Source organism: Sander lucioperca, chromosome 7 (genome assembly GCF_008315115.2).
Source record: "Sander lucioperca isolate FBNREF2018 chromosome 7, SLUC_FBN_1.2, whole genome shotgun sequence".
Classification (NCBI taxonomy): Eukaryota; Metazoa; Chordata; class Actinopteri; order Perciformes; family Percidae; genus Sander; species Sander lucioperca.
This window is the reverse complement of record NC_050179.1, coordinates 17,763,660-17,883,497: the sequence shown is the minus strand read 5'-3', so window position 1 is coordinate 17,883,497 and position 119,838 is coordinate 17,763,660. Positions and strand designations below refer to the sequence as shown.

Sequence of the window (119,838 nt, the reverse complement as noted above, 5' to 3'; positions counted from 1 at the left end):
ACAAACCCACGTGACGTGTTCGTCCAATCAGCTGCCAGTTTTCATTTTTGGGTGACAATACAGATTAGCGCCGCCTGCTGTTATGGAGACATATTATGTCTCGTCGCTTTGATGTGTTCCGAGGCACTTTTTTGACCAACTCGGGGAGACTGATCAGTCCAACTGCTTTTTCTGCCAACGGTCGGCCGTCTGGTTGGTGTGTAACTGCCTTAAGACCAACGCAGTTGTCAATTTCCCGTCCAGCGCCCACATCGTTTAAATAGCAAATGCACCTGCGCCCATCTGTGCGCCCATGGGCATGCTGGTCTTACAGGGAGGTGTGTTCAGGTGCATTCTTGGCGTATTGTTATCTTGAGGCAGCAGAAAGTTATCGCGCCATTGACCAACAAAAACCTGGTCTAAAGTCAATAACGCAGCATTTCAGTGTTATTTTAACAGCACATTAGTAAAATGCGCCTAGGCTCGTGCATGGCGCGCGCACACTATGCTTGTTACACACACACAGGGACGCGCAGCAGCACACAAACATGCAAAAGATTAAAAACATTTGTGAAATAGTATTATGATATAATCTAAATCCGCCATCATAATAGCAATGCGCCAAGGTACAAACGTGCCTGGCGCGCAAACCCTTTTTTCCGCTGTCAAACTAGCAAAAGTGGATTCGTACACGCCCTAAACGCACCTGCGCCAGGCGCTTCCCGCCATGCGCTTAGATCGTTAAAATAGGGCCCTACATGTTCTTTAGCTGTATGGATGTGGAGGAAAACCCTCCAAGAAAGAGTCAACACCCATTCTGATATTAACTTTTAGTCAAGGAACATTTTATTAAAAGTTTCCTTATACGAGTATGGCTGTCCTGCTGGGTTAATTCTTGGAGACAGCTGATTAATGCCAAACTGTAGCCTAGAACAATATGTCAAAGTGAAATCCCAGCTTTTCCCTTTAATGTGTTCCAGATGTTTCAGAAGCAAACATTTCATTTGGCACAAATCAGCAGCTCTGTTGTTAAAGTGAATGAGGTGTTGGCATAGATCTTAATTATATTGAGCTCCCTCGTTTTAACCCTGACAACAGGTGTGTTAACAATATAATTTTTTTCCTTTATAGTAGGCCTAACAGTTCCTCCCTGTCGTGTTGATACATAGTGATGCTAAAGGATCACAGTTGCTCCACTGTTTGTCTAGAGCCAAGTATCAGTGTATGTTACAGATGCACTTCCAATCTTTTCAACTTAAAAAAGAAAAAGAAAATCCAGATGTTTCTATTTGAACCCAATGCCTGGGTCTGATGGTAATAGTTCAGGCTCTCTCAGGTTTTAGTATGCAACTGGAGCGGCGGGGTGATGTCACCTTCATGATATGTGCCAGGAGGAGACGTCATCAAGTTCACTTAGAAACCCAAGACTGACAGGGGAGTGAAAATCTAAAATTCAAGCATAAATCATCACACTAATTAGACTGGTGAAAGCAGATTTAGACAGCATTTTAAGTATTTCTAATTAAGTTTGTCTGCCACACACTTTTATGATGTACACCAGAGTGTTAGTGAAGCAAAAAGGCCTCAATGGCAGTAAAAGGACACCTTGGAAAAAGTCCTAAAACCTTGAGGTATTGCCAAAGTAATGCTAACAGTGCACTTCTCCGCAGCAACCCAATTTATGTGAGCGAGGAAGTGGGGGAGATGAAAACTGGTCAACTTGTCCTCCTTTCAGGCTTTTTCCATCAGACACAGCTGAAGCCTTGGGTGAGCTAACAACCTCTTTTTGAGAAGGGAACAGTTGTTGAAACGGCTCCAGCGTGGTGCGAAAATTGTATTATAAAAAAACCTCTAAATGTCCTGTTGCTAATGGTCTAGTCATGCCTGGGTGTCATGTTGCAAGTCACATGTACATTACTTAACACATTCTTAACTTTTTCTCCATGCTCTAAACGTCTAAAGCAACTCACCTGGCTCGTTTAAAGGGGAAAGTGTGGATTTCTATCAGGTCTGCAGTGCTCCTGCAAGGGCACATGGTAAAGGCGTTATGGCCCAAAGTGCCAGCAGATGTCTATAAAAGAAAAGAAAAAAAAAACAAGATGCTAAGTGAAGGAAAGAAGCAGTTTCATGTCTGCATGGGCCTGGCGAGGAAAAGTGCGCCTCCAGCCTGTCGACAGGATACCTCAGAGGACAAGTCATACCCAGAGTCCTCATTTGTTTTCCTTAATGAAAAATCAGTCTGAGCTCCAGAGCACAGCAGCAAATGTGTTTAGGTCCCAGCAGCTCTACAGCTGTCTGCGTCAACTGTTCGAAAAAGTCATGTCAGTGCGATTCATGTCTGCAGTCAAAAATGTCAAGACTCAAATTTCCCATTCATTTGTAAGTAAGATTCCCTGAAGTATGTGGTCTGTAAAGGGGATATTTGAGTTAAGAATTTGTCATTGCTATCACTTTCATGGATGGCCAGACAGGATTTTTGTCTCACTCCTGGATTGACATGGACTTGACCTCCACAGTGCAGAGGATTACAGCGTCCTCCTCCTCCAGCATGTGAAGGAAACAAAGGCAACAGATGGTCGAATCAACACACATGGGTGTGTTTGGTAATCCCTCCTCCACTTGCTTCTGCTGCTTTCTGCTCGGGCTAGCGTCACAGCAGGGCCAAAAGCCAATATTCAGACCCGATTTGTGAGTTGGATTGGGAGAGGAATCTTGGCACTGCCAGTCTTTGGGGGGTTGTGATGCCCATTCACTGAATTACCGATATGAGCAATCTTTTCTCATTCCGTATGTTTATGCAGAACCACATGGGATTATTCAGATTCCTCCTTACTGCAGAGGTCCTAACTTTTTTTTAGAATCAGAATCAGCTTTATTGGCCAGGTTAGCATAAACAAACAAGGATTTTGACTCTTTGAATCTTTGCTCTCAAAGTACAACACTCACTTAACATATAAAGAATAAAAACAGAAAGGACAGTAAGAAATATGAAAAAAATACTGTTAAGTATACAGTATAACAATACAATTATTATTATTATAATAATTCTAGCTTGTAACTATGTAAAATAAAGCGATATCTACTTGTGACCATTAATCCCAGGTTATGTAGTCTTTTAGTGTGGACATGAGTTGTGAACATTTTAACCAAAGAGGTATTTTTTTTCCTTCTCAGATTGATTTATTTGAAGGATTTTTAAAAAGGCCTGAAGATAGAATTTGTAATTAGATAAAAAGTCAGAAGAAATCATGATTTTATGCCACATAAAAGCTTTATTTCCTCCCTCTTTCCTTTAATTTTGCCCCTCTTTCCTACTGTGGATTTGTTTGAAATAAGAAACTCCTATCCGCTCCCGAAAATGCAAATATTTATTTATAAACTGTTAGAAACTGAGACATGTGCGGTGAAGTATGTCTCTCAGCAAATGATTCCTCATGTTCCTTCTAAACATGAACATTCTTTCTTCATCCTGAATCAAAGCCCTTAGAGAATAAGCTGTACTCAGTATACAGATGCAGTCAATAAATACAGTAACCCGTGTTTCCTAACTCCAGTCAGTGTTTGACATGTCAGCTAATAGTTTAATTAATAGATAATAGCAACAATAAGAATACGGAAGCAAAGGGGATTTGAAGCTGATGAAAACATGGCCACAGTAGAGCTAAGGTGTGTATTTAAAACATATGGAAATTAATTTTGAAACACCGATAGAGCATTTAGAGTCGTTACAGTGTACCCTCAATATTTTTTATTGTTGTTAAAGAGTTAACGAACACAGTTTCATATAAATAACTGCAAAGAATGAGTTGAAACAGTAAAAAGCATGAAAAAAGACAAGGCGTCAACAGCCACGCTAGCAGCTCTGCAAGGCTATACTTCAGCCCGACTGTTCTTCGAGCTAACGGCTAACGTCAGCATGCTAACATATCACAATGACAATGCTAACATGCTGATTTTCAGCAAGTATAATGTTTACCATGTTCACCTTCGTAATTTAGTGTGTTAGCACGCCAACATTTGCTAATTAGCACTTAACACAAATCTGATGCTGTGAAATGTTGACGATGCCGTTAGATGAAAAGTCTGGGGATCTTTAAAATGATCCCAATTCATAGTAAGGAGAACATACATGTTTGTACCAAACTTCATAGCCAACCCACAGTTGTCGAGACATACTCAATTCAATAAATGTCAAACTTATTGTGGCACTAGAGGAAATTAAAATCATGGGATGCGTGGCAAAAACTGCTCCTACAAAATGTGTCCTAATAAAAAGGAGAGCCAATCAATTGGTTATGTATTAATGAAGCTAAAAAAACCCCATACAGTATCTACTACCTTAGTAACAAACTGATGTACCTCTCAGTGGCAGATTAATGTGCATGGTGTTATGTAATTTCTTTCTTTGTATCAAATTCTGTGTCTGTCTCTGTTTTTCTGTTTGCCCTCTTTACCTCTCTGTCTCATTGCCCTAAACCCACACGTTGTTGAGGGGGAGGGGTGATCCAGACTTCAGACTGACTGGTTCCAGATGCATCTTATTGTCCAGACCCATCCGAAAGGTGCACATCAGGAGGCTGAAGTGCCTTCTTCTACCTAGTAGGGATTCCAGATTGGAGTTGTAATCAACAAATGGTCAATAAAGGCATTAGATACGGGACTTTTCAGCTTGGCTGTGTCTGCTCTTACAAATATGGCTGTTTGGATTAAAACTCTCTAATTCACACACTCTACTAGAGCTGTAATCGGGCCTTAAAAGTTCGGCCCGACAAGGCCCGAGACCGACAGAATTCGGCCCGAGCCTGACAAGTACATTTTGATTGACAGCTTTTTAAAAGCCCGAACACGTTTACAGCCCGACATTATTCAAGCTCTTTTGCCTTTTGTCAAGAATGAGTCATTTATACATTTTTTAACATAATTTATTCGTGACTAACGTAGGCTATAGGCCACTTGGAAGTTGGAACAAAGAAAATAAGTCCTCTGTAACATCGTTATTCTCATTATGCACATGGTGAAAAGTTTTCCACACCTCTTTTTTGCCGGTGCAACCAAAACGTAATCGGCAGAGGCCAACCTCCGTTTCACCTCCTTAGCATCCATTTTCGCGCTAATCGAAACACATCACCTGACCGCTCATTTACCGCGCAACCCGGAGCGCAAGCCCGAGCCTGGCCCGAGTAAAATGATAGAAATTAAGACCGAACCCGGCAAAGATCTTCAGCTCTACACTCTACCACCCAGTATCCATTTGTTCTTTGTAGGTCAAAGGTGCCAACACTGAGGCTACTGTAAAGGTCACATCTCCACTGGCTCCACTGTTACAATGAATGCTTGATCTGATGGTCCTTGAGGGCACTTTGGATAAAAGTATCCACCTCAGGTTCATATTCACACTTCTTTTCTTATACACATCTAGTACAAATTCCCAAAACACCCCATATACTGATCTAAAGCCAGGCTGGTCTCTTAACATTTGCCTGGCTACGAGTAAGGACATTCCAGTGGGTTAGACCCAAAATGCTTCCACATTCTTCCGAAAAGTCCCAATAAGATGTTTTGCTGGTGGAGTTTATTTTTTTTAAGTAGGTCTCCTGACAAGTTAATCAGGCTACAATAGCTTCAACATGTTTGTCATCGCTGGGTGACATCAGTGGTGTCCACAGAGGACAGGATGTATCATGAAATATCTATTTTCTGTTTTCTCTGTTAAAAACAAGCAATTTAAATACTGACTCATCAATTTGCTATTAGGATAGTCCACTCAGCATTTTTCCAACATGAACAATTCTTTGGCAAAATGAAAAACCAGAGAGCCAAGAAGTCAAACTGATGTACAGCCTGGAGCGGCTCCACTGACAATTGATAGGAAATTAATTGTATGGACTTCCCTACCAAATTCATGAGACAGCATCATATTTTACTTGTGCTGATTGTCTTAAACCACAGATCACTCTCTGTGAGGCAATATGTTAATGTAACATCCAGTGCTGGGAAGTAACTAAGTACATTTACTCATGTATACTGCACTTAAGTACAAGTAAAAAAGGCAGAGGGCAGGGTGTCTGCAGATACAGACACAGCCACACACTTCTAGTGGGTCATAAGTGCTGATTGAGATGGATTACTCTTATATTAGTCTATACATAGTTTTATTAAATCCTTCGTTTTGTTCTCTTTGGCGGCACCTATGTCGATAAGCGGTAATTGCAGGTGTGCTTTTGAGTCTCACTTTCACTTTGTTTTTGAAGTTTCATCGTCTGTAGTCATCACTCTTTTCTTTTTGTTCGGCCAGAGTAACCGTTTACTCGCACCGCTAGCAGAGACCGAAAAACACAGTACGGCTTCGTAAAAAAACAAAAACATAATCATAATACTGTAAATGCAAGGGCTTTCATATGTGCGTCATAGGCTCAATCACTATTGTGTTATCTTATTCGGCAAGACAGTGACTTAACTTGTAACATAGTATTTTCTACTCTGCGGTATTGTTACTTTTACTTAAGTAAAAAAAAATCGGAATCATTTTTCTTCCACTCGTGACATTAGAATACGCGACACACTCCTTTAACTGTTTTTTGACTATGAAAGACAATAGTTATAACCATTACTTCATGTGCCTCAGTGCTGTCTCACTATTGTACATTTCAATTGCTGAGAACACACTGTATACACACACTGAAATTCCTGTGCTTTTGTTTGCTCTTACACAATGTGTAGCTGGGAGGAAAACATGTGACACATTAATCCTGGTACTTTAAAGATGTCTAATTGTGCTGTGAATGTATACGTGTCTGTGTGTGTTTGGCTTTAAAACGATCAAATCTTTCCCTCGCCACAGGCCCAGACAGGTAATTCATGTGTTGTACCTGAATAGTTTCTCTGCTGAGCGTTTTCCGGATGTCACGTGGCAAAGTCTTGTTTGTGCAGAAGTGAAGAGATTGTGAAATCCAAAGATCTTAGATAGATAGCAAGCGAGTCAGACACGAAGTTGCTGTGGAAATTGCAGTGGCTGCTGGGGAAATAAAGAGAACAGCTCAGGCTTAGATCAGACAAATACAAGGCCTGTAAACTATTAGGACACAAAACGCTGCTGTTACATCCGGACCACAGTCTCTAATCGAGTAAGACAAAAGTACTGCTGTGTCATCACATGGAAACTGCAGTGGTGGTTTATTCTAATCTGAGCACTTCTGTATCTTTATAAAGCTTTCATCAGTGTCACTTCACCATTGTTATTTAAAACCACATTCCCATTCCAGACACATTTGTTTGCTGTGTTTAAAAATGAATCTTCACAACGTCTCCATTTGTGAAATTCACATCAAATTAGTTTACAACCTGAGAATATCAGTGGCAACAGTAAAGTATTGGTAGTATTTTTCCAGTATTTCATGCCAATTAAAAAAATCTAAAGCTGGAATTTGTAAGACTAAGTGTCAGGGGTGACAGACTGAAGTCCATATGCAAACTTCTTAATGAAATGATGCTTGTGTGCCTTTTAAGAAGCAAATGTCCTGACTCATAGTGTTGTGAACAAATGTATGGAAAGACATCGTACTTCTTTAGTTAGTTTGTAACCTTTTTTTTTTTAAGATTATTTTTTGGGGCTTTTCCCTTTATTTTTTTGTTAGTGACAGTGGATAGACAGGAAAGGTGGGAGAGAGAGATGGGGGATGACACGCAGCAAAGGGCCGCAGGTCGGATTCGAAACCGGGCCACTGCAAAGGACTCAGCCTACATGGGGCGCACGCTCTATTGGGCGAGCTAGAGGTCGCCCCAGCTTGTGACCTTTTATAAGAATATTTGCTTCTAACACAGTTTTGTAAACCCGATTTTAGCGAATAATGCAATTTTTTTTTTCCTGTACTGTACTGTCAACTAAGGACTGTACTCAGTGATAGAAGTTATATTATAGTAGACTCTCACTATGAACTTAGGTCTTGAGCCCAATTTGGACTCTGAGAAGTGCACAGACTTGGACTTGACTTAACCCTTGTGTTTGACCCATTTTCAAAGTTTTTTATATCAGAAATATGGGCTTCTTTCAACCAAATTGCCCACAAATAACTTGGATGCACGTATGACCATACAACGTTCTTCGCAGGTAAAACTAATGATTACTTCCATTGAAGTTTGGTTGTTTCATTTAATTTTATAGCATTTGAAAAAAAACATTGAATGGTTTAAAAACAGTATTCTGGCTAAACGTTGACATAAACCAATCTGGGATTCAGTCAACATCCTCTGATCTTAACTATTAGTCAAAGTAATTCATAATTTCTGCTTTTTTTTTAAACTAAAAAAATTTGGTATAATGTTTTTTAAATTAGGTTTATTGACCATGAATAAAGAAAGTGTTGAAAAACTACTACGGTATGTACTATCATTTTGCAGATTACCAGTATGATTATTGCTGTTTTTCTCCCCCTTCCAGAGTTGATTTGTGATGGTTCATGTAGTAAAAGGGTTTCAACAAATAAGAAAACAAGATGTTTTACATTTTACACATTTACACAACATTTTCAGATCACATCCTGTAACCTGAAGGCTTCTGAGCAGCTGCCAAAGATTGCTCATCTAATGAGCTGTTGAAGTGATGAAGTGTTGCAGGATCCAGTACGACTGCCAACCTGAGTTTAAAGTGATACAGTGACTACAAGATGAAAATATGAGATAGAGGATGAGGGAGGATGATGCAAGTTACCTCTTGCAAAGATTAAATATACTTTAGGGAGTGACTATCATTTATTTTGACTGCAGATGAGGGGTCATTTCACTGTTGAAACTGAGCCAAGTGGATATCTTTAAACTCTAATGATATCCTGCATTTTAAAAGCGGCCCTTTGCTGCATGTCATTCGCCCTCTCTCTCCCCTTTCACATCTCCAGCTGTCCTGTATAATAAAAAATGCCCAAAAAAAATCTTTAAAAAGTATCCTTTAACTTGTAATGTTAAAGAATTGGGAAAAGTTACATAGTACGCCTTTAAATCTGGAAGAAATTAAAGCATTTGGTTTAAAATAGGCACCAAGCCATAAAGCGACTGGAGTTTTGGGCTGTTTTTACTTCTATACCAACTGAGTTACAGAGAATTCAGTAAAACAGACGCGCCCTCATAGTCTCGAAAGTCATTAGTGACTCATTAACAGCGATTTGGTAACCACCTATTATGAAAGAGCACACCGGTTAACCAGCAGAGCTCTCATTCATCCACCAACTGAAATGAGAACCACTTGTGTCCATCACAGAAGCAGGTAAAGCACTTTCCACCACGGATGATTGTGACGTCACTTCAAGCACAACCCGTGATTGACAGTTTTCTTCTTCACTTACAAATAAACACGAACCCTTCCTTCACTTAACTTGATGATCACACCAATAGAGATGCAAAAGTCCCTCACCTTCAGGTGGACCACCATGGGGCTTATTTTCGGAAATATTTGTACGGTAGTGAATGACGGGAGAGAAAACATTATTTGATCCCCTTTGAATTGAACCATGCATTACACATATGATGTTCGTCAATTTAAAAGATAACAGTTGAAAGTCAAGAAAGTCGTAAAACTGTAAAAAGTATAAGCCATAAAAATATGTAATTAAAAAGACTTTTCACCCCGAAGTCACATAAGTGACGTCGCCATGAAACTTGGATGCCTGTGTTTCGTACCGGGATGTAACGGTACTCCCACGAGGGACGAGTCATGCTCGTTCTTTCGCTCTTCGGCTGATAAAAAGACGCTGGATAAAACACATCAGGTACGTCAACGTTACATGTGTTGTGAACATAAGCTAGCTAGCTAGTAAACAAGCAGAGCAGCAAGCAATGTGACGGTTATTGTGCCTATGTGTTTCACACTAAATTAAGTGCTACTACAACAAATTGTGACTTTCTTCGACAAAATTATCTTATCTATATCTATCTATATTGACAAACATATGTGCAATTCAAGGCTCAATTTAAACGGGAACAAAAAAACATTATTTGTCTCTCCTCATTCATTTTTGTAGACTTGCTTTTATGTGATACTGTCTTTTTATCTTTTTATCCTTTTGCCTTTTCTCTGTTCATCACCACTTACCGACTGTCCTCCTATACTTGCTATTTCCACTTATCTTCAATCTACTTGCGAATTTTCTTTTTCTCCTTCCTGTCCTTTAGAGCTGCCCCATCTTTTGTTGCGTATGTAGAGTTAGGTGTATTGATGTGCTGTGTATATTTATGTTTTGTTTATGCTTTTGTTTTTTTCTGTTAAAGCACTTTGTAAGCTGTTGTTTTCAAAGGTGCTTTACAAATAAAAGTTATATTATAATATTTCTTTTACGAAATAAGGTCCCATTGGGTTCACAAGGAGAGGAAGGACTTTCTTCTCTATTGCTGGGCTGTCATTGTGCGCTACTTCCAATTGTCAAGCTGTAAAAACGTGGCTGGAAATTCTTCTACCCTATCCACTAAAATCAGTTTCTCAATAAATCCAAGGAAAGGTTTAGGCCAAAAAGTTGCTGACTCATTTTGCTTATTTTACATGTTTACACCCTGTTTAAAAGTTGTTAGTGATGTTTGCATTTTCTAAGAGGCAATAAGTGATGTTATTATTTAAAAATTCTCCACGGTTAGCTGATCTGGTATCAGATTGAGCTCAAATGATTCTCAGAGGATGTTTCCCACACATAAATATCATAATGAAAACTAAGCTTTTGTTCTGTCTGTGTGAGGCTATAAACAGGTATGTTATATCATCACATTGAAAGGAATAGTTCAACGTGCTAAAGTCCCTGTCAACCTCTCCCCTATGGCTCTGCAGCCAGGCTGTAGAAGTTTCCTCTGGGGACAACAACCATTTCCTCAGATCTCAGCTTGCATTCCTGAGACCTGTCCAATCCCTGTAAACAACATTCCTGCTTTGGGAAACAAAAGCCACACAAAAAAACAACCATTATCATACGGTCCGATCGAAAAGAATCCTCTCTGCCACCTCTTTTTCTTTTCTCTTTTACACCAGTGAGTGATGCTCGTTCTCTCTCTGCTGGTATTCTCAACATGTCATTGTCAGGTCAGTGTGACTGAGCTTGACTGTAGACACCATTTAACACTTTCAAATCCTCTTTGTTTTTGACAAGGCAAAACTCCCATCAGCCCTGTCAGTGTCCCCTAGCCACGTAAAAACAATAAATCTCATAAACAACAGTTAATTCCCCGGATAATCGCAGAAACATACGGCTGTCCCACTGTGAAATCTGCCAAGTGTCTGAAGGCTTTCTGTTTAACTTTTTGAGCCGCATATGCACACACTTCGTACGTCCACAATTCTGCACAAACTTTGCTTGTGGAAAAAAAAACACAATACATAAAGTTTTGAAGTTAAATTGGCAATGACAGTGGAATTGCACATTGTAGAAAAGAAAAGGTTTAGGGGGGTTTATTGAAACTGGGCCATGGCCACTGCTGGACAGGCAGGTAAGGACTGACAGGATCAGAAATGACAGGAAATGGGCAGAAAAAAGGCAGCAATGTTAAAATGAAACTGCCATTATCACAGGGCAAAAATAATGCTAATAATAATAATAAATAGGCTTTTTTTTTTACTGCCTATGCCTTTAATTAGGATGGTTTGCATTAGATTGCTTGCTTGCTACATTGTGTTCTGCAACTTCAAGTACTAAGAGGGAGGAATGGAGCACAGATTAGTTTTGATTCCCGAAAAATCTAAGAGACTGGCCAAAAAAAAAATCAGGTTACTGAAATTGATCAATACACCCCTGCAGTTATGGTTGCACAGGCCAATACAAATCCTTACTTTCACTTTCAATTTAAGAGTTATAATGTCCCCTGGGACTGTCCGTGAAATGGACAGAGCAAACTGGAACATTGAAAAACTAACATCAGACTGTGGAAACAACACATACTTACTTGCACAGTGATTACATGCTCCCTGTTGTACAGTACTTTATCTATTTCTTCAGATTTGCATGCAGTACAACATCATTCATGTTCAGTGAGTTTTACTTTCATTGCCCGCAGTGTTTTGGTAAGATTGTGACTCAGTGTGACTCAAAATGGTGGATATCTAATGTTGGAAGGAATATCTGCTGATTCCTTTATAGGCAAATCATCCATCACTAAACTCAAAGTCTGAAAATAAGAGTGCCACTCAGTTTCCTTTAGTCAGCTAGTTGGTCAAAATGCTTTGGCATGGACATTGCATGAAATGTTTGGCCTATTTGTGTTATTATTGAGGATGAAAGTCTTGATGGTGTTTTTTGCCTCCAACGATTCCTTCCAGGCAGCTAACCCTAACCTTAACCCTAAACATAACCATTGCCGCGCTGCCTGGGAGGAGACGTTGGGGGCAAAAAACACCAAAGACCAGATGAAAGAAAAAAATGCAGAGCCCTGATTGTTAGAATCTGATAGCTTATTGTTTGTCTTTGTCAGGCAATGCACTCACTTTGCAGTTATCTTCAAGTCAAATATTCCATTAGTAAATTTTATTACTTCACCAGATAGCCGTTACACCCAGACACTGATTTTGAAAACACTGCTTGATAAATGAAGCCACAAAAAAAAACAAGAATTACACAGAAAGTTGCCGTGCAGGCCAGTCAGTTTTTAAATGGGTATCTGATTGTCCAATCAGATCACTTCTGATTCCCACATGAAGTGACGTGAATGATGCGTTTTCACTGCGGAAAATGTTTTTCCGATGCCCATGAATGCATAGTTAGCACCTTTAAGTGGTTTACCAAAACTATCTTAAAAAAGATCACTACATCTAAGAAATTTAGGTCACATCTCTGAAGAACACAGGCGCGATAGTATCTCTGGATGATAATGGCAGACAGACGCATGGCCTGGAATTTGACTTCCTCTCTGTGCTTTCTGAATGCAGACTGGATCACAGTGGCAGCCTGATGCCAACAAGCAACCTCCTTTCTGAACTGCTGGCCTCTGTATGCTGCCTGCACATTGAGATTGATATTCTCAGTCATACTACGATCACAAATAAAGAAAATAGAGTGAGATAACTTCCTTTTGGCCTTCAGGAGACTCAAATTATGCTCCTTCCTGTTGATCATGTGACTTGTGGAATGTTCCAACTTTTTAGAGAGGGGGAACATTTTACATGGGGTGGAGGGGATGCATCTGGTTAATAGGACTGAGTGAAAACATGGGGACGAGATTAAAATGTGGATTTTAACAAACATATGATGAATGTTCCAATGAGAAAAATATATTTTATGTCGAAATTGGAAATAGTCACACTATTATACCAACAAAAATATTTTTTTCTGAAGGATTCTAATAATTATATTTCATGGTGAAGTGCACATTGGGGGTGGGCTTAATTTTCTTAGTGTTTTTTATTAAAAGTCCTGTACTCGACATTCAGAATATTAATAAAGCAGTAAACAAATATTTGCTATGTAAAGATATAGTGGAGTAATGGCGTCCTGAGCAGAGAATGAAGTCCCACTCCCTTTGTGTGTGTTCTAATAGCGTGTTCCATTTGTACTCGGAAGTCGGATTTTCCAAGGTCAAAGTCGGAAACGCCCCCTGACCTCGGATTTCCGAGCTCTTAACTCGGACAACCACAGAGTACCCCGAGCTTAAAATCCAACATGGCTGCTCTGTGCATCAACAGTTGTGAAAGCTGTAGTAACATACAGTTATACACTTCTGTCTTATTTCTGTATTCTCAGTGCTGTCCATCTACTATCTGTGGACATGTTGTTACGCTGTTTGTACGCACAAAGAACAGCGTAATGCGTTGTCGTAAACTGGCATTGCTAACAATGGCTAACCTGGCTAGAGCTAATGAAAACAATGAAAATCTGTCACTTAAGTTTTTATTAGCTGCCGACCCAAAAAACTGAGCTCTTATGAAGACAAAAGTGGATACAGACGTGAGGAATGAGCAGGGACAATGGGAAGACTGTGGGATCCTGACAGTAAGCTAACGTTATGTCCGACGTTACGTTTGCAGCAAGCATATCTATACAGATACTTTTTATGTCCTGACACTGATTCAGCAGAATGGCCCAATACCTCTTTATCATTTCAGGAGTCACTTCAAAGGTGAAATTTTAAAAAAGGAAAATACAAGTCCCAGATAGCATTATCAAACAATGCACAAAGAACATGACTTACAATGCAGAAGTGTACTGACTGGCGCGGTTAATCTGCTTGCATCATGCCCTGTGCAAATGTCAAAGCTCAAACAGAGCAAGGGGAAAAAGATAAGACAAAAAATGTTCTGCTCTGGTTGTTCGGCTGTGAAGGCAGGCCAACATTATTCCCCTAGAGTCTGCAGCTCTGTGATTTGTTTCTTCCCCACACTCCCTCGACTGTGGTTTTAGGCATTCCTGGATGGTTGGAGACTAAACTGTGAACAGATATTACCAGAAATGAGACAGATCCCAATGAATCATCCACGGTAGCAGAGAAAACTTCCACCCACTTTGTAAACAAGTCACATTGCCGGCGTTTGTAATGACCACAGAGCTATAAAGTAGAAGTGTTAATACATATTCTCGTGAATGTTATGTAAAAACTCAGGAGCATCTCGATACGTGAAGAAGGTTCGGGAGATTTTATGACTTACACCGAAGCGTTTAATGAAATCTCCATCGAGAATAATTAGTCTGTGTCTTTAAACTCATTCTGGACATACAAGATTTAGAGATTACCAAATAAGGTCCTTCTTCACTCATCTAAGCTTGTGTGAAGATGCTATTGGATGATTTACAACTATTGTTACCTACATAACAAGTCACGCTGTAGGTACCCCAGATCACATGCAGCACATTCATCTGTGACCATCTGGGTCAAATACATTTTATCCAGTGTTTCTATGTGTGCATCATGTGATGTATCCCTACTGCAGTTTCTGTGTAAATGTTAGGTGTGTGCATATGAATGTAAGCCGCTGCTTGATGCCCTGCAACGCTTTGCTTCGCCCTACACTGCTACTACTATTATTTCTAGTCATAGTTCTTTTTTTTTTAAGATTATTTTTTGGGCTTTTCCACCTTTAGTCGATAGGACAGCTAGGTGAGAAAGGGGAGAGAGAGAGAGTGGGAAGACATGCAGGAAATCGTCACAGGTCGGACTCGAACCCTGGACCTATGCATCGAGGCATAAGCCTCTCAGTAAATGTGCGCCTTCTCTCTAGTCATAGTTCTATTATCTTTATAGGTACTATAATTGCCGCTGTTTATCATACCAACTGCTATAATTATTATGAATCATATTTCTGTATATCTGTATCAGTGTCCCAACTGGCAGGGGCAGATTGCTGCCCACCAAGAGCCTGGTTCTGTCTGAGGTTTCTGCCTGTTTAAAGGAAGTTTTTCCTCGCCACTGTCGCACCAATAGTTGCTGCTATTACGTCATGTTAGAAGTGAACATGGCTGTTTTAAAGTAACCATTGATGAACGATAGAAGCTAGTGGCCTTATGCAAGATAATGCTCATTCATTTGTTAAAAGTTTTTAACATTGGTGACACTTCATAAATGTATTTATGGATGTCTCATGGTGTCCACCCACCTTTTTACATACCTCAATTATAAATTCAGCTAATAACATTTTTCTTTTTTTCTTCACTTTTTCTTGCTTTACCTAATTTTGGGTTTGATGTGTAAAAAGTCACGTGTGAAGAATGTAGAAGACTATCTTTAAACTCCATGTTTGTTGTGTAAAAATGTTTGTTCAAATAGTTCCCAAGCCCAAGCCATGATTACTCAAGTAATCACAAAGCTCCTCCAGAGCCACAGGAAGACATTACACAACTGTTTTCACAGGCTTTGTAGTACTCGACATGACCAGTAAACTGACTTTGACATGTAAAATTAGTGTTCCTTTAAAGTACATTCCTAGTTGTATAATTAGTTCATTCAATTTGGTAAATTGATTGCACACATTGTTTCTAAACATTGTAAAGTTCAATGAACCATTTTTTGAGGAACACATTTGTTTTCCATCCCCTGTATGACTTGAAATTGTTATGTCCTGGCCTGTAGAGCAAAGTCGGTGATGAAAAGCAGTGGAGGCAGACAGCTCTGAGTGAATTTCCAGAAGGGCTCTCTCTTAAAATAACTTCCCAGTCCGGTCCTGCATACCACATCTCTGTGTGTGCGGCCTTCGCTGATCTGACCACCACCTCCTCCTGCTCATACACCTTCATCAGGACCACCTCAGAACCACACTTCCTCTGGTCATGTTACAGTTTGGTGCCTTCATTCTCCAAAATCAACAGGGAGACCTTGCACAACTTATAAATAAATAACAAGGAGTGAAACTTTGGCAAATTGTAAAAACAACTGCCTACCAACATGGAAAACATCATCACTGTGTGGAGTATTTGTTTTAGAAAAGACACCAAAACCTGTTTTGCATTTTTCATGCATGTGTGCATTCAAACTAATGCAATTTGTTTCCCTGCTTCATGTAGTGACACAATAAACCTTGGAGGGAGAACTCCACCCTATCAGCTGGACGGAGCAATGACATAAGCCAGATCAGAGGGCTTTCAGGGAGGGGTGACGGGGGTCCAGCCTGGTGATTTCCTGCCCAGTCCAGACTCTTGGCCTTTTTTTTTAAGGGCATCAGGGCAGATGAGGGGATGGCGAGGATGGAGGGTGGGTAGTGAAGGAGGGGAGAAGGATGAGGTGCAATGGAGGGAGGGATGAAAGGAGGGCAGGAGGCAATATTAGACCAGCGCTGTGTTTTTCTTGGCTCTCTCTGTAGTCTGTCCCACCCTGCTGCAGGGTATTACACACACACACACACACACACACACACACACACACACACACACACACACACACACACACACACACACACACACACACACACACACACACACACATACACATACACATACACACACATGCACGCACGCACACACACAAGGAAAACACAACAGAGATTTCCATGACAATAGTGTTCCAGCCAGTAGGAGTAACAAAGCAGGGTGATCACAGTGCATTTCTCACAGGGTAGGAGAGGGTGAAAGTCTCTCTCAGCGCTGGACCCGAGGAATCATCTGCTCCGCTGGTCAGGCCACAAAACCAAATAAACTGTGTGATGACTTCAGAGGCAAGCTGGCGTCTATGCAGCTGAGGGTCTGTGGCAAGCTGAGGAATGAATTGTGTTTTAACTAATTACCTAACTAACATTTACTCTAATTCAGTAGAAATCATTATCATCATCTCTGTGGCGAAACTGTACTTTACATAATCTTGTTCTGAACCATATGAACCACAAGTAAATTGGACTGGAGTTATGCTCATCACTCAGATTGGTGTGTAAGAGCCCTCCTACAAAGAGTTCATGTAAATCTAATTACATAGTATAAGTAGCCTACTGTGAGTGGAATGTAGCATGGAGACAAGGTTAATGGTTCAAGGAGAGGCATACACACTACAGTATCTATGGTTGTCACAGTACAGAATAAAACAGCATAACCTAGAGCCTTAAAATTAGCTTTGTCAGATGTCATCCTCCCTCTCCCTCCTGTCTTCTTTCTCTGATTTCTCTGTTATTTAATCCTTAGCAAAGTCGACAATAATATGTCTGCAGTTAACAGCGGGATGTTTTGAAAGGTTGTACAATTAGGTGACAGAACCATACTTTTTTTCTGAAATTCTGAAGGGTAAGGTCTCATTGATACTTTACTGTCTTAAACAACATGCTAATCTCCAGGCTTACGTAAGCAACAATTCCACAGAATTAGGCAGTATTCAGGATAATTATTACAACACCCACCCACACACACACACACACACACACACAAACACACACACACACACACACACACACACACACACACACACACACACACTGTACAGTGGGCAACAGGCTGTTCACACAGAAAAAAGAAACATGTATCCCTCTTCCAGCTGTCTGTGTGTGTCCTTCTGACTGAAAGGCCTTTCTTTCTCTAGGACCGACTGCAGTGACAGGGATGTGTTTGACTCTCACCCTGGCCTTAGCCCAGCACATTACACTGCTCTCCTGACCCCAACATATGGCCCCGGGGACCCACCTCCAACCTTCTCTGACAGCTGTGTGTGACCACAGGCTAAGTAACGTGGTCGAAATGACTCTGGATACTTTTACAGTACATGCGCAAAATATGTTTTTTGTACCTAGTAAATGAAGAAACCTGCTTTAGTAAAATTAACCAGTACAACATCACAATCTGTTGTTTTACTGGTTACTTTTGCATGAAAACATTTTACTACACATTTTACTTATTGACTTATTGTCATTTGCTCAAACTCTCAGACTCAAGGAGATACACATTAAGTACATTTTGATTGACAAATAAACAGTACATTTGCCCATAATGTCAACAACATGATGGTGGGTCTACATATAACTTTTGACTAGTCTCTTAACTGGTTTATTAATAAAATAGGCAATGTAGTGATCCCAAAAGAAAGGCCACCACAGTTCCTGATTGATAGCCTATTTGTTTTAGACACGTGCAATAGATGACAAAATGTCAAGTGTTTTCCATACAAAGACAATTTATTTCTTATCGTTCATAGTCAACTAAGTACAGCCACTTCGTCTCTTATTAGTCTATTTCAAAGTCATAGACAAACAAAACGTAACATTCAATTATTATTGTTACAGCATGGTCAAAAAATAGCAAAACAAATTCAGCAACACCTATGTGCGGTAGTCTGGCATTGCCAGAGGAGGGTCTGGCTAGTCCACACAGCATTCCGGGATGGGAGAAAAACGTGCTCTGGTTTATTGCCATTTCTTTAAACCAATCACAATCATCTTGGGCGGTGCTAAGCGTCGTACGGAGCAATGGTGGCTCTACAAAATAGCCTCAGGAAGGAACTTGTTTTGGTGGAACGTGTACGTTCAAAAGTTGTTTTAGTCGTGCAACAGAAAACTCAGATTGGACAGATAGTCTAGCTAGCTGTCTGGATTTACCCTGCAGAGATCTGAGGAGCAGTTAACCATAGTCTTCATAAATCCACCGGAGTTTAAAATGTCAACACAAAGGAAGCCCAAGACAACGGCTATCCGGCCTAAATGAGTGAAATCTGGCGGAATTTCCGTCGCAACGGAGCAATCCCGGAAGTGGAACATCGTGGATCTAGACTAGTGTGCGGTTACCTCTTGATTATAATACCTTCTTTATAACGGACAGCAAACTACTGCCTCATGTGGCAGGTTTTAAAACAAAACAAAAAAACATGAACCAAAATGGCTCTTAAAGGGACTATTAATTTACACTGATGACACACACATGTTGATGTCACCAGTGAGTGCCTAAATACATGACAGCTTTTACATGTGCAGTTCTGGGAAAAAATCTTCTGGCACATACCATGCTTGTTTTACAGCAGAAATATCTGTTTTATTGAAATAAATAGATGAATACCACCCACAGAAATTCATCAAATGAAAATCTAGATAGATAGATATCACAGTACTGCCCACACTGTTTGATCCCTGAGAATTGCAGGGCGGCAATTACACAGCCTAACACCAACTATTTTGCCAAAATGAGAACAAACAGACAGGAACTTGTAGATAGCCACATCAATTAGAGATAAGTTGACTCCGTGGAGGATTACATTTGACAGCTGTGATGCACTAATAAGGCAGAGAGGTTTTTATTTTCAGGTCGTGACTTCTGCACTGACGTGAGAGATGTAAGGTGAAGGTGGGAACAGCATGCATGGAAACACATCCAGATTTGGAGGTTTGTCCTTTTTGCATGCCACTTACTGCATGTCAAGAGCTGATGGAGTCTGTAGATCATATAAGAGAGTAAAGTCCAAAGAAAACAGGCATTTATCTTCCACTGAGGCTTACTCAGAGCCTGTCTGTAAAAGCTAAAGCCAATGTCAACACAACCCAGCTCAGACCTATATTGAAGGTTAACAAGCAAACTGATGTCCTAAAACTCAAAAAGGCTGAGAATAATGCTGGCTTAATTGCTTGATGCTTTGCTTGTAAAGTAACTTGGGTTATCTAGAACATTTTCTGCACAGCGAAGTTTCTGACAGATAAGGTGAAAGATCTGTCAGAGTTGGTATCTTTTTGGTTGGTTGGTTTTATTAAAAATGGCTTGCCAAACAATTATACCGTCTTTTGCAATTCTGACACCCTTTGGTGGCTCTACATCCTCAACTATAAATATGTAATCCTCAAACACAACTGGACAATAATGTATTTCTTCACTGACATGTTGAGAACAACAGCAAACTTCAATGAAAGCCAAAACAATCAGATATGACAAAAGAGTTTAAACATTTCTCTTAATGGGATGTTAAGAATGGTTTCGCCTCCCTGCTTTGTGTGTTTTCATTCCGGTTAGGGCGTAAGGAGGAGTTAGCTTGTTCCAAATTAATGCTGGATAACATCCGCCAATCAGCGGCTCATTCTTTCTAACCAGGCCAAACACGTAAGAGTGCTGTCCTGCGTTAAGAAACACATTTCCATCCAAAAGGAATCTGAAGCAGAACTCAATGATCCAGTAAAAGGCCTGTGGTCATAAAGAAATTTCCAACTCTGATATACAAGCACATCTGTGCAAGTGGACACAGTGGGAGATGTCCATTCAGTATCAGAAGAAGGAATTATTCCTTTACTTACTGATACTACTACTGTTACTACTGATAGTGTGTCTCTACACAGAGTTGCGATTTCCAACACCGCAAACATTTAAATGTCAGAACATAAAGTCTTTCTTCAAGTTGCTTTTAACCCTTCTTAATACAAGGTTTTACAAGGCATGGCAACAAAATAGAGTTCTATTTTTTAATACTTTGATTTTCTTTTCATTCTGATCAGATCAGGCATTCACATCAGCTAATAACACACTTTTACATAATCTTTTATTTCTGGCGAATTCAAGGAAAACTTTGACATACTCACAATGCCCCCAAGATACATGTTTGCCCTAATTTGAACTGAAATGTTGTAAACTGTACAATTACTATCTGTTTTATATTTTCTTTATTTAATTAAATTTCAATTTCAGCTTAGTTATAATTACAAGTTTTATTTGCATTCTTTGGAAGATGCTGTTTTTTTTTTTGTTTTCTCTCATTTTGACATCCACAGCACAGTGACTGATCAGAAACGATGACATAAGCAGACACATGTGGAGGAACAGCTGTGCCAGCAGCTTATGAAAGCTGCAGGATGAGCAGAGGCAGACCAGTGACACCGGGAGAAGACAGGAGAGCAGGGAAATGTAAAAAGCTGAGAGAGACACTGAAAAGCAAAGGCCATTCACTGGAAAGAATGACGGATGGAGAGAACCTTGTTAAATGCTGACGAATGGCTGCAAGAACTGTTCTGGTCTCTTCATTGGCCTGTTTGTACCTTAACACCACCTGGTGGTCAAAAGCACTTATAGCATCTATAAAAAGCAGACAACAAAAGGTTGACAAAAAGATGTTCCCCTGGGAAAGATGCAGCACTATCTTCTATTATAAATCATTAAAACATAGACAATACTGTGTCTTTGTCTTGGAAACTGTATTTTATATAAAATGAACAGTCTATTGTCTCAAATATACTCTCTTTGCCCAAATTTACCCCAGGCCATCACTGTAAATAATATTGTTTGAAAGTAAAATAAACTACAAATACATGACAATTAATCCTAACACCCTCCCTAACACCTTGACCAGAATACACAAGTTTTCCTTGGAATAAACATGCAGAAATGACAACAGAAATGACATACTACTAAAGAGCAAAAACATCTGTTCAGAAAAGTAAAAGCCATATATGTGAATGGTTTTTGGAAGATCTAATAGTGACAAGTAAACTATTCCAAAGCTTTGTGGCAAAGACAGCAAATGCACCGCCTCCCTTCATTTGAAGTCGGGCTTTGGAAACATCCAGTGACACTTGTTAACCGACATGAGAGACTTTAAGTTACTTAAGGGGAAGAACAATTTAGTTACTTAAGGGGAAGAACAATGTAGAAATTTGCCTTGTTGTTTAGTAATAACTAAAATGTCATCTTTAGTTTTAAACTTTACTAAGAGGCGATTCAAACAGGCCATAACTGGAGTAATGTGCTCCTCCAGCTCATAATGAATAACAGTCATCTAGGCATGAAGGCACACAAACATGGATGCATTTCTTAGCACTTTCAAACATTTCTTAATTGGACGAAAAAAGCAAATTGAGAATGTAAAGACTTAAAGAGCTTTTAACATAAGAACAATCAAGTCACTGACTGAAAACAATTAAAGGAGGCTTGTTGCATTAACGTTTTTATTTCCATTAGTGCCGAGAACAAGCTCAGAGGCATTCTGCAGCAATAGACATTTCTCTTGTTCCAGAATCTGAACATTGCTTTGTATTATTATTATTTTTTAAAGGTACCTGCAGTTTACAGATTACAGTTTAATCTCTGACAAATCACATAACTTGAGTATGACTTGATGTATGGGGAGTGACAGAAATAATAAATAATGAAAAATGAGGGGTGGTGATGAACTTCAATGAACTCAGCCTTTAGTAAGCAGAAAACAGAAGAGTGATGGGCACCTTCACAAACACACAGCACAAACAGACACAGACACACAAACAGACACAGGCATACTTTGTGGTTGATCAGTCTAATTAAATGTAGTTACATGTACCTTTGACACAAAACATGATATATATGTTTCAAAAAGTTAATCAAGCCCAAAGAATCTTACTCAAAAACTAAATATTTACACATAAAACTGGTAAGATGTGGATGTAATATCCTGAAGGAGAAACCAATACTTTTATTTCAGCTATCTGTAAGAGATGTCACTGGAAATACACAGTCTCCTGCAAACACATCACTTCCTGAGCTCTGTGCTGTCTGTAAAATCTCAACCTACATTTCCTGCTCTCAAAACATTACAAAAATATAAGATCAATACACAAATACTGCAAAGTAACTATTGTATATTCAGTATATGACTAGCAAAGAATAAGGTGTCATCGGTATACAGTTTGAGAAAAGAAATGTACAGCAAATAGTCAAACACTTTTTAGAAAAGAAATAGTTGAGTCTTTCTTTTCTTTAGTGGATGAAAAAAAGTTATCTGATCTTCTCATTGTACACTTTCTACTTCACCTAAAGTACTTCATTCAACATTCAACAACCAGATAAATGAAGACGTCTTAAGAGGAACAAAAGGAGTCTGATTTACATTTACACTCTTCCTAGTTTCAACATACAAAATAAGTCTAAAGAGTAAAATAAATCACATGATTTCAATTTATGACAGGCTTTATATTTAGCTTACATATGGAATGCTTAAAATCAAAAATAGCTGTGAAAAAAAATAAACTGTCAATGTCTTCATTTTAAATCAATGTAACCTAACCAGTAGAGCATTTTATTCAATATCCCCATCCAAGCACCAGCCAGTTTTTATGAATTCTTAATTGCAGATTTGGAAACTGAAAACATCCCAGTTAGAGATGACTTCACTCCTGCTTTTCAGCCAAAACGGATGTGTTAAAGACCAATACTACTGAAATAACCTCCTGCCTGTGGTCTACAAACTGTGTAGTAGTGCGGTCAGTGCTGTGCCAGTCCAGTGAATATTTACAAGCACTTTGGAAGCATGCAGAAATAATAACATATGACAGATGATGACATAACTCTTAAGCTAAATTCAATCAAACCTGTGCAAGCTGTTGCTACAAGTTCTTCATTTTAAACAGTTTTTAGTATCAAACCATCTTCTTTCCACACAAAAGTAAAAGTGAAATGCTATTGTGTGACGACATTAAAGTCAAAGTTTGACATTTTGGGAATTAAGCTTATTCGCTCTCTTACTGAGAGTTAGTAGAGAAGATAGATACTACTCTCAGGCATTAGAGTGGTATCTATCTTCTCATCTAACTCTTGGAAGAAAACAAGTGAATTAGCATATTTTCCAAAACCTTGTTCTGTTCCTTTAAACTGAATTTAGCCCTGAGAAACACAATACAACGGTACCTTAAAAACATTGAAAAATTAAAAGAGAAAACACAAAGAGGCAGTTTTTGATCTTCTTGATAATGCAGCATATATTTACCTCATCATCTATGTACAAGGCTTATCAACTATCCTAATGAACCAAAAACTAAAACCAAACCATCACAATGACTTTAAATCACCTATCCACTCAAATTAATAATATTGGCCTATGATATCATATGGAATACAATGACAGGGCACACCCAAGATACGTTGCAAACACATGGCATGTTTATGTCTTCATTTGTGCCCTTTGACAAAGAGGAATGATAAAACTAAAATAAATAGATATGGCCTGAGCCTCATTAGATAAGAAACTGCCTCTTTCTTTGCCAATAAGAATTCAGTGTTTCATTGCCTGAGAATTTGTCCACAGTTATGTTGAGATAAGTAAATAACCAATGGTTTCAAAACATTATTTTCATTTAAACTGGTGTGGCAAGAGGTCTTTAATACTGAAAGGAAAGATTTTAGGAGACTTCCAAACACTCGAGGATCCACCTCCCTCTGTGTCTTATCTCAAAGTGTCTCAGACCCAGTACTGGTTCTTTTTCAAGGCCGGGTTTGTTGTCCGACAGTGCTGCAACAACTCCGGGTCTGCGGCTTTGGAATCCATGTTGGACATTGGGATGTTATTGGCCGGGTCAGTTTTGCGAAAGGTTTCTGCGCTGGCTACCTCTCCATTTTTGGGCTTGGTTGCTGCTGTCTGGACGTCGTGCTTGCCTGTCTTGTTTTTACGGATCAGGTAGTAGGCCATGATGGCTGCCAGCAACAAGAGGAGAAGGATTACCAGGATTGGAATGAGAATAGACCAGAAGTTGCTGCGCCGGTAAACATGTGGTTTCCCATGGGAGCTAGAGCCAGAAGATGTTGTGGTGGGGGCATCTCCGTGGGGCCAGTCCATGTTGCCCCCCCAGCGGGGGCTAGCTGAGGTGGAACGAGGAGACCCACCCACACCAGGGAGGTCATTACTGTCTGTTGATGGGGCCTCTGAGGGAATCCTCAATAGAGTGGCAGGGTAGACCCCAGAGGCATTGTAGGGGCCCGTCTGGAAGGAAAACACACATTCTGCAGGAGGAACCCCATGGGCTTTGAGCAGGAAGCGGGCCTCATCCTGACTGACACTACCTCGTGATCCAGAAGCACTATTTAGGATTTCCATAGCTACACGGCCCTCGTCCAGCTCCTTCTGGCTGAATGTGTCCACTGGCTGACCTGCACCAGGACCTCCAGACCTTACAAAACGAGCCCCCTGGGGTTGTTGGATGACAGTGAATGTGGGGGAGGTTCTGGTCTTGTTTGCCAGGGGAGTTGCATCCAGAAGTTTCCTGTCCAGTTGGACAAGAGCACCTTGGGGTAAGAGAGGATCCTGAGCGATGTTGGCCAGAGGCTGGACTGTAATGTTGAGGACAGAGGAGACATTAGCAGCCTTGCTACGGGCTATGAATGCAACGCTGTCTCGGGGTGAAGTGGACTTAACAAAGCGGACACTGACTCGACCTTCTTTGATCTGTGTCTGCGTGAAGGCGGATGTAGGCTGCCGGTCTACCATGACAGCTGCATACTTAGGGACACTTGTGATCTTGTAAAGGATGTCCTCTTCAACAGGGCCCCCGGTAGTGGCCCTCAACATCTCCTCAGTCACCAGGGTCTCATCATCGCCTTGCTTCACCTTGATCTCCGGGGCTTTGTCTAGAAACAGGATGCGAGCTAAGACGCCGATGTGGAGCGTGTATGGCTCTGTTTGGTGTTCTCCATCAGACACGATGAATTCCATAAAGCCATCGGCAAGGCTGCCATCGCTGAAGAAGCCCACCTGCCCGCGATTGACCATCTCCTGTGTGAACTCAGAGATGGGGTCCATTGTAAGTGAGTCAACCAGTCGCCCGTTGATAGGGGCTTTGGTCACTTTGAAGTGCACCTCATCTGGCGGACTGTCCTCGTCTTGAGTGTTAAGATGCTTCTGGGTCAAAATGGTCATGGAGCCTTGAAGAACCTCCAAGAGCATGTCTATAGTGACTAGGTCGGGGGAGTCAGAGCCCCGCCGTTTGATTGAGATGTTAAATATCTCCTCCAGGACCACGGCTTCGGCAGGTGAGGCCACACCCTGACCCTCAGACTTTAGACGAGCTCTGAAAGAGAAGCTGTCAAAGGAAGCCCCTGAGTCATCATGGAGATACTCCAGCTTTCCTTGAGCTACATCTTTCTGCATAAAGGATGGGGCATTACGGGGCAGGTCCTGACCACCCAGGGTGATACGACCGTGGTCAGGGAAACGCTTAATCTCAAAAATCACATCCACATTGTCTTGCTTAACTTCAGGTAGGATAGCCAGAAGGTTTGAGGCGTCAAGAATTGAATCGTCAATGGTTTCCCTCTGGCCTTGCACAATTTCCAAACCTGAGAGGAAACAATAAAAACAAACAGGCATTTTATATATGTCATCAAATTCAATTTTGAAAGATACTTTCTATACAGTTTTAGCTGTCACCTGTCGATATTTATTCACGCAGCACAGTGCATTTCTGCTATTAGCACATTAGGAAAGGCTTGTTGTTTTGGCAGTAATATAAGCAGAGGTGATAAGTCCCTGGCTTTGGACTATTCAGGCAATATGATACCAATTGAAGAACAAGCTGAAATTCCCAAGCAATGGCAGATTAATCATAAATGTACATCACTGTGAATTTGACCAGAATGAACATGTTTTACCATGGAATGATTTTTTAAATGATTGAAAATGAATGATCAAGCTGCCATAGAAACTTGTTGACAGCAGATTTGTTTTGAACCCTTTTATGATAATTGTACATACAGTATTAGTCTTGAAAAAACAAACAATATACAACACATTTGTAAATGTCTAAAGTAGGCTTACTTTAGACATTTACACATTTAAAGTGACACTCCACCCAAACTGTACTGTATCAGGCTAACAGGGTGTTGCTGTATGTGTGCTCAGCAAATCTACACTGTATGATAAAAGGTTAAATATATAAATAAATGAATAGACATATGATGTTACCATGGCTGCACCTGGTGTAAACAATATCTCCACATTGTAACTCTTGTGCTATTATTTTAGACGAAGCCCTATAAAAGGGGCTTTACAGGCTTAACCACTCATCTCTGCATCTAAACATTTGCGGAAATCTTTGTGTGGGGTTAATTAGAGTGGTATTTATTTATTTTGTGAAATTAGATATTAGATTGTACCTTTGTTCTTCCACAGCTGTGAGGAGATGTTACTGTGAGCAGCATAGTAAGAGATGGTGATGGGCAGGATGTGACGGACATCTGGGGCTGGTTGGGATGACAGAGTTAGCTCTACGGAGTCCCTCACCACCCAAAAAGGCTCCTCAGGTAACTGGTGCTCATAGTAGACTGCTCCTGACTCCAGCTGTGTGTCAGGGGGAAAAAATATTATTCAAAATAAATAATAATAATATAATAATAATATTAATAAACTAATTATGTTATAATACTATAGGACACTGAGTATTTTGTTCAAACATCTACATCATCAGTCACTTGTTACTGACTTAGTTTTTACTTGAGGGATTTTAAAGAGAAAGACATTTTAGTTCGCTAAAATATATATTATAATAATATATATTGCTCTTTTTTCCCTATGATGTTTGTAAAAACCACAGTAAAATGGGAGCTCAAATGGCTGCAGCAGTGGTTTGGCTCAGCTGTATACTGGGACACACACACATTTAAATGCTTTTATTTGGATCTGAAAGGCATTGCAAGAAAAAAACAAGATCCAAATACTCTGGCAAGAGTCACTGACAAGGTGACAGGTCTACATGGCTCACATACGTTTACTGGTCTTTCCATTTATAATACTCAACACATTAAGGATAAACAAAGCATCTCCGTCTTCATATTTGCATGCTCCCTATGATGGCTGAAACAGACCAAAATTTCAGAGCTCAAATGGCTGCAGCAGTGGTTTGGCTCAGCTATATACTGGGACACACACACACACACACACACACACACACACACACACACACACACACACACACACACACAAACACACACACACACACACACACACACACACACACACACACACACACACACACACACACACACACACACACACACACACACTGTATTCATGCATGCACACACAAACGCACATTGAATAACTGAATAACTAAAGTAATCATGTTTTCAGCTCGACGTAGTGTTAGATTTTCCGTCACACTCTAAACAGAGCAGTTTTGCAGGGCAAGAATTTGTTCTCATGCTCATCCAAGCACGGTCAGATGTCAGGAAAGAAATCAGACAGAGAAGGAGCGAGAACACACTGTCACAGACGAACACTGGGCCTATGGTGCATGGGTGGTACAACATGTGTACCTGTACCTACATAATCCTTAACCAAATAACCAAATCCAGTAAATGCAAAAAATACCATCAGTAATGTTTTAAGAGATAAATCTTTGGATATTTGATTATGTAATCTGAGTAAACTGAAAAGAGAAGTGCCTCTTTGTTTTACAGACAATAAGTTAACTAAAAATAAATAAATCACGGTCAATGAACAAAGGAGCTCTTTGAAATCAGGGGCCACACCCTGATCAAAGGTTCTTTTCTTAAGCACGTAGGTTCTAAGCCATTACTGTAAAAGCCTAAGGCATTTCATTATACTTCAGGACTCAGAGTGCCTGGAATTTTACTTTCTTTTAGCTGTTACTGATGTTACTTGGTTATTGCTACTTACTTTGAGGTTACTAAAAAAATGCTGCAATAGATTTCCTAAAAGTATCATTCTGTGCCTGTGGCCCCAGTGTCAATTTAAATACTCTCCAACCCTGTCCGATACATACAGTCACTTTGACAGAGTGATTTTTTTTTTTTTTAACAATGATACAATTTAATGCAAGACTGCAGTCACACAGTCTTAACATACAATTCAAATTGTCAAGAGGAAAAAAAATATGCTTATTAGCATGAATGCTCATACTAATGGTGACCCTAAACATCACAATGGCACAAAGTCATATTCAATGAGGCCCCCTGCTGGTGAACAAGAGGAATATGTTGCACTCATATTGCACACATGTACAAAAAGGACTGCAGTTATAGATGATGTGTTAATGTTTGGTACACATTGTCTTATGGAAAACAACAACAGTGTATGTGAACTTAACTAAATGTAAAAATAATTGTCTGTGTGCACAGTTGCAGTACCTTTAAGTACATTTCAAAAGTGAAAACACTTTATTATGTGATGTTAGGTGAGACAGAAGAATGTGAGGACATTATTTACAGTCATCAACTTTCTGTCATGTCAACAAACACTAAGTTTTGGCTGTTTTAGTCTAGATTGAGTGAGCTTTACTATCAAATTTATTGCATTGACCTTTCAAATATAAAAGAAAAAATCCCGCATGCTGAGTAAAATATACGAAATAACAGCACAGTTCTGAGCAGACCTTTAAAAATATTCAGACGAGTGAAAAGCTGCAACCGCAAGCATTTAAATGACTTTATTTCCACTGGGAGAGGGGTGAGTTTCACAGCAGCAGTCTGTGTTGAAAGGAGGATTAGCTGTGTTTCTATGCATTAAAGCAGCATTATGTCTTCTCATATGTCTGTCTGATGGTCTATGCAGCAGACAACTGGCGTACCTCAAAGAGCTATGATGGCTTAGTAACACAAACCTACTATTAATAGTAATGTTTAACCCAAAAGTTGAGAGGATTTATTTGAAAAATAGTTGAACTTACAGTGCCCCCTTAATGCAACTTATTATTAAAGAAAAATTCCATCGAAAGATGCTTTGTCTTTTGGCTTTCCTGGAATTCTTTTTTTATCCACACACTTTTTCATTGTTTTTCTTCCTTTAATGTGTTTTACTGTTTGCTTTTTTTACTGTTACTAATAATTTGATTTTGATTTATTATTTATCTCGAACAATCAACAAAAGAAAACAAAACTAAACAAATTAAAACCACACACAGAAAAAGTAATTACTTGTGTTTGTGAGAAGCGGGTAATTTCCTCATACTGGTTCCTGTCATTGGCCAGGATGAGCCTCCCCAAACGAGGTGGGCGGATAAGAGAGTAGTTTATCTCATTTCCATCCTCATTGGTTACAGCCCCCAGATTGGCACTTGTGATAGACTGCCTTGTTCCTGTGAAAACACACACACACACACACACACACACACACACACACACACACACACACACACACACACACACACTTACTTGCTTAAAACTGTACCGCTTACAGTAATTCATGCACATATCGTGCAGAAGAGTTTCCTGATGGGGAGATTTTCATTCCAAAATGTTATCCAAGCTTTCAAAAATATGACAACTCATCTCGTGTAATGCACAAAAGTTTATTATGAATGAGCTGAGGTTATTGTCTGTACTTACACTAACTAGATTCACTTCTCAAACGTTTCACCTGGAGAAGTTGTGATGTTTTTTAACCACTAGAAATAAAATTAAGTTAATGAATTAACTTAGGTTCGGGAGCAGGGCCACGCCTCAACCTCACCTCTAATCACTGACCAGCCTTTATATTCCAAGCCAACCCACTCAGTGCAGTTCGCCTCCGCATTCTCGACCCACCCTCCTTTCCCATTTGACGCCTCAAGTACTCGTCTACCCAATCCCTTCATCCGCTCTTCCATTTGTCCCTCATCCCTTCATCCCCTCATCCCTCCTACACTCTTGCCTTCCTACTCAGTCCAGCGCATTCCTCTCTCATTTCTCATTCTAGGTAACGCCCAGGGGGGTTCAAAATCAGCTTGGGTGAAAGCACCTGAGACAGAACCGCCACACTGAGTCTCACTCCACCCGGTCTCCAGTACATCCTCCTAGACCAGCCAACCAGACGACATCTTATTTCAATCTCAACCACCATCCAAATCTATTCCTATGTTCTTAACAATCATTATAATAAAGCATTCATCTTTAAATCTTTAAATTACATATTGTTGTGGCGTGGTCCTTGCTAGTGAAGCGACATTTTAACAGGCTTGAAACAAAACAACTTCTCGTTGGTGTACTGGAACATTTTAAATCAAGTTTGGACCGTAAAAGGAAGAGTACGCTTAAAGCTAGACTATATCACCTTTGTAAGACGCAAATAGACAATCTTCCTCTTATGAATGAAATGAAATGCATCCTTGTTGTATTCACCACACTCAGGGTTTTTGCAAACTCTCTTGGTCTGCTGGCAAGTAGCTTGTAGTGGCTAATGTTAGCATATGCACCGTGTAACTGACATTAATCACTGAGTTTGTGCTACATATTTAATTTCTTGAAAACAACGGACTGAAGAGAATCTTAAGAAATTAAAGCAAATGAATTGTGCTGTTATGTTGTAATTACTACTTCTGTCCACACAGTAGCCGCTCTTTAGCAAAAGTAAGTCTCAAATCAAATTCCTACAGCTTCAGTATAAGAAGTAACTAAAATAGAAAAATTCATTGGTACATTTACTTTGGCACAAATTAACACTAAGTCTGAGTCAAAGTCTGCCAAATGTGCAGATATAATAGAGAGAAAGTTTATTTTAGTTTTTTTTTTTAAACAATGTATTATCAAAGTTTTAAAATATACAGTTAAGTGTTACTCCATGTACTGTAAGTGTAACATAAGATCAAACTCACCAACTCAAGAAGGATAGAGGGACACTATATCAATGTTCTGTAATCAAAGATATTTGGAGGAAAGGTGTATTTTGTTTCTTGTATTGTTGATTATGATCTTCCTTCATGTCTTGAATATGTTTACTTGGTATATTCCTACTGTCTGTAACTTTTGGAGTGAGAAGAACATTTTTTGTTATCTGCATGCTGAATAACAAAAAATGTTGTGTTTTGGAAAAATCCACTAAAAAACATTGGACATCATTTTTAGTTTTTTCTCTTTCGACCATGTTTTGTATGTCTGACCCAGATACAAAACAGAAAAATACAACTGTTAACAAAGACCTATTATTATACTGCTGCAATGACTGGGTTGTTGAACGAGTGATCACACACCCGTCACTGTGGTAATCCTTCCATCACTGCCGTCTTCAAAGCTTAAAATCTGAAGGATTTTGGCATCTTACCTGGAAATACCATGAGCTCCTCCTGCGTTACCATGGTGATGGTGAGAGGCCTGGCTGTGACAACAAATTGGTAGAGAGGAGATGTGTGCTCTCCGTCTGTCACTGTGAAACTGAAACCACCAGACTCCTCACCTGGAGGAACACAAGGGTTTGGATGTGGCTTACTGGTATTTCCCCTTATTATTATACTAATTTATATCTACTACATGTTTATTATATTACTAATTATACAACAGAATGTAATTTAAAACTTGCTATACCTTTGTAGCCTTGATTAAAATTACACTTTTATTTGGCACAATAAAGGGGCAAATAGATTACGCTCAAGTAAACCTTTTACTGCCCCAGGTTTAATAGGGTTGTTGATCAATACCACTGACTTACTGATTACTTTGCCAGGTATTCACAGAGGTGGAAAGAGTACAAAAATATTCTACTTAAGTAAAAGTACTATTACTTTGATGGACATTCACTAAGAGTACAAGTAAAATTACCGGTATAAAAATCTACTTAAATGAAAGTAAAGAGTAGCTCATTTAAAATGTACTCAGAGTAAAAGTTACTTAGTTGCTTTTTAACATCGGGGGGAGATACTTATTTATACTATTATATATTTATATTTATACTTATTATACTTATTTAATTAAATCGCAGTCTTTTGCGATTTGAATAGGGCACAAGACAGTTCGAGTTTAGATTGTTGACAGATACTTTGCCAAAGCAACGGCGTAAAACATTAGAGACCTTTTTTATTTACTTTTTTTTACTCAGTAACGTATGTGATTTAAAACGTAGCAAAGTACAATATTTTCAACAAAAACGTACTTAAGTAAAAGTAAAATTACAGATTTTAAAAAATACTTTAAAAAGTAAAAGTACACAAAAAAACTACTCAATTACAGTAACATGAGTAATTGTAATTCGTTACTCTCCACCTCTGGGTAATCAGATTTCTGCTTAGACACTCAGACACTGTGATAGGTTTAAAAAAAATGCTGTTGTAATACCAGCAGTCTAAGATAGAGGCCGGTAGTAGTCATAGATTAATATACAGTATACCAATTTAACATGAAAAAACATTTCAGTGGCCTCACCCTCGTGAATGAAGATGACCTCCCCTTTGTTTATGTGAGCCTGTGTGAAATTTAGGATGCCCTCCTCGGGCGCCTCTTTCAACGCCACCATCCCATTGTTTGGCACCTCAACGTGGTAAACCAGTTCCTCTGCAGGGGTATCAGCATCCTCAGTGTTCAGCATGCTGGAGGTGATGTCCGCCTCCTCTCCAGCAAGAACCTGTGATATATCAAAGACAGTAGGAGAGAGACAGAGAGAAACAGAGATGAAAAGACACCTCAGATGACCCAGTCTGAGTTATGTTTGGAGGAAGGTAATTCAAGGTAATTTAAGGGGTCAGGAGTTTATTTGAAAATTATTGGAAATTGCTTTGTGTATAAAAGACAATATGATGCTGTACATTAATGTAAATCCAAAGAATAACAGTAATTTTCAAAGAAACCAACCAAAAGTAACAAAAGTGACAAAAGAAATGAAGAAATGAAGAAATGAAGAAATAAAGAAATAAAGGAATAAAAAGAAAATAAGTACAAATGCCATCCTACAAACAGCCACCTCCAAAGAAACAATTTAAAAGGTTAATTATTTCTCCGTGGCAGTCTGGTCGCTCCTGTTATCAGAAGATGGAGCACAGCAGCACAGGCTGAATGACTCTCCCTGGGAGGAGGGGCTTTAATGGACTTCTAATGGTCGGCTGGCTGAAAGGAACATTAATTGAAAGAAATGGGCCAGATCCCCAGAAAGACATTCTTAAATAGCCGGATTCAGTTGGGAGAGTGAGCTCAGGGTGCCCTGCGGTAAGAAGCATATATTGATCTTGAAAGCCATTCGCCCTCTGATACCTCGCTCCCTGCCATTTTCTCAAGACTCAAGATGAAGAGCAAGAAGCCTTCCGGCAGGATGGAGAGGAGAAAAGAAGACTCAGTTGTGGATATTAAAGCTTTAGGTGTCAATCAGTGAGAGTCAGTTATATTTAGAAGTTAATTTATGATATGTTGCACGTATAAGCATGTATCATCTACGTATAAAACATATGCAGAGTATATAAGAGTTGAAGTACTAGAAGTGGTGTAATTAACTTTTTTTTCTTTACTTTCACTGACCTTAGAGAGTGGGCATGAACTTGTGGCATTCACTTGTGGGTTGCATGTGTAAATAAAGAGTGAAAAGAGAGAGAAATAACATAGATAAAGCATGAGAGCAAAACGTGTTCCAGCTGTGAAACTGCAAGTCAAAACTTAAAATTCAACCTGTTTAACAGAAGTGTTGCATTCTGGTCTACTGTGGCTATTACCTATTGAGAAAAAAATAAATATCTATGAAGGAGTAACTGTAAGCTGCTTTAAAAAAAACTGATGTTAAATTGCAGAAAATGTTGCTGCTATTCCTGTGGTTATCATAGCTGTACTATATAAACATTTATGTGATGTCACATTGTCTACATATTCACGGTTTTCCATGGGAATTTGAAAATGCACCACCAAATAATACAAGCGAGCCAGAAAGGAATATGGTACATTAACTAGGCTACAACTGTTTTCAACAGTGATTACGTGCTTTAGGGAGAGCTTTCTTTTTAATTGACTGTAATAGCAGCCTAAATACCAAATTTAGTATTTAAGTTCACACTGTAGGCTATGTAATCCAAATGTAGATCTAGACACTTAAGTTGAAAACAATACAGCATTAAGGCAGAAAGTGCCTAGTCACTCCAATATAACACATTAATCAAAGAAGACTAAAAACCTACAGCTATGGTAGCGACTGTGACAGGCTGTACTTTTGCACAGCTGGTGCTTTGGGCTAAATGCTAATGCCAGCATGCTCACAATGACAATGCTAACATGCGGATGTTCACCATGTTTTAGCAGGTATGTTCATCTCCACCTTAGTTTAGTGTGTTAGCATGCAAATTAGCACTAGATACAAAGCTGGGGATGATGGGAATGTTGCAGGTATTTGGTCCTAAACTAAATTATTGATCAAATACAAATTTTGAACAGATGATGGAAGTCTACAGTAAGTTGTTACAATTCACACTGAGGGGGACATGGGTGTGTGTACTAAATCTAGCAAATTGAGGTATCCACAATCCAAAATTTAATTTTTAACCAAAATGGACTGAATGACCAGCTGACATCCTGACACTGTTAAAGTGGTTACAAAACATATGCTCCATTTCTCTGTTTTTCACACTTTCAAAGTGAGTTAAATTTTCTGAGACAGTTGTTGTGAAACCAACACAATTGCTGTCGCTTTCAGTCCTCTATGTCATCTCTGGTATTTTAGACCCATCTAAACTGTTTCAATACAACAACTGTGTTGTGAAGTGTATAATTTAGTTGCCTTGCAGTCCACTTAACATCCCATTCAGTTTGACACTCCATCAAAGAACTATCACCAAACAGTTCAAAGCCATAATCCACCATAACACACTTTGTGCTATTTTTGCTGGTAGATTGCATCCTTGTTCCTCTCAAATTATATATTCTTTAAAAACTGGTGATGACTTCACAGATAAGTAGGGTTTGAGTTGAAGTGAAATCGGCAGTTCTGTTCATGTTCATGGCACAATTTCTGCTTCTTGTATAGCGACTGCAGAGGTAATTGAAAGTAGGCTCTCATTTTCTGTCTGAAGGTCCTGACTCAGAATTGTATGTATGTGTGCTGAGTTTCCATACAAAAGAGACATAAGTAAGACATAAAGAATAAACAATATGCAAACCAATAAAAATATCTGGAAAACATTTAGCAGGACAAAGACAATCTTGTCGAAGAAGACTTCATTTTACACTTTTTGGCCTCTGGTTGGATGTGGTTGTAAATGTGCTGTTTTGCTTTACAGCAAACTTATAAGGATAAGGATCTTCTAATGTGACTATAGTGTACAAGCTTGTTCAAATCGGATGAGCACTGATTTACAGGTCAAAATATCAACTCCCCCAAGCGTTTTCCGTCCTCATACCTAAACATAACCGTTGTGGTTTCCAAAAACGTTACCGTTATGAAACGGTTGCATTTTGATAAGCTTTAGACACAAACCATGGTTAAGTTCGATCGTGGTTTGGATTAATATCAGTACATTTGTTATGTTACTTCACTTCCGTGTGTACTTACATGACAACGTAATTACGCACGAGAACGTGACATCGTTCCATTTGCTCAATAAAGTTAAAAATGACTCGCTATTAACTTAAAAATGTAACGCAACACAAACACCAGTCTCCTGGGTGAAAGTTCCTATGTTTGTTTGACATATACACCACCCATCCCACCCACCCTTAACAGGCATTCTAGGTCTTAATACCATGTTACATGACTTTTGTCATACTTCGGCTAGAACTATAAAAAGTAAATATGGGTCATAATTGCTGCTTGTACAAACGACCTATGGTTTCGTTTTTGGGGGAGGACAGTCTTCTCCAGCATCTTTCGACGGCTAATTTACTTATAGCAGTTGTTTCAGCATTTAAATTACTATACTCAAATGTGTATTTATCCCTTTTTCACTCTGAATATAGTCATTTAAATTCTTACTGGGCTGCCTTGGGTGCCAGTGTGTGGAGAGCAGAGGTGCTGATGTTTGGAGGTAAGCAGGTTGCTAAATTTGGGATAATCCCTGGATCAGCTTGGAGGGGATTGAGGCCCCCAGCTACAAGCCCTGAAGTACAGCATCTGTATATACAGTATATTAAGAGTTAAGAATTTTGTGAAACATGGATTGATACCAGAAGTTGGCAGCTCACCCCCTGTGGTCCCACCAGAACTGCTGCACATTAGATACCTGCAGTCAGAGACTTGTTACCTCTCGGGATAATAACATTTCATGTGTCAGACACCTCCATGACAGAATGGGGGTAACCTGCCTGGATGAACTCGGTAGGTGGCGTGTCACTTCAGAGGAAGAAAGTCACATCATCCTACTGGAAATGACGGTTATGGCTCACTTCAAGCCACTGATAGGTTGCAAGGATATTTCAGGTAGAACTGACAGCAGCATCATACTGGCAGCCTACATCAACAAACGGGGCAACATTTTATCCATCCTGCTGTTAAAGCCTGCAGAGAATCTGTTATATCAGGCCTTATAGAATCACTACCTCTTCGGGGCAGTTTATCTCAGGGCTGCAGAAAGCAGAGCCTGATATTTTGTCCGGGAGCACACCCATGGTGGGAGAGTGGAGACTGACTCCAAACATTTTGAGCCAAATCTGAACTCAGTGAGGGTGGAAGTGGATCTGTTTGCCTTAAGGCAGGACACCCACTATTGCACCATGCATCATAAACAACACAGATGCTAAATGCCTTCCTTTCCCTCTGTTGTATCCCTGCCTTCATCGAAATAGAGACATGAGAGGCTATATATATATATATGCAAAGATGACTTAGCTGATAACAACACCACCCACCTGGCCAATTTTATCAGTATTATGAAGCATTATTGCAGGCACATACTAGTGTTCAACACATTCTCGTGAACGGGTGCAATACTTCACCATCATTCTCCCATGACTCCTGACTGAGCTGATGCTGTCAATGATTTATTTTCGATGAGGGTGAGAACAATCTCCTTACAAAAGGCAACAGAAAATATGGTGTTCATTTTGAAAACATTTACACAACAATATCTCAGCCTTGAGACAAAAGCTTCCCGTCATCTCAATCGTGGTTTTATTTGTTTACAGTGTCAAAAGGTATCACCGTTTAATGCCAACTGGAGCCATTTTAAAAGATTCACAGACCTAATCAGAGAGCAACGTAAAACAAGGCTGAAAAGCAGTTTGTTGCTGTTATCTTTGGTTGAAAGTTTCACCTTTGACCACATGTAGCATCCCTGATGGAAGTGTTTGGGTGTGGTCAGAAGTGTGCTCTGTCCCACCTGTAACCACTTCCAACAGTGATACCCATGTGTTCCTGGAGAACACCTGCACATCCTGGCAGAAAGGTGGGAAGTTAAATCACTAAAGGTCAGCAAAAACAAGATTTTCAGGTGGTGTTACAGTAAGTTACTCTTTTATCTTCAGGGAATGCTGCAATTTGTTCCAAATATATCGAGCACAGAATCAAATAGCAGCACTTCCCACATCAGCACCACAACCTCTGAGTATACATACAGTATGTAGCTACATGGGGAACTCCAACTCTGCATTTACTAAGACGTGTGAGATAGAAATAGTAGTTTGAGAAAAGCTCTTCTTCTACTTATTCACTTCTTCTTTCTTGATATCTACCACAGGCATTTTCAATTGCAGTTAGCGTTTTAATTAGCTGATGACTGCACAATAGCCTAATTCAGAAACACATTTTTAGAATCTTGTTTAGAATGTGGCGAATTACATCTGTCTCTATTTTTTATTTACGTTTGCACAAATAATGTGTCAATAATTAATTGACATTCAAGCTAAAGACAAAGAAATATAGAAAACAGCGCTAATTACAGTCTTGAAACCCACACAGCAGGTTATGATGTCCTGTGGGATAGACATGCTAAAATGCCTGCAGTTACAGAAAAAAACCTTTGGTTATTTTCGTAGTTTGTCTTTCCATTTATAAACCACTTGTGCATTTTTTAAAAGAACATGTGATGAATGTCTCTGAGCAGCTGATGTGAGACAGTACTTTCTCACGGTTCTTTTCTACACCCACGATTATACTGGCTTGTGATGTCCATGACGAGGATGATAATAATCACCATATATGCTACACTAATTACCTATTATGCTGAAATGCAACTTTATACACCAGACTTTCACTGGTGTCAGAATTTTAAATGTGGTCACATCACTAAGGTTTTGTCAGTACTAGTTCTGATGTTTTTCTTTTACAGTGCAAAACCCAATCCCTGACACTAGATGGCCCCATCAGCCTACTCTGCACTCCAGGGAGGCAACAGGCAATCTAGGGCAGTTAATCTGAAAATGGCCTTTGAAATTGATGGTTTATATAACAATCAATGCATATAGCACCTAAGAGGATGGGCTCCAAATTCAATTTGATTGGACACAATGGCTGATATTTCATTTGGAGGCAGTAATGAAGGAGCTGCCATTGGCCAATGACTTAGTTTGCTGATGACTCAACAGGATACTGCCATCTTTTAAATGTTTGAGACTCTAAGGGGTGCCATATGTCTGAAACTGTATTAAACTGCCCGGGCATCTGAAATCTTGGCTGATTTAGTAAGTTCAGGGGACACCAGTGTGTTTCCAACTCTATATTTGGGACTGGGGAAGTAAAGGCAACAACAAGACAGATAATAGTTTATTGTCAATGCCTAAACTGTAGTCTATGGCCATGAAGAAAAGAAGGGAGTTTCCATTTTGATTTCAGCTCTCCCTGTTTGCAGCTGTGGTATTTCTCTCTGAGAAACAAATTCATTATCCAAATACTTGGTGTGACACCTCTCCTGCTCTGTGTTTTGATGGGAGATAAAACAAAAATACTGTGCTTCATCTATAACTCACTGGTCATGTTAACAAATAGCAAGGGGGGATAAGGCTGGCAATTTCAGTGTGTGGATAGTTATATCATTCTGCTAAAATGTAAAATGAGACGGCAATGGCAGAAAGGCTGACACAAAGACCAGGGAGAGAGAGAGAGAGAGAGAGAGAGAGAGAGAGAGAGAGAGAGAGAGAGAGAGAGAGAGAGAGAGAGAGAGAGAGAGAGAAATAGCTAGATGGATGGATGGATGGCTAGATGGGAACAGACTGAACAAGTTGGACTGATTGAGAGGGACAACATTTGAGATACAGCTAAGTCAAGTAGAAGCAGACAGAGACAGACAGAGACTAGGGTAAACCCTAATCGAGACCAGCTGTATCCTATAGACTGGGCCAACTGGGATCAATGGTGAGCTTAAACAGAGCCTGATCGTGGCCATGTTAGTCACCATGTCTGATCATCTGCTGCAGAGGTCACTACACACACACACACACACTTCCTGTTTTAAATCAATCCAAGTGCCGCTGCTGGGCCAGCCCTGGCTCTGTGTGAGGAGACATCCACATATCATTATGTTACATTCTGCAGCCGCAGCAGAGGAGGCACAGGGATTGGATGCCGCCCTCACTGTGCCAGAAAGCCGTGGTCTCATCGACCATCTTGGTTTTCCAAAAATACGGGTTGCCAGGGAGACGCGGAGCCGCAGGCAGAGCAGGGAGGGCTGAATGACACAGTTGGTTTCCAGTTCTCTGAGCTGATTACTGCTGGCTTTTTCCAACTGCCTGCCTACTCCTACAGTAGAATCTACTTAATTGATCCTCTAAAACTTTTCTTTCTGATGTAAATCAGTTAGAAGGCGAGTTCCAAACTGAACTGACAAATATCTGACTGTGACTCAAATGTTGTCTATTTTAATAAATAGCAAATGAGTTGGGAGTCAAAAAGCTATCAGAATGATCATATCTATGAATCCAGCTTAATTCTAAATCGTTATGCCGTAATTTTACTTGAAGCCTGATCACAACAACTTTCATTTGACCGTTTTTCCACAAACATTTGCGCAGGTTTTGTAAACATGGAAAAACATGCTAAAAACAGGCAATGGACTCCTTTGCTATTGCCAGTAGACGAGTAAGCCTTCCTGTTTTTTCTTCTGGCACGTCATGTTCGACGTCACGAACGTGCCGGAAAACAGTAAACATTAGAAAGCAGCATGGAGGTCAGTAAAAAAGTTACTAGGTATCTGTTTAATATCTGTTAGGCTACTTATTCAGTCTCTCTTTCAAACTGAGTGCCGACAAATTTGACACGATGTTCGAGTGCTTAGATTAATGTGATGAATAATACTCTCAAGTTAGAGTTGTACACAGTGTATTGTGTAAAAAAGACAAATATAAATCAGAAAAATATAAACTAATGTCAATTGCAGATTACAGATTACATATTTCAAATTTTATGAAAGTTGACTATTCAGTATGGAATTTTGCAAATAATGCAATAACAGTTATCTTTGAGATACAGGGATAAAGAGGTACTGTGATAATAATATTGTGTTCCCTCTGTTCTAGTGCAAACTAAGACTGCATTGAAATGCATACAGATACGGTTATACTGTACCTAAAATACAGCTCGATACTGCGTTGATTGCATACAGTATTGAATCACTGCCCTCTTATACTTGTAGGGCTTACATGATTCATTGGCAACATTATGGAGCAGTCAAGCTGACAATATGCTAATTCACTTCTATTTTATGGCTCTTTATAAAAACAACCATGCTGTGGAGGCCACTGCTGTTCTCATCGTCTTTGAGGTCAGTATCCTTCATTGTCTAAGAAAAAATTCACTGCATTTATTGTACTTGCAGCATTAAGTGAATTTCATTCTCACTTCATCAAGGATTCATGACGGCGGACTGTAACTGCAGCTGAAGCTATACAGTATAGATGTGAGAAAGTTCATTCAGAGTTCATTAATTCTTCAAACAAAGTTTTCATATCAGCTTGAACTTCTAATGAAAATAATCCTTCCAACACAAGGCCTTTTGATTGTTGTATTTCTTGGGACTTCTAAATTAGCAGTTACACGCAAACTGAATCAAGATCAAACAAGCAGTCAAGCAGCACTATGAGGTTGTTTAAAAAAAATAAAATTACCCCTTTTCAACATATCAGAATCTCAATCATCATTATTATTGTAAAGCCATTTGTCTGCCGTTCTTTTATATTTCGTGTGGCTTGGGCATCAGACCAATCATGCAAAGTCTGGAGCATGTGGGAATACCTACAGCCTGTCAATTACATGGACAAGTTGGACTAGTTCTTATTTTCAGCATATTGCAGGAGCGAAAAGCAAATATATACACAAAAGTAACATGAAGTGAATATTTGAACTGACATTTTTTTCTCCACAGTTTCGTCTTCTCAGTATAAAATACTCCTTTTGTTGAGTGTTTTGAAAAGGTCGCAATAAAATGTTTGCTCTTTCCTCTTCACACAAAGTGAAGCTTGTGGTCAGCTTGAATTATCATCAGTTGAAATGTGCTAAAGGAAAAAAAGTATTCAACAGACTAAAAGTGAACTTTTAATAGATATGAAAGATTTTCCTATGGCAACAACGTTTACTGTTGGAGGGAAACTCAAAGTAAGAGCAAATGCACAAAGAGCAAAACATTACCTCCAGTCCCGTGTTACGTGTCAATTGTGGCGGCTCATCGTTGACTGGTATGACAGTCACCGCGATGGTGACAGGGAGGCTCCGGCGCTCAATCTCATAAGCCGAGGCAGAGAGTGTAAAACTGTCCTCTTTGCTCTCGGTGCTGTCATGCATGTAGTAGATGTGTCCAAGTTTCATCTGGAGAAGACAAAAAAGGATCCTGTTGTCACTCAATTTTGAATCAGACCTGAATGGTAGGAAACATCATAAAATAGGTAGAGCCTGGGTGGGCCTAAAAGGTGGAATAAAATGTTACAGTGTGACTGGGTCTTTTAATGCCCATAGCCAAAGAAAACAGCTTTTGAGAAACCACAAAACATCATATGTGGGTTAACCTGGACAAACTCCAACAAGAATTAGAAGAAACTCAAATTCATGACTTGTTTCCGTCGTAAATTCTAAATATTTTGGAGCAAAATATGATCTTCTCAGATAGCTGTCCTGCCCCTGAACTCTAATAAATATACTCATAATAGTCAGTTTACTAATCATTTGGGGTACTACTCTACTATGTTCTTTGTGTCTCTGGGAGAACTTATTATCTCAGCTTTTGCTTGGAGACTACAAATGTATAACAAAGTCGGTGTTAAAGTGGAGTTTGACACATGGGCGTTTACTAGACAGGGAGTATCTAACACAAAGATGCTGCTGGGAAAGCTAGGATCTAGGGTTTAGACCTTGACCCATACCCAAAGTCAGAATATCTTGGCCTCTGCTGCTTCAATTTCCACCAATGTTTTATAAATCTGTCTCTTGTGAGTCCACCAACTTTATGGAAAACAGTAAGTCGCTAGAGTACTCATTTCTATCCCATTTCATCTCCATGTACAGTACTTGAGGATTATTCTTTAAAGCAAAAGTTGGTTCACTTGAATTGTTAACTTGCTTGATCTTTCAACACCACAGTATTACCTAATATAATCATGAATAATGTAAGCATGTATCTAATTATGCTTTTTCGTTTTATTGCCTGGAGTTAGATGAAAGTTAGCCAAGCGACAGTTAGCCTAGCTTAGCATTAAGACTGGTCTTTTGTTGCCCAGTTTTTTGTATGGATTAAACAAACTGGTTGGTGGATGGTGTTGCTGTTTCCAGACTTTAGCCTCATATTTAACAGACAGATATGTTCCTTTTAACTATTCCTTTAAGGCTTTATGTTGTCAGGAGAGAAGAACATTCTGTTCTAACAGACCTTTATTTCTGTACAGTATACACCAGGGCAGGAATTTCACGTCAGTTTACATAGGGCGATGATGCTCAAATGTAAATAAAAAGAATGATGAAATCCAATTTTTGCCTTTGATTGACATTTATACAGAACGTTGTGTAGCCTACAAAAAATAACACAATAAGGATTTTCCCCCCACTGATAGTTATACTATGTATTAAAAATAAAATCATTCTGTATACTTAAACCGACTTAAACCGTGACAACAAAGGCCAAGTGGCCTTGTCCCTAAAATGATGAAATTCCAGGCCTGGTATACATTATATATTTTGTTGTCCTAAACAGATAATATACAGTAGGTTTTCAAAGTTTTGAGCTAAAGGCTATACTCAGGTCTCTTAAAGTCTGGCATCAGCACATGAACAAGGAGAATCTCCCTTGTAGTCCGAAACCTTGAGTCATGAGTCATGAGTTAGATGGAAAACAGCACCTGCGGCCGGGCCAAGCCAACTCTGTTCATTTTCTGCATACAGAAATCAAATTAAAATTTGTTCAAAGATTATAGAACTACCTGTAGCACACTCCTTTCAGGAAGCTCACAATAACAGTATGCTCAGACTGGCCAGGAATATTTCAAATGACTCCTCGCATGTTTTGCACAGAGAATATCAGCTTCTGCCTTTAAACAGACGCTTTAGAGTTCATTCTTTCAATCGCATCAGACTTAAAAACTCTTTCATACATCAATATATCCTATTGTTAAACCAGCTACATTAAATCCAGTGCAATATTTATTCAGGGTTACAAGTCTCCAATACCTTGTCTGTGTGTATGTTCATGTCATTTTCTGTTGTTATACATGTATGCTTTGTTTCCTTACTTGGGTGTTGGTCATTTGTGGTAATGTTCTATGTATGTATTTTGGTGTTATTCATCTTATGTATGTCTATGTCCTCTTTTTTATATACGAGCTACCCAGGGATGCAAAAAGAATTTCAGCCCTGGCTGACAATAAAGTTGTATCGTATCGTAAGAGGAATCTCAGCACCCAGCATCCTGAGTTCTTGTTTCAGAGTCCTGTAGTATGAATCAAATAATCTGCCTACATAACTTTTTTCATCTTCAGATACTTTCTGACAAATTTCCAGAGACTCAGGATCTTTCTCTGCAAGAGGACAGTTGGAACTTTGTCTTGATGAAAGCCAGTCAACGGCTGTGAAGAGAGGACCCGCTTCAGAGAGCAGGAAGTGCCAAATGGATCCCATATGACGGGCATCCTTCTGGAATAACAACCACCATCATCATTACTGATCGGGGAAAGTTAGCGAGACAATCAGTCTGCTCGCTGGGACAATAAACATTGGGTGGTTTTTGAACACGTGGCCTTCAGATTTACTCAGAGAAAGACGGATGCAGGTGTCAATATTTATTTTATTTTATTCAGTTTTGATTGATGTAAGATCTCAGGTTCTGTGTGCCTACTGTATTTTGGAAAATTTGAAATATAAACTGTATACAGTAAGCTTGCTCACTTTGTTCCAAAAACATTATGTGAAAAATAAAGAAGCCTGTGTGGACTTTAATAGGCTTCCACAGATGGAAGACCTAATTGAGACCCGATGGAGCTTAACTTGATTCAAGCAAAAGGTGTATCGGAGTAGTATTTCAGATTTTCTACATTTCCTCAAGTTGATCCCACTCAACATTGCATATGTTACTAAATGTGTTCATGCCTTTTTTGTTCAAATATATCAGTGCTGTGGTTACACAGAGTAGCTTTACATTTTTTGTGGTTGGTGTTCATGTAGACACTCCTGAACAATCTCAGTTTTCTCACTGCACACCCCAGATGTAACTGTACACTTAACATGACCTCAGTGAACTACATCAACTGATGACTTTATCGCAAAATTACACAGTTAGTCCAGTGTCTGCTTAAAACAGCACTGAACTTGGAGGAAAAAAAACAATACAGAAAAGCACACACACATCCAACTTTAATTTTGAAACAATTTTGGTCTGGTTTAAATGCTGCGCTGACTGAGGCATGGACATTTATTCTTCAATGTGGTACTCATTTGGGACTGGGAGAACTGACTGTGTTTCATTTTCTGAGTATAACAGTAAATTAAAATTGAAAAAGTGTACACACAGAGCACACATAAAAATCTGTATAAAGAAAAGGTTTTTTTTGTGACATTTCCATCCTGGCAGATGATGATATCTATGTTCATTTTTGCTCAGTTCATCGTTGCTATGCACTAGACCCATTCGAGTTGCACACTGGGATATTTGAGAGATAGTATGAGTGAGTCTGGCAGTAGCAAAGCGCGGGAAGCTTGTGTGCACTCACACATTATTATAGGAATATACCGGGCCAGTTATTTTTGGCTTCAGGCGGTCCAAAGGCATCGTCAGTTTTTCCACAACGCTTCAGCAAAGTAGAGAGGAGTAGAGGCAGACCCGGGCTCGATGTTGGAGCTATAACATATGTGTCTAACCATCTCCAGTAAGCTATGTGGTCTATACAGAATGCATGAGGTTTTTTTCACCGGTAACTACTCATGCATTTTTAATATTTTCCGAACACCGGGGCCTCTGAACCATACGGAGAGAGACCAGATAACTGTGCTGCAGCAGCTCCCAGATTCTCCCTCTCCTCTCTATCTGGTACAACAAAACAAATCCAAAACTGCACTGAGAAGTAAACGGGGAAAGCTTTATGGAGAAGCCTGCAGTGGTAATCCTCCTGAACAGCCACAGTGATCTAGTCGTGAGAGGAAGAGGTTATACTCCCTGGAGTTATTAAAACAGGATAAAATATGGATTATTGGGTTTTTTGGGGTCTTATGGGAAGGTTTTGGTCGCAGACATACTGTATAAGAATCTCTCTCCACAGAAAATCTAGGAGCTTTAAAGAAATGATTAATCAAGTCAACTTAATCCTAAAAATGTTAGTTAAAGGACCCAATGTTTCGGCTATGTTGGCAATACATGTGATACACATTTGCTAAACATTTGGTACATCAAAAGCCTAATTTTTTTTTTTCCCCAAGGCATTTTCCTGCCAATAACCAGGGCAAAAACAAATGTCAGAATTTTGAGTGGAACTTCAAAAACAGCAAGGAAAACCAAATGGAAAAACACAATTTTTTGATGATTTAAGATTATCATATTTTTGCAGTTACTCCTGTAGTATTTTGTGATGATGCAGGTAGTTCAAAGTGGCAAAATATGCAAATTGAATGCAGTTATAGAGATTGGTACATGCATACACAGAAAATATCATTTTTTTTAAATAAAGCAAAAAGAGAAGAGGAGCTGGATCAAAGGCAAATACCCAATGACCTTCCTCATTACCCAGCGGCTAATCAAGCCAGTAATATAACAGGAGCATAGCATATTGGCAAACAAAGACACTTTACTTGATTGTTGATTAGGAAGTCTTTGAGACTTAGTGAGGATCATACACAGGTTAAAGTGCTCATATTATGCTTTTTGGCTTTTTCCCTTTCCTTTATTGTGTTCTATATCTTTTTTGTGCACGTTCTAGGTCTACAAAGTGAAAAAGCCCAAAGTCCACCCCAAAGAGACATACCATCTCCAACAGAAAACACTGTTCACAAACTGCTCCAAACAGCTCTATTGTAGTCCAGCCTTTACTTCTGTGACGAATGTGGGTCACTTTGTAACACACGTTATAATGCTCGCCTAGCTGCTAGCGTGGCACGCCCTCATGCTCTGCAACTGACTAGCTAGCAGGGCTTACCTAGCTACTGAGCATGTGCGACTCCCAACAAAGATGGAACAGAAGTGAAATGTCTCACTCTGTAGCTAAAACAGAGAGCTCAACATACAGGGTGAAAAGAGGAGCTGCAGCAATGTGCAGTACAACAAAAATATGGTGTTTTTTGAAAATTAAACCATGTAAACCTATTCTGATATAACCTCTAAATACAATTATGAACCTGAAAATGAGCATAATATGAGCACTTTAAAACCAATGGTGATATACAAGAGAAAAAAGCTGTACTATTTCAGTAAGGAGGAAGGGAGATGTGACTGTTTGGAGATCTTTGGTGATCATTTCTATATTTCTTTTATTATATCATTACATACCTCTTCCCATGTAAAGTAAGTAAGTTCGTCTCCATCCAGGTAACGGATGTCCCCGTGCTGTGGTGCCTCTTCCACAACAAAGTCGATGTTTGCTAAGCTGTAGAAGGGATGCGAGATGTTAAGAATCTCTGTGTTAATTGATCTGCTGAGGCCTTCCTTCACTGTAAAGTTGAAGGTCTGGATGGGGATGAGCTGGGGCACAATGTTCACAGAGATGTGCAGGTCCTCCACTGTCGTAAAACCATTACTGACATCAACTGTGAAGGCATCATTGCCCTGAAAGAGATGGATGTTCAAATAAGTTATTGATATACTAAAAAGATACCTTGAACCTTAGACTCATCAGAGACTAAGGTTGTCTTTTGTCTGATTTTACTCTCAGTGTGAATATGAAAGAGAACAAGCTGCCACATATGATTCACGTCAACGGAATACATTGAATGACAATAAACCTGGATGGATGCAGACACATAGAGAATGTGTCCCTGATCAATGTCCTCTTGAGTGAAGGAGTGAATGTAGTCGAGGACAGGCGAGGCTGTGCTGTCCGAGCTGTTTGTCAGCTTGACCACATGGCCGAGACGAGGAGGGTTTTTAATGGTGAACACCATTTCTGTAGGAAGAATATCAGCTTGATCCACCTAAAAGACAAGGGTACACACTCTTCATTTATTATTTAACATCTTAATATTTCATCTCTTTTTTGTATAATGATCATCTAAATGTTTTGTGTGTAGTGACATTACTCAGCTTTCTGGCTAATTAAATATATATATACTAAAAGTGCTTGACTTTTAGTTGATGACAGACACTGCTGTCCCCCAATGCATGCTGCATGCACAATGGAAATAGAGGAACTACTCACAGCTGACAAAAATAGCAGAAGGCTGTGCAACTGCCTCAGTGACAGTTGGTAAAACAAATCAAATACACACAAACAGTTTTCATTTAAAATTGGCAGTAGTGTTTCAAAGTTAGTATATTACAGATCTGGCCCTTTCTCATTTCCTTTTAGTACAGGAATAGTATTGTGTGTGAATGTCAGCACACTACATTCATTTGTTGTATATTAACCACCAAAATAGAGCACTGCCACTTTATTACAGCGTATTCCTAATATAAATGCATAGGAGTATTTCACTGGATAACTGTGACTGTATGGCAAACAGAAACTTAAAGACATCCGTGACATTTGGTAACGTTTAAAGTCATGCTGCAGATTTACACACAAGCAGATTTATGGTTACCCTACTGAGAAGCTTTGATAAACTCATTGGAGCCTGAAGCTATGGGGTGTTTAGCAGCCAATCTTGCATTTCACAATATTTCTGAAGATCTTTCCATTTCTTAGTAAGGACACACATTGAAAAAAAGCTCCCACAAGCCAAGTCAATATTTTACCTGATGTAAAAGCCATTTGTCTGTCAAGGCTATATTCAATACATATTTAAGTAGTATGCATACTGGGTGTCTGGGTTCTTTTCTAGTCAAGACCGCAGATTTAAAATGTGTACACTATGGTGAAATTAAAGTTTAAATAAAAGAACATTTTACTTTCAGAAATGTCAGTATTTTAAAAGTCAAGATATATATATACAGAATGTGTTATGAATGGCCCGGAAATTTAAACCTCATTAATTGCCTTTAAGATGAAGTGCAGGCAGGCTCATCTTATAAATTACAGTGGGCTTCAGGAAGCTCCTCTGGGGATACTTAGTGCTCTGTTTCCCACACTTAATATACTGTAATTTAGTACATAAACTAGATTAAAAGCAGCAGCTGCACAGTCATATTTAGCCCTGCTTTCATGTGGCTATAATGTAGATTAGAGAGAGGGTATACAAAAAAAGACAGTATGCTTTAATGAGTCATGTGAACAATCTATTTCACAAAGAGAAAATAAACTTGAAAAAGACAAAGACAATGTTCTGTCACATAATTACTTGATAAATAAAAACAAATGTGGGCTTTAAAGATTAGGTGTCCGCAAAGCAAATGAATGATAGATTTGTGAACTGTAGCTCTTGATCACATACAAAAATATTCCAGTTAATAAAAACATAATTGTAATGAGACAGTAAACATTACCTTGAGATTATCCTGGGTGATTATGGTGTGCTCTCCCTCATAGGAAATGATGACCTCATTGGTTATCACCTCAGGCTCAGAGAAGTAACCTTGCTTGAATATTTTAATTCTGAATGTGCTCTCTTCAGAATGTCCTCTTGCTTGGACAGAGAAGGTAAAGGAGTCCTTGGACCTCAGACTCTCATAATTATGCTCATATGAGACAACGCCTTTTTTCAGGTCCTCCTGGGTGAACTCTGAAGCCTCAATCCCACTCACAATAATCCTGCCGTCGCTGGGTGGCGATATGACCTGGAACTTGATCTCACTGTCATCTCTGATGTCCATGTTGGAGTCAGCGCTCAGTAGAGTGGTGTTAAGGGTCTTGGTGCTTCCATGGTCAATGACAATGATTGTGTTGTTTACTATTCGCAGGTAGGGCTCGCCTGCCTGGATATCAAGCAGCGCGGTGGTCTTGTGGAAGCCATCTGACACCTGCAGTGAGAAGCGTTCCCGGTCTGCTCCGTGGTGAATGAAGAGGATGTTCTTATCTCGTAGGTCGGCTTGTGTGAAACGAAAAAGGGGCTGAGAGGGATTAGATGTTGAGACAATGTTGCCTGAGAGGATTCCCTCACGAGCGTAGACAATTTGGGTGTCATTGAAACCTGAGTCGTCATCCTTAAACTGGATGACATCTGTTGTTAGCAGACGCTGACCGTGGCGGACTATATTGAAGACTTTGTCCACAACCCTCACAGGAGCATGCTCGTTCTTGGATTGGATAGAAATTCTGAAAACACCATTCATTGTTTCTTCATTGTCTGAACTTTCCGCTGCTTGATCAAATGCTGAAAAACGGAACTCATCACTGCTTGTCTTGGAGCCATCGTGCTTGTAAATAAGCCTTCCAAACTGGAGGTCTTCATTGCTAAATACTCTTATTGCCCCCTCAAATCTAGGCTGCCCGGGTGGGGAGTCCCTTATCAGTCGCCCATACTTTGGTCCCTGTGTGACCCGGTACACAAAATCTGTGGAACCTGGAGAATGCATCCAAAGATTGTTTTTGTTCAGAGTATGCTCGCCACCCTGCAAGACAACCAGCCTCTCATTGGTCAATAAAGGAGCATCTACATTAGCGAGGATGGTTATCGGAAAGGTGTATAGAGGGGAATACTGATCATCAGCAAATACTCTGAACTGGAACTGGTCTATACTACCCTCAGCTCTTTGCGCACGCGCCCTGTAGCTAACAGCACTGTTCAAAATGTCCTTTTGTGTGAAGATGTCACTCTCTGCCAACTGCCTGTCTGACAACTGGAGACTACCGAGTGTTGGAGGCTTGACAATGATGTACTTTACAGTTTGTGGATCAGGGTTTTTCCCTTTAACTTGGGCTTGAAGCTCTGTGAGTCTGATTGTTTGCTCTTCACCGGCCTCCATCTCCAGTGGAACCAGGTTAGAAACTTTCACTTGGGAAGGGATGATCTTGACCAAGAAGGTGTTGTTCCAGAGGGAGAACTGTCCCAGGTGGACGTTGAACTGAATACGCTCGCTCACAATATCTTCCTGGTCGCTCGAGTCTGTGCTGATGTATCTAAGGCGGTCTTGATCCAGATCAGATTGATGGAAAGTTGTAACCTGCTTGTACATTCTATCACTTGTCATCATCTGGAGTTCTCCAAACATCAAAGGTTGTGTGACGTTATACATAATATCTCCATTACGAGGATGAGCGATGACAGCCAGATTTTGAACACCTATGGATGCGTTGCTTCCTTGAGACAAGAGAAGGCCGGTGTTGGTGACAATAGTCATATGTGGCTGGGTCACAGATAACTTAAAAGTAGTTGAATGGCTTACTGACTGTCCATCAGACACCTCCAAGGTAATTTCAGCAGCACTACCCCCTCTGTGTATGAAATATATATTTCCATCTTTCAATTCCCTGCAAGTGAACTCTGAGATGCTTCTTCCTGGCTGCTGACCGTTTTCTAAGTAACCAACTTCCATGGAAGGCTCTGAGGTTACAGTTACTACTAATTCATCACAGCGTGTGTCAGAATCCATGATTTTGATTAGGCTGGGACTCAAACGAGTTCTGCCGTTTTCTGTAATGGTGATTTCTCCTCCACCAAGTTGTGGTATATCATTGACGGGCAGAACTTCAACTGGGAGAACATACTCCTGAGGAGTTTTTAAACATTCTGGAAGGTAGCCGTTACTTTGCGCAACCACCTGCAGCTGGATTTGATCTGCATGCCTTTCATTTCCATCATGCATATACTTAATTTTCTTATTGACAACATCGAGAAGAGTGAACTTTTGTGTGCGTTTTGTGTTAGTGTTCATATCAATCAAGCCATACCAGGGATCATTCTGGAGAGTAAAGATTATCTGAGACTGACGCATTCCTGCGGCACTGAGGTCGAATGTAGGGCTTAGGTTGTTGATATCAAGAGAAGCTTCCCCACCTTCGGGCACAAGTAATGGGGTGACATCAAGAAGTTTTGTCACATTTTTGAACATCTCTGGCATGTCATCTGTAGGGTAGCAATGCTGATCGCCGTTATAAACGTATGTGATGCTAACAGGTGGAGAGGTTGTAGTTGCATCTGGGTCATCGTACGTTGAGTAGTCATAATCCTCTCCTTCACATTTAACATGAACATCTTTGGTCACCAAAGCATCCTGAAGGCTTCTATCCTTTTGATTTACTTTGATTTCGCTTAAACAACCTATGAAGGATTCGGCTGTCATGTCCTCCTCTACGTGCGTTAAGGACCCACTCTCACGAAAGACATCCTTCATTTTCCCCTGGATACCTCCTAAATACAAGTTTCCCACCAAGTCCAAATTTTGTGACGAGTCAAGTGGGAGGGAGGAAGACTGGCTATCTACATTAATGACAAAAGAATCTGAACTGATGTGAACCTTAACTCTATGCCACTGATCATCATCCAGCTGCACATGGGTATTCTCCAGTACCTTCAAGCCACTGCCGATATCCAGCATACCTTTGAGAAAGCCTTTCACAACACCAATAGCAATAAAGTCTGAATCTCGGCCAGGGTGGAAAACGAGTAACGCATCCTCAATGGTGGTTTTCATTAGGACTTCTAAGACCCTTGGAGCACCACTTGCCCCGCTCCAGGTGGGGAAGGACACAAAGGAATCAGGAGTGCTGAAACTAGTTGCCTCCCCATCACCAGCCTCAAACTCACTGCTGCAGGACTCCTTTGTGTCGTGGCATTGTTTAAACGCTGTGCTGAGAATATCAAACTGGTGGGACTCAAATTTGACCTGAGTCATGCAGCCGCGGAAAGGGGGAATGGCATTGCTGAGGTAGGCAGCATCCAGGTCTCCTGTTCCTCCAAGCCAAATGCCTTGGTCAATATTTAGCTGTTCGCCATCGTCATCCACAGGAACATATGTCGGGAAGAGATCATCAATTGTCATTGTGAGTTTGCCATCTTGCAGTGTGAGTGAGATTTTGTGGTCCAGAAGGTTGTTCAGCTGTACTCCTTGGGATGAGGACAGTGTCACCTCGCCAGCACCCATGTTCATCCGTGCCTAAGGGAAAACAAAAACATTGTATGTATTGTAGTTGTGTAGTATTATTGTGTCATATAGTGGTAATCATTATTGTGTATTCCATTGGAGTCATTATATAACAAATGGGCAGCACATGGATGGGATTCAGGACTAATGTTTAAAGAGAATGCTTTTCATAAAATGAATAAACACGGGTTAAAACAACTTTGTTCAATCCTGTCAATATTTATGAAGAAACTCTCTCTTGAATAAACAAATAACAACCCAAATATCCTTATCGATGCTCATTTCTGGATCCTCTCACTTACCATTTATGTGGGCTAATTTGTTGACACATAAAACACTTGAGTTTAGGCTTAATGTTATTGTAATATTACCATTTATGATCTAGGCAGTGTATCTACAACCCCAGAAAATTCCTCAGGTATACTCAAAGTGTTGACTAAGCTGTATTTTAATTTTTTAGTTTTAAGCAGTTTCACTGGTAACATCAGTGATCTGCCTTTTGTTTCAATAAAGTTAAACGACATGATTCCTACACATGCACGACCGATAAGGCTATTTCATTTTTTATAAGGCATTAAATGTATTTGCTCAGTGCATCTCATATCATTTTGAGGAACAGAACGAAGAAGAGTAAAGGTAATTATTCCTTTTATTACACATACCCTGAGACTTCACCTTATTGAAGATGCAGACATGTTGTGCTTTCTGGGGAAATTAATCTCTTTCATCGCACACCTGATGTTTTTCAATGCTTTTGTCAAACAATTATAGATGTAAAATGTCACAGTTCCTCATTTCAGTAGTACAACTAGAGGAGGCAACAGAACAATTAAATCAGTTAAGGTTGTTTTCAGATATAGGCATCTATGGAATGTGTCATATACATGTCTTGAAGCGGAATGGCTCTCAAACAACATTATTTATAAACAAATGTTATTATCACATTTTAAATAAATTATTTAAATTTGACCATATGGCCTTAACCATAAAAATTAAAGACTCAAAGACTTAAAAATAATTTAATGTTGCTGACTGTCATTTTGTGTGTGTGTGTGTGCTTTTTAAGTATCTGTTCAGGTACCGTTTAGGCACTGGCACCATTTTAAAAGTATCGTTTTAGCACCGGTATCGGAAAATACCCAAATGATACCCAACCCTAAACACGACTCACTTTTTCCCCCTCTAAAATCAACACTGAATCTCTTTGTGTATTTTAGGCCATTCTTTGAAAGTTATGTAGGTTTTGGAATGAGTTTACAACCATGATTGTCTTGCGTCCTCTATTGAGCAAATTTAGTGATAATATTTATCTTCTATTTTATTTTCATTCAAGTAATTTTCAAGAATGACAAAATTGATAATGTTAGCATAGCAAACCTTGGCTGCACCATGTGAGCTACTAAACTCAAAGGGTGCAATATTTCAGCCTCCTTCACAGTTTGTTAACCATTTACCTGTATTTTCCCATTTTGGAGCTCAAGGAACAGGTAGTCCTCTATTCCTGCAGCCAAAAACAACAGCCCACTTCGCCGACTCGTCTTGATCTGTAGTGACAGGTGGAAGGAGGAGACATCTTGGAAGGCTTGTAAACTGCAGTAGCTGTCCCCAAAGTAGGATTCTGTGAAGAGTGAAAATAAGACATTGCATTTAAAGATGAGAAAGATGCATAATGTCAGCTTAGAAGTCAGACATGCTGCATAACTGCAACAATCAGTGATTTTCACTATATGTCACCCTACACACATGTATACGCATATTTATTTTTGGACTGTGCACTTCTGAAGACAAAATGCCACTTTTGTCCATATACCATTTTGACATAAAATAGCCTAATCTCACAAGTTGCATTCTCTACACCGTGGCAACATAACATGTGTCACTACAAAGGAAGAACACAAAGAGGAACCTGCATATGAAGCTATAAACTCATCCTACAACTGCTAGATGGCAACTCTGTGAATTCTAATTTGGAAGCTTGACAAACTAATTACTGTATATGAGCATTTTTCTGAGTCTCACATTACAGTGCAACTTGCTCAGGACTGATTTCTATTTTCAGGTGTCCTCCAGCTGCTCCTGGCTGAAGAGGAGCTCCTCTTGCCTCAAAGGGATTCTCTCACTGAGACTTCAGTCATTACCCCTGCGGAGGTTTTCCGGGCATATAGAATCTTGGGGTGCATGATTTCCCAGGCTTGAGCTGTCTCGTTTCCAATGATATGCAAATTCAGCCACATGCCTCGGACTGTGCTCTGCGAGGCCCTCGACAAAATGTAAACTACTGAGGCAGTCAATTATTTCCCAGTGCACATGCTCTGAAATTAAACTGGACCACCTCCAAAAACCCTGTTTCCTCAGCATGGGATTTCCATGGCCTTAGCCATGAGATGTGGAAAGGGGGCTTTCCATTAGGCACCCACTCACCCTCACAAGGGACAAGACACAGAAACTCATTGGAACAGAGCGAAGAATGCAGTCTTCTCATCACACAATGCTAATGCTTTGGCACATTTGGAATAGTGAAGCAGAGAGAGATATTGCTGTGTCAAAGTTAGAACATTCCTATGAGATCATGAGGGCCAAACTACTCCCTCCTAAACAACAGTAGCATCCAGTAGCCTAGCTGGGCGGTGGGTTCAATGCCATGAGGCAAACATCTCACAGAATAACTTCTCAGACATGACTAAGTCAGGGAAAATAAGACATTCCAACTGATAGCTATAAATGGAAAAAGTATTTTCTCAAGACTTTGTTCGGAGGTGGTCGTCTGTGTGTATGTGTGCCTTTAAAAGGCAGCTTGTGTCTGTGTTGCATCTACATTAATGCCACGCTGCCAACTTCAAAACATTTGTCCTTTGGTTTCTCATCCTGTAAATGAACCCCTCCATCCCAGATCTGCAACAAACACTGGGTAATGTGAACAAAGACAATCATTTTGATTTCAGCAAGGACAAAAGCAAAGCTTTTATCATGGTGCCCATGCTTTTGTGATTTCACCACGGGGCGTTTGCTTTTGGTTCCAAGGCTGCTCTGTCATGAACAAAGTCAGTGATGAACGGTCTCAGCACAGGGCCAAATACACAGAGACATTTGATTATACACTGCAGCACAGCACCGGTCTCCTGCAGCCAAAGAAACACCATGTTGGTGGATCTGAAAAATAAATGTCACAGAAAATATATTTTTACATGATCACATACTGTATTGTGTGAATTCTAACTAATGAACTGAAAGAAACTAGAGAAAACTATCAAAACTAAAGCAATGCGATCCTTCCAGGCAATTCAAAACGAGAATGGAGCTGAACATGCAAATACCAGTTGTATTACTGAATCACATGAAATTATCAAAGTTACACATCATCCCTTTTAAAAATGTCCCTTTTCGGAGGCTATTGTCGTTAGCTGTTATTGACTGTGCCAGAGGCTATTATGGTACAGTTCAGAGAGTTTCTGGTAAGGCTAAGGTATTCCAAATGAAGCACTAGTGCTAATTGCACAGAAGCCTTCAGGCTGAAACTGAAAAATGGGGGAACAGAATCTTTTCTTACAGGCAATTGCATTAACAAAGAAAATCGCAATGAGCTCCATGGTTCTTAAACCCGAGCTTTTGCTGGCTTGTTCACTGAGCATGGGGATAAAAAGCTGAAGGAGAAAGCGATGCCAAGACAATTCTGCCTGGGGATTTTCTGGTTCAAATTCAGCTTGCTGCTGTTGCCTTCAGGAAAAGGAGCACATTTTCTAATGATACACACAATAGCTTTACTCTCTGCAGTGTACCTGGACCTGGAATTCATTAGTTCCCCAGCTAAGCTCTGTAAAGCTCTGTACAGAATAGGCTTTGTGGAGGAAAAGCACATTCTAAAGAGTCTATCTGTATAAATGCTCTGCTCTGTGACACTTCTTTTGTCTCTGCACTCTTGCTTAAACGTTTTGCTGTGCACACTGTCTAACAGGTATGCAAAAGATTACTCACACCTACAGGATGGAGAAAAAAAAACAAAAAAAACGTAAACATGAAGTGCTTTTGAGAACGAGCATCACAAGACTCACAACATAACACTCAGCTATATTGTCCATCTTCCATGGACTTGGGGCTGGGTGTAGATAGGATCTAGCTGAGGTGATTTCGCTGGCATCATTATCTGTAAGGGATCATCCCTGCTCCTTCAGAGTGTGAGCTGGAGCTGTGACGCTGCTGCCACACTTGGTGTCAGTCTGTGTGTGGAGGTTTAACCACCAAAGAGGACAGCCTCTGATCCCATTTAGCTACCACACCCCACATCACACTACTTTATTGTGTGTCAAGCAGAATCCTGGTCTCAGGCCAATGCAGATGGCTATAATTTGATGACTGAGTGCGCTTGTATTTATAATGCTCTGAGGAAGTCTTCCTCTCTTTCACCAGTGACTGAATGAATTACCCTGTTGTCTTTCTTTCCCTTTCCTCCTCCTCCTACTCTTCTCCATCCTCTTTTGGTCTCAATCTCGAGACACATGTCCGGAAAAGCTATGGGGAAGAGAGACACGCTGACCACAAGTGCAGGAAGATTGGAGACATTCAGACGACTTTGTGTCCTGTGACTTGACTGTGCCGATGAGTCAGAGTAATTTTAAATGAGTGTGAAGATGCACAGACAAGATTTGGGACTTTGGGATGCTTTTGCTTGTTGCTTGTATTGTCACCAAAGAAAATACTACAAATCACAAGCACAATATCATGTCTAATGGTTTTATTTATCATCATGAGTATGCACATTTCTTTCAAATAATATGATTTACATGTTTAAAATGTTATGCAGAAGTAAAGTTGTTCCTCTACTCCAATTTTGCCATGGTAACACGTCCTGGAATCCAAACAAACCACCTACTTGCGTAAGCTATGGTTAAACCATGGTTAGCTTTACTATAAATAGTGGCTATGTTGGTCATTTGTTTCCTTTGCTGGGCTGTGTCTGTTACAACAGTACATACTGGCTCTTGGATATAATTATGCGAAGGATAGGGTGTTGTTAACCATAAATTGAATTGGAGAGCTTTTAAGGGTGTAATGGCATTTACCTCCATATGGCAACACGGTCATTACCATGATGAGCAATTACATCACTCACAAGGGTCAATAGCACTTGTGCTTGCGATAAACATTAGTCTAGTTAGCAACCCAGTGGACTATCAGAACATGGATTATGAACAGTTGTATATCAGACATCTACTAGGTGCTGGGTCAATAAAGACAATTGATCAACAATTTCGATAATTGATACATTATCATATATCAAACAAAAGTGCCAAATATTTGCTAGTTTCAACTTCTCAAACTTCTCAGAATGTGCTGCTTTTGAGCAGACTTGGGAAAATCTTGAAGCAATGGGATGTGATAAATTGTATTATTATTAAATTCTATAAATTATGTTTAGCCACACAAAGCACCTGGTTATCTTAAGCAAAGATCGAGGTCTTGGTTAAAGTTGTTAGTGACTTGAATTATGAGCCAGAACATGTTGTACTGTATTACCATTTGACCAAAGAACACGATTTTTCCTCAAATTTAACCAAAGTACTTTTGTAGCCTAAACCTAACAATACCTGGGAATCAGGACACCGGGGTTTTTTTCTCCCACCATCCCGACCACCTCCCTCTGACTTGCATGCTTTGAGAAAACCTGAAAAAATGCTGCCACTGTACATAATCCATGTTGCAATTACGTAATTAGCAAAACAAATGAATAGTATATCTATCTAGGTAACAGAGTTGTCACAGCATTCCTGTGGACAGTCAACCTGTTCTCATTCCTAACTCGCCAAATACTGACGCTTGGTCAGTGGCTCTCAGCGTCAGTTACCAATGCAAAAATCACCCTTAAGCGTCTTTATGTGGTGCACGGGGCAGAGCAGCAGCTCCACCGCTGCACTGTAAGATGACATTGTATTAACAGCGACGGGGTTCCCCACCCACGATCTTTTCCTAAACCTAACTGTGTCGTTCTTGTCCCGCGTGTCACTTAAACGTGCATTTTTTAACCCCACCCACGATATTTCCCTAACCCTAACTAAGTGGTTTTACCCTGCACATTGAAATTGACGCCAAATCAGTCCCAACCCAGATTGTCAAAAAGTGACACCAAGAGTCCCGACTAAGCACGTTGAAAAATGACGCCAAAGTGGCTAGCATAGGTTAGTGTGTCAAAACGTTTATTGATAATTGGAAAACAATTAAGTGATAAACGCTTGCCGCTTCAGTTTTGGTTTGGTAATCAGCTGTGTGTTAATTCAGATGAATGTAAATTACAATGTATCTACTTTGGACACTAGATAACTAGAAAGCCAACAAAACAATATATATATATATATAAATATTCCCACAATGATCACAGCACACTAGCTGCTTTGAATAGGAGGTGATCATGTTGGTGCAACATGTTGACAGACCTGACTCTGAATACAGCAGTCTATATAAAAAAATACTGCTAACTCCAGCACTGTTAAACAGTGGAGAGCAGAGCCACAACTCTGCATACCTTGACAGCACTGCTTTATAAGGACCCCCCCTTCCCCGCTGACTTTTCAGAAGTCCCCAGGGACACACTTTCACAAGCTTTACAGAGCCATTTCTCAGGCCAGACTATGTCAGTGTGAAAGCAAACACAACATTATTTTGGTCCTCTTTCAAATCCCCACCTACCTCTGCATCCCTCTGAGACACTCCAGCGCTAGCCAGAGTGAAGAGGTACAATACATTAAAAAAACAGGCTTGTGGAGCCTCAGCGGGTGGCCTCCTCTGGGGCAATAATTAACTTTTCAGGCTCCCTCTCTGTAAAAATCGCACTTACACAACAGACAAGGGGTGGCAGCAGCAACGAAAAATTATGACCTTTCCTTGTGAAAGGAGAATGGCAGTGTAATGTAATTTCAGTTTAGGAAAATGGACCTGTGAAAAAAGGGAGGGAAAGCATGGAAAGGATGTGAAAGACTCAGTGTTGTCAAGGTTTGTGCTGTTAATGTGAAAGGGGCTCTGAAAGGCCAGGTTTCTGATACAAAATGAATAGGGAAAGCCCACTTTCTTTAGAGGGACACAGAAAAAAAGGAAAGGGCCTTGTTCCTCTATAGCAAACTTGTTTTGTTGAGGATGACTGACTTTGTATGTGCTGCCATTTTCTTTCTTTATCACTGGATCGAGATGAGATTGAGAACAGGAAATCAGAGAGGTGGAAGGTTATGGAGGAGTAGCTGAAGACCACACAGCATCCAATCATATCATTGGAAATCACTGTGGAATACTTCAGAAACTTGCCATGAACTGCGGTCTGTACACTCTCCTGCACAGCTGCCAAGTGAAAACATTTCAAATGTTGGCTGCATTTCAGTTTCATGTTAACTTTGCTATATATACTGTATTTCAAGGCAACAGCGAACAAAGAAATATTGTGCTACTTCAAAACTTCACAATGGGACATTCTCAAATTTTCAGGTCGGGCTTCAGCAAAAGGTAAACATCTTTCCTCAAACCCAATATTCCAGCCGAATAAGGCGTGTCACGAATTCACAGTTCGTTGGCTCATCACCCTCAACTAACAGACTTGTTGGTCATAATGACTTTTTACTGATGATCTCACTCACCTAACAACATAGTAAGACAAACACAGCGGTGAACAGAAGCATTGTAGTGACTCAGGGCTCTGCTGTAGTTTATGACTGGCTAATACAAAGCATGCCTCTGTCAGCCCAGCCAAGCTACGGAAGCCATCAACTGCCAAGGTCCCAGTGGGTGGGTCCTGTTAAAATGATCCCCCCGTGACATCAGAGGACTGACCCTCCCTTCATACTATTTCAACCTATATCCCCCTCCTCACACCAACTGCCCCCCCTCCACATCCATTTACACACGCACTTTCTTTTGCCAAATACTCATGTACAAGTACCATTCTAACAAGTGATTGTTTATACATCAACTGTGACTTTCTCTGTTTCCCCTCAGCTAGAACAAGGCTGTTTACAGACTGAGCTGAAGTACATTTTAACACACCGGTAAGGAAATCCAGTGTGAAATCTCACCATGTGGAAAGTGTGTCGAGGGAGAGAACAGGAAGGTAGAAAGTAGTGCCACATAGCGATGGAAATCACATACAGACTATTAGACTTTTACAATGATACATTTGTCATCTTGCAGAATACAAAGTGCCCTGTACTACTTAAAGGTCAATAAAGGATTTTCATTATCCTACTGTACTTTATCCTAAAATTGAGAACACTGCATTTAACACATGACTGGCTAGACTGCTCTGGCTTTGTTCCACAGCACTGACCGTCCAAGGTAATTGCAGGAGGAAATTAGACAGCAGTTAAGTACAGCCACTTAAATTTCTAATATTTACAATGTCAACACAAAATGGGAGAGCAAAGAGGGTCTGTGTCCTGTTGCTACATCTACTGATTAGTACGGATTAAACTAAATTATTTTAATATTAGTTATTTTAGGCCACAAGTTTGAAGCCTTCATTTTCCTATTTGATGCAACTCGGTTAAGGGCTTTTTCTATTTTTTATGACCTGTACACCTTGTGTCCTTATAAATTGCATCTGTTTTCAAGATTTCTACACATGTACAGTGTCATGTCTTGCATATAAATTCTCAGATGAACCTTTCATAACTGTCACTTGCTCCTTCACTAAGCAGCTAAATACACTACTTCCTTATGTGCTATCAGCCTTGGAGCTAGGCTCCACTGGAAGTAGCATATTAAGCAATTAATTGTCAAAGAAATTCATGTTGGGAACATAATGAATGTGAGTATCAATGTGGATTATAGTGCATGCATGGAAGTCCTATAACATTTGACCCTGTTTACACCTGGTTATAAAATGTGTCTTGGGTGATCAGATCACAAGTGGACAGCGCTAAATACAAGTGTAAATGACCACCAAGATGCATTGTGAACCGATGACTCGTACCACTTGCCGAGACGGTCACCACCACACATCTTTTGTAGTGTAAACACAATTTCACACTGATTTTCAGTGGAGTTACATGCTCTAACTATTTAATGAAGAACAGCTGCCAGGCAGAGTAAGCTAAGCTAATAGCCTTCAGGCTTCAGCTCCATACATACAGTGCAGAGGCGTGAGAGTGCTACTGATCTTCTTACCTATCTTTTGGCAAGAAAGCCAATAAGTGTATTTTGTTTAATGTCAATGTTTCTGTTAAGAGCACTGAAGAGAGCACAAATATATAATATTATAGATTTTCAAGTATTTTAGTCCTGAATTTGGGATTTTCCATCTTTGACCTGAGCATGTAACACATTCTTCATGTAGCCTGTGTTCCTGAGTCGTGACTCAAACGTCCCTTAACAATTCCTGGTACTTCACTTAATGTCAGCATACTGCACTCTTGAGGTATTTTTGTGGGTTTAAATGTTTCTATCAGACATACAACCAGTACACTGTTGCACACTGTTGAGAGCGTCTGAGGCATTATTTTTCACAATTTCAAGTATGAATGGGCAGAGAACACTTAACAGCACTATGGTTTGATCTCGTCTATTTCCACCTTAACACTTCTTAGTGGGTATTGAAAAGGCATGTCTACATGTTTGCTCTCATCCTGATTCATAGGTCTGGCTTGTTCACCGTTAACAGTCATTTTAGATATATCAATAGATCCATTCAACTTTCGCTCAGAGTGCCCTTATGACTGCAGTTATGAGAATGAGTGCAGGCATCAGTCACTACACCACTAATTATCAGCATGACATTGGCTTTTTTTCAGTGGGCTGGAAAACATTTTGCTGAGTAGCAGCTCACTGTCATAAATCATTCCACTTGAACGTCAGCACAGGGGAAGAGATTTAAGACCTGGATCCAGAGAAACTTTGCTCAGCTGGGGTCCGATGCAGGGGAACTCTTGATAGAAATGGGGTTTAAGTTGGGCTTGGCTGCTGCAGGGGCTTCAAATATTTCCCAGCCAGATCTCATAAATTAAACCGACTCTCTGTTTTCTTTTTCTCTGTTTTCCCCTATTTTTGTATTTATCTCTCATTAGGGTCTCATTTATCAAAAATGCTAGAAGATTTGTAGATTTTGATACCTGTGCTAAAAAGTTTTGGAACAGATAGGCCTAGCTACTACAAATAAGGATGCACAGATACTGATACCAGTATCGGGTTTCGGGTCCGATACGGTGTTCACTGCTGTAGGCTAGTCATAGCCTACTCATAAAACTACTTCGTGACCAGACCTGCTACAACTTCATGCATCGCTGCTTGTGACGCTAGTTAGCACTACACTTGGCAGCAGGCAACGGTAACCTACCGTTGGCTAATAGCTTGCTAAAAAAATCTAAAGGTCAAACGGTCTAAAGAGTAGCTGTATTTCACTCGAAAGGGGACGTGCAACAGTCTGTAGCTATGACACAGCGTAGCTTACCTGGTAGCCTGCAGATTCTGACTCTTCCAGACACCACTGCCAGAGTCGGAGATGATGGAGAAACAACAACACTGTTAAATCCTCATGCTTCCCTTAACACCCATAGCAACATTTTGCCTTCCCCATGTAACCAATCCACGATGGAACTTTTGGTACACCTCGGAAAGTCATGTTTTCAAATGAATTGTTAGAACTGTAAAGGTATTATTAAGTAGGCCTACTCATATCGGTGCTCGGTATCTGCAAGGACCTGAATGTAATTACCTGTACTTGTACTTGTACTTGTAGCCTACTTGGACTGAAAAAAAGTGGTATCAGTGCATCCCTAAATACAAAAATACTTTTTGGGTACTTTACTTTGAGAAATGTAAACAATGCTTTTCCACAAAACTCCATTGGGCAGCTGTAGCTCCAGAGGTAAAGGTAGCTATAGTAATGAAGCTAGGTAGTAATGGTAGCTTCATCCCTGGATTCTCATGTATCCACAAGTTAAAGTGTCCTTGAGCAAAACCCTAACCCCAAGTTCCTCCCAATGGACTAGTCAGCGCCTTGCATGTCAGCTCCACTGCCATTGATGTGTGTGAATAAGTGAATGAGAGGCAATTTGTGAAGCACTTTGTCTGCCAAGGTAGTAAAGCAGTCCATTTACCAAAACAAAGCCCCCCAAATTGACATAATTATGATTTATATCAGAGTGTTGAATAAGTGTTTGGTCCAACAATAGGTAAAGAAGTGTCTGAATATAACCGAGCATTCAATGCCAATATATTAGGGTTGTCAAAATAACGCGTTCATTTCGATTAATTAATCTGAGAAAAAATAACGCGTCAAAAAAAATAACGCAGATTAATCCATTCCATATTGACGTTTGACCCGGAGCCGTTCTAGCCACCATTGGACTGTAAAATGAAGGAGGGAGACGAGAATGTGCTGCCTGGATCATTAATTGGAACATTTACTTGTAAAAATCTTCTTCCTGCCAACCCTGGCTACCAAAATCTGGTGCCACTGATATGTCTGCGCTTCTCTCTGATGCTCTGAAGACGATACAGACAACACAAACACCGCTGCACGTGACGCTAGTTAACACTATACTCGACAGCAGCTAACGTTAGCCTACCGCTAGCTAGTAGCTGGATTAAACACGGTTAAAATGCTGACAGCTAACGCTAAACGGTGTAAAGTTTGACTGTGTTTTACTGTAGAGGATTCAACACCGGTATGTAACAATCTGCAGCTGCCGTCGGGAAAACAACACACTGGTAAACTACAGCCTCGTGGTGCATTTGAAGTTATTGTAAATGTCCTTTTCCCATCTGGTGGTTGTTTTTGTCGTTCAACAGCAATTTACTAGTGAAATAAGTTATTGTTATTGTTATACATTATTATTAAATCATTTAATTTTGACCATATGGCCTTAGCAATAAACAAGCCGTTCTTTAATGTCACCAACTGTTGTTTAGTACCCTTTCTTTCTTTTCTTTTTTTACTTTCTTAAAAAGTATCGGTTCAGGCACCGTTAATTATGTATGCGATTAATTTCGATTAATTAATCACAGAGTATGTAATTAATTAGATTACATTTTTTAATCGATTAACAGCCCTAATATATATATAACTAGATACTCTTTGTCACATCACTTTCAAGCGTCATTGTTACACACTTTTCCATGACCAAATTTTATAGTGAGACCTTTCTATAAATGAGGCCCTTAGTCTCGCTGTGCTCCAAGGAGGGAAACTGTGATACAGAAGCTGCAGTGAAGGGGCCTCCCAAAACCCATATCCGGCTTTAACCTGGGTCTGCAAAGTCAGTGTGTGTTTCAGATCAGAGCGTCACATTAGCCCCATAATAAGAACCAGCTGAAGACACACACCACTAGACTGACCCTATCCAGCTCAGACTGACCCCCCCCCCCAAACCCTGGAGACACTTCTCTCTCGCCTAACTCTGCTGAATGTAGGTCCAGATAAATGCTTTATCCAGATGCTTGCTCTTAAACCCTTTCATCAACCAGCGTTACTCTAAACTATTCCAGTGCACACACCCAAAGACAGAAGTACATGGTGCAAATATAATCATTCACCCTTGCACAAACACACACACACACACACACACACACACACACACACACACACACACACACACACACACACACACACACACACACACACACACACACACACACTCTCTAATATGAGTTTTCATATTTTTTTTTTACGTCTCCAAACCTGGCAGTCAGTTCTCCATGGCCTGCTGGCTGAGTCAGCCCACCGTCTCTCACCATTAACACAACTGTTTTCCACCAGGCTACTGTTGAGGAGGCCCGCCCTGCTCCACCCTGCTCATAATGCCACTTTTCACTCAACAACAGCTCAACTCTCATACAGGAGAAGTAAGGAGTGCTCTCCACCCCCCTCCACCTCTCTTTCCCGTCCCTCTATCCTGCTCTCAATCTTCCTCTACCCGCCGCTTTCAACCGCCACAAACAGCCTATAAGATGGAAAGCCTGGGAACGCTACGAAACAACTTACATGTAAACAGCACTCTAATCTTCCAACTGCAATTTGTATATCCATTTAATTTTTCCACAATTTGCACAGTTTGGTTTCATTATTCAAGTACGGACTTGAAGATGGATAGCTCTGGTTTCAGTGGAAAATGGTGGTCCATGGGTGAAACAGGCTCCTTTTTCTCTCCTCTTTACCACAAACAAATGTAATTCTGTAATTGATGTTTTGAAGAGAAGTGCTTTATTAACAATCTATAATAATAATAATAATAATAATAATAATATGTGATTTTGAGCTTCATATTAGTTTATTTTTGTTGTGGCAGTGACATGTGAATTACCAATCTAAAGTATGACTCAAACCAAAGCAATCAAAACAGTAATGATTATTTGGAAAGGCACTAAGTGGCAAAAGTGGGGATTGGGAGCGATGTGAAAAATGTGTACTTTGTTTATTTAACCTTTTTTTTAACAGAGTAGATTCACTGAGCGTGAATTACTTTTTCCAGGAACGCCCTGTTCCACACAGTTACATACACACACCTGGAAGGTAACAATGGGGGGTACGCTTCTTGCTCAAGAGCTCCTTATAGTGGGCAATGACGAAGGAACAAGCACTGCTCTTTGCCGTCTCTCTCCCAGATTTATTAAGCTGGTCAAACCGGCAAACTTCTGGTCACAAGTCTTTTTGCATCTGAATTGCCTCAGTCCAAAAAAGAATTGTGCCATTTGTCTTGTGAAGTCACCCCTGCCTACACAGGGCATATACGGCTTCAACATAGAATACACATTTAATGTAAACACTGGACTTGTTGGGCCTAAACACTCCTGCCACAACTGTGGTAATGGTTTAAACATGTGGTGACAAAATTGTCCCAGGGGGGAAACTAACTCTGCGTCCCTGCCAAATCATTCACTGACAGCAGCCACTCTGCACACCGCAGTGGGCCTGGAGGGATGTCCTGGCAACATGCATCCTCTAACACAAGCCACTGTTTATGGTACATAACTCACGCCCTTTGGCAGCTTGTGCTGTGTACAGATGTAGCCAGAGAAGAAGTCCAACAGTGTAATCTATGATGGCTGCACTAACCTTCACCTTGCTGGTAAAAAAAAATGAAACTCTTTATTATTATTATTTTTTTTTTTACAGCCATCTGTCATAGTTTTCAAAACAAAGGCATTGTTGTTGCTGATAACAAATTCACCATATATATGTTTCTTGTCAATAACCACACAAAATGTCACGATGCCTACTGAATTCTGTTTAGATGGTTGTTCTGCATTTACATCAGCTGCTCAAGGCCACTTTTACTCAAGGTCTAAATACCTCCGGTATGGCTGCCAGCCATTACTTCATGTGGAAGCGCTTTCTTCACTTATAGTTTGCAACATTTGAGGCAGAATCATCCATCTTGGCCACGAAGGCACAGGATAAAAGCAGGGCGGGAAAGTTTTACTTTGGCTGCTGCATCCTCCCTAAACTCCAAAGGTGTTATTTGAGACAGGAAGGTGAAGATAAACATTTTTTTGGTTGTATACAAAGTGACTCTACGTCCCTCTTTGCTGCTGACAGCACAGTCATTATTTGCATGACCTGCAAAACACTCATTAAGAAAACGCGAACAGAGATTGTCCTAAGCATTTGAACAAACAACCAACGCTGTCTTTTTTCTGGCGAGGATTTAATGTGTGAATCCTCAGAGAAAGGGTAACTTGTGACAAGGGTCATGAGTCAGATTTGAAGCCACAGTGCCATGAGTTCATGTGCATCATAACTTGCTGAACCTCAGGGATGCCTCAAAGACAGAAAGCACAAAAACCTTCAGAAGAATTTAGAAAGACAAAATGTTCTGAGTGAAAAAAAGAAATATGATGAAAAAGACCTAGAGAAACTGGGAAGCATGCTTCTGGGAGGCTGGAAAGAAAATCTTGTGAAGTACAAAAAGTGAGTGCAGAAAAATTAAGAGCAACATCTTCATACAGCCTTTTTCTTTTTCCTGTTCCTGTAAGTTAGCACAGAACATCAGCAGATAGAAAGACAAGGTCCTTATTACACCCAATTTGTTTGAATGGGCTGTTGTTCCAACAACTTCACAGAGTATTCATGAGATGTAACCTGCTGTAATTACGAGTAATGCACCATGTTACTTCTGACTGATTACAGTGTTATTTCTTCATGTTATCTGAGAGAAGTTGCTCATAATCTTCTTTTGTGTTACCCCCAAATGTGCATGGCTGATTCAACTAAATGCTTTGACACGACCATATGTATTGCAGACGACTGTGGAGAAATACAACTTCCTCCCATATTGTGCCACCCACATCGAGGATGACAGAAGATCAGTACAGCTATTGTTAAAGGTTGACTGCTTCTCAACTACGGGACTGATCTACTGTATGGAGGTGCGTGTCCTTAAAGTGAAACTATTGTACCACAGTCACGGATCTGTCTAAATTGCCAGAACACTGGATACAAGGATTATTCATCTGTGACAGCTGAACGTAGCCTTCAGGTGTTCAGAAGCTATAACGCGTATCCCCGTGATCCTAAAGGGGTTGGTTATAAGAAGAAGGAGTTGTGAACATGTTGCACTTTTTTATGTTGATCAAGCAATATATTAGGGAAATGGTAATAGCTATTTTAGGGGTCTAGGATTTCTAGATGTAGAAGTCCCATTAATTATCTGCATAGATAATGTTAGGTGACTGGCAGTTGGAGCACTTCAAAGGCTTGGATCGACTTTGCTAAAAAGTCAAAGGTACTGTTCAAGTCAGTGTAGTTAAAAACAGAGGTACTAAGGACAGAGGTACTAAGACTCACCTGGAACATTTTGGTCAGAGATATCTAACCACCAAAATTCTGTCATTGAAGCTACACAATGTGTATGAAGACTTTGTAGAAAACTGATAAAACACTCGGATTTTGGGTCCATTACATGTACTCAGCTACTATGGTGCAGGGTTTTTGCAAAAAGGAAGCATTTTGAATTTAGATAAGCTGACAAATATTTTGTTCAACAACAACAACAACAACATTCAACAAACAATATATTCCATGAATCTTAGCCATAGGCTGTTGAAATATCATGAAAAATGCTGTTACAATAAAATAATTGTTTTATACTTTTTTACTGCCCAGTACAGTAATAGATATCCATTTAGCTTTGAAACGGCTAGACAAAAAACAGGAAGATGTGGGGTGTCCCTGCACCTTAAGGGCTGCGATGATCACCATGGACCGCAGTGTTAGAAATGAAAAAAAGAAACCAAACAGGGGCATGTGTCAGCATTTTGGAAAGGCAGCTGATATAAAGCATCAACACGACTGAGTTACAAAAGCTAGTGGAACATAAGCTAATTTGGATGGAAATTGAGTTCTCCACATCTGCTTTTAGTGAACAAGATTTACCATTCTGCCGATTTCGTTTCTCAACTGTCTCAAAACGTTTGTGTCTCAAGGTTGCTTCATCAACAAACTCTCATAGAATCCATTAAGATTTACATAGTTTATGTTTCAGGGTTGTTGTTTATTAACTTTGTTGTGTACACTGTGTTAAAATGTATCTGATAATCCAAACTGTGTGCATCTTGTGAGCCATCCATCATCTGTAAGACAATTCTTTAATCTTGCCACAGCACAATTGATGGTGTGACATGCCATAGGCACAGATGGCTTGCACAGATTTTGTGCATAATACCCAAAACGCTACACATAGTTTTACATACATTGCTAACAGCTCCTCGGCTATCATTAGATATATATATATGAAGACACATTTGTTCATCTCATCAAGGTGCTAGATGGCTTGTTGCCCCCTTTGTGTGGTGAATATTGACAAGGTTGTCTGACCTTGATGAATCCTGTTGTTGGAAGAGCGCAGTGTTGAAAATTCATAGTGTGAATGAGAGCGAATGACAGTGAATGAGAGAGAGAGAGAGAGAGAGAGAGAGAGAGAGAGAGAGAGAGAGAGAGATAGAGAGAGAGAGAGATCATCAAATCACCAACGAGTGAACTGAGGACTGGCGAAAGGGGATGTGAGGAATGTGTTTTTTATTTACTGCTTCCGGCTGAATCTCCATTGAGACAGAGTCACTGTCTTGACTGAAGACAAAAACAAAGCCCATGATGACTAAAATCAATGTTTGCCTTCACAAGACCCCGTAGCCGATAACATAACAGAACCGGATAGAGGCAACCATTGTAAACCTTGACGTTGTGGAGAAAAACTTAAAAACAAATCCCAGAGGGTTTAAAAGTCTATTCCTTAATCCAGATATTGAGTGTATGAAATGTTTTACTTGTTAAGTGTGAGTCTGTAATTCAATCCTGTTTCATACACCTCCCCTGCATTTATGTACTGCAAGACTGTTGGAATTAACAGCATGTTAAGCAAATATGCAGTTAACGCAGAGCTACTATCAATTAACCCTTCGCTTAACACAGTCCCCCGTAGTTACTGTTTCTATGCCGATCGAGCTTTCCATTCCAGCACTATATTTAGCATTTTATAATTACAACTGTTGCTAGCAGATTTGAATCTTGTTTTAAGATAAGAACCATGTAAAATGGTCTTAAATATGCATTTTCTTGGCTACATACATATGCTAAAAGCAAGTCAGCATCCTCACCAGTTAATACATGTAAAAGACATGGGAATAAAAAGACAGAGTTATCCCTCGTATTATAGTATAGTATGATAAGGAACATGTAATGTAAGACAACATTTTTCACATATTTCGTTACAACATATTCCCTGTTTAAATCATTGGGTTACTATAGAAAAACCCTTGGGCAGCCAACAAAAGTTAAATGTATGAACGTGAGTGTAATTTCATCGTACTGTGAAATGCAATTACATGCACATGAGTCGTGCAGACTATAAGCAGCATACTAAGAACAAATTGTGTAACTTGTTTAAAATATGTCAATGAATTTAATGAAGGAGTCTACTTCTCTGCTCCTGCTCACTATGGATGAGTGAAAGTATGCAATGATGGTGCTATTACAGATAATGTCCCCTTCTGGAGCAAATGTTCTGTCCTTCACCTTCTTTCTTCTCCATTTCCCTCCTAATGTTTTATGAACATGTGCTTAACATGCTGCCATTTGGCAGACATTGGCACTCTGACCACATGTCTTGTTTAACAGACTTGCAGGTCAGTTACACAGTACTGTATGTTCAACAGATCGCCTTTCTGATGGAACATTTTTATTTTATATCGAAAGCTTTTAAATGTTGACAGGCGGTGCTTTAAATGTCAAGATCTAACTTTGGTATTCAGAAATCAGTAAGCTGCACCAACTAGTCTGTGATTGCTTTATATCAAAGGATGCCAAAAAATGATGAAGTGCGGCCAAAGATCTAACGTTTTCTGGACAGACTGCTCATTGCTGTTTCTATTTAGCTCTGAAGTTTCAATCAAGTGACAACCACCATGAATCTTACAGGGTCTTAAGATGCAGGAAATTAATGAGGACTCTTCTTTAGTCAATACAAGTTTTTCCCAAGAAGTGATGGCCTCAGTTGCTAATTTCATGCTGTCTAGTGTGTATCAAGATGTCATTTTTGACAGTTGCTGTTTCATTGAGATGACATCAGGTTGTGTAGAGGGTATGTTTGCTGGTCGTGTTGACTTGATTGATCCAGGATTCAACTGTTATGACAAAAGCTTGAACTCCATCGCGGTTCCTTCGTTGTTTCCCACATTTTAATCCTATGAACAATTGTAGTGAGTAAAACAGTGGGTGACAGTACAGAAAAGTCCCATACTGTATACCCAACATCACAATTTTACTTCTGCAGTTAATGATATTCCCCTCTGTTATGGTCCCACTTTAGTCACATTTGTTCAATAAGAAATTGAAATTGTAATATACAGTGACAACTTGCCTAATGTAGCCTTAAACAATACAGCGATTTCACAGTGAATCACTTTAATCAATGTCTATTGATGTATGACTTTTAACTTCCTCAGCTCACTCATTATCAGTGTGTGTGTTAGATGTAATACAGAATAAATTGCTGTTACAATAAACTTGATTGCCTTTATATTCCCTCTGCTAGTAGGCACAGAGGAGCACTTCAACCTGTTTAAGAAAAACTTTGATCTCAATCATGAAGACAAACATCCAAAAGTCAGGAAAATGGCGATAATTTATTAAGTTTATTAATTTATTAATTTAAGATTTTTGGGGGGCTTAAAAGGCTACAGGCAGGCTTTCTCTGTTATGCTCGCTCTTCTTTTGACCTCCTGCAGAAACCCCCCTTGTGCACCTACAGTATGTGGAACGCTCATTGTGATTCATTAGCTGTTACTTGAATGTTGGCCGCATATAAAACTCCTTGAACTTTTTCCAAAAAAGGAATTATCATGCTTTATGTTCCATCTGGCGCAGTTGGGAAAAGGAAGAATTTATGAGGATTAAACTTTTCCGTTCTCTTCTTTGCCTCATTGAACAAAATATGATATACTTTCACCTGTAAAACATGCAGGAAAGTTGGACAGGAGGTCTCTTACAGTACAAACCTAAACATAAGCCATCTGCAAATGTGTTCACAGCCGCTTACGCGCTAAGTAAGCAAACGTTGCAGAATGTCAATATGTGTGAGAACTGATGCACCACATGTTCAGAGCATGCATACATTACATCTCATACCTCACAGGGAGATCAAATTCCACGCCAGCACATGATAATCATTAATGCAAGGATTAACTTTTTGAGTATTTCACAGATCTGGATGATCCGTCAAGCTGGCAACACGCTTTCTGTAAAAAAGTCACGGGTCTCTCACAGCCTCAAACAGACAAACAAATGATAAAAACCCAGTTGCTTCATTATATAAAATAGACCCCCCACAACATTTCTTACACTTGATGAATGGAGAAATTAGATGTTTTCTTTGTAGATTCTTCTTTTTTAAGTCAATGAGTAAAAACTAAATATTTCATTCATTTCTCAAAAGATGCCTCTGTCAAAGAAAGACAGAAACATAGAGTGACGTGTTGAAATCATTTAACCAACCAGTCAATCAACTGATCATTACCAGTGGCAGACATTCATCGAAGACCACTGAAACATGCAAAGACGTCAACATGTGTAAAATTGAGACTGGATTCAAGTACTCAAAGTCTTTTGACTGGCTAATATAATATGGTAAATATGTTTAAATGGTTTTTTTTATGATTAAAAGAAGACACTGACATCACCTGTGATGTTGTTGTCTGCTTGTTTACTCCGGTTGGAGTTTGCGTATGAAATGAAAACAGCTTACAAAACCATTAATTAACCATCCAAACAACACAAGCTAACCCAGTTAAAAGCTATCTGAGTGTAATTAAAATTCCTCTGGATTTAAATACATTCTCGAGTGTGCATGCTAACGGCCCTTTTGGGAGCTTCTTGGACTAATCAGAGCGACTGAGAAGAGTGTTCCTTTTGCTAATGGGTGAACACATGGATTTCACAGCTCCCAATGCGATTATACTGTTATTAGGGTCAGACATTCATAAAGACTCATTATCACACAATTTTTCCCATCATGTGTGTGGGTGATATCATTTCTATCTCTTTTGATGTGTGCAGCTTTGATTCCAGTGACTCAGTCCCTTTGAACCAATTTGTAAGTCACTGAGAGCTTGCACTCAAACATAACCCAAACTTAATAACAAGCAAAAGTCTAACCAAAAAGACAAAAAGGCAGAGAGCCTCTCTTGGCTGGTTTGATGTTGCAAATGTTCAGATGGTTCTAGTCAAACTTACTTTGAGGTATCGTGAGATGGTTGAGATAAGATGGTTTCTGACAAATTAAAAATCACTATTTTTGGACAGACAGCTTGTACATACTAGCCTGGCTCCGCCCTCCTACGTACTTCCGCTCAATTTTCATTTTCCTTCAGTACTCTGTCTGGATTTGCGGTATATTCTTGATATGACAACAATACCTTTCATTTTTTCAGAATAGTTAAAGGCAATTCAATGCTGCTTTGTGCTCTCTTTTAAATGAAACTGCTAAAAATAAAGAGCCACACTTCAGAATATTGGCAGCCCACCTGCAGAGATAGTTTACATTTGAGTTAATTGAATAATGTGCAAGTGCTCAGCGATGGCAGGGTAATTAATGGTTAACAAGCCATCACTACAAATAGTTGGCTGCGTATGTGGCTCTCTTTCTCTGTCAAATGAGACTGGGTGCTTAAGGCAGTTTGGTCAGCAGGTTTTTTTTAAAAGCTGCAAGACATTTTGTTTCCTTTCTTTGAGTCATATGAAGGGTGTGGTACTGGATCCGGCACAGATAATTCTCAGTAAGTTCTTTATTTGACTGTATTTGTTAACGCTGCATGATGTCAGTGTACCATTTTATGACTTTTATTATCAACTGCACAGTTACACTGTCTAAACATTACCTGATATATTGATGTGGTGGTTTCTGTGGCTGTCCCTAGTGTATGCATTACACGCTGCTTTCACCAAATGCATAATGGTTGTCCTTATTGGGAGAAACTGGTTTGTTATAAAACTTTTTCACAGAACAACAAAGGACATAAATATAGTTAAAAATAAAACAACGGAACTGAATATATTGGCAGCATCAAAAGTGAGAAGCTTAAAATGTATGACTCATCCATCTGTCTTCATGCTTCAGATGGCCACATATGAAAACTCACACATATAAACACACAGGGATCCCCATTTCCTGCTCTCACAGAATCCTCCCAATGAGCCACAGACACGCTCAATTCAATCCACTCAGGCAAAAACAGGCACAAACACACAGCCTTTGACGCAGATAAAGGACCTCCTGATTAAGAGAAAGCATAAGCATGCACTGCTGGCATGAAGGTTATAGAGGATGGTTTATGACTGCAGGGATGTCAGTTTGAATCCCCAAATGAGATGGGGGTTGAGTAATGCCGTTTCCTCCCATTAAAAAGTTCCAATGAGGTGCCTTTGAGCAAGAAATGTAAGCCACAGTTAACACTGGTGGCTCCCCAGTGTGAATGTGCCTAATGACATGAATGTGAAGCCGGGTGTTGAAAAATTACTCATCTCTCAAATCCTCAACCCCGTATACACCTGCCGTACGGCGAGAATATCAACATTATTGGTTTTGCCGCATGATAAACAAACAAACAAACTGTACATACAGGGTGTGGAGAGCAAACATAAAGTGTGAGACTTGCAGTGAGTTGACAGAGCCTTTGGAAAACTGAATTGCACACAAGGATTTAGTTCACAAACACACAGCCTTGCAAGCACAAGCAGCACAGTTTTGCGTGGCTGATGACATGGAATGTGTTTGCTCCGTTTTACTGCGTTCGTCCTTTAGCTCTGCCAAGCTTTGAGGTGGTTTTGGATTGAGAAGAAGACTCTTTTTTTAAACATTTATAAGCAGCAGAGTGACTCTGTTGCAAAAGGGAGGGGCCATTCAACCCAGGCTGCGAAGAAAACCGCCTCCCCAAAAAAAGCAAACAAAACAAATGGCACCGAAAGTTATTTTTCAGATGGCTACTGTAAAAGGAGTCTTTGTGTGCTCCAACCGACACTTGACTAAGTGCAGCAAAGGAAAGTACAAATGGAAAGAAAGACTCAAAGAAAAAAATATGCAGTATACCCAGGGGGAGGAGGGGATTTTCTGGTGAGCAGCAAAAGATGTATTTTGGGCAAAAGAGCTCCTTCTGGAGGCTTGTGATCCGCTGTTTCACCATAAGGCCTTGGCGTTGTGTCAGGGCGTTGGTCTTGTTTCCAATAGCGTCACTTTCTGTGCAACAGCAGCTTCACAAGACCTTAATAATGTGTTTTATTTTTAACTGCCGCAGTTATCTGATGTGGCAGCGCTAACTGCAACAGTCATGTTCAATGAGAAGCTATAGTTAAACTGAAACACACACAAACTACAAGTGTGGGTGCATTCTGACAGACAACTCAATGGAGAAATGTGTTGTACTGTTTATCCATGGGGAACAAACCCGAGTACACTGAGCACCTCTGTTTTAGCTGCAGTGCTGAACAACGAATGGACATCGATGCTGTCAGCCGTAGCCGAGCAACTACAGAAAAACCCCTTTAAAGCATTTTAGCCATTTACAACTAAATATATACGTGTAACTTCAAGCCTTTGGTGCTCTGAGCACTTAACAACATGCTTTAAGAGCTGTCATGAACATACAATAAGCCATCCTTCCTTCCTACCAAAGCCTGAAAGCATATACAGACGTGCTGAATCCCCCAGTACAGACATCCATTTGAAAATGAATATCACTGACTTTGTAATGCAGTTCACTCAAAGTTCTCACATTTCTTCTTTGCATGCTTGTGAAATCAAAACGTATCTAAATCAAGCCATTGCTGTAACTGCCTTTATTTGATATGCCTCTGTTGATGATGTTGTAATATGTCAGGATCCTAGATATTACATTATAATGGATTTTAAACATGTATCCAATGCAGTATATGTGGAAGCTTTTCAAAATTCATGACACTCGACCTGTGAATCCGATGTAAATGAGTTCTGGCCTTTAGTTACGAACATACTCACAGAATTGAATTCCGCAGGCCAAATGAAGCAGCCTATATATTTCTGACTACTAATCAACGCTGTTCCGAAATGTATACTGATTCTCGATAATCCTGCCAAAGGCATCCAATGCCATCCAGCTGGCATTCAGATGTTGTACGGATGCACTCGATTCACCAAGAATAAGGCCCATGGATATTAGTGCATCAAGAAAGCTGCACTGCACAGTATGGAATGTGTGAATGATGCATTCTCATGAACATACTTAGCTGTGTGGCTTCCAGGCCAACAGTTTGGATATGAGTAACACTGTAGAGATACAATAGTCTTTTTGTTGTTGAGTGTCTTGGTTCCGCAGGTTCATGCAACGCCCCATAAAGTCAAATGAGGTGACCAATGTTTTCCACATATTTGTTATTGTTAATGTCCACTGTGTATATTGTAGTGGAAATGACAGAAAACCATATTTAAACAACTATGTTCCAGAATATATGTAATATTTCTGGAAAACATCTATACGTATTTACATGCTCTGGTGAAATTGCATAAGGATGTGCTGCTGTACACTGAATTAACTGTACACCGAGAAAGGTATTCATAAGTGTATTTCAAATGTTAGTTATGCAAACACTTCTAGGACATAATCAGAAATAATTTCAGTTAGTTTAGTGGAATGTTATTGGATGAAGCCACAAAACCACAGACTTTGGGATAAGTAAGATGGAGGGATAGTGTAGTGAAAAAGCCAAGAGAGAAAAGAGGAGGTAGCTATTATTATGAAGTCTGCCTCTTTGAATTGAAAAACTGTCTAAACTGTATTTTTGTTATTTCATCATGTATGTCATAGTTATTATTATCTATAAAATGAAGTCACGGCATTCATATTTGTCACATATATGTTGACTTTCATGGCGTGTGAGGAGGAGGCATTAAAGAGCTGACACAGAAGGGCGAGGCAGGGTGGAGCCTGAGACTGCAGGGCTGCTCCTGTTGGATTTGGCAATAAAATGTCCAGCTCTGCACCACCACAGCATCCACCTCACACAATGTGTGTTCCTTGTCTTCACAGTGATTCACTAAAATCATGCCATGTGCCCATATGGGACTTTGGTACGCTTGAGTTTCAGTGCTTTAACATCATATATATTTCACTCAACAATGCAATGGGGCCTTTTTCTTCTAAACAATATATATTTGTAGCTCACGACTCACAGGAAGGAAGTATATAATGTCTCTAACACAACACACCTGCTCACAATTAAAGCCTCATTCATAAATCCAGTACAACAGCCTGTTACAGTACATAGTATCCAACTCCTCTATTTCTCCACAGACAGTCTGTTTCGGGGCCATTAAGTTTGTTTCCAAGTGACCTCATCGTGGAGCGAGTCAGCAGTGAGTTCACATGGAGACCACCATCTATAGTTTATGACTTGCATTTCAAAGAGGTCTGTTCTGGTCAAGGTAAAAGCATTATGGTCTGTGAATGAATCATACATCTGATAGTAAGACTTCACATAACCCCACCACACACGTCTGAAACCATATGCTTTGGAAAAAAGCTGTCTGATAATAACGCTAATCACGGTGTCGTGGTGTATTATCTCAGTATGTAAGGGGGTCAAATAGAATTTGTGACTAAATGTAGGTCCTGCAGTAAAGGCCTTATGTGACTTTTCCGATAAAAGTAACTTTTTACATGCCATATGGCTCCATCATCACGCATTCCCATCAGCCTGAGCTGTACTTTGTGTTTAGTGCTAAGCAGCAAATGTCAGCTTGCTAACACAATTAACTAAAATGAATTTGATAAACGTTATAGCCGCTTAGCATTAGCATGGTAGCCCATACAGATACAGATACAGAAAACTTTATTAATCCCCAAGGGGCAATTCATTTTTACAGTCTATCCCATCCATGTCAGGTTGAGTTAATATTTTATCAGCTTTCTGGGGCACTCCCATTGGTAGCGTGGTAGCATGATGACATTGGGATTTAGCTCAAAGTGGCCTAGTGGAAATTTTGACCTGAAGGTGGCACTAAACAAAAAGTCAGAGATTCTTAAAAATCTGTAGAAACTGTTGGGACTTTGAATATCCATACAAAGTTATTCAACACGGTCTCACGGCAGTTCATGTAATTGTCACATTATTTTTAATCTATTGATTCGTGAGACTGGGTTGCGTTGTTATGGTGATGTAACCAGTAGTCATAGAGATAACTTGCTCTGGACCAAAGTATTGGACAGGCTAACCTCACCATCCTTTCAGAACATTTTTTGCACAGAACAAGTACTGTGGATTTCATCCCACATCTCTTACAATGAAATCACTTTCATTATCCCAGTATGCACGGAACCATACAGCGCCCAACAATAATAATTATTGTTTTGCAGTAAGATAGATTTAAAAACTCTTAATAGTTTTTATTTCTCTTTTAAGTTTCAGAAACAGCTGCTTCAATGTTGTGTACAACACAAACTCTTCAGCCAGATCAAAATCCTAACTTCACTGACACCTCTATGCAGCTGTTGAAAGTACTTCTGAGCTAATACCCTGCATCAGCTTCCAAACTCAGCTCATCAACAGGCTCAGGAATGCTGGCCTGCATGCACCAAGACAAATGTCAGGTAAAGTCTGTACATTCCCTGGCAACAATGCACTATTTCAAATATCCAGAAACAACCACATCATGTTTTATTAGAATGTGCTCTGGATTTTACCTTTCAGCACAGCACTATAGGTCACGTTAAAACCAGCCTCTTCTGCAGTGTTATCTGGAGGCCAGCATTCCCAGTAAAAGATTATGAAGACATTTTTGGGGAGGTACAATTGGCTGAAGTTTTCCCATTAAAGGAGAAGTGAAGGTTACAGCGATGCCAACATGACCATACTGTAATTTGTTATGAGCTGCAAGCAGAAGTGGTAGCCTGAAGTGGTCCTGTTTGTGTTCAGATTGTGCAGCCTCTAATGAGGATGTCTGTGATTAAACCTAATCAATGATCTATTATGTAGGCCTATTCTTGATTGTGAGCAATTTCAGTCATTGTTATGAAGCTGATTCATTTTACTGGCATAGGATGTTTACTTTCAATTACCAGGATAATTGCAATCCCTGTTGTTTACTTGTCATGGCAATGCATTGGGAAAGCAGAAATACAACACATACAACCTTTAAAATAACATGACAGTCTCCTCTACCTTTGACAACCATGTTTAATTACGTCTAGAAATGAAATCCACAATTTGGCAAGGCAGTGAACCCAGGTTATTCCACTTTCAGTGGCCAGGAAAAAGTAGCTGCATCTTGGATAACACAATGATTTCTCTGCAACAACAGCTGCTGAGCGAGTTAGTGTTAAGACTTCCACCAAGATACACTATATGACAAATTACCGAAAGCAAATCTTTACTTGTGCTGAGATGGGAAATCATCTCGCGGTTATTTTTATTTTTAACTTTTCATATTTTCTCTTACTATGATTGCTTGTATCAAACCTCATTTCTGTCCTATCAGTTCTCTGAACCCACCACCCCTCAACAAACTGATGTGCTATCTGGTTTGATAATGTCTTGTTGCAAAGCGGGAAACGTACATTTTGTTTAGATAAAGTTTGTTGAGGGTGTGAAACTGGTTTTTAGATGAGAATGAAATCAAATCACGGGAAGCTATTCCTATTTTAAAGTTTGGACCACACTTTCAAGGAATCAGATATTTCTATTTTAAACTGCTGACCTCTCTTTCACTGTCTGCTACAGTAGAAGCCTGTGTGTAAAGCTTTAGACCCACCCTCCTTAAACTTGCTTCCCCATCCATCATGTCTCAATTGAGTCATAACTTAAACCTGATTAAAAGGGTCTCCTTCTCTTCACTAACATCTCCCATTTGAGACTAAATTCAGGATAATTAGTTGACTCAATTAAGTATCATAGCTTTCACTTGGATCCACTGGCTGATGTGGAAAGAGCACATGGTCTTAATATTAGGAGTATATTGACTTTCACAGATGGAAAATAGTGAGTTTAAGTGTTAGTTCAACATCTCATGGATCTAAACCATTTTAAGTATGTAACAGTAAATGCCACACACCAGACATTCCCCTAAATAAACTTTCACTAAATGGCCATGCAGTTACATAACATGTTGTTCTTATGCATTTAATGGAAAGAGGGCAAAGAAACACCAGGACCATGCTCATTTTTCTAATAAATGAATATGCATTAAAGAATCAGGCAGCCAGAAAAAGCAAGTTCATTCCCCCCCCGCCGGCTGACCTTAAGCTAATTGCCATCCAATTGTTATTGGTACCCTTACGTGTATCAAAATGCTCTCTCACACTGCAAATTAGCTATGTAACAGCCTCTGGAGGTTATTAAACAAGGATTGGGGCACATTTATGTTATATTAGAATACCTGAACACGCCATGTGTATCATTGGTTTGCTTGAAAAGAAGAAAGGGAAGTTTTCTTGTTGGGGTGTTTAAATCTACAGTACTTTCCCCCTCAGAGAACCATAAAACATACTGTGAGAGACTTGCAATTAAGCTCACCAAATCTAAACTGAACAACAATGGTAAAAACATCTAGTGTCTCCTCTGTGGTCACTTATACAATAGAGATTTGTCAGAAGAGAAGCTTGGGAATTCATTTTTGGCTGTAAAGTGACAAGATGTACCGGGGTCACTCATGGTCAGCTTCCCTACTCCGTATCTTTACATTCCCCAGAGCATATTCCCATGGCCTAGTCTGGCACACTATGAAACATCAGATTGCATAGTTGGCCACAAAAATACTAGTTGTTCTCGGTGTGCACTCATCTCTTCAGTCATCTGCATTTCTTCTGGTTTGGCCGATCATTTATTGACTTCAGCTGCTGTTGTCAGTTGCTCAAAGATTCCAATTCTTTTTCTCATTTCCCACAATCTTTTTTTCCCTTGCACAAGATAGTTCACATTATCCGGCGTTTAATCAAGCATGTAATCATTTTTGAGCTTGGTCTCCCCAAAGGCCATGATAATGTGAATATTGTCTGGAAATGCAAATATGTGTGTGGAGGCGAGGCACGAAAAATTTGACAGACATGTTTTTTTTTCAAGGAAGAATGTATGAGACAGACTCAACTAGTATCCCTCATACAAGAAGTGTGATGACAAAGCAACAGGTTTTTTAAGATAAGAGTGGTGAACGGATGTTTTAGTTTATTGAAGGAATGGAAAGCAGCTCATTAATAAGTTTGATAGATTGTTTTTATTTTAATTTCTGTGGATCAGTGTTTCAGCACATCCTGTCTCCTTCAGGATAAAAGCCAATAATTGCCTGACTGACATTGTGTTCAACTGGAGTTTCAAATCACACTGCAATTAACAGTAACAGTCCATAGAAAGGTCATTTAAAGCCCTGAAACATCAATATTTCCACCTTCTAAGAACTAGCAAAAGGAAAAATTGAAAAAGAAGGGAACATTTGTATACTTACTTACAAATTAGTAAATAAGTGTACGAAATATATTAGCATATGTTGTCCTCTGCACTTCTATCATAAAGGGTCGAAAACGTTGATCCATAGAATCCAAAATAAATAGATTGCATCAGAGTTATGAGTGTGCTGCTTTCTCCTCCTTTATTTAAAGCAATGGTTCAACATTTTGTGAAAGATGCTTTTTTACTTTCTTGCTGAGAGTCAGATGAGAAGATTGATACCACAGCAGCTGCTTAGCTTACAGTAGTTTAACACAAAGACAGGAAATGGGCAGAAACAGCTAGCCTGGCGTTATCCACCGGTTTTACACTTTGTTTGAAAAAAAAAAAGGATTACGCAAATGAGATATAGTGAGCTAAGGCAAATTTTTACCTTTGGGCGGTTTCCAGTGTGTGTGCTAAGTTAAGCTAACTGGCTACAGTAGCTTTAGCGTCATTGTTATTTTACAGACATGAGAGTTGTTATCAGCCTGCTTGTGTAAGATCAAGAAAGTGAATAAGGGTATTTCTCAAAATGTCTAACTATTCCTTTAATGGCTACTTGGGCACCTTAATAGAATATGTGTTGTTTCCTTCAGTTCTTCGCTGATTACTTTATGTCCTGTCTCAACCACAACCCTATACATGCCTAAACGGATTCATGAATTCAGTTTTCTATGTGACAAACAGCAGATAATAGATTCTAATAATTTAATTCTCATAAAATTGACGCCCACAACACATAATCTGAATCTGTGCTCACTTCACAATATTCTATGAAACTACGCAGAACTTTTTAGCATCTGTTTTGCCACAACTGTGTGAAAGATTCAACACATGATTGCACAAGGAGCTTGGTTGTCTGGCTTGGCAGACCAGTTAGTGTGCTTCAGCTCCACTGTGCAGCTGTTCTCAGCTTCATGCTACTGCAGGCGGCCGTACAGTCAGTCAAACCAAACTTCATGGGACACATCATTTCCTCTGGTTATTTTAAGCCTTCGTAACCAGCGGGATGACGACATTTGCTTGGGCTCCCTAACATTGGGATCTGTGTGAACCACAGCACGTACACAATACACACCCTCACACACACATAAACACACATGAATGAACACACACACAAAAGCCCCGCCCTGTGTCCCCTTCCCTCCCCCTTCCCTCTTTCGTCAACCCCATGTGAAGCAACATACTCTTTTGTTGGTTCTGCCGTCTAGCTATATTTATCTGGTGCAAGCTATTCCAGACTGTCATCTGCCAGATCCCAGGCCTGGTGTTACCCCCAGCCCCCTTGAATCTGTCTGAACCCAGCCTGTAATGAGGCCGCCTGGCGTCAAATTACTCCGAACACTTTATCGTCCCTCTGCGTTGCTGATGAAGATTTTCAGCAGGATGGAAGCTGGCGTTGATCAGTGCCAGCATGCTGAGAAAATTGGCCCTTCTAACTGCAGCCTTGCACTGCCATGTTGTGGGAATGATAGAGAAGGAAACTAGCTATTTGGATGAAAAAAAGGGGGATGATCATATTCTTTTTTTTATGTAGCCCAAAAGCATCCTCATGTGAAATAAAGACAATAGAGTCATTTTCTTGGTGACGTTAGCTGTCAAACTTTGTCTGTGACCAAATGCACTAAGTAGAAATATTTTATTTTTCTCAGCAGATTAACATATCATAGCACAACAAACTATTAGTTTGGAGTCAGATGTCTCATGATTAACCACAGCGGCCTTGTGCTTATGAGTCATGCACCCTCTGGACTGGAGGGAGTCCCCGCACTCACAGTTGATTTCTCTATATTTAAAATAGTGAGTCATATTCATGTGCTTAGGTTTCTAAGGGATAGTGCTATGTAGAATGAAACTTAGCACATGTAAAATGCGAAATACAACGCATTAATATTAAAGATGTTTTACAATTTTGCTCTTTTTCCATTTGATGTATTTGAGTCACAACTGTGTGTGGCTTACTGTATATAGAACTTGCTATAAAGAAGCTCTCAGGAGTTTGAGGATTGCTGAGAGAACAAACATGAAACACATCTGATAACAAACTGCACTCTCAGTGCCTGTTGTAAGAACTACTTCAGATCTAACACCGAGCATTCTTCCGAACTTGGCTAATTGCGGCACGCTCACATTCTTTCACCGCAGTTGTTTTGTCTATATTAGGCAAAAGAAGCGGCGGGACAATATGATTAAAGCCTCCAGCTTTGGCATGCTACTAATTGACCAAGCCGACTCCAGATGTTGGAGTGGAAACCTTAGGCTTTTCTCAACACGTCACAGATGAGTCAGCCCAACACTGGAAACATTTCCCATGATTCACGCTGCTTTTCCAGTGCCTGAGCAGCCTTTTGTTACCGCACTGGCCACATTGGTCTGATTCCACTGATCAGGGAATGTGAGTTACATATGATGCAGAGGGTTCAACAAAGCAAGTATTGTTCCTAAATCTGATATAGGTATTCATTTATATCATATGATGATGTAAGATGATATTATCAGTTGATAACATTCACGATAAACAGAAAGGGAGGATCTTGAGAGCTGATCTTGGGGGGTAAAAAAATAAATAAAAGTGCTTTGGGATAAGGACACATTTTGTTTTTCCTTTTTCCTTTCAATTTATTTTCACTGAATAAGAAAAACAATGGCAGTCAGAATAGAACTGATTCCCTCTCTATTCAACCAAAAATGATAAAACAAACTATTCCCTTAAAAAAAAGGAAAAAACCCATAGCGGCCACTCGTATCGAGACATCTGGTCATGCATAATTCCTGCTTATTGAAATCTTGGCAGTTCTGTGATGATGAGCATTTTCTCTGGAGTTTTCATTTTGGGCACTAAACTCCCCAGCAGCTCTTATCAGAAATAAACATGCACAGTTCAGTTGCTGCAGTGGGGGAGGAATATAAGCCTGTGATTATCAGGGTCATAACACACACACACACACACACACACACACACACACACACACACACACACACACACACACTTTGATTTTAAATGTTCCACTTCATGTCTTGGCTCCTTTGTTGTCTGACAGGTATCCTAATGTGCATGATGGTGGACCTGGGTAGGTAATATTTGTCTTTTGATCTTGATCTTTTTTTTGCAGCGCTGTTGGTTTGTTTTATTGTTAATTTCTTTTATTTCACAATGTTTACTCTTTATTTTATTCAGTAATTGACAGTAATCTGATTCTTATCCACATCCTGTTGCCTGCTGTTGCTATCCTCAAAAACATTGTGAACCAAATATAATCTACTTTCCAGATTTCCCATGATGTCAAGCTTTTGGTCAAGGACACAAATGTAATAAACTCTGTTTTATTTGTCTATGACTAGCAGTGTTAGTCTGTCCACCACTTTGGTCCTGACTGAAATATCTCAACAACTATTGGATGAATTCCATGAAATTTTGCACAAACATTCTTGGTCCCCAGAGGATAAATCCTATTAATATTGGTGATCCTCTGAGTTCATGTTTAGAGATGTTAAGGTAAAAAGTATTTATTTGTCCATTACTGTTGTCCATTCCCATCAGTTTCAGCTGTACCCTGTATTAAGTGCTAATCAGAAATTCAAGTATCTTTGTGAGAAGTATGATGAGCATACAGTAGCTATTTCTGTTCTGTGTCCACACAACAATCTGTCAAATGAAAAACCGCTGTTAAACTTTATTATCCTGTTCAGTGGACCAACACAAAAAACATGAAAAACCCTTGCTGGCCCAAATCCTGTAACTGTAAAACTCCAAGTATTAACAAATGTGAGGAGAAAGATTTATTTTTTTACAGTGCAGTCCTCTGGGATAAATGTTGACTATTTTCCTCCTTCGCCCACGCGACTCTCTGACCCCACACTGCTACTGCTGTAGGTAGACTGCGTCCTTAGAATTGCCTAAAATTGCATGGCGACAAGGCAATCACAGTTTAACAACAATTTGAAATCCCCAAATTGCCACTTACACATCATCATTACACAGCTCATATCTGGGTGTAGACCATTCGTCACTAAATTGCAACAAACCCCCTTCCACCGTCTTATCTGAATGACGTGGAAAGGGTTAAAACAACATGGTAGCACACCATGAGATGGCCTTTGACCTTTCACCTAGGGAGAAAATCTGGGCCTGTGTTTATGTACAGAAACTCTTTTGTGTACACACCCAGGGCTAAATGAGGTCTGTGTGTGGGCTGTCTGCCTGCTCTAAGCAGATCATGGCCCTAAAATATAATCCGAGCAGCCTGCCGTTGACAGCCAGCAACCTCAAAGAGAGCAATGTGGGAAAGATCATCTGCCAGGGGACTATAGAGTCCTCAAGACGAGGGATATGTTTTTTTTTTTGTTTTTTTTACTGTTCTTGAGATGAGAGTAAATTGAGTTGTGATATGTGCTTTTGAAGTCACTAAGTCCTCTGCTTTAAGTGTGACAACAATGCCAGTGATACATTCAAAAGGAAGGCAGAATGTCTCTTTTATTTTTGAAGGGTTGTGCATCAGGCACATATGTAGCCCTGTGAAGGACAACTTGATAGCTTCATCACATGTCTCTGCTGCTTTAAATGATTCTTATGATTTATTACAACTTGGACCTTATTTTCGTAGTTTGGCCCTCATTTCTGTCAGTAATTATTCCATATGACTCTTCAAGTTAATCGTTTAGATCTGGCAGGCTAAAAAAAGGAGAAAAAACATGAGCAGTCAGATAATCAGACTTGCTATAAAGTAACCCATAGGCAGGGCAGGATTTACTAACTATGGGAGCCTGGGGTATAAATGTGCTTGTGGGCCCCTATCGATCAACACACAATTAACAACAAAACAATAAACACAATTACTTAAAGGTATGATATTATTTAACTACAATCCAAGCTGAAATAATAAAGGTGTTAAACGTGATTGTAACTATTTGGACTGCCTCTACAAGTCAGGGCCTTGAGAATACGTAATGATATACTTGTTGTATTGTGTTTAGAGGACCATGCATTATTATCAAACTATCATATTGCTACTAAGTAATAAGCACACAGTGAATCTGGAGCCTTTAGGACTCCTGAGATTTTGGGGCCCCGGGGCATGGACATTTATCTAGCCTTGTCCCAAAGTTAGCCAAATTTATTTGAAAGAGAAACCAAAGACAAAGAGTAAAATGATTCCCCAAACTGCTGTAAACAACCATCACAATTTACAGACTGTTTTACTAGTTCAACTTTAACCTACCATACTAGTCGTAACCATGTGCATTCTGGGCTTGTTCATTTTCAGTTTTACCTCCAAATAAAGTTGTTTAGATAATCTTGCTAAAATATTGTCTTATTTACTCTCTGCCCGATTGTTAGACCACCAGAATGTTTTGCCCTGTGTTGCTTTCTTTTTGTAGAGATGTCACTGAGTTACTTTGGTAAGTATGTATTCATAACTGATACAAATTATGGCAAAAACAATGGAAATAAGATTAAGTAATAATTATTATCCTTTAACTAACTGTTCAGTGAAATAATTGATAAATTGGTCATCAATTCTGTCTTTTTTTAGGCACTCTTCTGCATTTTAAATTTCTGGCTTTATTATGTATTATGACATGCTTACAGCAGCTACCCGTGAAAACATGTCTGAGTGTCTTGCTTAAGGACACCTTGAGGAGTTATTGCTGTTACAGGAGTCAAACCCCTCACATTTCCATTATGGGACCGACCAAGTGTAATCACTGGGCAGACATGCTGCCCACCCTGTTGCTGCAGGTCAGATATAAACTTCTACCTGTAGCAGCAAGATGAAGGCATAGAGAGGAAAGGAGCAGAGTGAGGCAGGTTGGCAATACAGCTAACTTTAGATTCTTGCAATGATGTTTGCCTCGGGCCAGAATCCCCCCAAAAATAGTTAATAAACCATGACTCACTGAAACTTTCTCTGTGAAAGTGCCAGGATAAAACATCAGGCAGGCAGAAGTGAGGGAGGTTATATCATATTAGAAGCATTATCAATATTGATCGTCTTCCATGCTCAGAGAAGTTGTGAGAGTCTCATTTTCATGAAGCCAAGGACAAGCTCGTCAATGTGCAGGATGTCTTCCAGACTACAAGAATGACGCATGTACTGCACTTAAGTTAGTGAAGAAATGCATTTGTTCTGCAGCAGAACCAGAGTTTATTCTCGTTTAAAGAAACAACATATGTTACTTTTGTGCATCTTTTTTGCAAATTCACTAAAACTATCTATTGTTTTACTAATTATTTTCATCTTCCTGCTCCTTTTGGAATGTCTAGTTTGTTACAGATTACAGATTATGTTGGATGTTATGTTGGAAGTGTACCTTGAAGTAATTGAAAATAATATGTATAACTCTCTCTTTGGACATTTTTCACAAAGCTGAAGTGACCACAATTAAGTCACTTTTTGATGGATTTCCATAGACAGAAAGCAGGCATGGGATTGCACATTCTGCTCTGTATATATAAACACTCTGATTTTCTTGTTTGGATTTACTCCAAATGCCCCATTTTTATTCTGTCCTAACATTGCGTTGTGTTTAAACTAAGAGGTGAGGGGAGGGTCACAAAGTGTGTCTGTGGGACCAGCACAAGCAACAGAACACTAATCTCATCAATTTCCCATTGCAAATATTGGACTTATTAATCTTCTGTGCAGACACTTGTTGTCACACCATTCTCCCTGCCAACTCTCAAGGAACACATGGAGGCCTTGTATACAGACACTTCACAAAGCCCAGGCAAATTTCATATTTATTTTTTCTTGTTACCATAGTAACATTATACTCTAGGGGAGATAGCGGGCTTGTATGCAGTCTTGGGATGCAAATGCTCTCGTTAAGCTTTGCAAATGAAAATGCAAACACATTCAGGAGCAAGACATCTCTAAAACAGTTACAAATATGCATAAACCATTAGACAGTGTTTGTAGTAGATGTTTATGGCTTATTATATGTTATTTGAGCAATTTAAGACTAGAATTTGCAATTAGGAATGTGGTAATTCAATTGATGCTCTTTTAGTGTCATCTGGTAGCTTTTTCACATCATACATGATTAGTTCTGCCAACAGAGTTGGACAGAAGTTTTGTTTTCTCTCCATTTTGTCTGTTTGCCTGTCTCTTCATCTGTGGGGTCTTATTTGTATTGTAGAAAATATCAATATTTTATAAATGGATTTTCAGACAACATAAGACAAAACAAAATAACAAATAGGAGAAAGTAAAAAGGTTGGTAATGGGGCAAGAAAGATGTCATTAACTTTTCACACTGTTTGGCCAACAGAGAGGAGTGACAGTGGCTGTGGCTTCCTTAGGAACCTCAAACTTTGTGTGCCTTTCAACAGACAGCAAAACAGGAAAAAACCTCTATCACCAAGCCAACCAAACAACATATAAGCACTGGAAAGAAATGTATGGTTCGGAAATAAGTGCCCTGCCAATTTTTCCAAACCTTGTTAAATGACAGCCTTAAAGCCACTGAAGAGATACAGAGCTGCAGTTTTAAAGACTCTGCACAGGAACATGTCATGTCTAATTTCAGATAGAGTCATGATAAAGTGAGCATCACTTGATTTGAGAAAGAAAAGTGCTCCCATATGGCCACTGAATGCAGAACCCTGCTGGTCATCTACTTTTAATGCCAAAAAAGATGTGTCCCTGATAAATTCTATGATGTAATAATATTCACTGATATACAGAATCTGAGTTGGCAGGTGCTCAGTAAGCTTGGCTAGGTGAAAGACGGTTTTCAATCACAGGTGCAAATGTTGAATTTGGGGGCCATGACATTACCAGAAGGCTAAACAGGCTGATCGTCGAGCATCTCCCATCTTAGCCTGCTTACATTTTCTCTCTATATTCTGCATGCAAAGAAACTTAAAGGATTGATTTGGTGAGCTCCTGCGTATGCTCACTCTGCATCATTATTGTTCTTATTATTATTGTTATGTGGGCAGAAGAAACACAGTTGTTGATGACGTCAAACTATGGGAAAGTGGTAGGTTGCATCACTGAAGAGCACTTATGGAACAAGTTATTATATGGTAAGGCTCACTATGGTAATGATTTGGCTCAAACCATTTCTGCTATTGAACAAGACTTTCCTGATGGTAGAAAAATATAATAAGAGTGGGTGCAGGTAGACTACCTACAGTAATACTTGGAGAACAACTGCATAGTGCCTCTGTAAAGAAAGGTGCCAATGACTCGAAGAACGCCCAGGCATCTGGTCGTCATGTGGCGCATGGCCTGTGACATTTGAAGATGTAAACACGGGGAAGAAATAAAACCCTCTGTAAACGTTCTCCGTAGTTGGTGGAAGAGTCCCCCAACAGCTTGTGGCAGGCATTTTGTGGAGCGAGGGGGGGGGGGCAACATCTAATCAGTGACTCGGTACATCTGGTCAACATTAGCAATTAGTTCTCCAGGGTCAGTGGGTGAGTGCTGTTCACACTGAAGCAGTGAGGATTGTGCCAGCAGATAATTAGATGAGGAGAAATTGTTCCCCCGTACAGTTTTCCTGTTTTATTCTGCCATCATTTTTGATTAGAGGAGCATTTGGTTTGTGGAAAACTTCATCTACTGCACCTTTTAGCCAGTCAGCACTAACTAGAATGATATTGTATGTATATTTGCATTAAGATACTGCACAAAGGTTTCTATGAATCGTCAGCAAATGCAATGTGACCACACTCGGAGAGCAGTCTCTGTTTGCTCAGTGTACGGCTAATTCTTTAGCGGAGGTGTCGCCGTCACACCAGTCAGTGGGGTTTATCTATAAATGAGCAAACAGAAGGGCAGATGACTCTCCTCATGGTCGTGGTGAACAGATCACAGTGCAGACGATCTGAATCCATCTCTCCAGCTGAGCTTTGATTCTGTGCCACTAAAACAAAGCGATACTCCCCTGTTCAGATCAAGAGACACTTTTTCACTTTAGCTGCCAATGAGACACTCATGGAGAGGTTTGCCCGGGCTTAATTGAAGTGGAATTTGCAGTGAGTTTGAAGATGTGACAGCCGGCAGAAGACAATGGGCTCAACAGCTGCTCTAAGTCCAAGGCTGATCCTGCCAACTCGTATAATTTTGTGCTGAGGTGAGTTGGTTAAGCTGTTTGGAAACACTTTCAAATTCCCATCCACATACCGGATTTGCCTCACCTAAACACTGTAGCTCCCACACTAACTGTACTCACACTCAGGGGGAATAAGAAGAAGAAGAAGTAGCTGCATCATGTCATACTGAGAAAGGTACATCTGTATCTGACTTTACTCATGCACTATGGGGCCATTGTATGGTCCTTGGCCTCCCAGCATCCTCCTCCCCAATACACACACTGCCTCTCTCTGTCCCCTACTAGCCCCCTCTCTCTCCCACACGTTCATCTCACCTCTCTGGGTGTATCAGGAGCAGCTCTGCCTGCCACTGTGTACTTCCCTGAAAGAGCCATTCATAGCTGCCGGCAGAGGCACCTCAGCTCACCTCCTATCCACAGAGGGCTTCAAATTCACTACCTCCTGCCTTTTGGCAACACGCCTTCCATGCAAACATTCTCAAGGTAAATGCTATTGCACAGTCAGCCGGGCACAGACTGAAAGGCAAAGAAAAAAACTACTTCAGATGAGAAACCTACAGATGTTGTCTCAGACCTTGGTCCAGGGTTAGACCCTTGGCACATCTTTTCCCTCATGTATTGAGTTTTATCCAGGAAAAAGAAGGTTTCACTGCTGAGCAATGAATGGCACTAGGACTGTGAGGGTGAACAACAAAAAAGTACAGAAAATAAAAGAAGAAAATCTGATTTAGAGTTTACTCAAACTTTTCGCTCAATGCAATATTCGTGCAGGTTAAAGTTTCATTACTTTAAGTTTGATGTATTAACTCATCAGGTTGTCATGCTTTGATTTATGCATTGGGGAAGCCTCAGGCAGGAACAGTGATCTGATATCCTCCCGTGCATCTCTGACAGAGGGGAGAAAGGGGAAAGGGGGGATCAGGACAGAGTGATTTGTAGTGGCACTTACCTCCATGACCGGGACTGGGGAGGCAGAGCAGCAGGGTCAGGAAGGCAGCGACCAGGACCGAATGCATGGCTCTAATATTTTCGTGCTGAAAGTTAAGTCCTCCACTCTCACGTTAAAGACACTCCATTCAGAAGGGGACTGAATGAGTTTCCAGTTTTAGGACCGGCTACAGGATACTCCTCCATGGTAAGGGGCAGGGCTGGGGAGGGACCATAAGAGGGACGCCCTCTTTCAAACTCACCCTGTTTAGCGCTCTACACACACACACACACACACACACACACATCTTCAAAGATTGAAAAATCATATTGTGTCTCTCCCTCCTGCCCCTGCACCTACACATTCAAAAACGCAAGACTGATTACTGCAATACACACATCACACACATACAAACACATTTGCACAAACACATTTGCACACACACACACACACACGCACACACACACACACACACACACACACACACACACACACACACACACACCCTCCTTTCGTCTCATTCGGTAATTGGAGTGGCCTTTGGAGACCAGTTGCTGCCTTCTGCAAGGATAAACCTTTTGCTTTTAATTAAAGACAAATCAGGTTGCCCAACTCACTTGGTGCTTTATCTTCCTAGCCTTTCCCTTGATCAATGTCTCGTTCTCTATGTTTTTGTTTAACAAACCTGCTCCCGAAGCTAATTAAGCTCACATTTTAGCGTGGAATAGAGGTGGTTTGTGTTGGATTTGCATTCACTATCTCTCCTCTATTGATAGGACAGGGACAATGGAAAAGTTTTACTGCTTAAGTTAACTAAGACACTCAGAGAGAGACTTTCATCGTGGTTAGTGTCACTGATTGTTCTCCCCTTGGCTTTCCCTTTTATTTTTTAGTAATGAACATGCACACACTCCTCACAGGGATTAGTACTTTCTGGTTGGATGCTAAGATTAAACCTCAAGTTCACTCTCAAAGCCTGAACGTTCAATTTCACCTGTCTCACAGTCAGCTGGTTGGCAAATTATTTCTCGTTCTCTCCGACAGCTGAAATGGGAATACAATTAGAATTTTCTAAAGACTTCCTCTCAGGTGTGGAATAACTTTATAACAGTGATTTACTGTTGAGCGCAGCCCATGCAGTTCAATTCGAGTTTTTCCCTTCCAACTGAACAGTTCCTCAGAAATTATCTTGATTAGATGATCTAGATGATTTTTATCTCAGAAACTTTCACATTGTAACAGAAACACGCATCCAAAATATCACATTTTACTGAAACTGATATCCACATGGGAATATGGCTTTCATCTGATTCCTCATGATCTGTGCAGACAAGTTCTCCCTCAAACAAAATCTGAATATGTTTTTTCTTCGATTCAACAGCACCTCTAGTGGCAAATAACTTAACAGCTCCACGCTGAGGTGGCATTAATTTGTAACAAACAAGATGAAGTGGACAACTCATCTCTTTACCCTGCAAAAGTGTTTGAGGCTGTAAGAACACCTGTAAAATAACACATGGCTCCTGTAACAGAACACTATTTATTGCAGGCAACCTTTTCTGACACCATAGCCTCCCTGATTATTTCAGCATGACACGAGCTACAATTAAAACGCTCCCTCTGAGCCTAAGCCAACCATTTACACCGATGACATACTCTAGCCTCCCTGGGGATGCATAAATTGCCCTGGAGGGATGTCACCCACTGATATGAGTGGGCTCCTGCACTATGTGTGAGAGCACAAGCTGTCTTATGTAATCCACAACACCAGTGGCCCCCTTAGCACTTTAGATGATGCAAGTAGATGTGTGTGAACCCGCTTTTATCAAAGAAAGTTGATGCAATTCATGAGGTTTTTTTTGGGCTTAATAATGCATGGACATGCTTTGATTAAAGGTGTCCTGTGGAGTCTTTATTGTAAACAAACAGGGGTTTGTTTACATTCAGCTATTCTCACCAAATATATTATATAAGTATCCTTGAGGCTTAACAACACGTTGAATTAATTCCCAAACACATAAAACATCTGCAAACCCTTTTTGAATCTTTTGAAACTTGATTGTTTACGTCTTGATCTTCTTATCCTCATTTATAGCTGCATTGCTACATTTTACTGTGAACTTTTTTATCAGTTTAAGCCCCTGCACATGTTGTGCATGTGCATCCTTATTGTATGTACTCAAGATAAAAACAATATGACAACCTATTTACAAAAAACATTACACTATAAAAAAACTAGTGGTCAAAAACTACAGTACATAAAGTAAGTTTAAAACTGCATTAATAGATTTTTGGGCCAGTTGGGGCAGCAGAACAAACTAAAAATACATCTGACATTTGAAGTAGTTGCAAAACTGTTAGCCTACATTTGAGTGTTTACACATCCAATGCAATGGTGATAGTGCACAAGTGAACAGTGCAGGGATTGAACAGTGCAGTAGATTATTATTAAATATTAACTATGACTATGAAATATTAACATAATAACATTAACATATTAACTGACTGATTGAATAAGAATAAGAACAATATATAACAGGGAATAAGTTATAAGATGTAGATGTTATGACCACAGTCCAGATTGTGTAGGAGGGCTAATATAGCCTATAAGACAGTTGTACAGCAGACAAAGTGATATAATGGTAGGGGCTGAGAGAGACAGGCTCATGCTGAAAAGTCCATTTCCTCCCTCCCCCTTTGTGTGTTATTGAAGAGTTGGATGGCCCTGGGAACAAAGGACCTCCTTAACCTGTCTGTTGAGCATGACAGTGACAGAAGTCTGCCACTGAACATGCTCCTCTATTTGATGAACGTGCTGTGTAGTGGGTGGCGGTCATTGTCCATGATCGCCAGTATCCTACTCATGGTCCGTTTCTCTGCAGTTGCTGTGAGCGACTCCAGCTCAATGCCAACAACAGAGCCAGCTTTCTTTACCAGCCTGTTCAGTCGCCCAGCGTCTCTCATCTTAATGCTGCCTCCCCAGCACACCACAGCATAAAACAGGACGCTGGCAATGACTGACTGGTAAAACATCCAGAGGAGCTTACTGCAGACATTGAATGACCGCAGCCTCCTCAGGAAGTAGAGCCGACTCTGGCCTTTCCGATACAATGAGCTCAATTTGCAGGCCATACAACTAAAACAATTAACTTATGGAGGCTAAAAGGCTACGTAGAGCTGCATAGTTGGTGATAATTCCCTGTTGGCTCATAACTATGAGGGTCACCTAGTAATTCTATACATATTCATTGCATAAGCTTAAAAAGGTATGTTCGCATTATTTCAAGTCTGTTTAAATACATTACTCCCATCCCAAAAGAAAATCTAAACCTGTCCTTTAAGTTGAAATATTTGTGCACTCCTTTGTGCAATATACACATACACATACATTTGATTCTACCATCCCAGCACATTACCTCACAGTTATATCACAGTAACTTTTCTGAGCTTGTAGGAATTCTTATCAGATCTCAGTTCCCTCCAAGTTGATGTAATCTTCATACAGAGGAGTAACGTGGGACATTTTGCCAAAGTATCACTTCTCAAGTCATTTAGGGCAGAGGAAAGAAGCTCAGCTTTCACCGCACGGTCTCAGATATCACCTTTGTGTGTTGCTGCAGCCGTCTGGCCAGACCACCACTATGATCTCAAAGCTCCAGACATGATTAAACCACAGCAAGTATGTCAGTGTTATTCTAAACCTTTTTTTCCCCAACTGTCAGGATAAGAACTTAGGCCAAATGCCAGAAAATCACAGTGGTCTGTTTTGATCACCATGATTTACTGCTTTTAAAATATGCTGTAATAATCAAGTGGTCCCTGAACAAAGAGCTTCAGTGGCATTGGCAGTAGCAAGGACACCACTGTGGGAAAACAGAACCATTTCATTATAAGAGATTCTTAATTTTGTCCAAGAGGTATCACTTTTCTATGCTTTTTCAGCTAATGTAAGCCCACTCACTCTTTGTCTCTTTAGTACAGTATAATTGCTCACTTTTCATTAGCTCCATTGTTTGACTAAATTCATAATACAAAATTTTCCTTTCAGTGACAACCTAATTGAGAAGAAACTGAAACCACCTGCATAACATCAGCGCTCCCCGTGCGGTATATGCCTCGAGCATGGTTGCTGGACAGGATTTTATGAGTGGAAAGGTTTTTTTAAGGAGGTTGCAGGTTGCAACCTCTGTCATTTAACTGCAAAGGTAAACACTTTGATGAGTAGCTGTGAGAGAAAGCAGCACACCGAGAGGCAAAGTTCATGGTGACATCAATTCTAAACAGGGCAAAGGAGGTTACTTTCAAAATGTAATCTGGTAAAGATTAATTATTATTGTAAAATAGCCTTAACATATGAAGCGGTGAAAGGGGAAACTAGTACATCATTACAAATTGAGGTTTTTATTGGTATCTACAGCAAGTTTGCTGAATTACAAATAGGATTAGTCGATCAATGGATTAATAATCGCTAACTATTTTGATAACCAATAAACCATTTCAGTAATTTATCAAGTAAAATGGCAATACATTGGTGTTTTGGACTGTTGGTCAGACAAAACAAGACATTTGAAGATGTTGCCTTGGACTCCGGGAAATTGTGATGGTTGATGTTTGACTATGTATCAAACATCAAAATAATAATCAGCAGATGAATCATTAATGATAACCATCAGCCTTATTACAAATTGTGCCAAATGATAGATGAGTTATTTCAACAATATTAATCTCAACCAATAACTTTGACTTTAAAATCATGTCATTTTAGCATCTGAATCTATATGGTATACTAACTTTCTACTCTCACTACTTGTGACCTGATGCATGACAGAGATTTAATGAATTTAAGTGTTTGTGTCCAGGAATGAGCTCTGGAGTCCAGAGAGGAATTTGTCACATAGAGTAATAAGATAAGATGAGCGTTCCAGCATCTGTATATAATTCTGTACGTGGGCTCACTGCCAAAGAGCTAAATATGTCCTACACTGGAGATGTTAACAGGCTTATATGGAGATATTTTGCTGGAATATATTTCTTCAAATAAACTGTGAGAATGCATGTCCACCCAACCCTCAGAGGTAGAGGTGTTACAGTGTGATTAACAGCCTAACACTGACACAAAAGGTGTTGATTGAACTCAGATTATGAGGTTTTAGCCTGTTTAATGTCAAGTAGGCAAATTGAAGCTCTAAGAATTGTTTGAATTAATTATTACGGATTTTAATCAACAAATGGTCCAGGATGCATGTTCTGTACCCACAGTGATGTTTTACCGTGACTGACAGTCACTGATAAAGTCAGTTTACTCACAGGACGCATTTTTCCACTTTCAAAAGGACTCCCAATGACCAACAGCCAACATTTGCAGATAATAAAAAAGCATGGAAAATATCATTTTCCAGGCTTCTATTTTGTGCTGCAACATTAGCAGACGCTAGTTGTCAGAGTTACTTTCTTCCCGCTGTAAGCCTATTACAGTCCTTCTTTGACAATCCATCAGCAGTGTCAACTAAATTTGCTTCTCTCACCTCAGCTAATGCATGACACCACTGGAAAACGGTTGACTCCTTTGCGATGTTTACACATGTAATGCTGTATGTTGTTAATGTTTATTAATGATGCTAATTCCTGTGACAATATTTGTTTCTCCTGCAGTTTATTTACTTTTTTACAAGTTAAATAATCACTTATTTAGAGATGGTTGCTCAAGGAGAGGGGAGGATTAAGCTTGCCAATCAAACAATTCAAGAGCAATTTAAAGAAACTTGATAATAAGTGGTTGCAGCCTAAATTGTGTTTTGGCATTTGCTGTATCATTTCAGGGTCTTAATCTCGATTAGCATGTAGTGTTCAAAGGCACAGGGCTCTCTGGCTAAATCCTCACCACATACAGTTTGTTTATCTTTTCCCTGACAGCTTTATGACTTTGAATCTCCGTCCCTAATGCAACGCCCTGGGGCGCATTGTCTGCAGATAGATGGGGATCCTCAGGTATTAAATGATGCTTGTGCAGAAAAATACACAGAAAAAAATGTAAACACATAGATGCATGGAAAATGAAGGACACATAACTAAGCAGAAGTGTTAATGATAACAGACTTAGAGCTGTCAAACTAAGCACATATACCCAAAACATCTGACAGTAAACAGAAAGCATTTTATGTTCCATGTGTTTCGGTACAAAAGCTAACTAGCCTAACTAACCAGCAATCGATTTTACTCACCAGGTTACCATTTGAAGCAGTACCAAATTTGTTAGAATTTCAAGGTTAAATTCTAACATATTCTCGCTTTTGTTGCAGAAAGAAAAATGTTTCCAATCTAATTTCTTGACACACGCATAATAATTTGAAGCATTACTTCACAGCTGATCGTCTAAAAGTGGATTTTCCCTCCATCAAAGCCAACAGATCATCAGTGTGACAGAGTGGGACAGAAATCTTTCTAACAATCAATTGTGTGCCAGTCAGCGTGCACACAAAACTAAATTTAGAATTTCACGCGCCGTTTCACTTGATAAAGAGAGGAATGTCAGCCGTTCGAGATGCTCGCATATGAACTTGCTAAATGGAAGGAAGGATGGGAGGGTGGCAAACATTGTTATTGTAACACTGAGTCCCCCTGCTGTGCTCTGAACATCACAGTGCTTTAAAGCTGCAAACATGCAGCAGGAAGTAGTCAGAGCATATGAAGCAGCTAGTTCCCTTTGGAGAGAGATCCAGGCAGTGATTGAAACACTCAGAAAAGAACAGTCGAGGCACATGAGACTTTTTTGTTTGAAGTAAAAGGAAACATCCTTTGATTTCTCACCTGAAATCAATAAGTAATGTATTGCAGCAAATTCCTGAAACAGCACAAACAGGAGAAGATGCAAGCTGTGCAAGAAACATTTGTTTCTGCTGTATACAACTGAATTCACACGATTCGTAAGATACTAAAACTAATTTTGCTAATTTATCTCACATGGTTTTTGTATTAGGTGTCTTGTGTCTGTAGGGTAAAATATATTCTACAGCCAGCAGCTGGTTCGCTTAGGTTAGCACAAAGACTGAAAACAGGTGGAAAAGCTAGCTTGCTGTCCAAAGCTAACAAGATATGACAACCAGCACTTCAAAAGCTTTGTATTTACCCTACAGACATGAGAGTGGTATCGATCTCATCCACATCTATGAGCAAAGAAGAAAAGATATAAAATATGATTCAGGATGTAAAAAATGCGATCAAAGATATCCAATATACACTTTCAGACTTAAAATTCATGTTGGCTAGAAACTAAATCTAACCTTGATATGGACTGGCAGTTCTACAGATGTTTTCTCTTTTCAGATTTATATATTTACTGTCGAGTGGATTCCATGTTGAGGAACTTTGTGGATTAGCACATCATTGATCTCTGCAAGACATCATTCTACATTTAACTGGACATATTTGTCCTCCAACATATCATCAATGTTATCTTTTCGTCCTTCCAAAACAGATGTCTCTCATTTTGTACTGAAACAGTTATTAAATTAGACGTCACATCACAGAGTTCCATTTTATTAGTTCTGGAATAGAAACCATATTTATATCACATAATGTGAAATGATGGCGTAGTTTGAATGCCATGATGTGGGTGGGTGAGTCAGTCGAGGTCAGTGCACAGCCTTGGCCATACTAAGTTTGCAGTTAAACCATTGACAAATTGTTGTTTTTATATAATACAAAACACTTAAGTGCAACAAACAATTTGAAATATGAAAAAGGCTAGTGATCAAGGGGATGGGTTTTCATTCTTTTCTAATATTCCTATAAAAAGTAACTCTAATACTTCATAAAAGCAGCCTCATAATTTCTTCTGCTTGTCATTGGTTCAGGCTCTCCTGCCAAAAAGCAGAAGCTTCATTGTGCTCATAGGAGACTTAATCAACTTAATTACCTTCTCTTCTGTAACCTTGATTGAGGATGCCATGTGGAGCCCAAGTATCATTCATTGTTTAAACATTTAAAGAAAACCTGCTGGGAGCCTTAAAAAAATCTTTTCTCTTTCTTTTGTGTTTGGGCCTGGCTTGTTCCGACACAAAAGACACACTCAAACACAGAGCTTAGCACAGTGTGACGAGCCGATTATTGAAAAAAGCTCACTTTCTACGCTCTCTATGATTCTGTGAATCCCTCTGTTCTTGTATTCTTTTTTGAGGGGTGCTGGCACACATCCGAAGCACCTCCCAGCTACGCTTTGTGAAAAAGGAACAAGGGTTCATAGTAAAAAGAAAAGCTTCATCTCACACTGTCTGAAAGTCAAAGCTGCACATCACCTAGATAGTACTGTATGTTGCAGGAATACAGAAAACGCCATCAATCTATTGGACAGCTTTTACATCTGCAGCAATTAGTGGATGTTTTTTACTTGATCCTATCATGCACAATATTCTGAGCGTGCCGAGTACAAATTACCACAGCTCTGAGGCGCAGTAGTAGGTGGGATGAGATGCAGCCGCTGCATCACCGGGGAGTCGAGCAGAGCTCTGAGGTCAAGAGAGCACTTAGCACTGCCCTCTGGTGGAGGATCAAATGAGCTTTGATGACCACCCATAAGGCCTCTTTGCCTGCCCTGCACACACTTGAATGTGTAATTACAATTATTGTAATGAATAGATTGTTTTTTCCTATATTAGAGGCTAATGGAAGACTCACCAGAATCTGCTCCATGGGAAGAACATTTACATGAAATGATTGCGGTTGACAGAGTAGATACTTTTAGTGTTGTCGGGTGACATCAAACCCGCTCATGGAATGAATCAATGTCAAAAAACATTGTGGTGAATGTTGAGTGTTTTTTTACATGCAAGTCAAACTGAGATGGTCATAAATGCAATGTCTATCTCTGGGTCCCTGGGAATGAAACAGTGATGGATGCTTGTCAAATCAATTTACGCATCTTTATGTAATTTAATTAGCTAGCTGCAGTCGAAGGATGTCATGTTTGAATGGGAACTGAATGAGAGAAAAAGATCTTGTCTCACATGCGCAGTGTACCCATGCTGAATGAAAGTTTTTTTTTTTTTAGCTGATGTTGATTTCTCACTATTTGCAAAGGACGGCTGGTTCCATCCCTAAAATCAAGTTCTTTTATTAACACTAATCTCTTCACAGCTCATAATGTCAGTGGCATTTAACAAAAAAAAAGGAAAATCTTGTCATTGTAACTTAAAATGCTGAATATATTAGTTGGGCAAACAGTGGGTTTTACTGCAGATGTTAAGCACAGATTATTTGGCTTTTTATGTATTGATTACTTTCAGTGTGATATAGTTCAAATCACTTTCACTAAAACAAATCAGTTTCTCCATTTTCTAAGCAAAGTCAACTAGCGTAGGTGTTGTGTGAAATCAACACCCACTCCTGTGTCCCGCCAGCCTTGTAACTCAGCTCTATGAATACACCAATGTTGAGGCAATTTGTTATGTGTTTTTGATAGATGGTGTTTTTTTCCTAGCAGACCTTGGCCGTCTGTCTCTCTCAATCTCTACATCTCTGTCTGTTTTCTTTTTCTCCCTCTGTCTCTTTCTCTCACTCTCTCTCCCTGTCTCTTCCTCCCTTTCTCCACCGGGGCCATTGTAAAACACTGGCCTGAGTCCCAAGCCCTCAGGAGGCTCAGGGGCTCAGGGTTGACTGATCGCTGGATTTCACCACAGGGTCCAAGAACGAGGATTGTTCAAGAAGCTTTTCCTTCCCACTGAGACCCCTGTGGATTAAGGATTCCTGGCTTCTGTTGCAATAATAAGGCAAAACTGCCACACACACTGCCAAAAGAAAAGACTGCAGTAAAGCTCTGCATTGCTTCATATGTAGATGTTCTGGTACCTCAGAGTGAAAGACTGGAATTCAGTGACAGTGTTTGTAATAACCAACAAACATGTTGTTTTTTATTTTTTGTATTATATTATATACATTGTTTATTATTTACGTAAAAAAGCACCATGAAATGGGTGATATTATCAAAATAATATGCCCATTAATGGCAATTAAATGCTTATAAATTGGCCTATGTTAAAAGTGCAACATGCTGTGCAGATGTGTTTCCATCATTACTATTATGAAAGCTTTCTTTTTATTTTACAGTTTGCAGCTGAACAAAACACACACAAAAAATAGCATGTAGTATTTGTAGTTTGAGTATTTATATTTCTTAGAGTGAAACACCTTGAATAAGTAGATGCAGAGTGTAAAGATTGTAGACTCACACCCACATGCTGACACCAGTGCCCATGTATATATTAACACATCGATGGATGTATACATCACATACGCAGATGCCACGTCTTTTCTGTGGGGGGAACATATGGATCTTTTCTGGAGGAGTTTAGCTGCTGCAACTGCTCCAGAAAAGATCCATATGTTCCCCCCACGTCCGTCTTCATAAGAACTTTATTACTCACTCAGCACTCTCAGCTGAGTGCCAATAGTTTGAATCAGAAAGCAAAAGTGAGCCAAATGCAATACAAATCAAACAAATCCTGAAGCCAATAACGATAGTAAGATGTAAGGAACAATGCTGGATCTGAGGAAGAAGGAAACATGTATGAGAAGAATTGAGCTGCAGTATGTGGGCCTAAAGAATGTTTGCAAGCATCTGCTTTTTTTCCTTGAGGTTCCTTGAGCAGGTAGGAAGATATGAAGACACTTCCTACCTGCCCCAAGGGGTGCTCCAGTGCTCACATGATCAATAACAATATTTCTTTCAGAAAACAAAACTTTACAGGAATGAAATTAAAAACTTCACTAAAATGGGAAAGAGATTTCTGTAAAAAGATGTTGTGGAAATCCATAAATAATATGATTGACTTAATGTATCGCACAGCTCAATCAGTAAAAATTAAGTTGTTAGTCTTTCTGTAGTCAAATATAATAAAACAATATATTTAGTTAATATAATTATAACTGATAGGATGAAAAAAAAGGTCTTTGGAGATTATAATACTCCTATACTCTTCAAGCCTCAGTTGAGTTAGCAGGGCCATAAATACACAATGTAAAACGCTCTGGGTAACTACTGTAGCTTACAAGCTAAGGCAATGGTGCCGAAGAATAAGAACCACACTATTTAGTATCTAAAACAACCGATGTTGACATTTTCAGGTAAAAACTTTTCACAGTTATGTGTAGCTGACTAGCTATCCAGCTTGCAAACTGACACTAGCAGTGTTTAGTTTTACTCAGTGGGTGTTTGTTTGCTAGCTGGTGCAGGAGGCCAACACAAGACGTCCTAATGCTTGTGAGAGACGAAGGATAGTGTGGGTTGCAGTTCAAAGTCCGAGACTCTTTTAGCATTTTATCACCGCCGCTTCGTCAACTGTCACCATCATCAAATGATAGATAATGGTGACACTTACTGCTATATGCAAATATGTTTGAATAGAAATGATTTGATTGGCTGTGTGCAAACAATATGTCTGTCAACACCGACAGAAAAAGAAGAGCAAACTTGAAAGGGAAAAAAGGGACCGGAGCACACTGATTTGCAGCCTTTAATTGTGCAAACAGACTAATGTTTGGACACTACTGTGTCTTCATCAGAGTCAAAATGGACAAAGACAAGGTCCTATAAGTCCTGCTTTTTATGGCCTGTCCAAAGTACATAAATCCACTCGTAACCCCCCTCCCTCTGCCCGATTGTGGCAAGCATCAGTATTCTTACGGAGCCTCTGTCACAATATGTTGACTTCTTTGTGACTTCAATGAAAGGCTGAATATCCATCAGTGTGTTCTAGTCTCCTTTTCCCTGTTGGACATTTGTTGTCCTTGAACAATAGCGTTAAAATCTTGTAGAATTCGAGAAAAAAAAGATATGACACAGAGAAAAAGATGGAGCAACCAAGACTGAGATTGGGACCAAGCCACTGCCAGCTGCCTCCACACGGTGGGCTCTTCATGTGATATTGACTGGCTTAGGTACAGTAGCAGTACTTATTGTTTATGGCATATTCAGGCCACTGCCATTGGGCTGCAGTTCCAGATGGCTCTCTGCAGTGATTTTGACGCCACAGCCCTCTCCGTGCAAATTAGTGGCAAAGGCTGACCAACATTATGGAAGTCAGATTCCATTAACGCCATTGATTACATTATTGTAGAGTGCTTCAAACAGCCATTGCCCCCTCATCATCATGCTGTCCTTCTGGCCCCACAATAAAACAGAAAAACAGATCTGCATCTTGGGCACAGTTGTGAATGCTCATATGGAGCCTTCTGGAGCCAGCATTTCAAGCTTGAAATAACCAGTCAATACAAAGAGGTGACATTTAATATAGAGGAGGAATAATAAAAAAACTGGACAGTAATGACAAAGTTGGACTTGAACAACATCAGTAGCACTATTGACGTGACCAGATGCTAAACCCTTCAGACTTTCGGGAACGGACACACTGCCAGTTGATTAAATGTAGCCCATCATGGCTACATAACGCCAATACAGTGACTGAGTTTCTCCATGCTGAGGCTTTCAGAATGGATTGATCTTACTGGCCTCCATGAACATGAGCAGTGAAATTCTAATGTAAGCTGGTGTGAATATAACGAGACACCACTCCCATCGTGCAATGGACCTTTTTCATAGCAGATATTTTGACTTTTCATAGTAGGAAAAGCACAGCTGAAATCGATAACCTTAACGATGGCTCAATTCCATCAAGTGTCCCAGTAAGCTATTTCAGTGAGTCAGCAAGCACAATACCAGGGCCTCTTCTAAGTGGAATGCAGCCATCATTAATGGTTTTGAATACACCTGTGCTTTTCCTACTATGACATGTCAACATGTCTGCTGTGAAAAAGGTCTATAGCAAGGATTACAGAAGCCTACTTCTACTGATATCCCTAAGGCCCGAGGAGTAGTAATTGCTGGACTTTTACACTTGATAAAACCAAGCCAGAGACAAATGGATATGGTTTCGGCTCAAAGTAAAACTAGTCAATAATTCCTCTGTTAATCTGCTCTCCTTGCTTTGCGATCTCTAAAGAAGGACTTGAAAGACTATTAAGAGGTGGTGGAGAGGGAAAGAGGTGGATCATTATTTCTCTTCCGAGAATGGAGTGAAAGAATCTGCACTCCATAGTTGTTTTGTGTATTCTTTTAACTGGATTGTTATTTACTTGGCATTCTGCTGTCCACTGTAGACATGTCAAACATCAAACAGCGCTACACAGGTCTTCTGTTTCAATACCTATCCAGATGCTATGACTGTGGAGACTTTGTTTTACTCTCTAATCACTGCAAAGTAGTATTGATTGCTTAGTTTTTCTTTAAGTACTGCATATTGACTATACTTATTTTACATCCCTCAAAAGCAGATCTTGTTTGCAGATGGTGATAAAATAGCTACAACTATGTATGTGCAGTCGTATATACACAAGCATACACCTATGCAGCCATTCAAAGAGTTTTTCAAAGGCTCTAACGTCTTAATGCCAGTGGGTGCACTTTAAGAATAAAATGTGATGTTATAAAGGCTTAAGAAGGTTTTTTCCACTCATCTATCTGCACCATTCTCACTCCACCTAGATTTTTGCAAAGCGTGTCCCGGCACATTAAATTCAAAGTCACATTCTTTTCAGCTTTGAAAGTGATTGCAGCTCCATCCTTGTCAGCATGCACCCACAATCCATTACTGCACAATAAATGTTGCTGTAGTGGAAAAGATGTTTTTCTTTCTATTGAGACTAAAAACAAACAGTGAGTCCCCTTGCCATGCAGCAGGTGATATGAATAGAATTTCAAATTGTAGCCGTGGTGGTTTGCAATAACCTGAAGCTAATGATGTTTATAGTCTGGTATTGATTCTCAAAAAGGCATTTGATTGACAAAACAATACATCAGGCAAATACTAGTAAACATAGTAGAAGGGACATCTTATGTTGATAGATTTGCCTTGATTGACTGATGATTACAGTCCAACCACCCTTCGACCAGTGGTGGAATGTAACACTAATGTAAGTACATTTACTCAAGTACTGTACTTAAGTACAAATTTGAGGAACTTGTATTTTACTTGAGTCTTTTCTTTTCATGCCACTTTCTACTTCTACTTCACTCCATTTCAGAGAGAAATATTGTACGTTTTACTCCACTACATTAATCTGACAGCTTCAGTGACTACTTACTTTGCAAATTTAGATTTTTGCACACAAAACCCATGTAATTTATAAAATTATACTTTTATTATAGATTAAAATACCCAACAATATAATGGTCTACAAGTCCAGTAAATACTTACTTAAGTACATTTTCCTGATGATACTTTTACTTACGTAACATTTTCAATGCAGGACTTTTCCCTGTAACAGTATATTTTTACGGTGTGGTATTAGTACTTTTACTTAAGTAAAGGATCTGAATACTTCTTCAACCACTGCCTTCGACCATGTGTACATACAGACTGTGTTTTAAAAACACATTCTCTGGTTTAGATATAAGGTTGTATTTCCTGCCAACGTTAGGCGCTTATTTATTAAACGCTCCTGTGGGTCGTATTAGAGGGTAGGACTTGTCATTTTTTTAATTCAGTATTTTTACATTATTTTGTTTCTACTTTTAGGAAATAACACAAAGATGTGAATACTTTCTCTAGTTTTCACTAGTGCCTGCTTCTCTGACACTCATTCATGCAGGCACATGCACACCCCCACACATACGCATCAACGTCATCTTTACCTTCACCCCTCCTGTGTCCAGCCTTGTGGTACGACCCCTCTGCAGTGCATCGCCTCCGCCAATGACAGCAGCACCTGAGCTGACCTGCAGGTAGCATCAGCAGCTTATTATTCATGGAGGAGGTGACAGCAATAGTGCATCTTTCATAGGTAGGAATTCTTATAGAATACGCAGGTATATGACAGATAAATCAATTTGTGTTATGGTGGGCCAGGAGCGGATAAATACACAATCCCCAATAGGGGCGTTCTGACGATTTAAATATGATTCTGATATTTAGGGTCAAGGTGTCTACGTTCCAATCTCGTATGAAAAACGAAAAAAAGATAATGTTTGGAAGAATTATGTTAAGTGTTCAGATAGACACATAACATTCTCAGCTTTATGCTGGAGGGAGAATGTGAGAGAAAGAGAGAGAGAGAGAGAGAGAGAGAGGAAACGAGACACAAGGAGACAGAGGAATAAAAGGACGTATGAAGGCAGTCTAAAGCATAACAAGTATCTCAGGAGGAGCAGCTTGTGCGTCTGAACTGCTCTGATATTATGAACTGAAACGGTGGTTTGATATTTACAGCTAGTAGGATATAAAATCCATGTAGGTCTTCCTTGGTTCATTAAGGATGAAAACAATGAGTGTCAGTGTATATTAAATGTTAAACACACTGAGTTTTTATTCTCTAAAATACATAAAGTGCAGTGTACTGAGAGGCTTTGCTAATCTTATATATATTTTTTTACATTTATATATTTATTGTACTGCAATGTTAAAGTTATTCTATTTTTGGTCCAGATACTCTTGAAACACTCATATTGTCACAGTCCTGCTCTGTGGCAAGCGGCCTTCCGACTTTTTGTGTCTGTGTGACAGTATATCTTTAGTTGCCTTTATTCCAGTGTTTATTTATTGAAGGTTTCTTTTCTGTTCGTGTTCCTTGTTTCATTCATTGTCATGTTGAGTTTTCTGTGATTGCTCTGTGTTCCTTATGTGTTTCTGTAGCCCTGCCAGCATGTCTATCCTTGTACACCTGTTTTGTGTCTAGCCCCGTCAGCCTGCCTTTGTGTTGCCAGTCCTCGTTGTCTGGTTACCCAATCAGTGCTTCCCACTTTATACTTTATTCCTGTTCCCTGCCCACTCCAGCTGTGCCTTGTCATGTGATTAGCGCCATGTGTATTTTTACCTGTCTGTTCTTTGTCGGTTTGTTTGTTGTGATTCCATGCGTTGCTGCACATGTTCAGCCTGTCCTAGTTGTCCAGTTTGTATTCCTTGTTTGGAGAATACATAGTTTGATCTTTATTTCCTGTATCCTGCCTGCTGCTGTCTGTACATTTGGGGTCCAAACCTGCAAAACCCCTGACACATATGAAAGTAGAAACATATATATATGACACATCATCAAATAGATATTTGACATAACACAGAAAAAGTTTACCTAGTCATCACCATCACAAATGACAACCTGCTTCTCAGGAAACAGAATGACAATATTCGAACCGAATGACTTATTTTCATTTTGTAAAACATCTATATAAGAGTTTGGCTAAAAAAATGGTCCAGTTTACATGCACAATAACATTATTCAAATGTATTAGAACTTTAAATGATGTGTGCATTTAGCGGCATTTATTTTCTATAAAAATGCAACTTTCGTCTGAGAAAATTTAGAATTTAACTCTGCACTTGATAGCATATTCCAGAGGTAATGACATCTACAGTAGTTGGTGTGTGTTAAAAGGATATACATACACATAACTTCTAAAAATCACATGAATCTGAACACAACTACAGTTATAAAAACAGGCCCACAATAAGAAAAAGACTGAAGACTCGGTTGCACACAGATTAGCCTCCCATCTGTCTAACACAGTGTGGTCAGTACAAAGATGTAGTGTGTGTTCAGATCTCCATGGCTGTCTGCTCTGTTTCAGGAGGGAGAGAAGAAAAGTGGAGACAGTCTATATTCCCCCTTAGGGCACGTCTGAACAGTGGAGTTCAATAGTCGTAACACTAATTGGCCTTACTTCCTCCTACATTATTTGTGACAAATTTCGGAGCTAACCATGCTCTGAAGGGGAAGCTGTTGCTTAAAGCTCAACACCTGTATGTCGTGATCAGCAGAGCCCCACATTCTGACATTTTATCAGAATACAGCACAGAAAATCTGCTTAGAAATATAGGAAATATTGGATAGGGTAGAACAACACAATGCAATTCTGCTAAATAAAACATCACATTCATTATTCATTATTTCACTTGTTTTCATTTTAAACAAATTGTATATCCGAATACAATACACATTTCCTATACTATAGGCTCAGTCTGCCACTTAAAAAAAAATCCAGTATCAGAATTTTGTCATCAGGGAAACATTAATTGGTCATGTGACAAGGGCTGGGAAAATTGGCAGAACAGGCAGCCAAATGACAGTACCCTGATCCAATGGAAATTACATTTTTCAGATTGACAGCACTCTAGCCCAGTGGATTGGGGGGTACCACGGGGGGAGCAATCATATTTCAGGGGGGCCGGTGCCACCTCGTGCCCCCCTTCTAGCCCCGCCCTTGGCTGAGCTGAGAGACAGTTTGTCACCCCACAGCTAATGGGAGCTCACAGACCTCATTTACAGTCAGACTGTCAGGAGTTTAAGCACCTGATGGAGATAGCTCAACAACTCAACTTTGGCCTCCTTTGTCCATGGCGCTTTCCTAACCTCCTTTTCTGTCACCTCCTTAAAGCTGCAGGCTTGCCAATTACATTTATAGCTGTCTCTCACAATACATGTAATTGTTTTAATCTCCAGTGCTCACTGTTTCCACTGGTTATCACCATTTGCATGATAATAAAACAGACAGGAATTCAGCCAAATCATTCCAATTTTAATGAAATATTGTTTTGAAAAGGTTGGGCAGTGTCATTATAATGGAGTCTACACACCACAAGATCCACACCCTCTATAAGACTCATGGCCTTTCAGAATCTACATACAAAGCCTTGTCGCTTTAACAAATGCCAAACTACTCATTTGACAACTGTGATATTTTCTAAACTTGAAAAAAAATGAATCTGTTGATGTAGGAAAAGCCCACCAAAAGAGCATTATGGCATAGTGGCCACAAAAGGAATGGTAATTTGTGATTCCCATCCCTACTGTGTCCTTAAGTTATAAATTGAATCTTCACCAGCTTCCTAGGAGCTGTCCTTTGGCTCAGTTTGACATCTGACCTCCAAGTGAAAGTAACGACAACATTCCTAAATGAATGGATTGATGAAAGAACAATAAACCAATAAATAGGAGTCGGTATTGCTCCTGAAGTGACCCAATGATGAAACACATTTTGCGAAGGTCCTTTTCCAACAGGCAGTGACATTCACATTTAACAATGTATGCTGAGACACCAGAGACACTGCAGCTTAACAAAATCACACTGAAACAGATCTACTGTGACATGCAAATTGATATGTAAATGACACATTTCCGAGCCTCTCATCCACTCAGCTGAATTAAATATCTGATCCCAAAGCATGACAAGTGACTTTTCCTACATGGACCTGGGACTTTCACAGAAGAAATGCTACAGCGAGAACAGCTGTTTCCCTGAATCATAATATCTATCATTTTCTTAAGGTGGAATACATCAAACCTGACCATTATTCTGGGTTTTGTTGGTTTAGGAAGTGTACTTGGTTCAGTAGTAGTTGCAATTATTTTCTAAGGATGTCAGCATGATGTTTGAACAGGAGGCTTTCAAAATCCAGGAAATTGATTTTAAATATAAATACATATTAGGGTTTCTTTTGCACATGGGAATAAAACCACAAATATGCCATATCCCTGACATGACAGGTGGTTTCACAATAATTTAACATCATCTCATTCCTACAGCTCATGTAAACATTATTAAGCTGTTTCATGGAGAGATTAGTTGAGTATTACATGTTTTTCTGTATGTACCGTACAGTAATAGACAAAATGTCCTGTGACAAAACAGACCTGGGTGTTTCTTTTTCCTCGTTTAAAGATGCCACAAGACATTTTGGAGAAAAGGCTCCAGTAAAATGGTAGTAAGACACCACCAGCACTTCAGTGTTGGCAGTGTGTTGTGAGTCAGATGGTAATCACTGAAACAGATTGCACTTTTCTTTAACAGCTCAAAATGACTGAAAAAGCGGAGCTGCCATCTTTTAGTCTCAAGGAGATTGTCCTTTTGAGTCAAAGCCTGATTCTATTGTGTGAACAACAACAACATGCTGCATCTCCATTTTCGGCTCTGCAGAAAAAGTAAACCATTTGAGACACATTTCCATCATATACAAGCCTTGGAACCTTACTTAGGAAACATCATGCTTAAATGAATAAATGAATGAAAGTGCAATAACCATGAGCAATAAAGATTTTAATGTCTGACAATATTTCTGCTTAGGTTCAGCAGGATTCTGGCTTTCAAAACCTCTTATCAAACTTGTACTTAGATATTTGACAAACAAGTATTAACAAATTATTATACATTGTGATATACAACATAACTCCCAATAGATAGTGTATTGCTGCTTCAAAAAGATGGCTTAATTTTTTTCATAAAGTTGTCACATTATAATGACTGTAATGTCTGTAACTGTAATTGCCACCACAAGGTTGGAGATCTTCTCACCAATAGAGGGTGTCTAAGTCAGAATAACTTTAGTCTATATCGTTGATGTTCCACTTCCAGGATGGCTCCGTTGGCGCTGGAAAATCCGCCGAATTTTACTCATTTAGGCCGGATATCCGTTGCCTTGGGTTTCCTTTGTGTTGGCATTTAAAACTCCAGTCAATTTCTGAAGACTATGGTTAACCTTTTCTCAGATCTCTGCAGGGTAAATCCAGACAGCTAGCTACACTATCTGTCCAATCTGAGTTTTCTGTTGCAGGACAAAAACAACTTTTAACTGTATACATGTTCCCCCTAAACAAATTCCTTCCGAGCCTATTTTGCAGCGGCACCGCAGCTTTTCTCCGGTGCTTAGCACCGCCCAAGACGATTGTGATTGGTTTAAAGAAATGCCAATAAATCAGAGCACTTTTTCCTCCCATCCCCGAATGCTATGTGGAGTATCCAGACCCTCCGCCAGAGCGCTTTGGAGGAGGGTCTGGCAAAAGCGAGACTAGGATTACTTAAACCTGCAACTGCTAAATATATTTGGCCACTTGGAGGGAGCAGAAACGCAGAAAAGTTGTAAACACAACATTGACATAACATCACCTTTTGAGTTAATATTTACACATCCAGCAGTTACAGAGCAATATAATCATTCATTTGGAGTCCCGTTTATGGCCACCTGGCAAATGTAAGTCCAGTATTTATTCTGTTTTTGGTCTATACATACTTGTGAGGGAGTCTCTAGCTCTTTAGCTATTAAATGCTCCACAATGAGCTGAAACTTTCTCCGAGGGGGAGCTGCAGGTTTAGGTGATAATTCTCTGTAGGTTCATCACTATGAGCGACTCCTTTTACATTGTGTTTTTCTTTGTTTTAAATTGTTGTGATAAAAAATATTGTTAGGTAACACTTTATAATAACCATTGCTAATAAATGGTAAATTGATAGTTAATTAATCTTTAGTTAATAGGTGTTTTACTGTTAAAAGACAATGAAATGATGATTTCTAATGTTTACTCATTATTAGTAATGTTATAATGAATGTTATTTTATTATTAGTTTAGTGTCATATACAATAATAAGTTTATAACTTCAGATAGATAGGTAATACTTGTCGTGGTTAATAATTGTTTTGTAAATTGTCTATAAACATTATTTGAATGGCTATTATAAAGTTGCAACTAATCCATAATAAGGTAATGATTAATAAATGGTTTCTAAAGCATCAAGTAACATTAATGTGGCCCCATTAGATCTTTATTTGGTGATCTATAAAAGAGATGATTATTTTATTATTTGAGCACTGATAATAGCTATCTAAATAATGTTTATAGATGCTTTACAAAGTCTTTATTAACCATTAACAAGGTATTATTTTCATCAGATGCAACTTTACAACAGACATCCAAATTATGTTTACTGATGGTTCACAAACGATTTCTTAATCATTTACAAAAAGTTAATATAATATATAAAATGTTTTGATGTGAACAACAATACACTTTTAAAATAACATAAATCAAAGCATAACTAATAATTAGTAAACATTAATTATCATTTTGTTGGTAGTTAACAGTAAAATAACTATTAATTTAAGTTTAATTAACTATCAATTTACCATTTATTAGCGATGGTTATTATAAAGTGTTACCCAGTTATAACATTGTTCACACCAAAGATTATTGCTGTAGCATTGCTACAACAAAGTCGAAAGAAGCACGAGCAGTGACACAATCTGATAAATAAAAAGTGAGCATATCCAAAATGTCAATAATAATCATTCATTGCAGAGGAAAACTGTATGCATGCACAACTAAGGCAAGTGCAGTAGGTCAAAGTTGACCACAATGGAGAGTTCTCATGGAAACCTATAGGGGACTTTATTCCAATGATAATGTTAATTTGAAAATGAAAATGTAATTCCACAGTAGCATTATCATTTTCCACTAATGTATGTGTTTTTTGAGTGAAAATTTAAATTAAAAATGCAATAATCCAATTTTCATTTTCATTTTCACATCCGTGTATAGGCATTATATGACTATATTAAAAACATAATGTATTTTAATAAGAATATGAAAATTTAAATGAAAACTCCATTCAACTTTTTTATTTTCAAAGTCTTAAAATGCTCTAAGTTTTGATACTTATTTTACCATTCCTCTTGATTTTATCTCCGAAATATACCAGATTCATCCTTTATTGCCTTTTTACTTTAAACATGTAACAACTACGTAGGAGAGCTTGAATGCCTTTTTGACTGATTGTGATTTAAGAGGATGAAGAACACCTAAAAAAGCCTGAGAGATCAGTGATCATATACAGTATTTTGCCATTATGTAATAAATCTGAAATGAAGGCCCAATACTAGGTTATGAGTAGATGTCGATGGTAAAGCCAGCAGGAGATCCTCACACAGAGTTGAGGATGACTTTAGTTGACCATAATGTGAAATGATCATGGGTAATCCCGTTTTATCTGCCACATTTCAATGTGAAGATAATGTTTTGGCTGCTACATAAAAATACCGTCATATTCATGGCTGACAGCACTGCTGGAAACCTCTCCATCATAGACGCAGGCTGCCATTTAAGTGTCTTTACACAGGGGAAAATAGTCCAAGTGTATGAATTATTTTGCTGAATGTCTGTATTCATTGCTAGACGCAGATTACAACCTCCACTCATCTTGCATCTTTTGCGGGAATCTGTTCAGTTTTGCATCCATTTTGAGCTGTGTGTTGGCATTTGTTTATGTAGCCTACTGTATTCAGTAGAGGCATTGATTCAGGCCATCATTTTGAACTGATGCCCTTTACCCTTTCATTGACATTTAGCCATTAGTATTTTAGGCTATATAACCAATTAATTGCGTAAAAAAGCAATATACAAAAATACAAACGCAACATACGGCAAGATTTGTCGCAACCTGGCCACCGATTGGTTACACCTGTGGTGTTGCTGCTTTTATGTACCAGTCCGCCCCTGGATATAGGCTATATAATTGTTTGTCTGCTAGGCTACAACAAAGCATTCCTATTTGTGATCACTGCCACTGAGATCTTTTGCGCACGTCTCTAAAAATACTATGGGTCTGTTCTTACCAATGTTAGGAAACCTCACTTCAATGAAATATGTAAAGACGGGGTACTTAAGAGATCTGCAATTATTTAAAAGTCCACCAAACTTTAGGATGTTGTTATATTTTGATCTTACAATAGGACAAATGTGTACATACTTAAAAAGCCAGTGGCAAGAAAGAACATCTATCCAAAAAAACTAAGTGGTACTGCTACAATGGCAATGTTTAAACAATGAGTTTTCTTGCAAAAAGGACATATGCTCTTATTTTCCACACAGTACCCATGGCATATTCCATTATTTTTTTTATTGTTTCACAATAAATCTTGCACAGTTTTGCGTAGTATGTTGGAGTTTTACATTCTATCTTAATATCCATTAATATGCATTGTTTTAACATGTTATGTTTCCTCTTTATTATTTCCTAATACTACTAGTATGGTTACTACAGTATGATACTAAGTTTGTGAGAGGCTGCTCATGTCCTTATTTTCCCTGTTGTCATCTGCATATATTCATCTGGATGTGGTAGAGCTTGTTTTTGCTGCCATTCATTCTTGTACAGTATGAACAGTAACAAAAACAACATCCACCGGAGTGAAATAATCCATCACAGCAAACACTGAGCCTAAATTTGGGTTTGTGGCTGTTTATGTGTGCCATTTTATTGTGCTTGAGCATTTTTACATCATTGCACACATTATGTTATGCTCTACTTCCTGTCAATCACCTGATACCCACAGGAAGAACTGGAAGCCTCTGTAAGCATGTGGACATAACATACTTTATTAACACATTAATTGTTTTGTTATTTAGAGCAGCAGTTCATTTTAAACTAGGTTTAACAAGATAAAGTTTGTGGTTAGAAGCTTACAACATGTGCTCTTGAACTGCACATGAGGCCCTGGTGGCCCTGTACAATGTCTGCTGCTATGCATTAATGTTACACACACCATCATACTTTAATGTAGGTATTGTCATATTTATATGTAAGATATGACAATGTTTCTTATCAGAGGGAATACATAGGTCTTGTAAGCCATATACATTTACAGGCGTATTTGTACTGCATGTGGCCAGGGAAATCAATGCAGATATGCCAGTGTTTTATATTAATAAGATCCATGCACCCAGAAAATGATATAATGTTATTGTCACCTTTTCTACCCACACAGAAGTGACACATTGTGTCAAAAGGATAAAATCTTACCACAGGAATTATACTGCATGTGCATTTAATTCATGTAGGCTACATATTGATTTGGTCACTGTGTCAAACTCATTTTAAAGAGAGTACACTAAAACACAGAACTTATTTTTCTTCAGCGTTGCTAGCACAGTTTCGATCATTAAGTTCCCTGTTAACAAAATCAATACAGGACTTCATCGGGATATCAACTGTGGTGATTAAAGCAGCCGTCAAAATATAATATGCCCTTGATACGGTTGGGTAATGCTGGTCTGTGTTCAAGAAATGGCTGAATGAGGACTTATCAATGTGAGTGGTACCTGGCTCCACTTTAATCACATTCATTGTGGAGGGAGGGCAAGCCAGCAAGATATAAGACCAAGCAGGAAAGTACTGAAAGTGCCTCAGGAAGAAAGACAGATAGAGAGATGGTCAGAACGTTAGAGAGAGATTGAAAAAGCAGAGTAGACACGGAGCCAGAGGAAACCAATTAGGACAGTGATAGGCACTTAAATCAGGCTGTTATTCAATACTACACAGTCTGTGTGTGAGTATTACAATTCCCTGAAGCTTGATGGAGTATTGCTTGTCTCTAGTTGACAAGGGCTTAAAAAGGGGATAATGCTGATTTTTATCTTTGTGTGTTGCTCTTACACTCCAAGAAAACTGTCTGTGTTAGTGAACATTTTCTGTAGACTCTTACAGTCAGAACGGAAAACAAAGCTTGCCCTGCCGTCTTAGCTGGGATGTGACACCTTCTGTATATATCCACACTGTACACTTTTTAAGAAGAAAAGCTACAATAAAACATTTTTTGTATTGTAAACTGCTTTTATTTAGCACTATTTAGTCATAAAATACAACAATGGTGGTGATTTTTCTTAAAATCTGAGCAAAAAATGTACTGGTGCCTTATTTATTGCAACAATTATTTCAGCAAGCCCAAGTTTAAAACTACATTTTATGGTTTTGGCCACTTTAGGGCAGCGGAAGAAGGCGGAAACACATCATTGTCAATATTATGTGATAATAATAACATAATTACTATGTTAGCAAACAACTGCATACTTACACATCTGGCAGACACATTTCAATGGAGTTTGTGGTCCTAAAACCCCAAATAATGAGCCTAAATAAGTTTCTATTGAACTGATGGGAACTGCAGAGTTTGGTAATAATTCTCTGTGAGTTCATCACCGTGCAAGTAAAATCTTTCACATACATCTAGTCACTTAATCTGTCATAAATGTGAACATTTTCATTAGTGTCGCTTTAAAATAATTAGCTGGTCCAGTAAGCGTCAATATGGATTCAGTTACTTTTTTCACCAACTCATCCAAACCTTAAAGCTTTCTCAAAGTTGCTACACTGCACGGATAGAAGCTCAAACTGGATGCAAACTAACTTTTGACATGTAAGGTGGTACCTTAAAGCAGTATTACGTTTTTCAGTCTCCTGTGGGCACCGGGACAAGCTAACAACCAAACATTGATCACTTTATAAAGTTATGGCACATACAGTACAAACAGTACCTTATAACACATCCAGTTGTGGATGGGCTGCAAAACTAAATCAGATTCGAAATGTGGCTTCTATAGCAGTTAGATATTTCTGTGTATTATAGTACAGTACATTTTGCAGTTTGATACCTATTAAACATATTATTGTAAACTCTCTTTTAATCTAGATAAAGACACAATATTGTATGAATTCACTCAGGTTTGATAATGAGATGAGATAAAATTTACTTCATTGTTCCGTGAGGGGAATTTTCCTTGTCTTTCCTAGCTTAAAATAAAAGCACCCACACATACCAAGAACAAAACACCACAATAAATATGATCTACTAAAGAGCTAACAAATTAACTGCCTGCACTTGTTAGCCATCCAAAATACAAAGGATGTCAGTGGAGGAGTGTTAGTCTGTAAACTGATGCAATGTGATATGTTTGTTCATGCTCACAAAAACTGATTAGACTGTCCGATTCGAACAACAACTTAATTAATTTAAGAATAGAGGTGTTCCCTCCTTCTAATAGGGGAACTTAGAACAGTAATTGCAATTTTTTTTTACTGTAACTGAGACAATGACATGCTATTATGAACTCTGCAATTCTCACAGATAACAGCATAAACTCTGCGATATGTTGCAGTTGTAATTACCTCCAACACTGATTTTCCCATTGATAACCGCAGTGCACCCTCTCGTGATAATACCTCTAATCCAAATTCAAACTGATATAAGCTTTAATATTTACTGCCATTAAAGTTGATGCACCTAATTAAACATGTGCAGGATTCAGTCTTTGTTTGTTCTACTGGCACTTAAATCCCCCCCATAAAGAGGGAAGGCTTTATGTCCAATCACCTAAGATCTGTGACGGAGGGCACGATTAAATGGACAAATCTCTGGGATGGAACACAGCCAGCGTCAGTTTTTATGCTTAAGTGACTTGTGTTTGTGGACCTGCCTCTCTCACAACCCCGTCAGATTGATCCGTTAGCGGAGCCAAAACTGGAAGAAGCAGGGGCCCATTGCCCTATTTCAAAAAGACATCTTCATTTGTATTGATTTGACGAAAGAGTCTGCCAAGAGCCCTCTGTATGCCCTTTCATGCATTCTTAGTCTTGTCCTCAACAGAACTATATTTGGGCACTGGGCGCTTCATTGCATGTTTAGCGTACATTTCTCAGAGGTCAGCATCTGGGAAACCACAGAAACGGATGCAGAAATTTCATCTGTCTTGCCACTCAGAGGGGCCATAGTTGCTTTGTTAGCAGATGACCCTGGACATACACACACATAAACATACACACACACACAGATCATCGGCTTCAGTTTCTATAATCCAAGTCAAACAGTCAGTAGCTAAACAAGTAGCATGAGCTGAAACAAAGAAATCACTTATAGACATTAAGCAGTGAAGGAGTTTACCTAAAAGTAGTGGTGTTCCCTTCATTCACACTGCAGCCATTTTAAATTGATCACCTGGCCTGCATGGAATAATTGGCCAACATTATAAGTCAGTGATGAGCAGACCTTGAGGCTTGTTCAAATCAAAGGCTTCATATTAAAGGCTAAAGAACAGTCCTGTTAACTGCTTTACCATTACATTATATTAATTAGCAATATTTTTCTCATTTATCTCAAGACCAATTCTAAATTAATATTAATTTGCAGCAAAATCAGCAAACTACACCTTTCAGCAATGTTTTTTTGGATTAAAATGATATATGTTATGTGTCTTAGCTGCATTGGCTAGAGTTTAACAACATCAGTCCGGTAAAATTGCCACTGCAACATAACAGAAGATAAATACAATATTAACCACAGTAAGTAAGTTATTAGTAATGCCAACAGCCAGCGGAACTAAGTAACTATCAATGGACTTGGACTTTTTTGGGGGTAAATTGGTATATAAGTTCCACTTATATCTTTTGTTAGACACATTTGAAACAGTACTTTTTCAAATAGAGGTTTGCCCCTGTTTAAATGTATTGTTATGTTATTGATATAGCTAATGATGTAGCTCATAGAAACTAAATATAGCTTCCGCAAGCCTTTGTTGAAATTGAACTATGACACTCTGTAAACTATGTTTACGAGGTAATCAATCTCAGGTTGCGATGGCATTATGATCACATTGTAACAGAGTTTATGATTCCACTCACTGATGACTCCAACAGTGTTGCAGAGACAGATCAGACATGGTAATCCCGCGGGGTAAAGCCATCATTATTTCCATTTTAATAGCCCTTATTGTCATTGTCAAGGTTACAGCTGCAGCTATGCTTGCTGACATTTTGTGTTTGCGAGGTGTAGATGATGCATATTCTCCCTTCACTGCACATGGTTATTGGATTCCCCGACCATATTTATGTTTTTAATCCCCTGCGACAAAAGTCACCAGAGGGAACGCGCACATATAACCAGCCATATCTGCTGCTAACAACCGGGTCCAGTAAGAATCTGCTTCATTTTACCCTCAGATATATAGAGCAATACGGCTGGAGGCCTTGAAATAAATAGCTGTACAAGTTTGTTTTGACTTCATGAAACATATATATACTCAGTTAATTTTAGATTGCCCTGAGTATGGCTGTTTGGCGTCACAGGGAATATAACTGTC

The 119,838-nt window shown here is 39.5% G+C and overlaps 1 protein-coding gene across 1 annotated transcript; it reads right to left on the bottom strand.

The window, feature by feature from the left end:
* Positions 1-22,221: 22,221 nt before the first annotated feature.
* Positions 22,222-92,281, bottom strand: cspg4 (chondroitin sulfate proteoglycan 4). Its single transcript, XM_031316663.2, has 11 exons — positions 92,143-92,281; positions 54,676-54,839; positions 49,685-53,233; positions 48,049-48,237; positions 47,597-47,872; positions 42,271-42,447; positions 33,174-33,372; positions 32,080-32,211; positions 29,979-30,139; positions 27,201-27,384; positions 22,222-26,384 (listed from the first exon to the last, which is right to left on the bottom strand). Exons 1-11 carry the CDS (start codon positions 92,207-92,209, stop codon positions 24,514-24,516), a joined length of 6,969 nt encoding a protein of 2,322 aa, XP_031172523.2. The 5' UTR covers positions 92,210-92,281; the 3' UTR covers positions 22,222-24,513.
* Between the last annotated feature and the right edge of the window lie 27,557 nt (positions 92,282-119,838).

Bases quoted from the DNA above. Each gene is read 5' to 3' on its own strand.
- cspg4 (XM_031316663.2), bottom strand. From the start codon at position 92,209: ATGCATTCGGTCCTGGTCGCTGCCTTCCTGACCCTGCTGCTCTGCCTC. The intron at 47,873-48,048 runs GTTTATTGTCAT...CATCTCTTTCAG, and splicing joins ATGTGTCTGCATCCATCCAG to GGCAATGATGCCTTCACAGT. The intron at 33,373-42,270 runs GTAATGTTTTGC...GATATATCACAG, and splicing joins CACGTAACACGGGACTGGAG to GTTCTTGCTGGAGAGGAGGC.